Here is a 104,612-nt window from a genome sequence, read left to right as displayed (position 1 = left end):
TTCAATGTACATTTGCTGGAGGACGATTGAGTGAGAGTAGCTATGGAAATGGCAGCGGCTATAGGAGGGAAAGAACAACACTTGTCTGCTAATGGTTGACATGATGCAGGCCTGCTTCATTTTACTGGGTGTGCTGGGAGATCTCAGTCTTTGACCACTGGTTGAACTTGCGGCCATCACGCTATCACACTAACAGGCACTAGAGGAAGCATAGGGCACACAAAAGGCCCATACTGTGCACCCAGGTCATAGGTTATAAACTTAATATTGGGAAGTATGTGGTTTCCAAAGAGTCAGCTACCACATACAGATTAGAAAAGAATTCCCTCAGGTCTCGGTTGATGAACGTGATTGACTGTCAGTGCTGTGGTATGTGGCAGAGATCTGTTTTCAGAAGGCGTTGGTTTAACCAAAGCAATGTTCCTGTATTTGTGAAGAGAGTTGAAGAGGCGATCCGCCGAGGCTGTTAGTACGTTTTGTCGTGCTGCATCTCAAAGCACTCAATGAAAGGAAGGAAACAACACTCGGCTTTCATTAGAGGGATGTCTGCATGTTTCTGTAGCACTCAGTGGGCAGGAGCTCTCTTGTAACACAATACTAGTGCAGCATTGGACCGTCTAGGATAACGGTCCGAGAGGGCAACGTTTAGGTCACTCAGGAATGCATGAAATGAGTGAGGGGGGAGGCGGGGGAGAGGGGTGGGGGGAAAGGGGGGGGGGGTACACACAAACTTATCTGATACTAGATGATCTTGTTAGAGACTTAAATACAAAAATATCAGCTTCAGGTTGGCGTAAAGTAGATGTTACACTTCCATTAGAGTCAACATAAAGCCTGTGAAAGTTAAAGAGAGCTGACCGTGAGGAAGAGCTGGAATATAATGTTTTAATCCAAACCCATCACCAGACAAGTACATTAACATTGGGCAATTCTGAAAATCCTTGGATTACATCCAATACCAATTTATTTTGAACGTACATTTGAAATGCTTAAGACATTAAACTGGTAATAACATCAGGCCAAGGAAAGGAAAACTCAAATTCAAGTGTTTTACACCAACATGACCCCAAACTTTAGACTAAGCCAAAGGGTTCTATCAGTAAAGAAATGCTTATATTTTATATCACATTACAGATTTAATACATGGATGCATAAGTAATACAGAAGCACTTTCTGATTCAGCCAGGTATTAGTCAAAATACTGGTATTTCATTTTGGTTTTGAAGTCAGTTTCAGTCATTTAAATACAATTTTCTGCACTGATCCCTGAGGTCTTTGGTTAGATTCAAATGGAGTGAGCTCTTTTTCCGCATCCTGTTTGTGATGTCGTGCGATAACAGCCCAGACTAAATGACCCGTCTTCCGTCTGGACGGACTGATGTAACTGATCCCTTGTTGTCTTCCTCCCTGTCGTTTTGTTTTCCGACAACTTGTTCCTATTTGTCTCTCTTTCCCCCTTATCCCCTTTTCACACTTGTATCTCCTTCTTTTCTAACACTATTAAAATAAATAGCAAGGGAAATGTATCCACATGATTACATTTTCTGCTGCTTGACATGCAGAGAGCTGTCTGGCGGAGCTAAAGTAAACTGTGTAAACATATCTGATTTGGACTCATCTGAATGAGTTTGGATGAGTTAACGACACAGCACAGGCCAACTGTTGCCGCAGAAACTCAAAGTATTGACTTGGTCACCTTGTTGATTTGAGTAACTATTTTCCTCGTATTACACAACTACTGTTCAGGAAGTCAAACTGACGCCAGAGTCATAAACATTTTCTGGCCCTGGGACCAACTGTTGAGGCTTGCTGCTGGAGATGATAAGCCCCACAGGATGGCAGAGCCGGGCTTATCGAGCTCGGCCGAGCCAGAAGACCTCAGCTATCGCTGGACCCGCTATCGCAGAGAAAAAACTCATCCCTTTATCTCCCCTCTGCCGGGGGAATAACAGTCCCTCCAGCTCCCCTTCCACCACTTCAGGTGGTGCTCTCATCGGCGTTGTGAGTTGACCTCATGGGGGATCGCGTTGACGGAGCAGAAACAACAGGCTCAGACTTCTGAGTGACGCCTACATGCTGTGGTATGAAGAGCCAGGTTTTTTTGGCATGCAGACAAGATTACAAACATTTAGCACAAGTGTTTTTTTTTTCAGTGGAAGGAGTTTGATATCACATGAAAGGGAGTTCATTTCAACACAATAGCTGTGCGTGTGACAACGCGGCAATAGGAACTCTGCTGTTGAAGTTAGAGCGTATTATTTAATGAGCGAAAGGGAAAATAAACTCTCATGTTAGTGCAGGGTGGAAACCCAGAACAGAAGGACAAACACATCCACTTGGACTCAAGAATGAACATATTGTGGAGGTCAAAGGTCAACATATTTTTGACCATAACTCAAGAGTTGATATGCTAACTATTTATCTTTTAGTCAAATGTCTAACGAGATAAAATATTAAAGTGATGACATATTGGACAGAAATGAAAGTAAACTGCAACTTGACTGATTAGCAGAGGGATACAACTGCAAGGCAGTAATTCTACAACATATTTGCAGAAAAATAATCACAGAGACCTGCTCTTTGAAGAGTTTATTTATCTGTAACAATACTGATCAAAACATCTCTATTTTTTATACATACAAGCAAAGTGAACCTAAAAGCAACCAACAAGCACGTGGTGTGTGTGTGTGTGTGTGTGTGTGTGTGTGTGTGTGTGTGTGTGTGTGTGTCTTTCTGTCTGTCTGTGTGTAGGAGGGGGAGGAAAGAAACAAAGAGAGAGTGAGCAGTGTGGGGCGACACCGTTACATACAGCAGCAACAACTATGCGTACGGTGCGTTCGTCCATCCTTCGTTCACTGTGCTGGCGGGTTAAGCGGCCGGCTGGTCCTCGCTGGTGTCACCGAGAAGAATCCAGGAATTTGTAATCTTCCTTTTGCAGGTGACCTAAGAAAGCTGAGGGAAGCAGAAGTTATCCAATCCGTCTCTCTTTCAGGATCCAAGTGTGTGAACACAAAAAACAGTCTGTTGCTCTTCCAGCGAGATTAAGACTTTTATCTAGCGTGTCCCAAATATGTGTTTCCTCCTGCAGCCATGGACATTTCAATGGAAAGTCGCAGTGTGAAGGTGTGCACCGGTCTTTATAGTCTTGGGGATGTCACAAGGACTTCCTGGGGGTTCCTTGGTTTTGTCCAATGAGACGTATGGCGTATGAAACCTTTTTTTTTTTGGACTACTTTTTAGGACAATCTTTTTATTATTGCCGGGCAGATTATGCATGTTTTTAGTGCATGTTAGCGCATGTTAGTGTATGATTAGTGCATGTTAGTGCATGCAAGCGTGCACCTTTGGTTAGTTTATGGCTGCACAGAAGTATTAACAGCAAAATAGACTTAAAGTAACAAAACGATCACAAAAATAAAATCTTATCAACACATTTCAGTCAGCAGTTGAGTCCTGAAAAATATATTTTGCAGTGCAATCTAAATATGTCAACCGGTTTGAAACAAAGACCTTTTGTTTCAAACCTTTGCTGCAATAAAATTATTATCAATACTAAAATGTTAGAGCCCCATTTCAGATTAAACTGAATTATCTGCAAAATATGCACACACAAAAAAATGAGTAATGGCTGAAAAGTAGAATGTAGTTTAAATTGGAAATAATGTGAGTGAATGAACTTTGTTAGATTCCACCATGTGGAAAGTGTTCACATTCATCAACACTTCCTTTGAAATGGGGAGCAATGTGTTTTAAGGTCATGTTTCCATCTTATCTAACAGGAAGCTACTTTTCAGTGTCCTGCGGCATTCAGACAGGATTCCACAGGAAACCCTCCCCAAATGTATCTGACATTGTTATCAGCGTGTCACGATGAAATGAAAAGGTGTTCTCATTGGTCTGAGAACATTAATCAGTTCCCTCGTTTCGAGAATTAGTCAAGACGAACAATCAAGACGAGTCATAAAGTTTGGTTACACACAAACAATTATTCAGTCTTTGTTGTCAGCCATAGCCAGCAGGGTAGCAAACTGTGGTTGTTTCTTGGCTCTTGAGTCAGAGGAAATCCATGACAGATTACTTTTGCTCTGCACCTCCGCCAAATCCACTCTGCCAAATGTGTTCTCCTTCCTCTGTGTGAGTTTACATCTTACATAAAGTCAAAGGGCACCTGCTTGCAGGCGGTGTTTATCCAGAACAGAGCCGTGCCCAAGTAAATTTCCTTTCTCATCTCTGGTTTAATACTTCACCCGATGTATCCTGTTCCATAATCAGCAGAGGGACACAATTCAAAGATTAGCATCTTTTATTGGCACTGACTGATGAATCAGAGCCTATGTGGAGATGTATTATAGAGATGTGTATATTTATAGGTGCTTTTATAATCTGAGACGGGCAATCGCAGGTGGTAGCACACGTAGCAGACGCTTGATTGTTTTTGCAGCCCCACGTCACTGTCACTGAAGTACAGTTATTATAGTTGGCTGCAGAAAACAGAGAGAAAGGAGAATGAATATATATATATATATATATATACATATATATATATATATATATATATATATATATATATATATATATATATATATATATATATATATATATATATATATATATAAAGGAAACTGGATGAATTACAACAACAAAAAAACTTTCCTACATTACATTTCATTTAGCTGACTCTTTTATGAAAAGCTACTTACAATAAGTGCATTCAACCAGAACAACAAAGATTTAAGAAAGTATGATTTTCTTTTGTACATTTGTGGACTGCACTTACTGAGGTTTAACTCATCTAGTTATACCTTGAATGTTGTAATAGGAATTTCTTATTCTCATGAGTTTCTTGTATTCTTTTATATAGGTTAATTGATACATAACTCAGGCCTGCATTGTGAGGCTTGTGCTTTATGCAGCTGTCTAAATAGCATACATCCTGTTCTCCTGTCGTGTGTGAATAAGTACTTAATATGTTTACATGTTCCACATGTATGGATGTATCTGTATCTCTTGTGACCACCCCTGTAGACCGTCTTCATAACGCTGTGCTATATTCAATCTGTAGTGCTCACTTACACACTCTGAGTAACTCAGCCTCTTCTTGTAAGAATAAATACTTTAAAGATATGTTTTGGCTTTCTTGATATTCCTCATTTCATCTTAAAAAGACTTAACACGGGAAAGGTACATTTTGCCATCACAATGTAGTTATTGTCATTTTATATTAACATTTGTGCTCTTTGACCTCGTAATGTGATGTCAATTAGTCCTGCAGCGCTACTCTGACTACAATGGATAATAAGTCTTTGATTTTATTGCATCATCTTTGGCATTTTGTAGTGATTTACTGACAAAAAGCAAAACTAAAATGTTTAAAGGGTAACCCATTCAGGTAACACTTTGCTTTATCCCTGCTAAAAAGCATGAATAAGCAGTATGTACATGTTTAAAAAGGGTTTATAAAACATTTCACCTTCGTAAAGTGTTTTCCAAAACCAAACGTTCCCCTTACTGTACAGATCGTTGAGGCAGTTGTTGGGGCAGTCACCAGGAGGGTGCTGCTTTGCAGTGAGTGTTCCTGATGTTTCCGCTGTAATGTAGGCCAAAGCATCAAATATTTACCGTAACAGAAATAGACACTCGCACTGGATATCAGCCCCAACATGTCACAGATATGATCTGGGAACGCATTATTTATAAGTTAACAAATTAGTTGTGTTTATTGCACAAGATCTGTTTTTTTTCTTCTTCTTACATTCACTTTTGTAATTCAAAATGTTTTCAACATAATGTTTATTACATAAGTAGCAAGAGCGTAGTCTGAAATGTACTGAAAGCTCATTTTCAAACACAATAAAGTTAAACTTAATCATTATTTAAATGAAGTCTGTTCACTTAAGATGTAAAATAAATGTACTACACGTTCCTGTATATTATACAATTTTGTTCTTGTATTTTTAATAGCATTGTCTCATATGGCATTTAAAATAAAAAAGCAGTTTTTTAATGATCTATGTTTCTAATGTTTGGTCGCTTCCCTTCCAATCCTCCAGTCTGATCATCGGCGCAAGACCCGTACACAATATATTTACCTCTATTTGATTTGACCCCACTACCGCAGAAAATCACATAATAAACTGCCACATAAAACCTGCCATGATATCTTAGTTACAATCCAAGGACTTGTTGCTGTTTCTTCCATTAGACATCGTAGATGTCGAGGTCAGTGAACTATAAGTAATGTAATTTGTCTGGGTGTCAGTGTAATGTCACATGATCGTCTAAAATTATGTTTCCGATTACTTCAAGCTCTGATAAGAATAAAACCCTTGACAGACATCATTTAAATGATGTGCTTCATGTGTGAAGTATAGTTTTTAATAAACACACATCAGTTCTCTGTGAATTAGAGGGCTGCAGTTCATGCAGGTGTAGGCCCACTTCTGAGTCTTGCATGTAACCTCGCTGGTCCAGCTGTGTTGGGAGCAGAGGACAGATCTGCCGTTACCACATGGAGATCACCACAGTGGATACAGAAAACCTCCCAAGCGCTGTGTGCTTGTCTGTAAATTATTTGATCTTTTACTAACACGCTGCACAAGGGAGCATGTGTGATTTCAAATCAAGCACTAATAGGCTGGATCAAGTGATGATGCATGCTCAGAATAGTGATCAGTGAAGCACATTATGCTTTTCATCCGTCCATTTATTCATTATCAGCCGCTTATCCGGTGGTCTCGGTGGCAGCCGGCCCAGCAGGCCGTCCCAGGCTTCCCTCTCACCCGCAACACTTTCCAGCTCATTCTGGGGGATCCCGAGGTTTTCTCAGGCAAACTGGGAGATATTATCCCTCCAGCGTGTCCTGGGTCTCCCCCGGGGTTTTCAACCAGTTGGACGTGCCTGAAAACCTATTATGTAAATTAGATGCCCAAACCACCTCAGCTGACTCCTTTCGACTTACAGGAGTAGCGGCTCAACTCCAAGCTCCCTCTTGATGTCCGATCTCCTTACTCTATCTCTAAGGCTGAGCCCGGCCCACCCTACGGAGGAAACTCTTTTCGGCCGCTTGTATCCGCGACCTCGTTCTTTCGATCACTACCCAGAGTTCATACAAAGCTCCTACTGCAGGCGTACAGAGACCGGATGACCCATTGCAAAGAGTCTGGCCCCCATTACTCCCGCAGCAGCCCCCACAAAAACCCCTGAGGTACCCGGTCAACAGCCTTCTTCAAGTTAACAAAGCACATGTAGACTGATTAGGCAAACTCCCAGGACCCTAGTGTTGCGAGAGTAAAGAGCTGCACCACTGTTCCACTGTTCCACGACCAGGACAAAATCCCCACTGCTCGTCTTGAATCTGACATAATTTTCCCCGGGAAGCTGAGAAGTGGGATACCTCGATAGTTTGAGCAGACTCTCCAGTCCCCCTTCTTGAAGATGGGAACCACCACCCCGGTCTGCCAGACCATGGGCACTGTTCCCGACCTCCATGTGACATTGAAAAGGCGTGTCAGCCAAGACAGACCAACGATGTCCAGCGCCTCCAGGATCTCAGGGCAGATGTCATTCACACCCGGCACCTCGCCACCAAGGCGCTTCTTGGCTACTTTAGTGGTCATAGTGGCTGAGTCAGCAGTTTCAGTGAAGCACATTATACTTTTGAGATTATAGAATCGTGCATTATCAGGATTTTACTTTGTTCACCATGTTGCCAGCAGTAGGCTGTACACTTCCTCTCAGTTTGTTTGTTTGTTCACAATCTCACTCCAGACTGTGAATGTTCCTCAATAATCACATTTTAAACAAAAAAACACAAGATTTTATGAAGTGTGAATGTGTATGATTATGACTCTATATTATACTACTACTACTACTACTACTACTACTGCTACTAACATAAAGGAATACACACTCAATATAACCTTCTAGCAGAGTGAACATTTTCATAAACAATGCCGAGGTGCTAGAAACCTGAAGAGGCTTGAAGGCGCACAGATGAAAAGAGAGAAAGCGTATACGCATCCAGATGTCAAGGATTGCTCACCTCTGACAGACACAGGTGTCAGTTATATTTCCACACAGACATGTGACAAATAAACACACTCAAGGGCCTTGTTTTGTTTTTTCTTTGGTTTCTTGCAGCCTGAATCTTGCATTGTTCCTTCTTTTTACTTTTCCGCTTTGGATCAGGAGAAACACAATGTTGTCCCTCTACGTACTGAACGACACTGTATACAGATTGGTGTCAACAACCCAGAATATGTTGTGTGCGGATGGCTTAATTTCAAGTCCAAAAGAGAGAAAAAAGGTTTGTGATGTGATTGGCAGACTATCTGGGGATAGCAATGTGCTTTCCTATGCTGTGACAAGTTACAGTTACAACCTAATGATTTAAATAAGGCCATTGAAGTGTTTTGTACTGGGAAGTTGTTTCGCCTAAAAAGCTTATCCGCTGACAATGGCATCATGTGATGTAACCTGAAGTTGTAATTGGTTAGGCCTCTAAAATTGGCGCTCCTCCTGTAAGCCTGTGAAACACTCTGGGGAGAAAAAATTACAGCGTGTAGGAATTTACTACTCTTTGTGGGCAGGAAGGCCGGCCAGAGTTGATTGGTTCTTCAAGGATTGGGAAAAAAATATATAAGTATAAGTATACAAATGTATGAATTACATTAAATACAGCAGGTAAAAATATGTATTGAACACGTTGGCATTTTTCTCAGTAAACATATTTCCAAAGGTATTGACATTTACACCAGATGTCGGTAACAACCCGAGTAATCCATCTATACAAAACAAAATGAAGTTATGTGCAATAAAGTTGAATGACACAGGAACAAAGTATTGAACCCACTCACTGAAATGTATTGAATACTTGGTACAAAAGCCGTTGTTGGTAATGTTAGCTTCTAGACGCCTCTTGTATGAAGAAACTAGTTACTAGCGTTACTCAGGTGTGAGTTTGGCCCATTCTTCCAAATTAGAAGACTGTTTGTTTGGAAGAATGAGTCAAAATTATTACACACAAAGCTGTCATTTATATGGATGGATTACTTGGGTCGTTACCGACATCTGGTGTCAATCTGGTGCAAGAAGAGGCTCAGTTGCAGAGCCACAACGATTCTGTAAAAGTGAGCGCTGAAGATTGAATATCACACAACGCTATGAAGACACTTTACAGGAGCAATATTCTGCTTTGACATTTACAAACAACGGAGTACTCATCAGCGTTGCCACAAGACATATAGATACATACGTGTATCCTGCAAAGAGGGCTTTGTCAGCTTCCATACAGCCTCACATGTTTTTTTTAGCACAAGTCTTTTATTCATCAACAGGAGAAGTTGTGCTACTTGGACAGTTGCTGCATAAACCACGGGTCTCACAATGCAGTCCTTGATAGTTTCACTCAATAACAAACTTATTTACCAGTTGACCTATATAAGAATAGAAGATACTCATAAGAATTAAAAAACCCTATTACAATATAGAGAACTATTTATTTATTTAATTTTTCATTCACTTTTTATATTTGCACAGTCATTTTCTCATTCTTTTAGAGATTTATTATTTTATGTGTATGACTCCGTGCCCGCACACCTCAACCAGTGACAACACACTTTTTGTCATCATGGACTTTTGCTTTTTATTATATGTGTACAAAGTGTTATTTGTACTTTTTTAAAAAGGTCTGAATACCTTTTTCCCAAATAATGAGAAGCAATGGCAAAACATTATCATAATCCTTACTGGGGATGATTCATTCATTTCATACATTTTCATCATTGCTCTCAATGTTACAAACAGTTCCCAGAACAATTAGAAGAAAGATGAATAAAAAATACAATCCGTACAGCGAAAAAACAACAAAGATGAACAAACATGTAAACAATTAACTATGGTAAAAAAAATTAAAAAAATTCAATAATGCCTATATAAGTATATACATAAAAAGCATCAATAATCAACCACAAACAATGTTGATATTAAAGTCAATCTGTTTTTGTAAATTGTAAACAGCAATTAATGGTGCAAACAGAGCTGAAATAGATATTCAATTTATATTCAGCTGCTATCCCTGCAGTGTCTTCAATTCCCCCCTCAATAAAGGTTTTATTATTTTGGGAGTTTTCCTTATCTGTATCAAGAGTCTACAGATATTGATATGCTGTACAGATTGTAAGGCTCCTTGAGGCAAATTTGTGATATTGAAATCGACTTGCCCTGATACATTGTCTGTGATTCTAAATGTGGGGTCCAGGAACGACCCTAATCTAAAGCTGAAATAGTTCAAAGAACATGCATATTATTTAAAATACCGTGGTCAGAATTAGTGTTTTATTAAGAGTGAAACATGTGCATGTATATATATATATATATATATATATATATATATATATATATATATATATATATATATATATATATATATATATATATAGTACACATAGCTACTTGGATTTATATTTGACAATGAAGATGAAGATATGTTTTTTATTTTTTTTTTATTTAAACCTTTATTTAACCAGGAAAGTCCCATTGAGATTAAACAATCTCTTTTTTGAGGGAGACCCGGCCAAGACAGGCAGCAGCATAAACACACATAGTTACAGACAGAAAACATAGAACAAGACAAGTTAAAACAGTCAATTTAAGAACATTTATTTTAGGGAACCTGCCTCTATGTACTTGTTAAATATTTATTCCAACTAAATAATATTTAATTTGTTGTACAGTGTTCGTTTTATTGTTACATTTACTGTAAGAAGATGTGTTGTGATTTTTACATTGTGTATTTGTAAAGCTCTTTGCAACATTACTGTTACTATTATTACAATCACCATCACTGCAATAGTACAATATACAATTTAAAAACAGTGTGTTGTTCTGCTCCCCTCCTGCGATGAACACTTGTAGGTACAACACCCACTGCGCATGCGCAGAGCCGTCGGGAGACTGGACATGTTGCCAGACATCATCACAGGTTGAGCTGAACATCTTCCTCCACAACGAGGGATCTTCTTCATTTCACGGTGCCCGTTTTTTCCCATCTCCGCTGCCGCGGCCGCGGTGTAGCAGCAGACAGCGCGGAGGGAGACGAAGCCATACGATGAAGAAACGTTACGTGGACGCGAGCAGGCTACGGAAGATGAAGAAGATGAAAATAACGGAGAGGCTGTCTGAAAGGTAGCTACTATTAGCGCCGCGAGCCGCGTCGCCTGGCGGAGGCTACTGCTTTTGTTGTGGCGCCTCGTCTTTGTGTAGATTTCAGCCGTCGTCGTCATGCTCACCTGTCCGCCTCGCGCGCCCACGGTCCCCTCTCTTCGTCTCGTGTCTCGCGCGCGACGTGAGCCCGGTCCGCGGCGGTGTGGTCCGCTGTTCCCGCGGCTGGAGCTGCGCAGACAGACAGGCGTGTGGAAATGTTGTGCGACTTACTTCCCCCTCCGATATTTTGTTTTCTGAAAGGCAGAAAGCAGCAGCCGTGCAAGTTGACGTCGGCCTGCTTTCTGCGCCGTCTCGTGCGTCCCAAGCCCAGACGAGAGGACGTGTTCAATGGACGCGTTGGGTTTTCATCTGCTTTATTTCCCTTTTTAGGCGACAGGAAAGCAGCAACTTTTGCGCACAAAAAAATAAATAAATGAATTTTAAAACGTCCAGATAAGAGAAAGACTGCCTCGAGAGAAAGAAACCACTTTTTTTTATTTATTTGAATTTTATATATGAGCAATTCAGCAACTAAAAACAGATAAGCCTCAGCTTAACACTGCCTTCTTTTGTTGTCATGAATTTGTATTCGAGTATCCTGCTCCGTTTATTCTGGTATTCTTGCTGTATTTGGTACATACATACATTAAAAACTAATGAAATATTTTATAAAGTGATCGCGAACTTGATTTATAATTTATGACGCTTTAGTGCTCCATATCTCACCCTCCTTACTCTCAAAGAAGAACCTGCACATTGTTTGATACATTACCATAATATTGGTCGTTATAGTGAAAATAGCAGTGAGATTAATTAAAATCAACCAATTTTTAACTTGAATGAAGAACTGAAGATGTGTCGTCCTCCTTTTGTCCCTCTCTCTTTTCGATAGGTCATAGCTTGTTATTGTTGCATATTTAGTATTTTGCTGATAGTAAATTATCAGTCAGTTACATTCAAATACATTTCACATCAGTAACATTAAAAGGGGAACATTTAAAACTACTTCCATGTGCCATCGGATGCTGTGTTGCTCCCTCTCTCCTCCCAGATGAAATATTGCCATGGTTACCAAACAAAGAAGGGGTGATGAGATCCTCCGGGCGAGCAGAACAAAGGAGGAAACCACGGCTCCTGCTCGGCCTGATGAAATGAATGAGGGAGCAGTCATTGTTCTGTACTGCCTCTACTTAAAAGCACGGACTGCAATTTTAAGATGCAGCTGCTCAATTATAGGTTTAACAACATGTATTCGATTTGTCTCGTTTTGGCTTTCGTGTGTTTAATGTTTTGACTGAAGAGACTTTGTTTGCTAGAATCAGAGCCGAGAACACTCGTTTATTTCACATGTATCCTGTGGCACACATCCGCCTGCGGATGCTTTATATATAATAATGACAACAGTAATGGACTTCATCTGTCTATTTGCAGTGCATACACCTTCCTGAAGTTCATGATGATGTGGACGCTGGTGCTGCTCGCAGATTTCATGCTCGAATTCAGACTGGAGTACTTGTGGCCGTGCTGGCTCTTCTTCGGGAGTGTGTACACCACTTTCCACTGCCACGGGCTGGTGAGAACCCCGACTGTGAAATTTAATATTGTGTGTGAAGACAATCATGTTCCACAGAGTGAATCCAGTGCATTTTACTGAAATTCATGGTTTTGTTTTGCAGGTTATTTGTGTTGTTTTTGTCTGTGCTGCCTTCACTCTGGACATCTTTTGTTTAATCTTTGTGCCTTTGCACTGGCTGTTCTTTGTGGCAAGCACCTATGTGTTATTCAATTACATATGGCATACAGGTGAGTAGTTAGGTTTGTTATGTTTTTTTTAACACAGACTACAAAATATACTCAACTTTATTACTAGCATAAATAATCAAGCTTTGTATATTGTAAATATAGAACTTTTATAATAAATTATTCACAATATGATTTCATTATTATTAGGGATTTTGATTGTGCAATACCTTATATGTTATATATTTTTCTTATACTATTAGTATCTATAGCACTTGTATTCTTAATTCTTAATTTTAATCCAAATGTTTACCTTTAGTTTTAGGTTGTTATAATTCTGTGTGGAAGGAGAACCTAGCAAAATAAACCTTTCATTTTACCCTTTCATCGTTAATTTTGCATATGACAATACAAATATCTATCTTGATTTGATAAGGTACTCTTTCCATCTCTTCACATCTGATTATTTCATATTTGTTTGCAGAGAAAGGCATCTGTATATCGACGGTGTCCCTGTGGATTCTGCTTGTGTACACGGAGGCTTCACTTCGACTCAAAGACCTTAAAACCTCTCATGCCAACCTGTCTCATTTCTTTGCTGCACACTGGTATGTTCATTTAACGTACGTTTTGAGCAATTCATAATTAAAATGTCTTACATAACATTAATTGCAAGTTGTGATAAAAAAAAAGCATCAGTACTAAACTTGATGTTTAATAAAGGAGTAAATTAACTTTTAACAAAATAAATATCATTATCTTTAAATAAATAAAACTAAAATTAGATTCATCATTAATAATAGAAATCTGTTCACCAAGATGTGTTTTTATCATTTGAATGTCTTCACATATTTTAACTTTGTCTTCCCCTTTGTGTTGACATTCAGCATTGGATATCCTGTCGTGTATTTGGGGTTTGATGCCACCTGCTACTTCACCAACATCTTCAAGCTGCGCATACAGAAAGCTGTTCAGAGTGAGAACGACTTCCACATGCACCTCCTGCAGCATTCGCTCCCTCCAGGCCTGCAGGTTTACCCCAAGACGGCCACAGATGGCAGCAGCAGTAAGTTAGCTGCAACATCTATTAATACACACTTACGTATCTAATTTATGAGATCAGAGGTTTGGCACTCTTTTGTTTGTGTGTTTACTAAAAGTAACCACTCAGTCCTAAACTGTTCATTCCAAATGATTAGTGGGAATGACCTGCCAGAAACCGGGTCACAAGAACAACAATTATACATGGGAAAATGTCAATTTTGTATTATTCCTTTAGTAAAATCCATGAGAATTTCTACAACTATATTCATACAACCACATTTCCTTCACAAACTCCTCAGGCAATAAGAGCTGTCAAGATCCCTGCAGAGAGTGAGGCAACTTCTAAAGAGGAAGTCCTCATTTTCAGCAAATGAGGGAATTCTTACATAATACAGTAACTCCGTTTTCCCCCTTTTTTTTCTAAAAGTGAAAATACTGCAAATTGCACACAAAAAAATACTGAAGCAAATACTGCAAATGGACATTCACAGTTTATTTTCCAAAATTCAAGTGTCTGCAAGGGTGTCGTGGATCTGTGAGCCACCATAACACGTGGACTGCTGCCTATTTTCATACTTTCTATGTCTTCACGCCAGCAACAGCAAGGCTTTGTGTTTTTGGGTTGTCCGGGTGCTTCTCTTGCATGTGAGAAATGCCTTCAGAGAATACCTTCAAATCTGGCACAAAGGTCCACTTCCAGGTTGAACTGATTAAGATTTGGTGTTCAAAAGTCACTGTGTCATTGGCCAAACCTCAAGAATTGATCATTGGTATTAATTTCAAACAAATGTCTAATTGGACCAAATGATGAGGTGATGACATTAGGAAAGTCATGGATGTGAAATGCAACTTGACTGGTTCGTGGAGGCAGTAATTGTAGTTTATATACTATTAAAAGTCAGTTCAAGAAGGAGCACAAACAATGCACCAAACGTTCTAATATCCCAACAGCAAAACTGAGCTCATATCTGATGGATGCTATTGTTTCTCTTTGTCCCTGCAGGCTCCAAATGGAAGATGAAGCCCGAGTCGACTCAGTATCAATGTCAGAACGGCACTGTAGTGGCCCATGATGAGGTGCACACTGTGGACTGCCTCCAGATTCGCAGTGAGGAGAGAATGACAGAGAAGGGATCACAGGAGATGAGGCCAGCTGAATCAAACCGGCGGCCGTTATCATCCAAACCTGGCGAGTCCAGAGATCTGCTCCACTCTGGGCCAGGAGGACAAGACTCCTGTGCTAGCCCCGAAAATCTACCTCAAGATGAACAAGGAAGCAAAGCCACGCGGGCGGCTAAAGGCTCCTCGCCAAAAGCCCGCAGAAGCAGCACAAACACCCCTTCACCACCTGCAGGAAGGACTGAGAAGAAGCAGAGATCCAGCTCAAAAACATACTGCCTCAACCAAGACACGACAGAGAAGAATGCCACAGCAGCTCAGAGTCACCACGCTGAGCAGATGACCAAGTATGCCACCGTTAGCTTCCATTCAGTTTCGAAGTTATGCAGAAGAAGAGGAAATTGGAGCGAGACAATCTCTTTCTTTCCCTGTACTTGTCTTTCAGGCTGGAGCAGGAGCTGAGGAGGCTGAAGGGCGAGCTGCAGGTGAGCAGGCAGAGCGAGCAGGAGCTGCAAAGTCACATCTGCAACTTGACTAACAGCGAGAGGAGCCTGAGACCCGAGGTTTCCCTGCTCAGACAGTCAAATATGCTGCTCCAGAGCAAGTGAGTCATCCACCAGATCCACTGCTGAAAGTGTCTTTGGCTCCCCCTGTGGGCTGTTTTACACACTACATCGGTCTATAAATACAAAGTAAAGCGGGGATGAATGTATGCAGAACGGCATGGTTGTCCGTGTGAAAGCAAACCTTTTGTGAGCTGATGTTTTAATCCTAAAACATATTAGTGGATCTCTTTTTGAGTCATATTTCATGTTGAGAGATTGTGGCTAATAATTCTCATCTATGTTTTGTTTTGGAGCTACCAATACACAATCAATCAGACCCCATGACTCAATGTGATGAGCATGATTTGATCATGCTATTTAATTTCCGGTGTATTTGGTGTATTTCTTTTGTAAAGCAAATTGAGAACTGAAAAACAATGCTCTAAAAATCAACTTTGTTCTGCAGTCCATCCGCTCACAGGTGAATTCATATCAACACATTAACCGCATCAAACCCACGTCCCGCATCCAGAGGCTTAAATGTTGCATTAGATGAGGATGCGATGCACAGCTGTGGTCAGCGACATCACTCATAAGACATGCTCCAGTTTTTAAAGCATGGCGCTCTCCAGCAACTACAAGGATTCTGTCTGTTTCAGAGATGCTGTGAAGTTAATCTCAAACAAGTCTATCTGGATGTGGTCCTATTTCTGGTATTATGTAAAGAGAAGATTATTGCTTTTCCTTCAGGATTCTGTGTCTGACTAAAACCAAGCAAAGGGACAAACAGAGCAGCGCGATGCTGGAGAAGAAGACCAGAGCAGAGACGGAGGCCAGACTCTCAGTAGAGAGACAGTTAGCTGAGCTGCAGGCTCAGAAACTGGAGGAAGCAGCCATCACAGCACGGAGTCTCACAAACAGGTAAATAACAGCAATTAAACATTTCAAATTCATTGTTATTGAAGTGGCTTTTCGCCCAGGAAGTAAAGCCGGATCTGCATTTGTATGCTACTAAGTACAGTACAGCCATGGCCAAAAATTTGAGGAAAAAACTTTGAATTATTCTTATTTGCTTTTTTGCCAAGAGGAAGATGAGTGTTTTCAGCATGAAGGTGGAGCCAGCAGCTGATTAGCTTAATTTATGCTCCTAGTCTTTGTGCTAAGCTAATTGTAACTATAGCCTTTTATTGAAAATATAGATATGACAGTGGCATCGGCGGGGTTGGGAGGTTACTCTGAAAATATATTTTGATACAATTACTAGTAACGAGTACTAATAGGATTTCTCCCTTTCATCTGTAACTGTAACAGAATACAGGAACCATTTCATTTTAACAGCTACTCCCCAAGCCTGGGTATCAACTGTCTCATCTAAATCTTGGCAAAAAAAGTGTATTTTCTAAAATGTTGCACTATTCCTTTAATGCACACATTACATTTACTTTGAATTGTGGTGTAATATAATACTCTTTTCTAACCATGCAAATGAAATGTTATGTTTCTTTCTGTGTAAACTGGTCTTCATTTCCAGTAGTTTCCCTCTACTACTGCTCAAAACTGTTATTTCTTCTCCAACACCAGGCAGGAACACTGTGAAACCCAAATGTTAAGGAAAAGAGTTAAAGATCTAGAGACAGAGTACAAACAACTACAGCTGGAGTGTCAAGTGAAAGAGAGTCGTGTGCTAGATCTAGAGAATGATTTTGAGGTATCTTTTTACACTATTTGGGAATGAGCTTGTGAGTTTAAATGTCTGTGGTCCAGTACTTGGTTGTCCTCAGTTTGGTCATGTAGTTGTTTTGCTGTTTGAGTTCTGATTTGTTTGTCTGTAATTCTTTGTGTTTGTAAAATCTATTAGAAAACTGAACTGTTCATGGAGACCATTTAGTGTTTTATTCATTTGTTTTATTTTGGCCTGCAGTCAACATATTGCACTTTGTCATCATAACAGTTTGCAGTAATATCGTATGGTTGTGTTGTTGTCTCTACATCAGGTGTGTACATTGTTGTACTGTTTGGTAATTGATTTAATTTGCACACTCTCCATGAAGCATGCTGAAACAAAAGCCTGGTCGTTCATAAAAACATTGCACTGCTTTAATAAAGTTTAAAAGTACAGGTCACCTCCTTCAAAATGTTAAAAGTCAATGTTAACACCCCTCAGCGTATGTAAGATCGAGTACAATACAATGTGCAGCTTTCATGTTTTTTGAATGGCTGGCCAATTCATCATGGAAGTTATTTTCTCTCTGTGCTGCATTGGTTTCCTAAGTCAGTGAGCCCGAACTCGTCTTTAAGAAGACGAGCAAAACACAGCAACACCCTCGCTATGAAAACAATAAGAACTTAGGAAACCAAAGCATGTAATCCCTCAGGTGGTCATGGCACACGGTCGATTGATCTTTGGACATTTTCCTCGTGTTCTTACTGTCAATGTGTTTCTTGAATTCAGGCTCTGGGAAAGTACCGCTGCGTGGAGAACGAGACAGACATGCTGCTGTCCACTCTGTCGGCCATGCAGGAGAAGGCTCAACATCTGGAGTACAACCTGAGCGCGGAGACTCGCATCAAACTGGACCTGTTCTCAGCTCTGGGAGACGCCCGCCGACAGCTGGAGATCGCTCAAGGTGCCCAACTCTCTTTGTGTCCTTGTGCAACTGCATTTATGCGTCGTTAGTGCCTGTGGATCTCTACGTCCCGCAGTAGCCACACACTCATGGTTTACCTTTGCTTGTCCGGTAGATAAAGTGGTGAGGCAGGACCGGGAGATCAAGGAGATGAAGCAGAAGATTGCAGAGGTGATGGCCGTCAGTCCTGCAGTATCCTACATGGCTCCTCGGCCTCCGGTGCCGCAGTATCTCACCAAGTTACTCAACTCTGAGCGCTACATGCTGAATCCACGAGCGCTGATGTACCAGTGTCTGAAGAAGTGAAGGACGCCATCGCCTTTTTCTGATCCTCAGACCCCCTCGATGATAAAACATTGGGGAAAGGGGCTCATGGATTTTTATTACAGAGCTAAGTGACACCATGAAGTCATCTCCTTTGAGCCATGAGTGGAACCAGAATGAACCACCACAAGTCGAATGCCTTTTGCTGCACTGCTCGTGCTAGCTTTACATTGGGTGTTTCACTCCAAAATAGGAAATCTGATATGCAGAGCTGCTGTAGGCACAGGTTTTATGTCAAGAAACTGCATAAACCATCAAGTTGGGATGCAACAGAGAAAAGCACAACCTTTCTTCAAATTCAGACCCTGAAGATTTCGTCTAAATGGATGATTTCTGGAAATGGAAGTTCAAAATGTACAAGTGGATGAATCCCACTAATTACTGCCTGCAAAAGACCGACTAACTCTGTACAATATATTTTCTTGGCATGACAGTAGAACTTCACACATTATTTATGTTGTTATCAAAAGTATTATTCTTACAACGTTTAAAGATTTTAGGGACTTTAATGGCCTTTGTTTAAATTATACAGAAGGGTTTTGTTCTGTAGGAATATTGACAAATATTTAAAAGAACATGGTATCATTTTTTAAATCTTGTTCATTCTTTTGAGTCAAATGATTTTTAGTATTAATCAGAACAAAAATATCTCATAAGTATGGAAGCCTACTTCTGGCATGATGAAAAAAGAAAGATCCTCCAAGTCATCATAATGAGAAACTCTCACAATAGTGACATAGCAGTGACACTGACAATGGACAAGTTAAATATGACTATTAAAAGAAGATGTTCATACTCATGCTTTTATGAACTGGTGTAAATTACACCAACACATTTAAAAGTATTGATTTAAAAAAAGAAACACTAACATGGAGTTTATCAATAATCCAGAATAATTTAGCATTGGTTACCCATCTCTACACAATAATTGTGTCGTCAACATCTAAAATTGTGACAGCCAGGATCTTTTTTTTTCAGGCCAGTTGTTGGACTTGTGTTCTCCATTACTGGCAGCAACGGGCTTCCATAAATAAGCCTTTTTTTCCAGCAGACAGTTTGACTTAAACTCACAATAATGTCGATACCTGTGCTTTTCGAGTCAAAATGTCTTTCATGAGAAAAAAAACGTCCTTAAATTTATTCGGCTAGTTTCTGGTCATGCTGCGACAGTTAGTTGTGTTAACGACCTCCTTTTTAATTTGGGGGCCAAAATAGACCATTATTTGATCAAATACAAATATAAGGTTCAAACAATATTCTATTTACAAACATAAAACATTGAAACATGAATATAAATATGAACTGACACTACTAAACAGGGGGAAAGTATGTCGGTGCCTGTAAATAATGGATTACGATTATTTGAATTGTGCGGAAATTAAGATCAAATTTACAGTATAAAATCTAAAATGCGTTTTGGAAGGAGACCCTTCAGAGTTGCAGACACGTAGGTCTAACGAGGTCATTATCGTGTGAGGTTTCCTGGCAGCAAACAACGTGCAGTGATGTCTAATTGTTGGAGTGGGAAGAAGATGCAGTACAAGAAGCTCACACTCAGCCGCAATTATGTCTCTTTGTTTGAACCAACAGCTCACGGTTACATGTGGCAGCTCTCGGCTCCACAACGCAAACCTCTGCAGGAGAAAAAGTGGGACAAAAATGAACTGAAAGGTTTGTTTGCCAGAACTGGACTTCATATACGAGTTAAAGCGGATTTGTGAATAACAAAGAACGGTGTTGACCAAACGTGGTTCATGAATTTAATTATTGTGCCTAAATACATTACTTTCAAACTGGGAAGTAAAACACAAATTTAATGTGAAAGAGTAATGTGTTTGAATTGAAGTGCTATGTACTGTTTTTGTAGATTGTTTTTTTGTTTTTACTCACGTTGTACAAAATTGAAAAGACCCATGATGCAGCTGAAAAACACTCATGAACTGGATGTCGCCATTTTGGTAGCTTTTTATTTAGAGTGTGTTTCTAGGGTGTTTTATATCAAAAATATTTTTTAGTCTTGCTGTACCTTTTATTATACTGCTGTAATTTTGTACAGCAATGTGTTTGTCAGCATGAAATGTGTTTTATTCAACTGTTATTCGAGCACACATTGTGACTTTAAGTATGTACATGAATTTACTTGTACAAGGGCTACAGTTTCTTAACATTTTAAACAAATGAAATGAAATCAAGCAGTGATGCTCGGAAGGGAGAGGTCATGCTCCTGATACACCAGGATGGGTTTTTTTGTATAAATAATTTAATCAATTGAATGTTGTCTCAATTGGTTTCTGCGTGGACATTATTTTACTTTTAGAACATAAGTTACTACAAATATTAGTAACTTCAGACACCGATTTTAACTTTTTCTGCAAGGAGTCAAACATTCTAAAGCTTGTGGTCGAAAGAGTTGATCTATAAACTTTATATCTGAAGTAAACCGATAAACACACGTGACTGTGTGGTATGAAAAGATACCAACAGTCTGAACCGCATTACAATCTGAAACTAAAATGAAGAGTGAAAGGCAGCAAATTGTACTTTAATTTATGTAACGACTGTTCAAGGCAGAGCCTTCAAATCACATGACGCTGGATAGTTTAATAAATAATAATGCAAGATATTTTAATTTTTATATTTTTAGAACCAAATCTGAAGTTGAAATTTAACTACCAGTATCATTTCTCTGTCAGGTAAATGTAGTACTCCATCATTTTTATCTAAAGTAGGAGTGGGAAGAAGATGCAGTACAAGAAGCTCACACTCAGCCGCAATTATGTCTCTTTGTTTGAACCAACAGCTCACGGTTACATGTGGCAGCTCTCGGCTCCACAACGCAAACCTCTGCAGGAGAAAAAGTGGGACAAAAATGAACTGAAAGGTTTGTTTGCCAGAACTGGACTTCATATATGAGTTAAAGCGGATTTGTGAATAACAAAGAACGGTGTTGACCAAACGTGGTTCATGAATTTAATTGTGTAAATACTTCAACCAACATTGTACATAATTGAAAAGACCCACGCAGCTGAAAAACACTTTTTATTTAGCGTGTTCATATCAACAATATTGTTCAGTCTCGCTGTACCTGTACTATACAGCTGTCATCTTGTACAGCAATGTGTTTGTTGTCAGCATGACGTGTTTTATTCAAATTATTTGAGCACATTGTGACTTTAAGTATGTACATGGATTTACTTGTACAAAGGCTACAGTTTGAACAAAAAAAAAATGGTAGGGAACCACTACATTTATGAACATAAAGCATAACTTTGCTCTTCAGTCTTTCATCTTAATCATGAAAATTGACACTAAACCAAAACCTGAAGTGTAAATATTTATTTCAGGAAGTGAAAAAGGGGATAAATGCAATGCAGAAACAGCACTGTGTCCAGTCTACAGTGCACAAGATGGTTACAAGCATGCCAGGCAGTTTCACACTTGTATCTTGAAGTATCTACACACCGGTCAAAGTTTAGTGTCACAGCATAGAGGAGACTCCATCACTGACTTTTTTTTATGATGCCATTTCCATTTTACCTACGTAAAGAAGCCAGAGGCCACAGGACATTTCCAACAGGATATAAACGTGTACAGCAGTGCAAACTAACAGAGTTCCCCAAACAGTTAACAGAGAAGAGGTGCCTGAGCCAAGAACTATATGGCAGGGGCAACGTTTTAGCTCTGGTGTCACACAGAATACCTCAGGCATCAAGAAAACAAATGAGTCAGTGACACGATCTAAATGTTGACAGGCCTGAGCCGACAAAACTTCCTCTGCATGATTAATTACGCAACTCTTTCAGCATTGCTGTTTAAATGAGAAAGGAACTAACTTCAGACGCAAGCGTGCTGCATGCATCGGTTTCCATTTAGACATAGAAAAGCATACATGCATTCAAACCAGATTGTGTGCTTAAAGATGAAACCATCGTCACATAAATTTAACCAACCTCTCCTGTGTAAAGTGTCCCGGAAAGACAAGTTTGTCTTATTCTCGTACGAATCAATTAGAGCTGCAAGGGGCTTAAGCTGCAGCCGTTGAACCACAGTCATGTAATACGGCCTCAATTTGTAGCAAAAATAATGATTCAAAGAAAATGTAGCAAAATAAAAGCATACATTCAAACAACCACCGGCCTCGGTGCTGGAAGTGAATTACAGAAGAAAAAAAACACAAATAGTTTGTTTTATATTTTAGCTACAGTTCTTCAAATTGTGTTGCAGCTGCATATTCCATGACTACTTTGAATAATTACAGAATTTTTAAGTAAAAGTGACGTATTACGAGCTTGATGCATTCCAGAGTCTTCGAAAACCGATACAAGAGAGGAAGATGCCCCATTCGCTGCTGAAGAGAAAGTCTAGGACCAGACAAGACCATACAACACTATATTACATACACTTCAGTATGCCAGGACAACAACTTTTTTTTTATACAGACAACTATTGAACAGCTTGAAGTAAAAATGTTTAAAATACAGTTTTAATACTGACTTAAGGAAAATACTGCTGACATCCAGTCTAATGTAGCTTACCTCTTTCTTCACTACTAAAGAAATAAGTGCCAAAAAAGTGAAAACATGTGTATTTGCCTTTAAGTTTCAACTAGGATTTCTTCTTTAAAAAGGAGAAGCAAATGGCTGTATTGAGTGGAAGAAAAAAAGAAAAGAAAAAAAAAGGATTGAAAGCGGCAGCCACTTAGTGGCAGCTTTTCCCACCAGAAGATACGACCAGCTGCAGAGGATCTGCAACCACACCAAGGCTTCCTCCTCCGTCCTCACAAAGCTTTCCTGCAACCCAGAGGTGGAGCAATAAGCTAGTCCGGTTGTAGAGGACGAGGAGGGCTGACTGAAGGCCGAGCGAGTCCTCCGCTACGAGGAAACAGTCACCGGATTGAGAGAACCGTTCCGGCTGTAGAACTTTGAAAAGGCCTCTTCAAGAACGGACGCAAGCCGTGGTTGGTCGCCCTGCAATGTAGAGACAATAAGGTTAGACATATCTGAGACATGGTTATGTTACTACTCGCTTTCAGCGTTCAGGTCAGCAGGGTGATGATGATGATGATGATGAAGAACTCCACTTGCCTCACTGATGAATCCTAGCTGAACAAGCTCCACTGCCAGCTCGTGCACGTTCTCATCTGAACAGAAATACAAGCAGTCAGAACCAACGGAGGCAAATTTAAAGATACATAGACCTTTTTTTAACATCATGAGTATCATCAACTATCAAATAGTGTGCCTTTAAAGTATTTAAGTATCTCACTGAGGTGATTAAGCAGCAATGTAGAAGTTTGACCATGAGAGTTGCCGTCAAGCAAAGCTTAAAAAAAACATTTCCCATGTTGTATGTTTTACCAGCTTTAAGTGTTCAATCAACCGTTTTTTTGATGACTCCAAAAGATGCAACAACGGAAATGCAGAGATATCACTAAATTGTCTGTCTATTTGTTAACAGCATTACTAGGAGCGCTCATGGAAAACAAATTAAGACAGACAATTTCCCTCTGCACTGCCTTCTACATGTGTCATGATAAAATACACACTTTTACAGTCTGTGGCTATAAAAAAAGGTGAAGATGAAGCTTCATTTGTTTTTACAAGAATGTGGATCTTTCAGATCAAATTGAGTAGTTTGCATATTGCACATTATATTGTGCGTCTGGTCTTGACTCTTGTTTTAACTTGGTCTAAACCTTTTAAAGTCTTGGTCTCACTGTCTCCATAGACTCTGGTTCTGGTCATGACTTGGTGTCGTTTTTGTGGTCTTGACCACACAGCACATATCAGCATGAACACAAGTGCAATCCACGAGCGAATGACGTCATATTCAAGAAAGCCACCAGACGGGTTCTTCTACCTTTGTTTCAAAAAGTTAAAGTGCATGTGATTACTAAAACTGAGGGGGACAGAACGCTGTGGTGATCTCGAGGTGAATGTTCTAACGAGGATCCACAACGTCGAGAGTTTGGTGGTTTGACACCTTTGTTGTACGTTATCCTTCCATCTCTCTCTCTCTCTCTCCACTCAGCACCATCACTCCAGTTTGAACCATGGTGATGATGTGGTGATTATGACAGAGTGAGAGTATCGGGGAAGAAAAGGTAAATGAATGTGTGTACACAACAAAGATACTCACTTGGTAACAAATCACAGCTTAAGTGCCTGTTCAATTTATCCTCAAGCTTCAACAACAAGGTCAGCTGAAAGCAGAATTAATTAATTAATTTCAAAAAGGTCTTGAAAAACATAAATCACTTTCATATATAAAATATAGTTATTAAAGGGTATAAACAGTTCATCACTCATCAGACAGGCAGAATTGAAGCTTACATGATGCTTGCTTCCCTCATCAACAGGCTCAATATTGCACTGCATCTGAAGGACCTGTGACAGAAGATATGTAGAATGCTTAATATGGGACGCACAGAAAATGCAAAAACTAAATGCAAATAATTTAACACTTAGAAAAAAGTTGCATACAACATAATGTTGTTTTGGTCAAGTTGTCATCCTGCACATAATGCAGACCTTCACCTCTACCATCACCCCAGAACAGAATTTGGGTATGATTCAAGTACAGAAGTATTGGCAGAAAACCAGCTTTTTATTAATTAATAATATATATTATTTTCAAAATATTCGATCGTTGCAACCCTCGCAAACAGTTTTTGTAATAGTATTTTAGTGAATTGATAGTTTAAGTTACTTGTTCATAATTTGCCAGACGTCTTATTTCTCTGCATGTCAGCTCTTACCTTCCTGGTCTCGAGCTCTGCAGGTTCAGGGGTCGGGGTTTTTACTGACGGGGGCACTATGGGCGACTTCACTGCCTCCTGCTGAGGCTGTTGTGGACACGGTACGCCAAACGCAGTTAGAGGATAGATCCCATTCCTATTGCGGCAACGGAAAAGAAAATGCCTATTGTCAAGATGATTGCAAGTGATTTTATGATGTGCAGTCCATGAAGGTTTTGCTGACAATGCATGTCTATTATCATGTGCATATGATGCCCCACTTTAAGCTTTGCATTTATTCAACTGCAATATTACGATAACAATTTATCAATTCAGGCATCAATCCGTTGTTTCAGTCGATGGTGAGCAACTCTCATTTCATTGTCCTCACATAATCTTACATCTGAGCCAAAACTTCTTACCTGACATCTTCCAGGAACTTGTCCAGCTCAAGGGCAGGGAACTGAGAGAGCCTGAAGCAGAAGAAAAACGCATTACTGATGCTGAATAGTCAACCAAACAGGACTCAAGTGACTAAATCTTCATTCAATTAAAAAGAAAAACAAAATTTTCATTTCTCCAACCTGGAACGAGTCAGTTCAGGTGTTGCAGTATATAATTGTCATGCAAACTTTATGACCAGAAAAGCACAATATCTAATTTTAGATCAGAAAATAATCACAAACGCAGACAATACACGTCTGCAATATGAAATACTTACATTTGTAATATTATATTAGTTTAAGTGTGATGATGTGAAGACAGAAAAACACAGGAACCCTTCCATCCTCAGGTTCTTCATCAAATGATCTCAACACGAGTTAGTCAGCGTTATGTGGATTTACTCCGACTTACTTCATCTGAACTCCGTCCTTGACCTCAACAATCACCAAGTTAGGGTCCATGTTCTTTGTCATCTCTTCTAAAGCATTTTCTGGAATCATATCTACAGACAAACGGAGAGGACAGCAATCAGATACGAGCATTCACCCTTGATGAACATTTTTTAATTTCAAGGCTTCCCTGTGAACTCGTGGCCCTCCGTGACACCTTGCACACACCTAAATGATACCCATAGCTGCCAGTGGCTCCTTACATGACTCCGGTTGGTCCATGAACTGGCTTTACGAACACAAACACATTACCGTACCTGAAGCCCAAGATTGATTTTCATGTGATCCCGCAATTCTTGCATAATCTTGTGACATTGCGAGAATCCAGCTGCCCTGCACCCCTTGCTGAAACTACATGAAGTATGTCCAGCAGGTGAGAACAGGTCGGACAGAATATCTCTCTTTTAGGACAAGACTATAGTAAGATTAACAATTTGATTTGTTTTAAATGAAGGAATGACTATTCGAAATGATAAAAATCATAACCCATCCCTCATTTAAACTGATTTTGGGGGCGGGGTTAAAATTATTTATTACGGTCAATTCTGGTAATTTAAGCAATAAAAATGTTTAAAAAAAAAAAAAAAAAGAAAATTATACTTATAAAATCTGTTGCATGTTTGTGTACTTTAACTCACGTTGGTGGCTGACGATGCAGTGTGCAGCCAGCAGCTTGAGTAAGGGCACCTCAAACAAGGCCTGGTGAAACAACAGCTCCTTAGCTGTGGGTCGTTTACTGGGGTCGACCTCCAGACACTTCTGGATGAATTCCTGCGAAAGCATGGGGTAAAAAACAAAACATCCGGTTATGGATTTCTCATTCAAATAGCCATAGTCAGCCATACAGGCATCAAATGCTTGCCTATCCCTCGCTCACTAACCCGTTGCAATGGGTCCTCTAGGAACTGAATGGCACTGTTTATGGCTTCTTGGGACACATAAGACGAATCTCCATTACTCTGGATTTCCAACACGGCCATCTGATGAAGTCATCAGACAAAGTAGGGGGTTGATTGGAAACGATTCATATTTATATTCACGCTTTTGTGAACAATGCATTGATATCAACGCCATCAGCACAATATCAATCAAGCACAGTACCCATAAACGAAAAAAAATGTGATTATGTTGTCACCAACTGCTCGGAGCAGAACAAGGTAACCTCTCACCTCTAAGGCGCACATTCCAAAGGAATAGATATCCACTGCTGTGGTAACATTGGCAACAGCTGGAAGCAGAAATAAGATTATCAATATCCAGAAACTCTGCCGCACATCGCAATGATACATCTCGGACAAATTACAGGATCTTTTCATTTTTTCCAATTATGTGAGTGAGACCAAAGAACAAGATCTTACCTCCATATTCTGGAGCAAAGAAGTGAAGACTCTTTTGTTCTTCCCGGCAGGTTTTCACATGGTTATTGATGGTGTCTGGAGCAACTGAAATAGAGTGGAAAAGCCTTAATAATAACACTAATACACCAAGTACAAAAATAACAGAAATGGTAACTGTAGTATGGAAAAATTAGGCAAAAGAGGGACGTAACACTGTCTTCGTCTGATCTTCTGACATAACTGTTGTTTTAAATTATGTCTACCTGAGCCAATCTTGATGAGGCCGTTGTGCTGGATGAAGATGGTGTCACAGGTTAAGTTGCCATGAATGATGGGAGGTCCACATGAGTGCAGGTAGCTGGAGACAAGAGAACGACGGTAAAGTCAATGAAACAATGACTGCCACACCAGGGAACAAACAACCTTTTGTTTGCAATTGGTGAATTCTAAAATGTAGTAATCAATTTCAGGGCAAATACGATTTTCTTATCAAATTGAATGGACCTATGTAACGTAGCAGATTACCAACATTTGTAGCAAAAACATTTTTTATTCGGACTAAATTGGGCCAAAGCTCAATATGATAATGTATTCTTTAAAACAAAGTAGCTGACAGCATGTTTTTTGTTCTACTTACCTGAGAGCAGAGAGTATTTGTGTGCACCAGCGCTTCCAGGCCTGTCAGAAAAAAAAGCCAATACAAAAAATAAGTTAAAAACTAAAAAGACTAAACAGGTTTCTTTTAGCTACTGTTCTAGACTTGTCAGCCTCATTACTAAATTTAAAAATCTGCTTATAAGTTACAGCAGAGCTTTCACACCTTTTCATTCATGGTCTTGTGGTTTTTCTTGGTCTTTTTCAAAAACTGTTTTAGACTTCCTGAGGACATATACTCTGTGATGAATATGACCTGCAGACAAAAGAAATGCAACCAGATCAATATATAAAAGCCATTACTCTCAAGACTTTTTATATGATTTGATATAACAGCTATTAATGAGCTCCCACCCTCGCTCTGTTCTCTTTGACATCAGCCCAGTACTTGTGGAACTTCACAATGTTCAAATGCTCCAGCTGGATCAGATTGTCAAAAACTGCTTTGACTTTTTCCTGCGGGAAAAAAAAACGAGACAAGTTTTAATTCAAATGTAAATGCATACGAGAAGTGAATATTTGAACAGTAGCATATAACTGTATGTCTATCTTTCATCTATGTTGTCACATTTAAGTTGTATTTACTTTTTTAATGCAATAAAGTTTTCGGTCAAATGAGCTCATTTTGTTTGAATAACATTCATTATTATTATTATTATTATTATTATTATTAATGGTCTGGACTTCTATTGGCCAGCAGCTCAGACAGACTCGTACGTTCAAGGTCAAATGAAAAATCCCAGTCGTAAATGAGTGCCTATAAATAGCAGCTCTGGGTCTTGTTCTTTACTCCATACTGACCATGAGCCTTCTAATTTATAACTAAATGCATTTTAAAAGGCTTGAATAAACTGAGAACATATGCATATTAATCTGAAACAATGCCTGTTGCACTAAATGGTCGCTAACAAACCTTTGAAAAGAAATTTGAAAAGAAATCAACATAACTGGATCTGATGCCATTTCTGCAACAAACATTATAAATGGGGAAAAAAGCAACAACTTAAAATACCAAGCAGCTTATGAAAACTGGAGCCTTAAATCTGACCTCTTCTAGCCTGCTTTCTCCTTCAACTTTCTAAAACTTGTTTCTGCAACTATTCCGGAACAGCGTGTACTTTGCTACGGTGCTGGCAGCAACACGTCTGACCACTTTAATTCCTTGCAGGTATAAACCCTTGTCCTCTTGCCTACATGATCATTATGATACACGTTTCGTTAACACTTTAGTGCACTTAACTGCTTCAGACACAACTCACGACATCAACCTAGCATTGCACTACCTACCTCCTGAAGTTTGAAATTCTTCCTTTCTGAGAACATGACCTCGTTCCACACCACTTCAACTCCTTCCTCTGTGTCCATGGCCAAGTAAGCATTATCGATCCCAGGGACGTTGCGCTGATTCACCTTCAGGAAGAAAACAAAATAATGCATCAGGCTTCATTTATACATTCGTAAAGGTAAACGTGACCTCTGTTCAGACATATATTCTATACCTCTTCTCTGCGTTTCTGCCAGCGTCCACACGGGCTTTCCTCCAAAATCTCTGACTCATCCTCACTCTCCTCCTCCTCATCCTCCGTGGCAGCAGTAGCTGCAGGCTGGGTCACCATCGACACAGGGGGAGACACCGATGACACTGCTTGACCCGTGGGTGCAGCTGCAATGGACTCAGCCTTCACTTCCTGGGCAGTGTCTGAGGCCTGCTTGTTCTCGCCCTCAGACATCTTCTTGGTGGTCAGGCCCAACAGCCAGCTGCGAGACACACAAGAGATGCCAAACACAACATCAGCGCCATAGTATCAAATTAGCGAACTTCTAAGAGGGGATAATATATAACGTGCATTAATTAATTAATGAATACATTTCAAAACTAGCTTGACAGCGATGGTGTAAACTTGGGGAAGCAGCTAGCTGAAACAGTTGAGGAAGTTCAATAAGCCGTTGACACATTGCAAAAGTTAAAGCTAGCTAAATTTGCTCTGTATAGGAAAGTCCACAACAAGCCCTAAAGGAGCACATACGTTTCAAACACGCGAGGTGTGACGATGCCAGCTCCAGTTTAGCAGAAGATCAGTCCTAGCGTCGTGTTTTGTTAGCTTTGTGAGCTAAAAATCATCCGCTCCTCCGCAGAGTCGCAGCCAGCGTCGCGCCGCCGCTAGCTCCTTGGATAAGGTGCGTTATACCTCCACTGGGCGCGTGACACCGTCCACGGCCGTTGCTTCCGACCAGTTAACCTTACAAGTGTCGCTCGCTGTTTGTTTTGAGGCAGCAAGCTAGCCAGCTAGCTGTTTTCGTCAGCCTTCCGCTACTTCTCAAGACTCCGGCTAGTGTAGCCAATTAGCCACCGCTAACGTGAGAGTAACGTCAAACTACACGATATCGCAACGGTGCCGGTCCTAGACGCTTTCTCCAAATAATGACGTCACCGCAGCTCACTGATACTCGACAGAAGAAACAAAAGAGAGGTTAATGATGGCATCAACTTTATAAATCCTCGAACCACAGCGGTTGCGTGTCTTGAAGGCTAGCTTGATATTTAGCCAAATATGATGGCGACAACTGCCAGATGCACATCGAGCTCTGTGCGCCGATGTGGTTGCCAAATAGAGTTTGCTACATCCCCCTTCTGCAGCGCTCTAATCGCTGCAGCAAATAGTTACGATATTGCGACATAAAGTATCTGCAAGCTTCGCTAGATGCCACGGACCTCCAGGGGCAGGTTAACTTGAAATAAAAAAACACTATAAGGCTCACTAAACCGACCCTTCATACTCAGTGGTGGAGGAAGTGCTGAAGTTTAGTACTTAAGTGGTGGAGGAAGTGCTGAAGTTTAGTACTTAAATAAAAGTACGAGTACCCAGAAAAATAAAAGTAAAAGTACTACATCAACAATCCTGCTTAAGTAAAAGTAAAAATACGTACCTTTACATTCACTTTACGTATTAAAAGTATAAGTACTCACGCAATGTTGTCGAGAGGTCCTTACATCCTGGTTTATACTAAATCAACATTGCATGTTTCCGTCAAACCTGGCAACCCTGGGCTCAGCAGCCCTCCTCTCTGACCTGGGCCTGGACTGACAGAGGACTCTGACCAACAGAAGACTGACCGATGATGAAGGGTCGGTTTAGTGAGCCACAACAGACCATTGAAGGAAGTTAGTTGCTGGGCGTTTGTTTTACTGCTAGGTGTCAATAAATCTGATATTATAAGCGTTGAACAGAGGTATGGATTAACTGTAATTCAGTTAATCACGTGGCTCTTGTGTTGTGCATTAAAACATAACATAACCTAAGATGATAGTAAATATCAGATCTGTTAATTGTAAGTATTAATTATAGGTGTTATTCCCTTTTAGTACAGGCATTCACATCCAATAGTTATCAGTACAGTCCCCTCTCAGTAAAATGTGACCTTAACATGTTAAATGAGGGTCCAACCCTTTCTCAGGATCATGGTCTCTCTTTGAGGAGCCCCTCCCCTCCTCTGAAGAGGCCTATATTTAGGTGCACCCAAGCAGCAGCAGGGACACAACAGTGAGTGTGAGAGAGGATTTTGACTGGTGAGCAGGGACAGGATTTCAAGCAAAAAAGGAACTAAAAGTGAATCAGTATCAGGAAGCGTTTTGCAAGTTCATGCTGTTTTGCAAATAACCAACAACTTTCTTTTTTTTAAGTCATAAACTAACTTTGAATTAGAAACAGCAAAGGCATTCACTGATAAGATGGGGGACAAGAAACGTAGAGTGCCTCTTGTTGAAGACACAAAGGTGAGAGTACTTTATGAAACTGGCGCTTCATCCGGGCCCGATGAGAAGGCTGATTACCCTTCTGCTGGTACGAACTCCATCTACTCGGCCATTCTCAGCAGAAACGAGGCTGTCAAGGATGCCAAACGTCTCAAGACTTTTTTGGAACTGCGAGACAAATACGTAAAGAAGAAGGTGTTGTTTGAAGACCCCCTGTTCCCTGCAAACGACTCCTCGCTCTTCTACAGTCACAAACCTTCCATGAAGTTCGAGTGGAAACGTCCCTCGGTGAGTGCCAGCCTTCAGTACTCATCATGTCCTTCAGGCCGAGTAACTCTCAATGCAAAAGGGACTCTAATGTGGTCAAATGAACTCCTCTCTGAAATCCTGTGTAGCTCATCACTTCCTCACAACACATGGCTGGGGTGTCAAGTGGCTCCCTGCTGTTTATGCATAGCTTTGGGTTATCACTTTCTCCAATCACAGACAGCTGAATCTCTCCCAGGAGGTCGCTCTCTGCTCATGCTGGGAAACACAGTGAAATACATATCTTTCTGCGGCACACTTGCAAATTGCTTTGACAACAAAAGGTCCTGATAAAGCTCAATATCTAGTCCTATTCTCAGAGTTATTGTACATGTAAACTCTGACTCACAGTACCGACAGATCTAAACACTTACATAAAGGCAGACATATAATGATAGAAACCTTTATCTAAGACCCAACACTTAGCAAAGCTAACATTTAAAAATACTTTGCAAATCTGAAGTCCTGCAAGTGCAGAAGTGTATCAGTAAATGTACTAATACCAAAGTATTAAAAGTTCTTTCCAAATGACCTCTTTCAGCATGTTATTTTTTATTATTATTATTATTATTATTATTATATATTTGGCTATATTCTATTCTGTTATTTTAGCATTGCTGTAACTACTGTTTTAGTCAAGTAGGAGGTTGAATTGCACTTTATATACTCTCTAGAGTTAAATGTGTGTATCATATTTCTAATTGGTAAGTAACAAAATCCAGTGTAAGATGAACCTGCTGCTTGATTCCCGAAAGAGTAATGATGAATGTTGCTTTTGCCATTTAGCTGAAATTAGTGATACATGGATATCACCCATGGGGTCAGCAGGGGAGTCCGCTCTAAATCTGGAACATGAGGCTGCATTTTTAAACTTAGTTATGGTAAATAATGTGATGAGGGGGACAGGTTAATTGCTGTGAATCCCCTGAATTAAAAACATCTTATCTTTATCCTGTCGTTATCCTCTTTTATAACCCTTGCAAACTGTAACTTAAGATATTTAAGTCGATGTGTGCTTGATTGTTTGATTATCATGTTTTTTGTTTTGTTTATCCAAAGCAGTTTCAAAAGGTTTAAAAGAACAAAGATTCCCAAACAATTTGTTATACATTTATATGTTATGTAAATTAGTGTTTTCTTCTTCTCTGATTGCTTCATTTGATTAATTTATTGTTAGAGGCCTAAAGAGGTGCAAGTGTTTTCTTTTTGTTTTAATTTTATCATCTTATGACCCCCTTAGATTTATCTTCAATATCTCTGTCACTTGATATTTCAATCCCTTCAAGGGTTCCAAATCCACAAATTGGAAATCCCTTTTATAGAAGACAATGTATATATGACAACATAAAATCAAGCAATATGTGCTCCTAAACAATGTTCCACAGTATTAGTGTAAACATATGCATGGATACCTCCCGTTTGGAGAAGAATACACCATTACATTCCTCTAACAAGTGTCTGTATATATTATTTAGATGGTTAATAAATTGGTAATTTCCCACACAGTCAGTCACTGCCATGACAGAGACGTGTAGTTATGAGCTCAGGGCTTCTCTACACACAGAACGGCATTATCACCTGTTGAGAGCATCAAAGGTCGTGACTGGCGGACCTCCAACAGCTGCTGTGTCGCCAGGGAACTTTCTGCCACTCGCCTTCAGTTTCAGGATTAAATCCTCATATTGTCAATCATGCCAGGTGTAGATCTATAAATACAGATTTTGAATTGTTGTGGACTTGAAATGTTTACCAATACCAACATTTATCATGTATATTACTTTGCTTTAAAAATATAAATATGTTGTTTTGCCTAAAAAACATTAGACATTAGACAAAAGCACAAGAACATGGGCTCTAAAAATCTAAATCAATATCTAAAATTGGTAAACATGTTATTCAAATCGAGTCCTCATAAATATGTTCGTTTATTACCAAACCCCATGTAAAGACATAATTAATACGTTTTATAGTCATGATTATTTTCTCATCTTTTACTTTCCTAGTTTTATAGACACTTAAGAGTACATGTTATCTTGCAGGACATTTTAGTGTGGACTTTTTAACATTAGAGCAATACATTTAGGCTTTTAAAGGGAATGCATGCATAATTTCCTCTTATCTGGTATTTCATAATAATAAAAAAAAAGATTTTAACTCTGGCATTGATATTTCGCAATTTTTTTTTTTCCTATGACAGGAAATTTGTGAAAACCCCCAGTTCATCATAGATGGAGCCAGCAGGACAGACATCTGTCAAGGAGAATTGGGTAACATTTAAACTGTCTCTAATTTTAAACAAACGGTTCAAAAGCACTAAAGTACTCCTTGCAGCCTGGCAACTCACCGATAGAGAACAAGTCGGTGTTTGAATAAATGAATAAACTTTCACTCATTCGCCAGGCCGCTCTATATCAGCACATACAACACATATGTCCTTGCCTGCGTGTTCATAGTATTTGAAAAAAAGAGCATGGAAAAGTGTAGAGAGAAGCTGTTTTTGCTGCCAGTTGGATATTAAACAGTTTAAGTTTAAGTTTTTATTGATGCAACAAGTCAAACGTGTCTCAGCTTAAGACTTTTGCACCTTTCGTGCAAGCAGAAACAGACGTGTTAGGGGCCATAGCCATAAAATAACATACACAGCCAAGACTTGAGGGAAACTAGAGGCAGGAATACGCCTGACATGAAATGAGAATCAGCCATATTTTAGCCACTAGCTTATGTTAACTAACACCTGTCGTGATATAGCTTTAGTCTGACAGCCACTTTATGAGGTGGAGTGTTTGGATCAAGTGTTTTCATAGCTCATGAATCCGCCGTTGACAGGTGACTGCTGGCTGCTCGCCGCCATCGCCTGTTTAACGGTGAACGAGAAGCTGCTGTACAGAGTGATTCCCCCGGACCAGAGCTTCACCGACAACTACGCCGGCATCTTCCATTTCCAGGTTTTACAGGATAACTGGCACATTGTGCAAGAAGCATGAACTTTCATGATGTAGTGACAATGATGATAATTAGTCATTCCATTTCGAAAACAATGCATTTGATTAGTTTAGATTAAAACAAACAGTAATAAAATGACCCCAAAAAAGCACAGAGGGTTTTAAACATGCTTCTGGCTGTAGCTTCATACTGAGTGTGGTAGCAATTTTCTTTTCTATTCCTCGCCAAGAAAGAGCATAAATGTGCCTTTCCCAAAATGTCAAATTATTACTTTATTAGCAGCCCATGCATTGTTATCAGAATTGTATAGCTTTAACAAGTATTGGTCAGGAACTATTAATTTTCTAAGAAAGAAAGAACAATTATTAAAACCTGTTCAACTGGTTTTGTAAATCAACGAACAATATGAAAAAATATGAATGTTTTCTTCTGTCTCGTTAACAACTTCCTGTTTTAAATCTGTTCCGTCTTCTTCCACTCAGTTCTGGCGTTATGGCGAATGGACCGATGTGGTCGTGGACGACCGCATCCCCACCTGCAACAACCGTCTCGTGTTCACCAAATCTTTCAGAAAGAATGAGTACTGGAGCGCTCTTTTGGAGAAAGCGTATGCTAAGTGAGTGCAGTCTTTAAATGCCAAAGATCCAATTTTAAACAATATGTCTTTTCAAGGTGTCTGTACAATCAGAATCAGAACCATTTATTGTCAAGTGAGTTCGCACAAACGAGGAGTTTCTCCTGGCAGAAGGTGCACAACATTTAACAATAACAACAATAACAATGAACAATGATTTAACTATATTTAAAAAAATAATACTAATTTAAAAAAAGAAATCTACAGATAATACATAATTAAAGTATAAAAATGTAGACAAAACAAGCAAGTAAGTAAGTAAAGATACAACAAGTGAGTAAAAAACGAACAAAAATAATAATAATGAGCAAAGTAAAGTAAAGTGCACAGAGTGAAGTTATTGATTGTGTGAAAGTGATAGGTGAAGGGTAAAGTGACGAGTGTATTTAAATATGAGGTGTGGAGGGATGTGCAGGGAAGAGAAAGGAGGGGAAGCTCCTGGGGAGACGGAGTCGGTCAGTGAGGGTCTGGGCTCTGTTGATGAGCCCGACTGCTGACGGGGAAAAACTAGAGCAACACAAATTGGCACACTCCTCTGTCCTCATGTTTTAAAATTAGCAGCAGACACTGTGAAACATCCAAAACCATGGATGGAGAGAACAGACATGTCAGCGCATTGACCAGAAGGATTGGCCTCTCTCTTAGGTTGCACGGCTCTTATGAGGCACTTAAAGGGGGCAACACTTTGGAGGCCATGGAGGATTTCACAGGAGGAGTTACTGAGTTCTTTGAGTTGTCTGAGGCGCCCAACGAGCTCTACAACATCATGAGGAAGGCCCTGGAGAGAGGCTCGCTGATGGGCTGCTCCATAGATGTGAGTGGGGATCAAAGCTGTGAAATGAAGTGAAAACTGAAATAAAACATCAGAGAAACAAAACAAGAAAACATTAAAAGAGACGTCCAGCAATGGGACTGAATGCAGCAGATACATTTATTTTAGTCGGCATGTCAGATTGTTTCAAGAACTTTGTCACAATATGAACTGAATTGAATAGTAAAGTTTACTGTTATTCGATTATGTTTAACTTGATTGTAGAAAAACAAGATTTTAACCGTAAAATAAAGCATAAATGTCCAAATCAAGCAATCGTACAGCCGAAAAGACGAGTGTGTGTTATTCGCTGACTTGTGTTGTATCCGTCAGATTTTTTCAGCCACTGACCTGGAGTCTCGGACTGATCAGGGGCTGGTCCGGGGTCATGCTTACTCCATCATAGGCCTGGCGGAGGTATAAACATCCAGATGTGTATTCTTTGTGAGAGAAGACTTGCTGAAGTGATGCTGACAGGTTGGTTGTTGTTTCTAGTGTGACGAGGTTGCAAAGGACACCAGAATTCGCTTGATTCGCTTGCGCAACCCCTGGGGTCGGGTGCTGTGGAAGGGACCATGGAACGCAAAGTAACTTTTATTTGACCGTTGATATTATTATAAAATGTATAATATTACAAAATAGCTGTGCTATCATGTTGTGTATTCATATTATTTTGTTTTTCTAAAGCTCGGAGGAATGGTCGACCATTTCCACAGCAGACAAGGACAACTTAAAAAAACAGACCGTAGAGGCGAGTGAGTTCTGGTGAGTGAAACACTGGCTTCTTCTTTAAAAAAAAATAAATACAGATTTTATACTTTCAGCAGTTTTGGAGCTGCTTTTGCTTAAAGCTTAGTAGTCTATTCTGATGGTGTCCTTCATAGTAAACTGGCACACGCTTGTAGTGCTTAAGAAGAAGGGATTTGTTATAATACTTGTTTATTGATACAATGTGATCTCCACGCAAAAGGAAAAACTGTACACATGTGCAAACAGATGTATATATTTATAGAGCTCAACAGCTGAGCCAAAGTGCATCTGAGACTGACACAAAACAACTCACTTTCAGCCGCTTCATATGTTTTGCTCAGTAAAGACTGAAAAGCTGCAAAGTCGTCCCCATTTTTCACCAAATACACAGAACTTATTCTTCCATGTTTCCCTTCAGGATGTCTTTTGAGGATTTCAAGAGGAACTTCACCAAGCTGGAGATGTGTAATTTGACCCCTGACACCCTGCAGGGGGACGAAAGACACAGCTGGACCGTGTCAGTCAATGAGGGCCGGTGGGTGAGAGGCAGCTCTGCTGGCGGCTGCAGGAACCACCCGCGTAGGCCTCGACTCTTTTTAACATCAGCTTTTATGAGACTGACGTTGATCAAATGCTTCACGTCCCCTGTGTGTCTTCACCCTTATTGCAGATTTACTTTTTGTATTTTTACAGAAACATTCTGGACCAACCCGCAGTACCGGCTGCAACTGTTCGAGGAAGATGACGACCCTGAAGACGGGCAGGCGGCCTGCACTGTCGTGGTGGCTCTGATGCAGAAAGGCCGAAGGATGCAGCGCCACCAAGGGGCCAAATTCCTCACCATCGGATTTTCGATCTACGAGGTACTGATCACATGAATCCTAAATCACAAGCTGGATAAGATAATGTTCATTTAAGTTTAACTTCTTCTTTTACTTCTTCTTTGTGTCTACAGGTGCCGAAGGAGGTAAGCCCGTGTTGGAGGAGGACGTTGGTTTAGTGAAGTCAGCGTTTTCACAGTATTGACCTGTATCTCCAGATAGTTGTGTTTCTGTGTGTTTTATTTAGCTGTACGTGTGGTAGCAGTGGAAGTAATAGTTCAGGTTTTTTGTGAAACGTCTATGTACATCTGATAGAAAAATTCACTCGACACAATTCAGTAAAATCATTAAACCAAGCACATTTATTCTTCCAAGAAGGAGCAGAGTCAGAAGTACAACGTAAAAATTGCACAGACTGCTCTACAAATGAGCATCCCCATCATCCGATAATCTGGCCTGCCACGGCCAAAATCACAGTGCGATAAATACGATGAAACCTTATAGGTTATATGTTTGATTGATTGGGGGAAACGCAGTATCCTCGCTCCAGCATGGAAACAGCTAGCTTGGCTCTGTGTCTTCATATTTACCGTACAGACATGAAAGTAGTCTCTCTCGTGTGCTTTGATTCCATCCATAGATGTGTGGACAGAATCAACACCTGCAGAAAGACTTCTTCCTGTACACAGCCTCAAAAGCTAAATGCAAGACCTACATTAACCTGCGGGAAGTGACAGAGCGTATGCATCTGCCTCCAGGAGAGTATGTCATAATCCCCACAACCTTTGAACCCCACCAAGACGGAGAGTTCATCCTGAGGGTCTTCTCTGAGAAGAAGAGCACATCTGAGTAAGGATCACTGGCGGCTGTGTCATAGTTGATGTTATTTTGGGGATTGTTAACAGCAAAATTGCAATTCTAATGTTTCTGTTTCTCCTCACAGGGAAGCAGAGAACACCATCGGGTCTGACAAAACGCAGGTCTGCAACGAAAACAGTCGGCTCGAAACATATTTTGATAATTCTGACTGATACTTCAGTGGTGGAATGACTAAAACAGAGACGTTGGTTCAACTGTAATGTCTTCCAAGTTATTTTTGACATCATTTGAATCACTTTCGGTGGCTAGTTGATGGTGAGATTTTTCACTCTCTCCTCATATTAGTATTTCTGGTCTTTAAAGAGACTCAACTATCAGACACTGTCTGTTGACTGAAATGCATTTAAAAGAACGGATAGCTGAAAGTGTCTGAAAAGGGATATTTCTTTGAGGCCAGGACCGTGTTTTTACTCGTGGCCATAAAGCTAATTTTAAAACAAAGTATCCTTGGACTTAAGCTTCCCTCTTCCTCTCAAAGAGGCTGAACATATGGCAAAGACAAAAGGGTGCAGTGCAAAGGCGAACCGCAACACACGTTCACACTGCAATATCAGGTTGAATTTCAAAATTTGTAATAGTGTCACATCCAGCTTTCATCAACATTGTTCTCTTTGTCTTTGTCCCAATTCATACTGCACTCATTATCTTTCCAACAAGAGTACCTTACAGACTTGAAAAGTGTTTTTCTCCCTTTCATCTCATTTCACCCGTCTGTCCCTCCTCGTCTTATTGGCTATCAATCAGCAAGATGAGAAAAAGAAAGTGAAGGTAATGCATGTGTGTAGCAATAGTGTTGTTTGGCTTTAAACTCTGCTTTCCCCACTGCTACTCTCTATTACATTAGCTATAGTTTGTATCATCCTTGCATATGTAGATTATAACCGGTACAATAACTTTAATTGAACTCTCTTTTCTGTTTGTCTTTTATAACCCTCCCCCCTCTGACTAACCACTGCCGTTATCCACATGCCAGCCGATTGTATTTGTGTCAGACAGAGCACGAGCCAACAAAGAAATCGAGCACGATGGCATTGAGGGGGAAAAGAAGAAGAAGCCAAAGGTAATTTCATGTTGTGGGAGCCAAAACCTTGACACTGCAGCCATACGGCAAAAAGCTCTCAGTGACCTGTCAGGACTTCTGGAGACTGACGGCTGTGAAACGCAATCTCGGCCAGGTCAAATAACCTGCTGGCAATAAAACAATTGAATTTGAGGCCAACTGATCCCAAGTGGCTCAACTGCACCTGTTTTCCTGTGAGGCCTCAGTGTTTACAGGCGTAGTTGTGTACGGCTTGGTGTAATTAAACCAAGCCGCAGGGACTCAACAGCGAGCCTTAGAAAAAGCTAATCTACCAACTTTTTACAACTTGTTTCCTGTCATTAAAAAAAGCTACATAAATTGTGATCCTTCAACATGTTAGTAATTGAGTGTGTTAGGCCACATTAAGCTAAATGTCATCACAATTGAGAAAAACTAACCAAGCTTAGGCTCAACCTCGTCCATACCGATGGTCCAAACACGTGACAATCCTCCTAAAAGACCAACACTTTCATATCATAGGTTTCATATCAAAACGTTATTTTTTGGTACCGATAACTACCTTTATAATGGACTTCTCTCTCACGTGTTCCTCAGCGAAAACTACTGCAACAAGAGGAGGAGACTGAAGAGGAAAAACAATTCAGAGCCATCTACCAGCAGATTGCTGGTGAGGTGAGTACACAGAGAGGAGAGACCATGAGGATGATGATACAGGACAGGTGGGACGTCTGAGTGTCGTAAGGCCATGCAACAAAGTGTTCCTCCATCCATCAGGACATGCAAATCTGTGCCAACGAACTTAAGATGATCATGAGGAACGTACTCGCCAAACGTGAGTACTCCGGAAAGGTTAAGTCATTATTCCCTAGTTGATTTCATGCGATTAATCACATGGAGTTGTCCTGTTCTCCAGACAATGACGTGAAGACCGAGGGTTTCAGCCTCGAGACGTGTCGGAGTATGATCGCGTTGATGGATGTATCCTTTCAGTTGGCTGAAACTTTAAGAGTGTGTATGGAGACGACAACAGAGAAGCCTCATGTTGCCTTGGCCCGGCATCAGCAGGTTGTTGGTTTGAATCCCTCCAGAGGCAATGAAATGCCAAGTGTTCATCCCTAGTTGCGTAGCGGAGCTGCCCAGTGTGAGAGCAGACAAACAAAATGAGTCAGTATTTTAATGGACTGTACAACAATGGTGCATTGAGGTGAGGCTTATGAATGCATATAGTACATTTTAAATTCAGTAAAATATCCTCTTAACTCAGCTTTTTCTATATAGCAAGTTTCTTCCAATTATAGAGCCCAAATTGATATTCGGAGATATACGCATACACTTAAAAATATGTGTTGCTTTTTCCATAAGCGACCCTCTTTCAGACTGACGGGACGGGAAAGCTAAACCTGCAGGAGTTCAAACACTTGTGGAAAAAAATCAAGGAGTGGCAGGTAGGACGGTGGTAAGAACCCTCGAGCCTCAGCTCCGTCCAACAACCCTCTGACTGTCCATCTCCTGTGTGTTTCCAGCTGATCTTCAAACGATACGATAAAGACAAATCCGGCTCCATCAGTAGTTTTGAGATGAGGAACACTGTTAATGATGCAGGTGGGCAGCATGAAAGAAATACCCACTCACAGGATGTTTCTCAATGTGTACTGTACATTTACAGTCTTAGATTCAATGCTTTTCCAGAGCCGATCATTAAAATCGTTGAATAGATTACGGTTTAACAATAAAGAATGTGTAACACAACCGTATTGTTCGAGCTTTTGTCAGAAATGAAAGTCCATACTTTTCAGCTCCTCGTTAGAAACCTGTAAATTGATAAAAGCTGTCGACCACAAACCTCGTCTGTCTTCTCCACATGAAGGGTTTCACCTCAACAAGCAGCTGTATGACATCATCGCCATGCGCTACGCAGACGAACACCTCGACATCGACTTTGACAGTTACATCTGCTGTTTTGTGAGACTGGAGGGCATGTTCAGTAAGTACAGACCCCAGTTATGGGTTTACCTCATTCTTTCACTTATTAATCACAGAATATGTTTTTGCACTTTTTCTGAATCTTTACAGGGTCAAACTTAACTTGTACGATTCATTAATTGCAGGCAAGATGTACGAAGAGATGGATGAAGACTGATTTGTTTTGTCTGTTGCAGGAGCTTTTAATGCCTTTGACAAAGATGGAGATGGAATAATAAAGCTCAATGTCTTGGAGGTAAATCGTTGTGATATTCTGTACATTTTGCTATGTAAATGTTTCATTTTTGTTTGTATTTGTGACTATGAAGACTATGAAGACATTCCTGCCATCTTAAAAAAAAAAAGTAATAATAAAAGTCACAAAATAGTGCCGTCCAATTCCACAAACTCCGGCCTCAGAAGTGACCGTGTGTTATCAATGTAAAGTGTAGTTTTCACTTGGTGTACCGGAAGTGTAACGAAACCTGTTACACTCATGTGCGTTTCTTTGTCCCTCTCTAGTGGCTCCAGCTGACGATGTATTCTTAAGTCACCTTCCTGACGGCTGACGTAGCGTCAGACAGTTGGAGCTTCACATTCATGACTCAACTCTCCTCGACAGCCTCGTTATGTATTTTTGCACCGATTTTTAGATTACATCAAAATCAGGGGTTTGATCATTTCTCCAGTTTTTATGTCAATGAGGTTCATCTCAACACTCAAACTATGAGGTTTAGACTTAATTTAAGCTTTCTTTTTTTATTGTAAACTTTGGCACCCTTTATGGCTTTTTACATGGATGTAAACTGTAACACAAGGAGGCATACGGCACCATGTGGCTGGAATTTCTTTTTTTTTCTTGACACAACTGAACTTACATGTTTAGCAGGCTGTTTTCAGCAGTGCCTCGGGCATATGAGGCCTGACGCTGGCTAGAAATCCAAGCAGAAATAGACTGTACTTCTCACTTGAATCCATCTCCACGTCCAATGACAGTGCTGGATGCAGGAAGAACAACAGATTTTGCAGCTACAAACCTTCTCAGCGAATAAAGCATGCACCGATGGGGTTTAATGCTTTAAATGATCACATGTACCATCAACACTGACTGGACATCCACATAAAAAGGTGGTGAATTCTCCCTTTAAGTGAATGACATCCATTCAGTATTGAGCGGATTCCTGAAACATAATTAGTTCTCTGCAGAGCGGATAAGAGCAACAGAAGTCGGTGCAGCTTGATAATCTCGTTACATCAGTGTTTGGCATGAAGCAGCGATGTGCGGTGAAGCAAGCAGGCGAGTAGCATTGACCTGTTTCTTACCTTCCCATGTTGTGAGGAACATTTGATTAGTGATACAAAGCAAGACGTATCAGTGTTAAGAAATGTTTGAATATGAGAAGTGAGGGAATAAGCATTTTGTTTGACTAATCAATAGAGTGAATACATACAATTATTAGTTTTATTGCTGTACACATACAGTAGGTATTAAACACAAATCAAATACACACTGTACTATCCCATACAAATATTAAGGCATGACTTTAAAACAGTTCTTAGACATGTCTAGACAGTTTAGTCTGACAACGTTCTCACTACTACTTTTCAAAGGAGTAGCATTTTGAAGGTGAAATGGGAACAAGTACATGACTGATAATAACTCTCTGGGAAATGTGGAAATTTATAAGTAATTAAAGATACATTGTCTTAACACTGTGATATCAGGGAAGAATACAAATGTTCTGATAAAAGAAGAAAAACAAATCAGACTTAAAAGTCGACCAATAGAGATGCATTTCATATTTTTTATCCAGAAAGCATCAGTTGCTAAATATTAGCCAATGGATGTTAAACCCTGACGTTACAACACAAACTGCACCCTAAGCCACACAATACACAGCAAGTTACTTCTGTTTATTTCACAACAGAGCCGTCGTCCACATATTTTTGTCAGGTCCACACTGGAGTGATCTCAGGACTAAAATTTAAAACAAAAAACTTTCGACAAGATTGTAAAATCCTCAGAGTTCTGACCCGTCTAAAAATGACCTCAAAATGATCCTGACTGTGGAAATATAACACTTCAGACACTTGCACATCAGCTTTACAGTACAGTCTCTTTGCAGGTCTTTGGGGGTTTTACCGAATGTGAAAAAATAAGTAAATAAGTATAAAGCCGAACGTTTTGTGACTCCAAAGTGCTGCACGAAATTTGATAAATTGTGTATTTTGGGCTGTAAAATCTGGTGCTGTGGTAAAGTAAGCTTAACAGCGGACTGTAACTTGTTGCATTGTGGGCGTTGTGGGTGCTCGGTTTAAACGCTGAAGATTAAGTCATGGAATAAAGAAAATGTATTGTGTTCTGCTGCATCAATTCACTTTTTGGAAAAACTGTTCATTGTAAGACCGACTGCGACAGGAACGTAAATTGGTGGAATAATCCTTTATAATAACTCAGGTTCTCAGACAGACGATGTCACACAGGCTGTTGATGGATACCTAAATTAATTTGGTACAAATTCAGAACCTCTCTGCTTTGCTGTTCCTCAACGTATTCAGACAATATCAAAATCTGTTACCTCCACTTGAGTCAAATCACCAAAACTAATTCTGAAGGTAGTTCACACTATCAGCTGCTTTGCAAAAGCTACTCTGAAGTGTTTCAGTACTGCATAGTTGCATCTTCCCAGTAATTAACCCCACATATACTAATGACATCTCTGAAGAGGCTTCCTGTACAATATACATTAATACATAGATGGTGAACAAAACCACGCCAAAGTGAAAACCCAAAACTTGTAAACCAACAAAATAAGAGTAAAGATTTCCTCATCTTATTCAATTAACATTAATTACTTAGAACTGCAAATAATTGCTGAAGAAATTAGCTGAAAAATCATTATTTTAACAACGGGACTGATCGAGATTGAACGTCTCAATTTGGTCATGCAATGGCTTCAAGGATCAAGAACAAGAAGTCTGTCTGTCTCACTGTCAAAGAGATCACACAGTATACACAAGATCGATGGATGCTCTCTACACCTCAAAAGCTTGAACTTAACAGGAAAACATCTACTCCGATTGGAAGTGAATGTTTAACAAAAACAGAATTTCAAAAATATCAGCAGATGAGTATTTATGGATGCGACGCCAATCGTATCTGCTGCATAACTTCACCGCAGCTGTTGTCAAGGCTCCACTTTACTGTCGTTCTCCACGTGGCTCTGCATGTGTTCGGACAGCTTCTGCAAGGAAAATACAAACACTGAGGACCCGTTTCACCCTGTTTTCTGCTGAGAGCTACATGTATATATTAGATTATTAATATTCAATAAAACATCTGGGAGGAAAAGTGGAAGTTGTTCTTATGGTAATGTTCAACCTGCCCTAATGTACTCTTGTCTATGTTGTGCAATCTTCACTTTCTTGAAAACCGGATGGCGTCGGTTCATTACCTGCTGAATACACTGCTTTGTGCCAAAAAAGCTGGTGCAGCCTCTCCACCGACATTTGACCGCTTGCAAGGCCAGGTTGCTGTGATCTCCGACAAGGTGCTGCAAAAGATGCTCCGGCGTGCCGAAGATCAGAGAGCAGTTCTGCCACTGAACGGAGGGTGAAGTACACACGTTACAATACAAGTCAATCAGACAACATTACAAATCATACAATCATTTCATATCTTAAACAATAAGGTTGGAAATGTAATGAATGGATTTCCTTCGAGATTCACTGTCTGTAAAATGATGTTGTGTCGTTACCCAGCAGCGGTAGTTCTTCATCAAGTTGAGCTTCACCGCTTGAACACTGCCATCGTAACAGCCTGTATAGACCTGTTAGGGACAAATAATGATAAGATACATAGTTCAACAACATCCATCGGTCCTCTGTCGTGCAAGTAGAGATTGAAAATCATGGCTAGCCCAGACTTAGTCCACGTACCACACTCTTATGTACTGCCATGCACATCACCATGTCACTGTGACCCCCGTACACCTGCAGACGGTCATGAGACTGAAAAGACACAAATACAAAGTTTAAATGAATAGTATAGATGAATCTCTTGATGCACAAGAAGACAGACAGCTGGATGTAATACATGACACATGTCTCCAAGTGAAATGTCTCTTATGTATAACAACTTTTTGGTAGGTTAACATTGTTAGCTCTGTGACGACTGTTGCCATTCTTCTGTTCTGTTAGCATCGTGAGCTGCTAGCCGCCAGCTCAGCCGCCTCCTTGTTATGTTGAGAGCCTTGTGGAGGCACTAGATATGCTCATACTTATGGATAAAATGGATTATGAAGAAATATGAACTGAACAACAGATATTTGCATGCAGATATTGGCTTATGGTGATTTAAAAGGTCTTTAGTTGAAAAGTTTGCTTCATATTTTAGTTTCTTTTTTTATTACACTAGCAACTTATTCAGAAATCAGCGCCAAATGGCCGTAGTCTACTCCTGGAAACACACATCTCTGTTAACCTGTGTCATACATTTTGTACCTGTAGCTCATAAACTCTGACCAGTTTATCCAGACAGGCTGTCACCATCACTTTCCCCAAGATGACTATTGCCGTGACCGCATGACCGTGACCCTTGTAGATACGAACCAACTCACCAGTCTGCAAATAAATTAAAAGAATTATGTTGACATTGATGTATAAAGTTGAAAAAAACAAAACAAACGAACACTATTTCAAGATGAATTCCATTAATCTTAACCTTTTAAATGTCATGTTATTCATCTCAGCACTAAATTTGTGCTTGACTTTCAAGATATAAGACATGTTCAGATTAATAGATTTGTGATGTTAAAAAGGCATCAAAACAAACTGGAAGTAACTGACATTCAATATAATTAAAACTCCCATTAATCTTTAACACCTACGTGGATGTTGTGGGCATGAACAGATGTGTCACTGGAGCCGCTAAAGACCAGGTCATTCACCACCTGAGAACAAAAAAGGAAATATCATTAAGTATTCCTGATTATTATATCTTAGTAATAATATATTTGATGGTAACAGAAGCACTGGCCTTTTTAAAGCAAACGTCTGTTAAAATACAACAATTTATTGCAGCAATTTAAGGAATGAAGTATTCACAGCTTTAAGCAGATGTCAATGTAATGTTTAGTCACTTTAGATGTTTAAGAAGCATCTGCAAATTTCAGCATCTGAATTTCCAATTACTTGCACTCCTTATCTGGGCAAAACCTATTTTTAAGTTCAACAGTTTAAGTTTCAAGCACTGGGTTTATCTCCTTACCTTCATACAGAGTACCGTTTTGGTGTGACCCTGCAGCGAGCGCAGCAGCAGGCTACTCTTGGCATCCCGTACGCTGATGGTGCTGTCGTAGGAGCCGACCAGCAGCACTCGGCGGGCGCCCTCCTGTGATGTACCCAGACAGCTCACACCTCGCGGGCTGTGGCACTCAAACTCATCCAACAGCTTCAGATTCTAATAAGAGATTTCAGGATAAGGTTAAATAAAAAGGAGCGCAAACACTTCAACTGGGGATTTTGAGCAGCTGTCAGAACATCAAATATAATCTACAACGCTGCTAAATCAGTGGATACATTTATGGATATGGAAATGTGTTTAGCCTGGTCGAGCAAATACTCTTGTTGCAGGTCAACACGTGTAAAACCCATTGTCTGAGTAAACCCAGTGTTGATCATCGTCTTACCCAAATCACAGCATGTAGTGTTTTTAAGGTCAAAGCATAATAAATACCAACCACTCCTGGGATTGCAAATCATGAGCCACTTCCCCAGTCCAACAATGTCACTCACCTTTAAGTCATAGCTAGCCACTGAGCCATTGGCCAGTCCAGCATACAGGATCTTCCAGGCAATGTGCAAACACAACACTCTGTCCGCCAGAGTGATCTGGTCCAGACACTTTGTGGTCTAGAGATGAGGAGGAAAATAAATCACTCAATCAAATTAAAAAACACCCAACTAGAATTACAGCTTTGCAGTTGTATGACTCGGCCAACGACTTGAATCCATGTCTGTATATAGTCTCTATATCCTATTAGACAATTGTGTAAAATTGTCAGAATTAGCGTCAGAATTTTTTAGTTATAGCCCAATATGTGTATTAGAAGGTCACAGTGACTTTTGACCACTAATCAAACTTTGAGTTCAGGAGGACATTTGTGCTAAATTTGAAGAAATTCCCTCTAGGTGTGTTGCATTCTTGGATGTCTAACATCAAGAACTGAAAGGCTTCCCTGTCTGATAAGAGATGACCGAGTGGCGCGTTTAGTCGTTTCTGTACCTTTATGTTGTAACAGCGGATGGTCTGGTCACTGGATCCGGTGTAGAGGCGATTTATCATGTTTGGGAAAGACGACACCACCAGACAGTTGATTTTGTTTGTGTGACCCTCAAACACTGCTTGGCACTCCCTGTTCTGGATACACATAGACACTTTGTCTTGTTATTTCACAGACAATGATTTAGTGGATCTATTGTCCTTGCTGCTTGGTATGTCAATTTTTTAAAATAAATTCAAGATAAATGTGAACAGCAGTCAATGAAAAAGAATTACATGATTTTTAGGTGAAATAACAAGTACCGGTAGTCATTTTCCAGTGTAAAAAGCAGAGAATTAACACTCTGCGTGACACAGAAGGATTCTCTTTAGCTTTGATCATATTTTCTTATTGTCTGAGGAAGAATGTAGTTGTCAGCAGGGACAAAGTTCCATTTTGGACCGTGATCAATATACCTTCAGACCGTAGGCCCGTGCTGTGTTGTCCCCTGAACATGTGTACAACCGGCCTTCGTGAATTTGGAGGCCGTGGACAGGGCCCGTGTGATTCAGAAAAGATCCCTCAGACATCTCCTCATCCTCGGCCCTACATTCTAACAAAACAACAAACAAAAAGTGATTACAGTGAAAACAACCCATCTTTGTGTCCTGTGACATCACTGCAAGTAGAACAAATATTACTCACCACCAGTATCTTTCCCTGGCACAGGCTTAACTTTTCTGAGTGGTCAAGAGAAAAAAGTCAGTCAGATTTCACACATACAAGTAAAGCGATGCCTGTAAGGTTCAGGATCTACACTAAACGTATACTTACTTCTGATCACTTGGCTGAGTTGTCTGTGTGCTTAAAGAAATGAACTCCACGCTGACAGACTTTTGAGGAAGCTCTTGATGGACTGGAACATTTGGCACATCCTCATTGTCCGATTCATCGATATCAATGACCACCCGATCGCAAGACTCCATCATTTCGACAGAAGCAACGCTGTCGTTCTCTCCTTCGTCGTCTGGGGTTGCAGCACTTTTTTGGGGCACAGAAGTGGAGATTGGTTTCTCTGCTGCTGGCTCTTTTTCTTTAACTTCCATGCAGATATTTACTCCCATATCTTTCTCAGAATCACTGTCGGCTGACTGCGTTTCTCCTATCACTGACGTCACTGTCTGCTGCCTGGCCGGTGATTCGGAAAAACTATTTGTACTCGCTGATGCAGAATGTTTCAGGGAGGTAACAGCAGTTGTAGGAGCAGCTAAGCTTGGTGAGGGAGGCAGCAGTAAAGGTTGCAAATCAGAGGGAAACAGGGGCACAGGTTGGTTCGCAGCCACCTGGAGTGTATAAGAGTTACTGGAAAACTGACTAGCCTGTCCAGCTGTGGATGGTTGGAGGATGTCTTGCTTCACTGGCATGATTGGCAGGGCAAGGGGGCTAATGGAAGATGCTGGGTGTGGTTGCTGGCTGAAGGAGGTGGGAAAGGCCGAGGAAGGAAGGGGAGAGAGTCTTGGATGTACAACAGCAGGAGCCGCTGCTGATGAGGTGGTGGCTTTCTCTGCTCCTGCGTATCCTCCTTAAAGAGATTAAGAAAGAACATGGTAAACTACTTGTTTGATATGAAGCCATTCCATGCGAGGAGTAAATCTACTGCACCTTGCATCCCTTGCAGGATTTCAATGCGCTGGGCTCTCAGATGGTTGACCTCTGCAGTAAACTACAACACCGAAAGGAACTATTTAATGTAAACCCTTGATATGAAACCTGAGGGGGAAAAAAAGTACAAAATATATATTTGATTTTCTTATGTCTTCATCAGTAGTGGTACCTGCTGTCTCAATAGCATGAGTCTTTGCACTTCTGTGTAGGCAGCTTGCAGTGCATTGCGGGCCGGGACCAAAGACCTGTCCAACTCCTGCAACGAGTGACTCAGCTCATCTTCCCTCAGAGACACAGCCAACAGCTGGTCCATTTGGCCATTGTCTGTTAGGAAGGAACACAATGAAAAGTTTTTTTAATCAGACAACCTCAATGGAATCAAAACTTTGTTGATCTAAATAAAATGTGGTTCAGGTTCAGTACACAAGTGTTACCCTTTTTATTTACCAGCATGTCGTTTTTCAATGGCCTTGGGATGTGCGTATATTTATACTTTTACTCAAATTATAATGTCTGAAATTGATGGAAATCACTTTCACTGCACGTAAGAATGATACATTATAGAACTTAAAAATAAAGCGTTACCACGGTTTGACTTTGTTTTCTTCTTTTTTCCACTTGGCTGCATACCAGAAATGCCATCATACTGTAAGACACAATAATTATATTCCAACCATAGAAAATTATCAGTGTGATGTTTCAGCTGTGCCCCACACTTATCAACACTGTATACTACTCACTGTGTTGTGTTTCCTCTTGCTGGCACTATTCTTGGCTCTCAAATCTCCATTCTCATCCTCCGAGATGGGCTCCACCTTGAAGATTGGCTCCTCCTTCACAGAGACGCCTTCCAGTGCTGTAACAGGCGGCTCCGGAGGCTCCTGAATCGCAGAGTCTGACTGTGTTTCTGTGTGAAAGTCATTACATGCTGTGTTCTGGTGCGGAGGAGGTAATAAGGTCCAATGTGCACCTGAAGGAACGTCCGTGAACGACTCCCAGTGAAAGCCTTCTGACAGAGTTGTGTCATGGTCCTTTGCTTGTGTTGAGCTTTTTGGGGCGGACCGAGGGTTCGGCAACTGAATTCCAAACCTGTTTCCACACAGAATTAAAACAACAGTTAGAAAACTATGAATTCAAACAAACGGTAAAACGTATAGTTTGAAAGAAAACGAGAGGTTTACCTGGGCATGCTTTTGCCTCTTTCCTGCTTCTTTTTTTTCTTCCCCTCATACATCTCCCTCAAGCTCAACTTATTCTTGGTCCTTGATAAGCTGAGCATTGTATTCACGGTTGGTTTGAGCCCAGGCTCTTTTCCTTCCTGAACTTTGTCTGATTTGTGGGCAATTCGAACCTTGCGGGTGATGTTAAGATTGGACTCAAAGGATGTGGTCGGGTTTTGGTCGAGAGAGGTCTGGCTGTTGGGAGGCTCCTGAGATTCTTCCTCCCTGCTGTGTGATTGTCTATTTGAGTCACTTGCCAACATTGAGCTCTTGGGATGCAGGGCTGGGGCAGGGCTGTTAACCTCGGAGGATTCCACGGATGTAGCTGCAGCGGAGATGATGTGGCTTGTCGCCTCCTTCTTGTACTTTCTAAAGGAGCCACCTGTCGACTGCGCTTTCTCAGCATTGTTCTGCTTCCGGGCTTCACGGTCAGCTCTACACGGCTCCCTCACACCCAGCGCTCTTCTGATTTGCCGGAGCATTGCACTGACGTCGACGTCCCGTACTGGAGCAGCAGTGGTGGCTTCGTTTGCTGAAGCAGTTTGAGCCGAACCCTGTGCTGGCTGAGAAGGTCCCAGACTCTCCTGGTCATGACCAAAGATGATGGCTCCATTATGAGGAAGGTGATCACTGGTGAATTCTCCATCGTCTTGCTTGTTGTAATTAGTTGATTCTTGTTGGTAAAGATACTTTTCCACACTGGACATTTTGTTCTCTTTGTTTTGAACAACGGCATTGTTCCTTCCTTGTTGGCAAGTCATGTTCCTGGGTCCATGTACATTTTCCACACGGCCAGATTGTTGCTTCTGTTTCTTCTTTTTCTTTTTCACTGCTTTCTTCCTGTAATGGAGAATACATTTTTGTTATTAAAAGTATTACATTAGGGAGAGAATAAAATGTAAAAATAAGAAGATTAAATTATTACTCCTCTTTTTTTAGTGTCTTGTTTCTCTTGAGGAGTTGGCTCATGGTCTCTTTGCTCAAAGACTTATCAAGAGGGACAGGCTTGACACATTTCAGGATCAATCTCTTCAAATTCACTTTGTGTTGAGCAGTGGAGATGTGCTCAGCATACTGATTTAAACTCATGAAGGATGCCCGACATGCCTGACAATCATGAAATGAACCCCTGTCAATGAAAGAACATAATTAATTAATATCTAACATTAATATCTAAGTATATTAATATTTTGATACTTGTGCCTACACAACACCTGAGTTTTGTACAACAGGTACCCTTTATCGAGACCTCACTTTGAGTAATATAAACATGTTTTTCTACACATTTTATGAGTAGTACACAAAATCTGTGCTATAAATAAAATTTAAATTAATACTACAGAAAAATGCAACCTCAACATTTGTGTCATCCTACTGACGTCTCCGACCACAATGTCTCATCAAGTGCATGGACATATTGATTAAAATTGGACAGGTTCACATTTAGATAACAAACGTCACTCACTGGGCCAGTACTGTGTCCAGCTTTACATGATGCTGGATACCGTGCTCATGGTCGAGTATTTCCTGTAGTTAAGAGACATCTTGTCAAGCAATTTGGAAGCAATCTTGAATTACTGTAGGTTGGTATAGATAAATAAAATAACTTACATGTTTCAAAGAAAACGAGCGACACAAAATACAGTAGACTCGTTTGATTTTCTGGAGATTATTTCCTTTTTTGATGTTCCTCTTCTTCTTCTTCGCGGGGGCTTTACCCACCTTACCTTGCGGGGTTTGAACCGTCGACATTTCTGCGCAGAAATAACACGCGATAAAAGCACATATGAAACAACGCTTTGCACGAGCATTAAGCTAGCTACATGATGGGATTAATTAACTAGTTGCGTCTCAATAGCATGATATCACCTCGGTATAACGACCGTTGGTGGTATTTACATTATATCGGCATTAAGGAGCCGTTTAAAGACGTTAACGGATATAACACAGCAGGCATCGAGTCCAAACTTATAACAGCAGCACAACGTGGTTGTTAAGTCAAAGTAGCCGTTCACCTTTGTGGTGGACTGACGTGAAGCCGTTACCGCTCATGTCGAAGTCACACCAGCCGTTCGAGTTAACGGAAATTTAGGGAAATGCTTTACCGACGAGGCATAAAAAATATGAAGCTTAAATTGTATCTATTTCAGTATCACCAGACATATTTATTATGGCAAGACAGCCCCACTGCAGCTAAACCGCCATGTTTGTTCACGCAAACTGACGCACAGTTGACGCCAACCAATCGTTTGCTGGAGAAGACACCGGAAGTTTGTCTCCAGGCTCCGGAGAGCTACAAAAGATGAGATGGAGCGGACTTCGGGCTTTCGCGACGACGTCCGGTCGTGAAGGTGTATTATAGCTCCGATGAGCCGCAGGGGCTGCTGTTCAATGCGGAAGAGTGTTTGTTGGTGATTTGCAGTGTGTTTTTATTTCATCGCCAAGTGACCTGAAAGATTTTCAACTTAAAAATGTGTAACGGCTGTGTGCAAAAAGAATATCCGGACAGGGTAGGTTGATTTAACCTGTTATTGTTAACTAGTACTGTCGTTTACTACATTTGTTAACCGTTATAGCTCAGTATGAGCAACGTTAATTAACGCAAAGTTTTAACAACCTCAAACGACGACGCCCTGCAAAGTGTGACATTTAGGGCGCCGTCGAAAAAGCAACATGTTAGTGACATGCGATGCTCTTCCTGTGATTTCCGGCTCAGGGCAACACTTGTCTGGAGAACGGCTCCTACCTGATGAACTACCTGGGCTGCGCCAAGTGCCACCAGAGGGACTTCGTGCTTATCAGCAATAAAGCCACGGAGGACGAGGATGGAGAGGAGATCGTCACATATGACCGTTCGTCTTCCTTTATTACGCTCCTGAAACATGTTCACCGACCAGTTTTCATGTTATCGCACGTGTGTGAGATCGTTTATGTAACGTTACTCATCTAGGGCTGTTTTGCAGGTGTTGTCTAGACTCTAGAGCCCTGAATGCAATCTATGAACGTTATTTACTTAATGCTGCAGCATGCAGTGAGGTTTAAAGACAATATTTGTGTGCTGCCGTCGTTGTGGGGAAGATACGTTTCCTGTTTCAACATGCAGAAGTTCCTACATGTTTTCCTGGTTGAGTGTGAAGGAATTTAGCACCTATAGGCACCTTAAGGCGTCTGCATGGGTTTAGCTGTACACAGTGTATTTCTTGTGAACTACTGTGACTACTGTCCTTTTTTTACTTCCAGATGTTTGCAAAAATTGTGACCATGTTGTTGCCAGGCATGAATATACTTTCTCCGTTGTTGATGAATACCAGGTAATGGATCTCTCGCTCTAATTCAACAGTAGTCTTGGTTAGTTGTTGCCCCAGCATGTTTAATAAAGTCTGTTTTTTGTGTTTTTCCAGGAGTACACAATGCTCTGCATGCTGTGTGGAAAGGCAGAGGACTCCATCAGTGTGTTACCAGATGACCCCAGACAGTCTGCACCTCTCTTCTAGATCTTTAACTTGACGGTCATGATTCGCTTTTTTAATCGAGTGTCACCACCTCACATGTGTTGCTGGCTCCTGGCATTGGGGTTCCAACCCTTTTTTTAATTATGCATTCAAGGTTTTGTGCACAGCTTAAATTAGGCTGACCATATTTTAAGACCATGGCTGTTTGTAAACTACTGTGCTGATATCAGTTGAGCAGGACATATCATTTGTTATCGTACTCCATTACACAACACATGTGAATTGAAAATGTACTGTAAATAAACATTTCTTTATTACAGATTTATTGCCATCTGCCTTTTACAGGTTCATTATTAGTATCCAAAAATGCTATACTTTGTAATTATTATGTTTAAGTATTTATGACTGCTCATGTGGTTCAAAGTTATTTATTTTGCCAAATAGGTCACCCCCCAAACAATATGGCTCATTGGCACAGTGATGAGCCATAGCAGTCGTATAGTCTTTGTTCCTAACGTTGGAAATGGTAATTGACAAAAGAAAAAGTCAAGAATTAACTGTTGAACATTTGTAAGCTAGACTGGAAGCCCCATTAAGTGCTCAGAATTTTAAAACATCAAAAATTTCCATGAGAGCTGCTCAAACTCCCAAGTTCCAGAAAAGCTACTTATTGAAAGAGATATTTTTGTTAATTAAGTTGCTTGTTATATTGTCAACATCTAGCCTTTTGTTGTAATTTCAATTTCTTGTGTAGCAGTTGAGATTCATTCCTAACCTGCATCTGCCATACTGCACATCTTGTATGTAATACATCAACTTTATTACATACAGGAGTTTATTTAATCAGCTTTGAGATTCAATCTGTCTTTGTCTACGCATTATGTAACTCCCTGTCAATTACTGCTGTCAAATTTAAACCGCAACCAAAACGGATGGAAACTTTATTTCACTGTTGTCATCTGGGACTCGCACCATTCAGTCACCACTTTGTCAGCAGTCTCTCTTGTGCTCACAGGGACGTCTGTCTAAAACAGCTGCTTCAACAGAATCTGACAAGTGATTGTTCTCGGCGGTACATGCTGCAGTCTGCGTTGATGGGACTTGAGTTTAACTTCAGCAAAAACACTGTACATTACCATTTCAGCATGTTTAGCCAAGACCTAAATGTCTGTCTGGCTTTCCCCATTTATCTCATCACTGATGATCAGTGCTGCAAAGCTTGGGACCGTTTATCTGTGAAAACTAGTTCTAATGAACGTAATCTGTAGATTATCCAGGCTAACTGGGGCACTGGTTCTATTGGTGCCACAAAACAAAATCTATTCAATTGTACTAAGGTTAAATCTCAGAGACAAACATCATTACACTCCAGGTTCGAAGTACTGAGAAACTTTAGTTACACTGACCCTTTATTCACAACGTAAACAGTCTATGGTGTAACCAGGAATAAATATATTTTTGAGATCGGGCTTTTATTGAATCTACTTATTTTAATATATATATATTCTGAACCGTGATAAAATCGAACGCAACAATCAGACATGAACAGGTTCCACTCGTCAGTTTTCTTCCCTTACCATTTACTTGATGTAAGAAATAAAATTGCACATTGATGCTGGTCTACATTGTGATGTATTTTGATCAGAAGCAGTTCAATAAAAATACAATGTCTTAGCGGATTGTACAAATAAAAACAAATAAAAAATAATTAGCAATGATACCCATGCACTTTTACAATACTTAAGTATGAGTGCACTTACATGTACATTCTAATATGCAGATGCCTTTTGCATGACATATTTTCTAGCAAAATAAAAACACATTACTACACTGTGATATGCCAAATGAGCAATTCATTGTCACATATAATAATTAATCTTGCTGTTTTACAGGAGTGAGGTCAACTTGGGGCAACATGCCCTGGTTCTGTACAAGAATGCCGATGTTTGTACACTGCTTGTGTTATTTACTGTTAAGTGTTCTTAATGTGAGTACATGGTTTATATTAGTGTTCAATATTCTCCTCATGGTACATATCTACAATAAGCATCATTTTTACATCCCTCGAGTGTTAAGCATTATCTTTTTGGTCTCATATTAGGCCTTTATGGAGATTTAAGAGAGGAGTGAAATGAGAGGTAAAAGTTGGCAATCTTCAGGTTTTTTCAACCCCTTTTTGTTTCAACTGCAGGTATCAAGCCACATTGTCAAGTATTTTGAGAGACACATCCAACAAATAAATAAATAAATACAATTTATACATTACATACAGTACATTCCCTTGAGTAAATACTGTATTTACACATGCTATCAGCGACTGAATGTGAAACATTCTCTCGCTACATCCGGATCAGTCACTTGTGTGCCAAATACAGTCATCGACTCACTTTACCGGAACCTTTCCCATCATGGATCAGACCCCGTCCCCTGGAGCTGTGGCCCCACTGACCCGGCCCTCCAGACCTGTCCTGTGGGTGAGCTTGCCGAGGAGGAGGGGAGCCGGAGAAGCTGGATGGAGAGCGGCTGCGTCCCTGCAGAGGCCCGACCTCCCGGAGCTCATGGCGGGAAGGGGAGGAGCTAAGTGAGCGCTGCAAGGAGGAGGAGGAGCTTCGAGGGCGAGGAGGAGGGCTGAAGAGCATCCCGCTTCGGTCCTGCATCAGCTGAGTCAGGCTGGCCAGAAAGTCTGCGTCACTCGTGCTGCTGGCACGCACTCTTAACCGCCGTCTTCTGGAGAAAAGATTGCAGGACAATATGATTACAATGCCCCCCGTATGATTCCTCTTCCTCAAATCTCTCTATTAAGAGAAATCCAAGTTATAATGCTCAAAAGTTAAATTAAATCCCACTTCTTTTTTTAAAACCAGTTTTTCAGCAATTGCCATTTGATATGTTTGCATTCTTGTAGCTTTAATTGTTAGTGGTTGAGTCTGTCAGTCCTGCAGTAGATTCTAATTGCATAATGGATCACAGCAACCAATGCAGCATTTGCAATTATATCTAAGTGAGAACAGCCTGACTGTTTACAGTTCACTCTAACACTGTATAAGAGCGTGCTAAGCTGCTGCTAAGGCAAACTGAACATTTCCTTCTGCTGCTTATTCACATTAAAAGCATTGAACTCAACACAAAACAGCAATTTTGTCATACACTTCTATACAATTTGACTTTTTTTTGCAACCAAGTGTAGCTCCTTGCTGACCATTAGAGAGAATTCAAACTTAATTCACTTCTTCATTGGCTTCACTTTTCAGACCCCAAGGATGCTGCCTGATCAGAGCTGTAATTTAAAGGACTATAGCTCTAAATATTAACCACCAAACAAAAATGACAAATTAACTGGTCATGTGGATCATTTGATAACACCTTTACAGCATCATACCTGTTGTCTACACACGGGCGGATGGGTGGTTTCCCAGGTGGTGGTCGAGGCAGAAACCTGCTAGTGAGTAGCTCGGGTACAAAGGTGGCGCTGACAGGACGTGGGATCTTACTTTTACTACCTGATGAGGAGGACAGAGAGAGGGGGTCTTCTCCTACACAGTCAGACCTGGAGCCTCGCTCTGAGAGGAGTCGGTCTCTCAGTAAAGCGCAAGGCAGGTTGTCACAGGACAGAGAGGGAGAGGGTGAGTGGGTGGGGGAGCCAGGGACCGGACTGCTCCAGCGGTGACGCCTCTCCAGGTTGAGGTCCCTGCTTGGAGAGTCCAGGGGGTTGTTTGGGTCTCGTACTGGGATTCGACTCAATCTTGGGGATGAGGGAGAGTCTCTTCTCCTGAGCAGAGCTGGGGGTGGAGAGGAGGAGACGGTGACGGTGCTCTCCAGAGCACCTCCTGCTGTGTCAGCTTGAGGCTGCTGATTCGGCTCCGAGGAGCGATCAGGCAGACCAGAATCACTCTCCGGGTCTCTGTCGTTTGTCAGATGAGCAGTGCAGCCTTTGGCTGAGCTTGGCACTGGAGCTAAGTCCAACCTCCCTCCATCTTTTAAGAGGTCCTCTGGGAGTTTTTCTGATTTATCAAATGGTGCCTCGAGTGGTATTGCATCGCTCCTCTCATGTACAGGGGACTGCAGGGCACAGCTGGAAGACTGAGAAGATTTTAAGGATCGTTAGAGGATGTGACCGGGTAAAAGTTTTACACAAATATTTGAAAAGTTCTTCTTTATCAAAAACTTTGTAAAAAAAACAAAACAACCTCAAAATAAATTTACAAGGTCACATCTAAATAATCAAATAACAGACAAGTTCTCAGTATAATCAAAGTTATAGAGTTGCTCAAAATCATGAAAAGTGTGGACACCTACATTTCCATAAGCAAGCCTGCACTATGTCAGCAGAATGGGATGAACTGGGAAAACCCCAAGTTATTCAGACTTGGTAGTGTCCCAGCACTATTCCAATAAGTTAGCCGTTACACTAACATGGTAGTCACACCAGATATCAGCCTCGATTAGCTACTTTCATTGTATTACACATTTGTAGCAGTTCAGTGTATAGCTCATACACAAATAGTGTCACTATTTAAATTAATGGTTATTAATATTTGTCATGTTGAAAGCTTTGGCGGTGATGAGATGCTCCCACAACAAACGGAAAAGAAGGACCGATACATCCAAGTAGTCATACCATACTCAAACTGCAATAATCATTGTATACTGTTGTACTCACAGCCTCTCCATACATCAGTGACATCTTTTCATATAAGTGTGTATTGTAAACATTTCTTAGTTATGGTCCAAAAACATTGTGAACCACATATTGTCTATTTATCATATACTGTATTGTTTGCATTCATTTGAGACTAATGTGCTTTTAAATCGATTGTCTCTGTATATATTTCTGTGTTTTCTATACAGCTAAAGGAAAGCTCTATTAAGACCCTGTAAAATGGTCAAAAGCTCCAGAACAGTAGAGCTTGATTTGTATTTGTTAACTGGAAACAACCAATCACATTAGTCTTATTTCACAATGGTTCTTTTAATTCGTGCAAAAACAAATGCTTGGTCCCCCCTACCTGGTCCATCTGGGATCTTCCCATAATCACAGAGGGCATTTGTCCCAGCATCCCCGGCAGTCTCCTATGGCCCAGTAGCCACGTGCCAGGCATGGACATCTGCGACAGAACAGGACTGCTCGGCACCACTGTGGACTGGCCTTCCTGTGGCTCGTTTTCAGTCTCAGCAGGCGTGCATGTCCCAGGCTTGTCCTCATGGCGGGCCTCGCCTGATGGCTTGGGGGCTCCAGAACCGCTGCCTTGCTCTAGCTCCAGCATCACCCACTCCTGAGAGTCTCCCTCTTGGGGCACAGGACTGAGGTTCACGGCCACAAAGCCACTACTTGCTGCGCAATCTTCTTGGTCAGGGGTTCCTGTGCCGGAGTGTTCCTCCTTGCAGGAAGACTGCTGTCCGTGGACATTCTCAGGAATGGATTTCTCTCCGACTTGTGAAAGGACAGGACGCTGTTTGCCTAAGCTGAAACAAGATATTTGAAGTGTCATGGTTTCCCAAAAATAAACACATTTGAACTCTTACAACTGTATATTTTTTCATTTGATGTGTATTCAGTACTGACTAGGCCTCAAGGAAGCGTTCAATGGTGGGCTTGGGTTCCGGTGCAAGCCTCTTTTCAAACGCTAAGCTCTGACTGTGTCTCATCCTCCGGAGTAGTGGCGCAGCACGCTCCAGGAACATCGTCTCGGATCGCACCCGTCTAGGAGAACTCTGCATGGAGCCGGTGTTGGGGCTCTGGTTCCCCTGGTTCTGACTGTGTTCATCTTCACTCACCACCTGAGAAGAAAGAATGACAAGGTGGCTCAAAGACATAAATATTGCATTTGTATCCCCAGAAAGAACAGGACAGCCATTCCTTTATATGGGGAGGGAGGCAGTCAGAAGCAAGTTTTTATACAAGCTCAGGGGAAGTAGATGTAGTAATAGAGGTTGGCAGGGTCGTTATTATTACTATCATATCTCAAGGCAAAGTCAATGTAGTCTTGGGGAGTTTTGTGCATGACATGCACTGCAGTGCAGATAAACTACACATCTCGATGCCCAGGACGAAAATCAGTTACATAAGAGTACTATTTCAGCAGTAGGTAAGAACACTCTACTTAGTATTACAGTAAACCACATTGCCCTGACCTTCCTGATCATCGGCTGGACATGTTTATGGTTGCGGTTGCGGTCCATCTCTTCCCATACATCTCCGCCAGGTGTGGTGGTGGGTGTGGGGATGGGGGGGCAGTTGTCAGCGTCGCTGAGGCGCTCCCCTTGCAGAACATCCTCAGTGTTCTCCCTCTGCAGCTCGCCTGGCAGCACTGAAGCATTGGCCATGCTGTGGAGGAGAGGGAAGGTCACCCTGCAGCTCATTCCACAGCACAATTTAAAGCAACGATTTTTTTGAAGGGATCTCCGACTGTGCAGAATTCAAGTCTAAAAAAAGCTGCAGCTATATAATTGACCACATATCCAACAGTGTGTGAAGGAAGTTTCAGTAGCACAAGTAAACCAATTAATATAATAAGTGGCTATATTTCAATAGTCATAGAGCTTTCTTGAGCTTCAAATACCCCAAGTACGCTGGTGTGAGGCGAGTGAGCTGCTGAGTGTTTGTTGCGGCAGTGATCGTCAGCATATCCTCCGAATCACATTTCTCCCAGTCATAAGGGTCATTCTCCAGCACGTTGTGGCTCTTCATAGCATTTTCAAACACTGACATCAGGAGCTGTCAGAGAAACCACAGGCGTCAGCATTTGACAGACAAACAGTGCGTGCAAAATATGCCAACCAAAAGATGGTCAACCTGATAGTCTGGCTTCGTGAAGTAGTCCAGGATCAAGATGTGATCCAGGAAAGCAGTAAACTCTGAGGGAAGGTGCTTAAGCATGAGTCGATGGTCATACGTCTCTTTCAGATTTCCTACTTGTTCCTGAGAGCAGAGAGGGAGACAATAAGATATTGAAAGAATACACATTGTGTGAATTACAGATTAGACACTGTCTAATACATAGAGGCACATACTTTGTCTTTGATTTTCCTCCAGGGCAGCTGGCCAACCATGAATTCAACCAGCATGTAGAAGAGGGACCACAAGTCGTCATGACGACCCATTTCCTACAAATTAGAAAACACAAATATGAGCAATTTCAAGGGCAAAATACATTTGAATAGCGTATATGTGTTTGGTCCATGCTCACCTTATTCTTATGAGCATTGATTGAAGCATATCGCACAGTTCCTCTGAAGCCAGCCACAGGACGAGGCTGAAAGAGAATCAAGATTAATAATATAATAATAAATGTTATGGAAAACAACAAATAACACAATGTTTGTCCATCAGGTTTATTGATAATATGTAACATGCTGAGGTATTTATAAACACTGTGTTGAAGGCAACTGGATGCACTGTTTAGTCTCAAAAGACATCTACCAGTCCTGTTCTTTAAGAACACTTTTCTGGGTGAACATGCGAGACCAAACCTCTCTGGGGTTGCCAGAGTAAGCTAATAAGTAACTCGTGGGACCGTTGATTTAAAAAGCCAAAACATTTCTTCAAGGAAGTTTAGACAGAGTACTTACTGGACGGACTTCCTGGCTGGAGTTGGTAAACTGCCGGGCCAAGCCGAAATCAAGCATATAGCAGCATCTGCAGGTACTGGCTAGTCTTCCCATCGCAAAGTTAGACTAGAATTTTAACCACACGGAAAAAACCAAGCATGTTTCAGTTAAACTGACTGCCATACAACGATGTATTCACTAACCATGAAGAGCTTTAGTTTAACTTACAGGTTTAATGTCTCGGTGCAGGAAGCCTACAGAGTGGATGCTTTCAATGGCCTCTAAAATCTGCTTTCCGAGTCTCAAAGTTGTGGAAACGGAAAAGATGCCACGGACCATGGTTCTACGCAAATCTGCCAGATTCCTCCCCTAAAAGACAGTATCGGTGTTCAGCTTCTTGTGATTAGGTTACAACAACAAACTAAACACTTGACCAACATTAACTGGTAAAAATCCTACCTGGAGTTCCATCACCACGTAGTTGAAGCGATCGTTTCGGCCACAGCCCACAAAGCGACAGACGTGGTCTTTGCCTGGTAAAGAAATATGAACCAGTTCAACTGAGCTGCATAGCCAGATGTCAACTTGTGTCCACATTTGCTTCCTGTCAGCTGATATCATTATGTTCTTGCAGTGCCACAGGAAGTAAACTGGGACACACCTCATCTACTAACACAATCGACACAATGCGTAATGATCTTTAATGTTACCACCTTGGGGGGAAACTGTGCTACTAAGCAATTCTCCAGGAAAAGTCCGTAACTCTGTCGCTGACAAAGGGATAGCGTCACTCACCCTGAAGCTTCTTTAGCACTGCCACCTCCATCTTCAGCACCTGTTTGGGTTGTTGAGCGGACTCCACCTTTAAGGCGACAGTGGCCTGGCTCACCTGATCCAAAACCTCGTAGATCTCCCCAAACCCGCCTCCCCCTATCTTCCTCGTCTGAAAAGAAGGGAATAGTCATCAACAGTCCAAAGTGTGGCGGCGAAGAAATCAATGCTCTTCATTTGGGCCATCTGTTTGTTATTTTAAAACGTGATTTTGTGATTTATCTTACCACTTTCCATCTGTCTCTGACCACGTCTGCCACTGACAGGATGTCTGTGTGCTCTCCAGCCGCACTCATCCTGAGTGCTCTCAGCTCCAGCCTGCACCTGGCATCAGTGACGCAAGCCCCTCACTGGAAACAAGGGAACAGATTTTTAAGATTCAGGTCCATTTTTTTTTCCTCTGTGGTAAAAATCGCTGCTCTCTGCATTGCTTCTGTGCGTTCAAAAGACAGAGAGATTATGCGTCCCTTGTAACGTGTTACTGTGACACAAACACGAGCAGAATGAATGCCTTTTAAATGGCCACATAGGTGAGCGACCGCACATCTCATGCCTGAAACAATCACACGAGAAGCTCACAAAATGCCAGATGGTCACGAAGAGACAGCCAGTTAGCGTCGCTGTACTCTGACATAACACAACCAGCAGAAATCCCAGGTCACAAACAAACACAAGCCGACCTTTAGGAGGCTAATCTCTATGCGGCGGCGGTGGTCCAGTAAACAGGCTAGTTAGCATCCTGGAGATAACCGAGCCTCTCTCGACCTCGTACCTCTCTGCGTGGCGCCATTGCGATCCGAGTTAAAAAGCAAACAGTCCCCATGCTCCCAGACTGTTGTCGATATGCGAGGTCATTCCAAGTAGTTGTTTATTTTCAGAAGCGACACAATAATGGTGATGGACCATAGCTGACGTTAGCTCGAGTTAGCCAGCTAGCCTGCTAACGGGTGAGGAGTGATGCCCGATGCTCTGCCTCGCGGCGGCGCTGCTGACGTCACAGCTCTAGTCTCCTGATTGAGCCGCAAACTCCATGAAAAAAAACAACCTCCTGCATCTCTGAGACACTGAGAGCGTGCTGGAGAACCACTGCATGCAACACGAAGCACAGCCAACGTGAATGTGGTCCAACCCGCTCACGGGACAGAGGAAGAAGAGCCGCATCGGCACCGCCCAAACTGATCAGGTGTTATTTTATATATATAATATAATGTATACCACATATCAAAGTAAAGGGCGTTGCGGGGATTTCTGCTGATGCTGATCAAATATTGATAAGCCTTCAGCCCCGTGCCTCACCACTGGACAACAGTGGTGAAAGGAGTACTCAAAAAGTGACAATACGATGTCCAAAATCATGCATTCAACGATTTGACTTGAGTTGAAAAGTATTGGCCACAATATATACCTAAAGTAAGCTATTCAAAATAGGCCTACTCAGAATGGCCAACTTCAAGAAAATGTATGTTATTGAGTTGTAATTATTGATGCATCAATATGTACATTACTTTAATGTTGCAGATGCAATGGGAATTCATGTCACTATACTCAGCTTGCGAAATCAATAATAAAGTATTGTCTCCATAAGAATACATCAAAATGTATTTAATCTGAATTTGCAAAGAAACTAAAAGTATTAAAAAAATGTATAGTTGTAAAATATGGAGTAAAATATGTCCCTCATGTATAAGGGCTTAAGTTAATTCAAGTTCTTTACAGAAGTTTTACAACAACTTGCAATTTGTATTGAGGCCTTTTTCACATAATAACACTGTATGGAAATAATTACTGCCCCATAATTGAATGAAAGATGGGAGCAGGAAAAGGGTTGAATTTGGCTCAACTTGCAACAAACTGCAAAGTCATCTGGCAAAGTCATAATGTGCTGCACTGGCCAATCAAATAGTCGCAAACATACATTCCTGCTTAATGATCTTGTAATAGCTCTAGACCTGATATGCTGCTTCACATGGAGATACAAGCCACCGCAGGGCCCGTTGGAGGTCGCAGTCTGATGAGGCAGCGATGTGATCCTGACATGACACTTTCCTCCTGCAGCAATGCCTTGAAATTGTATCCAGAAAGAAAGCAGGCACAAATCTGTCTGGCCTCATGGACACAGCTGTGGCAAAGACTTAAAATAGAATATAGATGTTTTGATAGATGTTTTCCATTCCAGCCTTGTCAAAGCTTTACATATATATATATATATATATATATATATATATATATATATATATATATATATATATATATATATATATATATATATATATATATATACACACATACAAGATTTTTATCAAAAGTATTTTTACTGGGAAATATATATATATATATATATATATATATATATATATATATATATATATATATATATATATATATATATATATATATATATATATATATATATAAAACATAAATCAAAAGACAAAAGAGTATTTACATTGAAAATATAGTTACAATTCTTTTTTAAATAATATTCATGGCCATAATACCATAATACCATTATAGACACACGTACCCGATCGTGTTTAAAAACCACAACAAACTGTTTCCGTGGGACGAGTCGAGACTCCGCTTTTCCGGGCAGCCCTGACAACGAAACAAACGCACACGGATACAGCGATGGGCGTGGTCAGACGATCGGATTGGATAACAGGATGTGAGTCGCGCTGTTTCGGGGTGAGGCGGTGAGTTCTTGGGGGGGCGGGGGTGCATAACTTTCTGCATGTTTGCGCAGTTTCGCAGCGCTTCACGTATCCTGGACAAACCGAAACACACCGTTTGAACTCGCAGGTTCTCGTCAGCAACGTGTTCAAAGCAGAAATACCAGCGCAGGCCGCGGCAGGGCACCGTTTCCACGCTTTCGCCGTCTCGTGCGTGGTTGACTCGCTGATGCGGGGGGGTGGTGTGACGGGGGGGGGAGAAAGTTGTGGACATTTTTTTTTCCTTTCCGAGGTGCAAGGTTTTACGGATACAGTGTGCAACATTGCAACTACAGCGCCAACGAGCCTCCCCAGCACCGCCGTGACTCTGGATTATGTGTTTGTGGGATTGTAAGCACGCCTGCTCGCCATATTGTGCGCTGTGAAACTCGAGGGAAAGTTGTCCGAGTTATGACATTTGCTGCGCACAACCCCTTCATGGAGCTGCATGCAGTCGACTTTGATCGGAACCAAAGTGACTCCATGGATATGGCCATGGAGAGTTCCGTGCACCATTGAAAAGGTAGCCGATATAACCTACACTGTGTTTTAACTAATGCTCACTATTCCGCTGTATTGCCTAACCGTACTTGGCTCTTCAGACGCTTGCTTATTGCTGAGTTTTAACATAACATCACTGGCTATCGCTCGGGTGATTGCACGAGCCCCTTCGTTTCCTGTATTTCTTGTTATGCCAAATGGCAGCTACACAGTAAGCGCCTTCTTGTTGGCTTGCTTGTTGGCCGCCGTTTCAAAACTTCTCCAGCTTCTAACGTCCTGTCCGCATGCACCTGGACGTAAACGTCGACGTATAGGTTTTGCTCCTCCAGCGCTTTGCATCAGCAGACGCACTCTGAGTGATTTTCACTTTTACTGACTGAGCGACTTGCTCGTGTAGGCCTCAATTTCCTCTTTGCTGCATACGAGTGAAAGGCGACTGAACAAATGTGAGTGCTTGTCGTCAGCGCGAAAAAAGAAAGTGTCTAACCACTCCTTTCTCTCACAAGGTCCGGCACCATAAAGAGGATGAGAAGAAAGGACAGCAAACCTCAGATTTGATTCTGGAAGGAGGTTGCATGCTCCCCACCCTGCACTTTCCTTTGGGATTTGTGTTTCCTCCCAAATACCTCTAAACACAATTGAACAAATAATTCCTCAACAACAGGCATTGAAAGCACACTACAGAGGCGGTAACATTTCTGCACGCTCAGAGATCCAGATTGAGAGTTCTGACTCTAACATTACCTTTTAATGTTACTATGAGTCTTCCATCTCAACTTAATACTGACAAGGTCGGCAAGCATCGGGCTGCAGCCATGAAAGAGCCTGTGCAGCATTCAGGGGAGGTTTATTATGGTATGGGACCCCCGGCTTTAGAGTCAAGCCACAGTGACTCTGCTAGCGGTTCTGGTGTTTACAACCCAGAGAAAGGGCCTCAAAGTCTACCACACTATCAACAGGGTTCTCCAGTCAAGTGGATGCACCAGGACTCTGTGCAGGCCCCCGGCTGGTCTCAGGACGCTCCCGCTCAAGCCTGGGGGCAGAACTTTGGCCCCTATATGAGTGGGGTGAATGTCAGGGGCCAAATGGCGTTCCACAAAGGAGTCCATGAGGGCATAGCTCCGCCAATGGGGGGAGAAAATCAACTGCCAGTACCGGTTGAAGTTTACAGAGATGCCACCCAGGCTCAAACTCAGGGGAGGGGGCTCGAGTGGGAGCAGCACGCTGCGGCTGCAATGCACCAGGCTCAGCTGCAGGCGTATCAAAATGCTCACAAAGGCGTGGAGCTTCAGGGTCAGCCCCCTGCACCTTCTCACACTTTGCAGGGGTCCATGCTGCAACCCTTCCAGGCAACATTTAGGGCAAGCAACAGCAAGCAACAATTTTCATCAGGTTATTACTCTGTTTTTCCAGGCAACAAGGGAATGCCTGGTCTGGCCTACGGCGAGCAGCCTAAAACTCAACAGCAGCTGCTACACCAGATGCAGCAGCAACAAATGCATCACCACCACCAGCAGCAGCAACAGCAGCAGCAACAGCAGTTGCAGCAGCAGCATCAACTTCAATTGCAACAGCGGCAACATTTGCAGCAACAGCAGCACCAAATGCAACAGCATCAAATGCAACAGCAACAAATGCAGCAAATGCAGCAACAGTATCACAAACAACAGATACAGGAGCGACAGCAACAAATGCAGCAAATGCAACAGCAGCAGCAGCAGCAGCAAGTGCAACAACAAAATATGCCACAGCAAGAAGCAACACAGCCACAGATGCAACCAAAACAGCAGCAGACCCAAAACATTGTGACTTCTCAGCCTCCTGATCTCGGTCCACCTCTCATCACTCCTAAGAAGGAGGATGCTCAGTCAGTGGCGCTGCAGCAGGAACCAGGGGTTCAAACCTGTGACGCTTCTCTCTTTCCCGATCAATGCCCCGAGAAGCTCACCTCAAATCCTGAAGAGCCTTCAGATGCACAGGCTGCCCGTCGGCGTTCACGTCGCCTCTCCAGAGATGGAAAGTCCCCACTCGGACCCCCTTCGACAAACATCTGGTCTCAAGCGTCCAAAGAGCCTCCATCTCAGAATGGAGTGACAGGCACTCAGGCTGGGAAAGGAGGGGAAGTGACAACAGGAGGCGTTATTCGCCGGAGAAGGAGGGCGTCTAAGGAGATCAACTTGGAGACTTTGGCCCAGAAGGCATCAGAAATGGAGTCCCTTCCTGCGAAAATGGTCAAGGTTAAAATCACTCAATAATTTTTCCACTTTCGTTATTATTTATTCATGGGGAAATACTTTTAGCCCCAGTGTAGATCTATGCATGTAAGGGCAAATATCTGGCAAAGTTGTCGAGCAGCTGCACAAAGAGGAAGAAGCTTGTTTCTATGCAGAACTTCCCTATAGCTTCCAAAATAATTTTCTTTGGCCTGTTGATTTGATTCCCACAGCTGCTGATCCCCAGCTATAGCAGGCTGTTTAACAAGTGTGTCCAGTCATACCATACAAGACAGTGTCATGCGCTAGACACTGGTGCAACCTGAAAAACAGCAATTATTGAAGATACCGTACTTTTAGATTTACTTATTGGTGCAAGAAAGATGATGCATTAATGCGGTTATTCAGGATTCATAATGTCACAAGCCCAGTGGCACACCCACTGAAACCGGCTTCTTTATTTTCTGTCGAGCAGTTTCGCTAAACAAACTAACTAAACTCAGTTTTCGTCAATGTTTTTCGCACAGTAGTACTCTACCCTCAGGGGTTAGAAGGCTTGTTCATGGAGAGTGTGCATGCTGAACGTACAGTCGCTGCAGCGGCATGTCTGCACACCTCCACATTCCTCAGCCTCCTTCCCAATCCTTCAGCAAAGCTAGGGAGGGGCTGTGCTGTCAACCATACACTCCTTTAATTCCCAACATGCAAACAAACTGGTTTAATATTGTGGCGCACAACCCAGTGCGGGTGTATTGTGGTTAACAATCGGCACATTTCTGGGTTTAGAGCATAAGATTTGAAGTGTGTTGTCCCAGTACTTTTCTTACATATCTTAAATGTTAAATTTGGCGGCTTTCATTAAATTTTAAACTGAAAATATTGTAATAACTATGCATTCATAATTGTCTTGTGATTCGTGTGATGGCCATTTTTCATTATTTTTTTTACTTTTCACGGATTTAGTATTAATTTTTAATATCTATTTTGATATATACATTTTGGAATACAAATAGTTTAAAAGTTCTAATTTTAATATATTAGAAATACTGTTTGTGTGTGATTTAGGAAGACAATTAATTCATTTCGTAGATTTAAAAATCAGACCATATCCCGCTATTAATAATTTTAATAATCTCTTTTCCATTTTCCCTGCTTCTTTTCTGAACCTCTTCTTACTCTCTCCTCATCTCCCCGCCCTTTTGCGTCGGTGCCTCAGCAGGAGGACGGCTCTTCAGGCAGACCGGCCTCGATGGTTCCTCTGGTTATCCCGGTGTCGGTGCCCGTGCACAGGAGCCAAACAGATCCTCAGGGGGGCTGGACTCAGGGACGCCTCAGCCAGGCCGAGCGGCCCGCAGGACAACCCGTTTGCAAACCGTCTGTCATTGTGGCTCGTCGGCGATCACTCAGAAACGACCGGAGTTTTGGTCAGGTCAGTCCTGGAAGGAGATGACATTGCTTTGTTGACTAATTAATTTGTTGATACAATAGCACTCATTATAACTCTTGTGCTTTATCAGAGATGTGTTCACAAAATCGCCAAAAGAAACCTTCGTCTGAGAGCGGTTAGCCCTATTGACTGATCATAGTGTATGCACGTTAAAGCTTGAAGAAAGTGTTCTTATCCAGAGTCAGCTGAGGAGTTTGATACCAATCTCATGCCTGACGGTTCAATATGAAAACAGACAGCAGCCGGTTTGCTAAGCATGAAGAGCGAGCAGTACAGTAGAGTATATACAAAAGGCTTTGTTCTCGATGTTTATTTGGTCTCAGGACCCTTTACATTACGACCTCGAGACCCCTTGAAATTCAAGTCTGTGTTGAATTTCTGTTGAGGACAAGTAGCCTGCCAGAAGTCTGTCTTCTTTGAGCCCTGAAAACCTTCACAGGCAATTTGACAAGTTTGTGGTTCAGAGGATTGTGTGACTCATTAACCCTCCAAAACAGTTTTTTTTTTTTTTTAAACCGGGTGTGTAGTTTCACAGCAAAGCCTCATTCAGCCAGTACACAGTGTCCGACCTATGTCATAGTTATTAAGATGGGACAATGTTTTGGAGACAGTCTCCATTTTTATCTTTTCCTTTTTAAATCTGTAAATCAGACCAATGACAGCCCAGCAGGTGATGCTTTGGTCCAATCAGATATAGTGAAAAGTCCATTGTGTCTTCAAATCCTGGTTTATTTGGCGACAGCAAACACTTCATGAGCGACTTCTTTGCCAGAAATTCATGAAAAGAACGGCAGATTTATCAGTTCACAAAGCAAACAAACTTAAGTTATTTTACAAAAAAAAGCCAATGGACCATATTTGCAGCCCACAATGGGGCTCGGTAAAATATGTAACCTGAAAAATGTCATCTGCAATTCTTCAGCCAGCAGGTGTGTGTCATTTATTCGTGCAATATTTCATAACTTCATAAGTGACATGAATTTATAATTGGGGAAGTAAATTTCCGCAAATGCACCTTCAAGTACGTCGTGCTCCGTTGCAGCAGAGAAACAACAACTTTTTAAAGGTCTGATCAAACCCTCGTTCTTCTGTTCTAGGAAGATGAAAATGATCCAGGGATGGACGAGGATGGAAAATCCAAATTTAAGCGCCGGCCTCGCCCAGAGCCTCTCATCATCCCTCCGCACAAACCATCCACCTTCATCCCTCCATCCCTCTACTCCAGCATCACTTCCTACCAGAGCAACCTGCGCTCCCCTGTCCGCATGCCGGACAACCCCCTCACCCTGCCCCCCTACACGCCTCCACCCATCCTGTCTCCTGTGCGCGAGGGCTCGGGGCTCTACTTCTCCGCCTTCCTGACCAACATTGCCGTAAGCAACCAAATCCTGCCGCCCCCGCCTACGCCCAAATCTACGACGCGCAGTCTGTTGCGCTCTAGTAAGTCTCAGTTGTTGCTTCTATAGGTGTGACCCCGAGACAAAGTCTACTCGCGTGGCCTTCTCCGATAATGTGTGAAAAGGAGATTTCTTTTTGTATTTTCAGCAAGTTCAGATATCACACCTCCTGTTCTGCCCTTGATGACTGATGCCACACCGGCTAGCCTTGAGCCGTGAGTACAGTCACCGAAACAGGTTTTCAAAATCTGGCGCAAAAAAAAGCCAACTTCTTCTTTTATCATGAATGTACTCGCATCACCAAAACTCTCTTTTATTTCTTTATTTTTTTTCACATGTTCAGACGTATCAACATCGGTCAGAAGTACCAGGCAGAAATCCCAGAGTTACAGGATCGTCCTTCCTCCCAGTTAGACCAGTACAAGGCAGACTTGGTTTGGCTCCCTATGGAGGACTCCCACCTCAAACACGGTGAACAAGAGAGCAGTCAGACTCTGGCACCAGTCAACTACTCACAGTTATTATTCTTTTCTTTGTGTGAGGTTTTTATCACCTTCACATCGACGCTAAATCTTATCATATTATATCATCATTTTCCCGTATTTTCTTTTCTTGTAGTGGAGGACATGATGAACATGGCTTGCTGCAGTGTGCTGAGGGGCGGAGGAACCAACCAGGAGCTGGTGTTGCACTGTTTACATGAATGTGGAGGTGACTTCCTTGTGAGTATAGTGATTCATAAGTAATAGACGCGATTATCTGGAATTCATTTGGCAGCAGGGCAACTTCACGATGGCTTTGTTTTCACTGAAAAGTCATACGTGGTACCGTCAGAATTGTTTTTTAGTGTCGGGAAACGCCAAGCTTGTTAAAGAACGGCTCGTTCACTGATTATTCATGTTGACTTTAAGGAAACGCTGGGACGTTTGATGCTTCAGGACTCACTCTTCCCTAAAGGTCACCACCTAGCAGGTTATCACTACTCAGGTGAGCATCGACGCCACCGTAAAATAAAAGCTGTTTTATGAAAATCTCTCCTATAAATTCTCTGACTGCCTTGGTCTCTTCATCTTCCTCCTTCTGTGTCTTGTTTCCTAACCGCTCTTTTAAATGTTTCCTCATTTTCTCTTGTAAGATTACATTACATGTGCACCGTGTCTGATTCACTCACAGGCTCCGATTGCTGGACTGCAGAAGAGAAGTGCTACTTCAATAAGGGGATCTCTGCCTACAGGAAGGACTTCTTTATGGTGCAGAAATTGGTACGCTGGTTCATTTCACAGTTATGAATTAATGTAAATAAATCTAAAATACATTTAAATGGGATTAAATGTGCTCTGTGTAGCATTTCAACACAAATAAATCATTTGCACATTATCTATGAGGCATTGACATAAGTATAGATTTTCAGACATTTAGGCACCTGTGTCTAAATTTGAAGCCCGAAGCTGATGTCATGGAAAATTTCCTTTTTACTTCTTTCACCGCATTAAAAACTTAAGGAGTTAAAATTGTGCGAAAAAAGGCAACAATTTGACGTAACGCACAACATCCTCGATGTGGAAGGAAGTAACTAAAGTTATGTGAAATGTAGTCTTCCTTTTCATAGAAACATTAATAGCAACAGGCCGAGCCTGCCACTCAGCTGAAGCTTGTTATTGATCAAATTGCGTAATAATATGGACTTAATTAATTAAAATTGAATTGTAAGATGCATGAAAAAGGTCAATTCATTATATTAAATTCTGCATGTGTTTGTACTTTTTATGTTTCAAGGTGCAGACCAAGACTGTGGCTCAGTGTGTGGAGTTTTACTACACGTACAAGAAACAGGTGAAGATCGGTCGCAATGGGATTTTAACCTTCGGCCCTCCAGATTCACCTCTGGAGAAGCACACAGAGGCTGTGGTGGACGTTAAGGTACAGTGGAGTTACAGCGTCTCTAAATGTACCACATCCACGTGTGGTAAAGTTAATACTCCGGATATTGTTTGCCTGACTTGGGTTCCAGGAAATATGTGATCATTTTGTGAATTTTCCTTTTTTTGAGAATAATCGGAATAATCTTTTTGTCTTTTTCTGTCGTGAATCGTTACAGAGTTCACAGCGGTCAAAATATATTCAAGGAGAGACGGATGACGATAAGAGGAATGTTTCTTACGAGAGCAGCCATCAGGCCAGGGTTGCTCAGTCACTACAGGCTCATGACTACGTCAGTGTTCCCCTCCATATTCTAGTATCTGTTTATTAGCTCACCTCAGACCACGTTTTCTATTGTAACAATTGGATTTAATAAAAAAAAAATGCAAAAAGCAAAACTAACATGACTTACTCTTGGTGCTCCAGGCAGGAACGATGCTGGTGATGAAAGAGCCGGACCCTGTGAGCACGGAGGCCCTCCACCCGTCAGCACCTCACAGACCTCTCGCCGAGCCGGCAGCAAAGAAGGGCAAAGCGCCACCGAAGCCTCCGCCGGATCCTGACGCAGTATTTCCGTGCAAGAAATGTGGCAGGTACATCAGAACCAACAGATTTCTCTTTGTTCATAACTTCGACTGCGATAGGATTTTAGATTGTTCACTTTTCTCAGTCACACAGTTTGTGAGATTTGCACCTGCGGTGACCCGTCAGTTACAGCAGCTCGTGTGGCTCACCTCATCGTGTTTATCTTCATGCAGGTCAAATATATACGGAAACCCACTTCTTCTTTTTTTAATCAATAGATAAAATAGAACATTATGACGTAATCAATCATCTGAAGAAATGCAGACGAAATCTAATATGGACTTGAGAAATATTCTGCCCTCTTCGTTTCGACACGTAAAAACATTGTGATAATGTGTTATTGTGAAATAAAATGGGGAAATTGCGTTGTGAAATTTAAACTTTGCTTTAGGCTTTTTCTCAGTGAGCCTCGCTGCAGTACAGTTTAGTAGACGCTGTAATCTTCTATCGGATTATAGTGCATCATGACAAACTGTTGCCATTGTGTGTAATGTTCTTCCATTCCCTACAGGGTGTTTTATAAAGTGAAGAGTCGGAGTGCCCACATGAAGAGTCATGCGGAGCAGGAGAAGAAAGCGGCAGCGCTGCGTCAGAAAGAAGAGGAGGAGCAGGCAGCAGCTGAGGCTCGGGCCAAGAAGGTGGCGGCAGCAGCGGCGGCGGCGGATAATCAGGGCGGAGATGGTAACGGAGTGATGGAGGAGGCGGAGGTCAGCAGCCAGGAAGACTCATCTGAGGGAGAGGACGACAAGGATGAAGACTGGCACTGAGAGACACATCAGGAGAGAAGAGGAGGGACACCAATGAGAAGATGGATTGATGGGTAGAGTGGAGGTCGAATCAGAGAGGGAGGGATGGAAAAAAAGATGTCCTGCCTCACCGAGAGCAGAATGAAGACGAGCAGTGTTTTTGAAGTCTTCCTGGTAATCTGACACTGACTCTGAGTGACCGTTATCCACCAACCAGCCAGTCACACTCCACATCTTCACACATTTTGTATCTTTTAAATATTCAGAGGAAGTTTATTTTTTTGTAAATGCACTTATCCCGTATGCTTCTGCTTTTGCCAATATTGCCTTTTTATATCCATTATTTAATTGAATTTAATGTCAAAAGATTAGACATTTTCATGGCGTGGACATGGTTATATGATATTTCATAAGATAATCAAAATGCCTGTTGAGCAACAAATCATCAAGATCAAAGCTATCTTTCACTTCTCAGTATCAGCCCTTTTAAATGAGAGTAAGAGCTAGTATTTATCTTTTTCTTGATAAAATACTGTGGTGAGTTTTGCAGAATTTCCCTCAGATTTTTAGGTTGGTTGCACACATGTTTTGTACAACTAAGGGACCTTTTGAAATGAATATGTACAAAAATATATATGAGATGGCCATATATTTATGATACTGCATTTTTTGCAATGATTTTGGTAATATAAAAACTAATCATGTCAGCTGCAATAAGACTTGTGAATTGAAAAGTTTATTAAAATCTCTACTGTTCAGAGAAATGTCTTTATTTGTTCAGTCAGAACATTGTTATGGATGCAGTACTTTGTTGATCCAGCAGGTGGAGGCAGTGGTTCAGTATTTTGCAGAATATTTCCTTTGCACACATGGTTGTGTGTAGATAAATAAATAGCATTTTAACTTGGCTGATACGTTTTCAGTCATTCATTTGTCATTTTTACTTTAAATGTTAAATCTTGCTTCAAATGCTGTCTTTACGCCAACATCTGTCGTGCTGAGAAATATTCATGACCAAAAGAATAACTCCAAATACTAAATATTCATAGGTTTGATTAAGTATGCTAGAACGGTTCCATAAGCATTTCCAGATTAAGGGCCGTGAAGCCGAACTCGTCTTGTCACATGGGCGTGGAGACACAACTCAGCCATTTAAAGTGTGTGTTTAGTCCAGAGAGGTGTTGCCTGTCGCCCTCAGGAGATGAGATGCAAGGCATATGGCTCTAAAACCATGAAGGACAAAATGTCCCCGTCTCCCTCTTCATTACTGCCCTATCAAAACTTGTCGGCTCTCATTTACTTTTACGGCAGAAGCTGGCTGGAGAAGCTCGCTCACGCAGACAGTAACATGCTCCTTGACCCAGGAGGAACATCCACTGACTTTGCTGCTTTAAGAGCCCTTAAGATTGAATCAGTATCTCTCTGTCTAGTTACGCATTACCCTCTGTGGGCTGTATTTAATCACAGCAGGGCTTTGACGTAAATGCTAAGATGCTAATATTTTATATTTCATCATCTAGCTTGTTAGCATACTAATTGATGCTAATTAGCACAAAACACAAAGTGCAACTGAGGTGTTTTGTCATAAAACAAAGTGTTGGAAATAGTTCATTACTATAACTAATTGAAATTCTGACCTGATTTCTGAATGCTACATGAACACATTTAGGGACATACTTTTTTTTTATAGGTCCTCCACAGCATTATCTATATTTTCTTGTGACCCTCCTCTTGAAAAAAGACGACCACACACTGAGCACAATATTGGAAAACATATTGAGAATGTAAGCTAGGTGAACTTGATTAAATTTAGCTTTTTGTTGCACTTCTTGTTTTCTTTATTTTATGTGTGTATTATAAGTTGGAATAACCGTTGGATAACGTTTAAATAACTTAAAGTCCACATAGATACAGTGTGTACTGTAAACTGACATTGGGACTATTAGTTACCGATGGGTCCGAGATGTGTTATCCCTATTATTATTATTATTATTATTATTATTATTATTATTATTATTATTATTATATTATACCCCTATTATCATCAATAATATCATATTTAGTTTCATAATGTACAACCATACCTATTTTCTGATCATCCAATTATTTTTGGACAGTTGCTTACATGTGATTGAAGAGGATTAAGATCAATTTTTAAGGACATGTATCTTTATAGTAGTGGAGACTTTTAAAAGAAAGTCTAGCTTTGGAGAAATCAAGTCATTTAATTCTATGGTGGTCTATTCAACTGTCAAGAGATAATGATCCTTTGGCTTATAAAATAGTTGTTAAATTTTGGTAATATATACAGTATATATGTATATGTATATATATATATATATATATATATATATATATATATATATATATATATATATATATATAAATATATATATATATATAAATATATATATATATATGTATATATATATGTATATATATATATGTATATATATAAACATATATATATATATTTATATATATATATATATATATATATATATATATATATATATATATATATATATATTTATATATTTATATAAATACAAAAAGTATGGCTGCTTATTGCTTGCCTGCTGGCCACATTAGAGGTGTTTGCAATGAAATGTAACCAACAGGGTGGTGTATTCAATGTCGTCAGAGGGTCCTCTTTAGCTCGGGGCTTGTGACAGAGCGTTGGAGGTTTACGGTGAGGATCAAATTTCTTTCCTGACCAGAGGCCCGGCTAAAAATGCCCCATTAGAAACCAAGCTCCACGAGCACAGTAAACTAGGTTTGGGACAGAGGAGAAGATTAAGACAATGGCAGGCTGGTGTTGAGAGATGGAGAACACTCTGGATCAATGTCCCTAAGTGTTTTGAAGACAAACGATAAGATCAATGTTCCCCTCCGGCACAGCCGAAGTTAAACGTGATGCAGAATCGCAGAAGCAAAAGTGGAAATGTACATTGAGATTTATGTTCAGCCACTAAACGATCCCACTTTGATCATTTCTCTTGCCGTGACCCGAGAGGTCAATGTCATCCCTGCAGTTAAAAGAAGAAACAGGAGCCCCAGTATACAGCATGTTCATAAAGTAACTGCACACAGATACAACACATCTCAATCCGCCATTGAAGCTCTTTCTTAATATGTGGAGTTATATTGAAGAAAATCAATCACCAATAACCTGAACAATTTATTATTATTATTTTAAAAACAGTAATTCAATGCGTCTCCTTTGTTGCTTTTTAATTTGTTCACACTAGAAAAGCGACAAAAGTCAATATATGACAATCCTGTCTCCTAAAAATGACATTAATACACCCCAAATTTGCAACATCACATATGTTTCACGATTAGCGTCAAGCATGTAAAAGTTATGTTTACTCTTTGAAATGTTAAGTGTCTACTGAGTCGCACAATGTTGATACTAAAACGTAAACCACTCAAATGTGGTGGGCTATACTATTTGTACAGTGTGTAGTGTGGATTAGGGACATAGCACTTGTCTTGTTTGGCTTCTAATAACAAAATCTTTCTGTAAATATTCCATTTACTGCATTTAAAATAGAAAAGCTTCAGTCAGCTTGATAACCACATTACAGAAGAGAAGCTGCTTCTCTCCAACATGGCATACATTGAGCTGTCCCTGACCCCCAAACCACTTCATGTGATGACGATAGCGGCCATATAACTGACAAACCACTCAACTCAATTCCAATGTGCGGCCAATGGCCTTGAGGGATGTAATCTTCCAGGCTGACATCTTGACCTGTGTCACCTCTCTGTCATCTTCAACCTCCAGCTCTCCAGCATTTTACAGGTTCTGTGCAATGAACGGCAAAGAGCCAAACGCTGTGTTGTAGGTCAGCTGCGACTCCATCCTCACACTGTAGCTCACATAATGGAATTAAACCCATCTGTCAGTATTTCAGCGCGAGTCAGCAGCATTACTCGCTCACGGTTATGCAAATAGCCCTCGACCGTGGTCCATTCATCTCTAGTGAAGGGAGGCTGTGATGTCTGACACTGACATGTTTAGTGAGATCTGTATCTCTGTATATCTCTGCCATAATCTACACCTCGAAGGGTTGCCTCAGTTTACCGTGCAGCAAGAGTCCCACCTGAGGAACAACAGAATTATAGGAATTAGTCTTATTCTCTTTCTTGCGGAGAGTTAGATGAAAGGTTTGATATCTCTCTCAAAATAAGAGCGGTATCAATCTTCTCATCTAACATATTCCCTAAAATGTCAAACTATCCTTTTAAATATGTCCGTGTGGGGTGCTGGAATGTGATGTGAAGCAACGGCTACTTGACCTTTCAATCTCTAGTGCCCGATCAAAACATGCCCGTTAAAAACCAGTTGAACGCTGGGCTTGTGTTGTTGCAGCTTTCTGAAGAGCCGCTCAAACAACTTTACCTATGACGATGCACCTTCTTGGGTCCTGGCAACATACCTGCCATGATACACACGTGTACATATCCAGGACGCGGCTACTCAGAAACACACGTGAAATACAATCTGCTTCGATTGAAAAAAAAAAGACATTGGGCCCCAAAAGGCTGCAGATTTATTTTGATGTTAAGAAATTAAAAATATTGAATTACGTTACTACTTTATTGCAGCCCACAAAAAATATGCAATACAACTACATACTACTTATTTTGTATTTCTACTTAAGAAGAAAACATCGTAGTATTACATTTACAGACAGAAATCTCACTGTTTACGTTGGAGATTTAAATTTGGCTCAATGTGTCATTATTATTCATTAAACCATCCAGCATCATGTCCGAATTGAAAGCTTCACCTTGAAAAGACATTAACGACATTTTATTTATTTATTGGTAAAGTTAAGTAATTTCACTTGAAGTAAACTATTAATAATTCAATGTTTTCATTCAGAAAAAAAGGGAAAATACCATCATTCCGAGTTTGAGAAAGGGGTGAAAAGTAAAGCAGGAAATGGATTTGAAAATCACTAAATCCGGCCCTGACAAACACACTCAGTTTGGAGTTACTAAGGCTACACTTAGCAGAGGTGTCGACAGACTTAGAGAGATTCCACACTTTATGGTTGGATTAAATATCGTGGTGTGGAGGATGATGTAATGAGAACTTAATCTAGCTGAAACACATTTTAACAGAAGGATTCAAATCACTGCAGCAACAACGCCAGAGACGCTGTGATTATTCGCCCGTCCTCTTCCCTGTAATAAAGTTAATTGTGTTCATAACAGGAGACTCCTCCTTAGTTATGACTCTGCAAAATAAGCAACTTGGGTGGCCACCTTGCTGAAATCAGAAATGATCCGGCTGTGAGGGAGGTGCTGGCTGTGAGCCAAGTGCACTCACTCACCATAAGTGCTCTCAATTCAGTCCTCATTTCCTGACATTTCCTGCCAATCTTCCCATGAGAGAACAAGAACGTTTGGCCCACACTCAGTAAGGCAACGCTTTAACAAAGACATCTTATAGGCAAGGTCATTATTTACCGCTTGCACTGCAATAAACCGCTTCGCTTCGCTAGAAACGAGGAGGACACCACAGAAACACATTTGCAAGGAATCGTGAACTTGTTATACATTTTTAAAAGGTACTTCTTAAATATTAATCACATCGGGACGCCTCGGAAGGTGTCACATCATTACATGGAGGTATACTGTATGTTGTGTAGGAAATGTGCTGTAAAAATAAACTCCATTTGAGGATCATCATCGAGCAATGAACATGCCAGGGAAGCATATTGTTTAAGCACATTAGGTTCTGTCCTGATTATCTTACATCTCAATTTCATATTGAAAAGATTCCTTTCATCTTGTTGTTCATCTTAGCAAATTGAACTGCACGAAGGCTGTAATGCGTTATGAATCAATGTTAGTTAAAACGACTCTGCACCTCCTTTTAGAGATACTTGTTGAGAACTACGATGAATCACTCAAAACAAACACATCGCATTTCAGCTGATATACATAAACCACATCAGCATGTTTCTTTCTGCTCGAGGATGTTCCCTCAAAGCCCTGAGCCGACAGTTTTCAGCTTGGCCAACGTCGTGTTTCACCTCACTGTGATCAATCACTTCATCTGATGGATACTGAATCAGTCATCCATCAAAAAGTCATTAGGATGTGGCCTTCTCCTCTCAGAGAGGAGTTGACTTAGAGGCCGGGAGGCTCTGATCTATCTCTGTGATTCACTGTATTCTCTGCCCGCACTATAGCTGCCTGTCCTGTCAGACTCACCTCTCCCTCCTGCCCCCGCCACGCCCCTCCTCCGGCCACCACCATCCCTGTGATTGAGCTGCCCTTGTGCATCAACCTACGTCAGCAACGGGATGTAAGATGGGTCCTGATTTGTTGAGATTAGGAATTCTTCAGCATTATGGTGTTGTGATCGATATCCGGGCATCCAGCCAGAGCTCCATTAGTGATCAAGCTGTACAGAGAGCTGCATTAAGGACCAGCTCCTCTGAGGGGCTTTCCTCGGTTCACCATTATTCATTAAAGGATGAGAAAGGGTTATAGCATTAGATTGTACATTATTGATTCATAATGTATGCTACAATATAACAGCTTATTTGTAGTTTTACATTTTAGGAGGGTGATTTTCATATTTAACTGGTCTGATTAAAAATAAAGAAAGTTTGCTTTTATAATATTTGGCATACCAATTCAGAGCTGATGGGCTAAAACATGCAAACTCACCAGCATAGCCCTTTACATGGATCTCTATGTTGTTGTTTCGCTCCAGTGCGAAGCAGATTGGCTGTTCGCTCTCATCTAAACCTCTACAGCTCAAAGTGTTGCCTAATTGGGTAATTCAACAGAGTTTTTAAGGACGTCCTTCCTGTTTATCTGAAGGTATATCTTGTGACTGGACGTGCGTCAATACATAAAACATGAGAACAATTCTTTCAGGGAACGACATGCTCTTGGATCAGACCTGAAGACTGTAGTGTTCTCGCCTTAATTTGGGAAGATAATCATCACAATTTCCCTTTATCACCACTTCAGTAATTCAGAATTTATGTCGTTCATAACTTTCCAGCACAACTTTTGATCTCTGTACTCATTTCGACTGCATTGGACTAAAATCAATAACACACATAAAATCATAAATTGCAGTCATCACCTCTCATAGCAGAGAGTAATTTGACAGCAGTGATTTACTGACGGACCCACATTCTCCTCATTGACACATTTGTATGCAGAAATGAAGACAACAATGCATAAATCTTCTCTTAGTTATACTTTATTGTACATTTCAACCAATAGGAACCATTTCTCTGGTGCCTGCGAACGATCTAAATCTGACTTATTGTCTCCTAATGACCACACAGAAAGCAGTTATTTCAGTCTCTGCTCAGTGGCTACATTTTTGCACCCAGCGTGTCATTAGGCAAAGTAAATGCTCTGTCCAAGAATACTCTCTGTTTACACATCCAGGTAAATACACTGTCACTTTTAATTACTCTTGTTCTTCTCTCTGGGCTCTTACTTAAATTGTACTAACAACTCCAATAACGTCCATCTATGAACTCCAACATAAACACTCATGTCCATTCCTCGCAGCCACAAGGATTTTGTGTTTGTAATGGTGCATTGATTTTAGAAACAAGTTATGTAATACGCTCTTAATGTCATGAGGATGAAGTGAAGACGGTTCTGCACAATCATTACACCATCTTCAACTGAGCTACTTTGCTGATTGAATTATGATAAAGTTCACTGAATAATAATAAACAACAGTAGGTTGGTTGGTAGAAGAAAGAAAGTTCATTACAATACTGCAATACCTGTAAGAGATTACTTTTCTTCCAGCAAATGTATATAATTAATTATCGGGAAAAAAGGATTTTCTCTGCGTGGGTTTGTCCTTTTCTGTAAAATGTTTTCTGCATTTGATAGACTTTAGTTCAAAATTATATTAGGAACTAAAATATTGATGAAATGAATCAAGCATGTAAATCAATAGTCTGCTGACAACAGTGAAGAAGTTAGTTAAGGAGAAATAACCTATCCATCTTCCCCAAAAGTAATTCTATGGATCATCAGACCAGAAGAGGATGGTTGTGCTTTATTTTAAATTACATTGTTATTACCAGTTGTCTTGTCAGAAACAAGTACTTTTGAAGATGCACAAATATGAGCAGAATTAAAAGGAAGACATACATGCTCACTGTAACTGATGTACTTTCAGCCTGCAAATAAGATTTTCCGTGGCATCAGTCATCCTGGTAGAAATATGAATCACAAATGAATTATCCACAAGGTCATCTCAGGCTGATCAAAGCAATCATTGGAGCATAATAAGGCCAATTACTCTCAGAGCTTTGTTAAGTGCTTTTGGTATTAAAGTCCATTTTAATGTTTATGTTAAATCGACAACGCATTGCAGAGGCTGCTTGTAACTGATACTGACACACTAAAACCTGAAGAAGAAGAAGAAGACCCTGTGAGCCCACCCTGCTCCTAAACTTTAGCATAAAATAAACATTACTGGTAGTTTTAGGGGTGATGGAGACAGATTAGCTCTCCATTTCTCCAGGTCCTTTCACTTTTGCATTGTAACTGTTCGATTAGTAGATTATTTTTTATAGCGTCAGATTCAATCACAAAGACACTGGCTTTTTTCCCACAGCATTAACAATTTTCTATTGTCAATTTATCACAAACAGTGAAATGTAACAAAGTAGTTAAAGAGTTGCTGTATTGATGCTCTGAATAGCCAATAGAGAACCGTTAAGTGAAATATCTGACTACTTCTTTCACCACTGATCATAGATCTTGACACTACTATTATTCAAAAGTTATCTATAATCTGTCTGTCCTTTTCATTTTTAAAGCATTTTAAAGAAAGAATTGAGGGCAGTGGTCATATCAGCATTATTCATATAAACCTTACAAGTTAGATGTCACTATCCGTCTTCCTAATCACTCACTTTCTTGTTGCAATTGTCAAAACCTCTCCAGTCATTCATCTAGTGACGCTGCAGTGAAGACAAATGCACACAATCTCCATAAATCAATTTGGAGATAAATTAAACCATGTTGCCTTTTTAAAGAAAGTAAACTATAGCAAAAAATATAATTCAATAAAGTTTCAGATCCTCATTGATTTTGAATTTTAGACATTTATTGAGCTACTGAAAGGTTACCTGGACACAATTAGCACATGACACGCGCAGTTAACGTCAGATGACTGCAACATCGGCAGGAGAGTTTAAAAAAAAGAAGCAACATTCAAGCGTAGCCCCGATAGGATTTGTGGATGCATGAATATATTTTACATATTTTTTACACTATCGGCTAAAAATAAAAACACCCATCTGCTGACTGTGTAGGTAGAATCCATATAGTGCTTTTGAATGAGCTGCTTCATTCATGGCATAAGTAGCGGCTGAAGGTTTTCAGGGTTTAATCTTTTTTTTTTTAATGCAAAACAGATTTGAGCCGTCTGCCCTGCAGCTACTTGAGGTGAGAATATTGTTAGTGTATCCATGTGACGCTTTACCGAAGATGTTTGTAATGTTTTTCACTGGCCAGCTCTCTGATCTTTAGTCGCCCCTCTCTCCTCATCCTCCGTCCGATTCATTAGCAGGACTCGAAGCCCTCCTGCTCTCTTTTACGGCCTCCATTAAATCTTTGCTCTCCCCATTGCAACTCTCCATGGAGAGCAAGGGCGTCCGCTCGTCCCAGCAAAGAGCCGCAGCCATGTTCTACATTTTTCATCCTATAGCCACTTTAACGTTACTTAGGCCCACGCACTCTGAAACACATTAATGAAATGTAAATTAAATTATGTAATGCTTGTGAGCCTGCGATTAACACTAGCAGAAGTACAGTTTGTCTGAAAGTATATAGTTTTCCTTGTAACTGCTATAAAAGATTTTTTTTTTTAAAAAACACTGTAAAGAAATAGCAAAGTGTGGCTACAGCTGGTAAAATACCACAGAAAGTACCATTGTATTACCCAGTTAATTTAAAAACTGACGCGTGGTGGGAGATAATTAAGCCTAAATTAAATGCTGCCTGTGGGTCAATAGAAACTCGTGCTGTGCAGCTAAACATTACAACTTTATTTCTTTACTTTATTAAGTCTCGTGACAAACTCATAATTGCCACAGATACCAAACCAACATTTATAAAACTGTCAGGCAGTATTGTACAAATATTCTGCAACAATTTAAAAACTACTTTTGGAAATAAAGGCAGAAACTGTATGTGGACTATCACTAATAACTATCCCAGTTTGAAAAAGGTGCTCAAACACAAATATTGTATTGATCCCCATTGGGAATTTGATAAGTTACAGTTATATATGAGCACAATAGATGCAGAGAATAAGTAAATATAAGTAATAAAGAAGGAATGATGTTGAATATAAAAGCAAGAATACACATTTGTCTTGAAATGTACATTATAAATACATGTATTGCACGTTGTAGCAATATGAAATTATCAGGTTAAAAAAAAAATAGTGAATTTGCACTCTACAGTGTCTCCTTGTTGGTTGTATACCGAGAGGTTTTAAGAGCCGCTGCAACAACCTTGAAGTATTCACGCTGTAACCTCACGCAACCTGTCCAAACAAACTGGAATCAAATCCCTCTGCAAAGGTAGATACCACAGGTCCCAGAGGAGAAGCTGCTGCGAGTGCATGTTGAGGTCAGGATCCCCTTCTGAGAGGCCTACCAGGCAACACATGGGACACATGGATTAACTGCTTATCTGCATTCATAATTGCAGAGGGCATGACTGCAATGGTGGTCAATAAGCATGACCAAAGAGGGTAATTGAAACGCTTCAGTCTTCTCTTGTTTTCAATGGGATAAGTCACACTGCAGTGTCCAAGGTGAGGTGAAGGGTGGGCCAATAGCTGATGATTTTACTTTCTTTGTTACACAACGAAAGAGGGACAGGACACTGGTTTAGATGCAACATCATACAGCACTTGTTTAGAACAAGACAAAGGGACAATGCAGAAGGTGTAAAATGGGTGGAATAATGAGCCACCTACAGTAGACTCACAGCTCCAAACATGTGCTAAATCAGCAGTGAGGACGCTGCACCTGAAACACAGAGCAGGAACACACAGAGTGACACTTAAAGCCTAAAATGTGTCAATATGCTTTTCATCAAGGGGCCAGCCATCGTCAGAGGCTAATAACCAGAATTTAAAGGTTGATGGAGAATGATTTAAAGTGGCTTCACGAGGGTCTTTTCTGATGATGCAGTCAAGGCACATACCATGCAAGGACAGCGTCCCAAGTTTTATTCAAGCTGGGTGCCATGTTGAAATGTACACCAATAAAAAAAGCAAAAAAAACCCCACAATCTTAAGAAAATGAAATAATTCCATAAGTATACATCTTATGCAAGTTTGCACACATTGACTCACCAAAGACAAATTATTGTGTAAACTTGGAGAGAACGTTTTTTTCTTCTTATGGGTTTTTACTGTGGTGCCAAACACAAATATTTGATACTAACAGTTAAAGTTGTTTATCAGATACAACAACAAGGCTTTAAAATGTGGTGCCAAACAGTAAAATCCCAAGTGTAAGGGAACACAATCACAAACAAAAGATATTTAATAATTTACCAATATGTCAACATGCCATCTTCTTGAGGGGGAGAAGGCTGAAGATGACTGTTATGTTGAAATGTTTATACATTCACTTTGTGGCTTTGTTTGTGTGACTATTTTCCTTTACACTGCATTTTCTTTAGCCAGATCTTTTAGGCTTACACAAACCCCATGTATTCATAACTACCACTTTGCTTGTAAGGCAACAGGTTCATCCTTAAGACAACTGAACAGTTAAAGGACAACTACAGTAATATATGGCTTTTTCCAAATACAAAGGTTTACAAGTTTGACTGAATTAAAGCAGATTGATGTTGCCCAACTCGACCTCTGTCAGAGTAATACACGTTTATGGACATGTACAATCACAAATGTCAGTGCAGCCTGAATGCAATAAGCCTGCATGAGGGAGAAACGCAGGGCGCAAGTATAAACAAAGTGGTTTTTGTTTTATCTTACCAGAGCTGAAACCACACAGCTGCTGTAATGTCCAAGAGAAAGTGATCTGCAGTACTCTGTAGCGAGAAAGAACCGTGTAATGCGGTCAAAACATTACAGATTGGCTCAAGCTAATGGAAATGTTAGTACAACAGTTTACGGGTGGGTCCATATCTTTTTTAAATGTCAAAGTACAAGCTTCTATGTTAAACTATACTAGTTACACAGCTGTTCGTAAGTCAATGAATAGGTTTAAAAGTAAAAAAAAAACAGAAATGCTAATTTATTAAATGGAGTTGCGCCATTAAAACTTGTTAGCTTGTGAACATTTGAAATTTGTTGAGGGAATCATATAGAAAAGCAACTATGTAAAAAAGCAGTCACTGTAGCATCAAAACAGTTTAAAGGCCAGTACATATTGTCAAATTAGGGTAGTAGGCCTACTTTGTGTTGTTTAAATGTGCAATGTGAAATGCTAACCCAACATTAAGAGAGTAATTTCACTTAAAACTTCCATGTACAAAAAATGTAAACTCTGTTCGAGGTCAGGTTAGTTGTAACTACTCACCACCTCATATGGGAAACCAACACAGTAGTCAGACGGCAGGATAATAATGAAATGTCTGAAAAACTATTTACTCAGACTAAAGAAATGTAGCTACATGCTAAGTGATCACAACACAGCCCTGGACCATGAAAACCACTGTGGGCCAGGACAGGGACCAGCTAACAGGTGCCTTTTATATGCTGCACTGATTGGGAGAGGCGCTAGACTGAGGGCTGCGTTCACAACAATACATTAGCAAGCTAACAAGTTCAGATTTATAAAGATAACTGAACATTATGTGGTGCAATCTGTTTTTATGAACACAGCAAAGTAAGAAAAATGTCGTCAACAGGTCCCGGCAGATTCAGACAGCACACACACTTCTAGTGGGTCATAAGTGATGACAGAGAGTGCATACTTTTGGAAGGAGTCAGTCCATACATTGTTTTTTGAGAAAAATCCTACTCAATCTGCATTTACCATTTAACACTCAGGCTAAGTTTGCATTTTAGAGCTGTTGGACTGCCTCCAGCAGAATTTCACACTACATAAACCCCCTTTGCCTTTTGCACATTCATCACTGCAGTGACCTTTTCCTCTGTGTAAGGTAGAGGGACAAATGCCTTCATAGACCCTGAGGCTTTATGTCGTATACAAGGTCATACTCTTACCCGATTACAAATGTCAGCTTTTTCATGAAAAGATTCATGCTCGCTCTTCAAAAACTTGAAGTAGCTAAACAAACACGGATCAGTGTAAAGGCTGCCGTGCTTCAACTCTCTCCATCCTTCTCTGCAGTGATCTTTATTTCACATTGATGTCCATGAGACTCTGCAGAGGTAACACTGCAAGCTGAGAGACACAGTGTCTGTATTCTGCACACAGACAACTCACTTCAAATAAGTATCAAACTGACCAGCAGTTACAAATATACTGTATATATATATATATATATATATATATATATATATATATATATATATATATATATATATATATATATATATACATACATATATATATATATATATATATATATATATATATATATATATATAAATATAAATGTTTTTATTGATTTGTTTTTTCTTTTTGGACAGGAATTCGATTGTTCAGTGACACGTTTTATCTTGGTGGTTTATTGCTCCACTGCATCCAATCAACTGGGATTACGATTTTCCTTGACACATCAGAAGTATTATGGCACTTCACCTCAGCCTAAATGTGTCAAAGACTGTTGTTTAATTTAAAGTTTAAAAAAAAAGCTGAAAGGGGGAGTTTGAAATACAACTCACCTTGTCAGTTCTGCAACACTGACATTTGTGCTGACACACTCACTGTGACCTTCTCAGGTAATTGGCTTTTTTTTTTATTGCTTTAAATTCACTACTGCCGGACTCCCTCGGCTCCTCTTTTCTTAATGGAACATATATCTTGATTAACCTGAATCTACTTTTTTGAGTTAGTAAACTACATGTAGAGTGACTTTATTATACTATTGAACCCAGTCCCTTTTTGTTTATTGCAACAAAAGTTATTAAGTGCAGTCCATACTGCAGACTACACATTACAACATACTTTGTTGATATCGTGCCGAAAGAAACCAACTGCATTAAAAATAGTACCATTTCACTTCAAAATCAATACATTTTCAACGGAATCAACACAATCTGTGCATTTGTTTATGCAGGAGAAGTCAGTTTTGACAAAGTTGTCAAGTTCAACTTTGTTTAACTTTGACCTGATGAATTTGACACATAGCAGGTCAACTTTGACAGTGTCAACCTTTGAGGGATTGCTGGAGAGTTCATTGCATTTTAGCTGTGTCACATCCACCTTAATGTAACCAGCTCTGCCATAAAGGAGAATAAACTTCTCTATAAAAGAGAAATATTTTGCAAACAACTGAGACAGGAGTTGATGGTAAAAGACATTTTGAATAAACTGTGTGAATTATTGTCTAATGATCAACTAAACTAATTAGTTTCCTAATTGATTGAAGCCAGGTGCCTATAAAAGCTTGTTTTTTTCACTGTACCACATTGGTGTGGCTTCATCTTGATCAATGTTTTTATATAATCTTATGTTCCTTAATCCATAATCTTAATTTGAAAATGAATGATTAACTTTAGCTTTCTGATAAATGTAGCGGAGTAAAAAGTTCAGTACGTGCACTTTAATAGAGTAGAAGTATAAAATAGCAAAAAATGGAGATGCTCAAATAAAGCAACTCACAATTGTATTCAAGCACAGATTTAAACGTAATTTCATTACAGTTATAAAATACCGAACCTCATAGAAGTCAGTTGAGAGACACAAGCTGCTATGTGAAATCATGAGAGATATAAGAACCACTTCTCGTCATAACTTCAATAAGCAAATGCATTTCTGCTGACGGCAAAGTGACAGGATATTGAAATCCACTTCCCTCAACAGAACCCACATCCAGAGCTATGAGGGGGGAGTACATAACGCAACACTATCATTACCTTCCCAAACATTGAATACAATTTACAGAAATAACTGAAGAGTCTTTGAAATCAATTTTAGCTGAGTATGAATCAATTGTTGCTTTCCTTGTATTGACCACACAAACTGCACCCAAGATGTGGAAGCAATTGGAGACATATCCAACAATTAAACATATTTTATAACAATACAACACTCATTATTTTAAATCAGTGCTTGTCTGAACCGATACTGTACATTTACTATTACAATAAATGGCAGCTGCCAAAAGTAAAAAAGAAAGTGTGGATTAAGCAACATGCTAATGTGACGCACACCTAATGAAGGAAGCCCATCAAAAGTCCTTATTAACAAGTTAGCAGAGAGTAATGGATTTATCGATTCTGGTTTGGCTGCAGTACGTCTTTAGAGCAACCTCCTCAACTCCCTCACTAAGGCCCATTTACTTTAATTCGAACAGGTTTCATTTGCTGATTTATCACGCAAAATTAGGCAATGGATTTGATGTTTGGCTATGGGAGTAGATGCTTCTGGTCAACTTTATGAACACTGTTGAGACCCCCTGTAGAGAAAAGACCTTTTACGTCTCTCGCTCGAGGACAGCTGCTCATCCAACCGGATATTATAACAGGGGACAGGAAATCAATGCTTTCAGGAACAGAAGAGGGAAGAGGTACACAAACTTTCCGCTACAGTTCCAGTGCATTTCACCACATGAAGAAAATACATTGTTGATGATCTATATTAATATTTTAGAGTCATTTTAGTGACAAACATGTGATAATAAATATTGCAATGAACCTGAGCTGAAAACCTTGTCTTAACGAGTGATCAGTTCAATTCATGCCACATCACAAATGAAAGGCTTGTTGTAGGAGTTTTATTCAATGTTCACACAAATGACTCTCAAGCTGTCACCAAGCATGCCAAAACTGTACAAAAAAATAATTAAATAACATGAACCTGGTATATTGTTGCTCTGAGAGAGTTCTTCTCGTTTGCATCAATAATATTGCATAATTCTACACATTACTCTCCTTCAAAATGTATTAATTTTTGTTCATGCAGAGATCTATAATACCATTTTTAAACATCAAACAGTGTTGTTGTCATTTTCGGCAAAATTCTCTGTCTGAACTTTCAGCGAGCAGACAAATCAATACAGGACATTACTTTGAGAAAACATTAACATTATGGCGTCCTACATGCATCATTGCAGTTTTCTCAAGCAGAAAATGGGCTTTCAAACCTCCAAGCAAGACTCAGATAATTCTCTTTGGATTTCCTGGTTTTAGCTATGCTGTACATTTCACAAGCTATTCCCTCGTAGTGATATTGAAAAAGAAATCATGGCCACAATATTTCTCTGTCAAATTGCAAAACAATGCAGAGAGGCGGGGTCAGTGATGGAGCAGCCTCAGAGGCACGAGAGTGACTTGCAGTCATAAATGGAGAAAACTGTGAAATGGCAGAACTTCATTTCGCTGACCCATTTTCATAAGTGTCATTATCATACTCCTCTAGATCCTGGAGACTAGAGGCATCTGTAGTGTCACCTGTGCTGCTCACACTGTTCCTGAAGTCCCCCATGAAGGGATACACACTTCCAGTGAACAGGTCTTTGATGTTCAAATGAGGGAGAGTTGGGTCTTGTCTCTCCGGCTTAGTGATACACTGTCCTTCAATGGCTTTGTTTCTTTGATAGTACTTTGAAAACTTATTGAAGATGATAGTGATGGGCAGAGCCACCACTAACAGGCCGCAGACAATACACAAGGTGGCCACGATCTTCCCCGCCAGCGTCACCGGACAGGTGTCACCATAACCGACTGTGGTCATGGTGATCGTGGCCCACCACCAGCCTGAAGGGATGGTCCCCAGTTCTGTATCCAGCTCTTCCTTCTCTGCAAAGTAGATGAGGGCAGAGAAGATGGAGATCCCCACCGAAAGGAAAAGAAGGAGCAGACCCACCTCTTGGTAGCTGTGGCGGACGGTGGCGCCCAGCGCTCGCAGCCCGATGGAGTGGCGAGCCAGTTTGAGGATCCGGAGAATCCTCATAAGGCGCAGGACCTGCACCACCTTCCCCACATTTTCCAAGTCCTCATTCTCCTCTGCAGCCTCCTCGTCAGCCGTTTCCAGAGCTAAAGTGGCGTAAAATGGTAAAATGGAGGCAACATCGATGATGTTTAAGGGGTTTCCAAGGAACTTCCTGCAGGAGGGTGCAACAATCAGCCTGATGATGAACTCGGCGGAGAAGCCGGCAATGCAGATCACTTCCAGGATGGCGAGGACAGGGTCCTCGATGGGTTTGTCGTTGTCGTCCACCTTCTGAAACTCAGGCATGCTGTGGACACACATGGCAATGATAGAGGTCAGCACCAAGCTGAGAGAGGCTACGGCAATGATCTTTGAACCTCTTGAGTGACCTGGATCCTCCAGCCGGAGCCAAATGTAGCTCCTCACTTCTGCACACCAGACATCTTTGAACGTGGCCAGGTCTTTATCGATAGCAGAGAGCTCCTCAAAGGAGGATTCAAAACTTGGCTGCTGCTGGTCTTCGCTCATCACGTCCCAGTCTCTGTCATCAATGTAATCCTTCCTCTCGTGGTACCAATAGCTACAGCAGGGGCTTAGGTGAACCTCCTGGATTCCCCAGTAGTCGATCTCCTGGCTGAAGGAGAAGACGCACACCTCCTCCATCATGTGGATGCGTCCTGTGTGGTAAAAGTTGAGCACACAGAGGAAAACATGTGGATTCCTGTCGAAGTAGTACTCCTTCTCGGACGGGCTGTAGTCGTCACACAGTTCCAAGATCGTCGCCTCGCTTTGGCAGCACAGCAGACGAGCCAGGCGCGTGTGAGGGAAGCGGAGCAGCATGCTCGGATCCACTTCGCGTCGAACCCCTCCCACGTTGAGGTGCACCTGGTTCTCCTCATTCCCCTGCCGGTGGAGGATCTGCCCATACCCCATGGTCCTGACAATACTTACAGAGAGAAATGAAGCGTGTCAATTCTATAAATTTTTTAGCCGAGACAAGCATATACACATCTATAGATTGTAAGTGGTAGATTGTTGTGGAGGGACTTCTATCAAGATATATTTGTTGACTGCACTGTTTGTAGAGCACATTAGTCCTCTAGAGGAAAAAAAAATCAATACAACACACACAGGAAACGGCTGGAGCTGGAGTGAGTGAAAAGGCGTGAGGAGGCTGTCACTTCTTCCTGGGCTCAAGTATAGGGACTAGACTAATTCAGAGGAAATGAGTTGAAACTTAAACTACACATCATTTGAAGCATAAAGCCAAGGACTGTTTTCTTGCATGTGTGAATTTCTAATTCCACCAATCAGAGCAACGTGCTGCCAACTCATACATTAAATATTGTGTTTACCAAACCCTATTTACAAATGAATTACTTCTATATTTATTTAAAATTGACTGCAAAACATGAAACTGAAACGTACCTGCACTTGGAGCTTTTCTTTCCATCAAAATAACTTTTATCCGGGTGGTTTAGTTTTCACATTCTTGCAAAGTGCAGCAGATGGTGGGTCGTTGGACGGAGCGCAGTGCTGCAGCTTCACGAGCGGGACAAGAAGAGCTGGAGGCGGGACAACTGCACGGTGGCAGTTTGTTCCCTTTTACAGGGAACTGGGAGGGGCGAGAGAGGAGAGGAGGTGGGAGGGAGAGGGACTGCACAGATGTAGGAACACCCTGCTGTAAAACGACACGGTCATTTTTTTTGGCATTTTACTCATCATATCTTATAGCGTATGCTTATAGCCTGATATCCCTAAAGGAAGCCATAGCTCTGTTGTGATTGGCATATGTAATCTAAATTTATTATGAGATCATATGACTTTCTTTTAGTAAAGCAGCGATTTAATGCATGTTTATTGTTGAATGAAACTATTGCAACTAAAGACAGCTGACAGCTTGTCAGCAGCTGAAGGGAGTAAAGTAGTAAAATCCCACTGACATTTCAATGCTCTGTGAGAAAGCACTGCTGGTCGGCTTACTGCCAAAGCAGGCAGTAACACTGTATTTGGCAGCAGAAGAGAAACACAACATAGCTTTATAGTGGCGGCAGATTTGTAAAAGCTGCTATTGGTTGTCATTGCTCTTACAACTGTCACCCCCCATCTGTGTCATATAGCCCCGCTGAGGTTTTCTTTTCTATCCATCATTTTATTAAGTCAATAAAAAAACATTCAGTACCTCCCTGATGTGCTGCTGCCTGTAACATACAACTAGTTCCTTTAGGCACCAAACCCTTGCAGTGTATTGTAGACCATATCTGTTCTGCTCCTGCAATTAAGTTTGTGACTGAACATCTCTCTACATCTGAGTAAACACACATGCGTGCACCTTTTCAGCATCCTGTGTCTTGTGTCTCTGGCCACTTATGCTGTGTGCCTACAGTATTTTTTAAATGACTTACATTCTTCTTAAAGCATTGCAAAATGGTTTATTTTACTTACTTACTTCTGCTCGTTGTTTGTTACATTGACCCATGTATGTTAATCTGTTGCCTCTGTCACATCCAGACGTGTTGACAGTACAAAGATCTTTCAAGTGGTGAAGGTGGAGGTATGGCGGTTGTGCTTGAGACTCTTTTTTATTGATTGGCATGTATGAAGTCGACTCTTCTGTTTGTGTTTCCAGCGTTACAGCTCATTATTTGATATATGATGTAGCCTACTGTGAATCTTACTTTTTATTTTTGAAAGGCTTGTGATCTGGTGTGAATCAAGAAGCTTCAAGATAGTAGTGCCCCCATGGCTTCAGGCTTAAAATGATATGAATCACAAAAGCCCTAATTTAAATTTTTTATGGGGACTTCTTTACAATTAATTTCCTGCCAAAAAGGAGGCAGGAGGAGCTAAAGGAGTAAAAGTTTTCTTCTTCTTCTCTCGCTTATGGCAGTTGGCAAACAACTTTCGGGTGCATTACCGCCACCCACTAATCTGAAGTGTAGACTAAGAAAATACCTCTCTAATAAAACCCAGAACAAAAACCAGACAAACAAACACTCAAACATGAACAAATATAAGTTAACTTATCATTCACCATTTAACTAAGTCAATCAACCTATTAGCATTGCATGTTGGGACTTCAGGCCAGACTACAAGACACAGACCTGTGTCAATCAGACCTCAATCAGGCAGTAATAGGATTCACCTGTGTGGCGATCGTTAAACAGGAACCGCCCACCACCAACTTTAGTATAAAGTGCAAAAGCCTTGACATCAGTCAGCAGTTCCCCATCTCTTGAGCAATGGGTGGTCTAGTAGGAGTTGGTTTTGGGTTTGTAGTTTTTACCTCTAACTGTTACTCGCACTCATTGTTTTTCTTTTTTATGCTCCTTTTACAACTCATTCAATCTCTTTCAGATGGTTAATTCTCCTGATATCAGTTGTAAACATAGATGCTCAAAAGAAGCCCTCTACAAGTAAGACTTATTTTTCCTTTTTACATTCTGTTAGTACTATATGCTGCTTACTAATATAAATGTTAATTCAAAGGTATTGACTCAAAATGCCTGGGGAACATTATGCGTGTGGATGTCGGTCCACTCGGAGGAAAACTTCTAGAAGTGTCTGTCGTCTACAGTAAGATGATGTCTCTAACTTTATTTTAGAATTATTTTTTGAAATTTGGCCCACTTCTAACTTTTTCTTCCCCCTCAGATAACTCTGCAATCATCCTTACCTCAAGTTTAGCTTCTCAGTGTGGCTTCAGTCTGAAGATGGACCAGCTTGGGAACCCTGTGATTTTTGCCTCTCTTCAAAACTGCTTTACTCAAAATATGGTAAAAATACTAGCTGTTTTTATTTATATTTTTTTTCTTTTTCGATGTGATTTTTGAGTCCGTTTTCTGTGTTGGTAGGCCGACGAAGCATTCACAACTAAATTAAATATTCGACTGCATGGAAACCGGGTGGATGATGACGAGCTGTACCAGGTGGATAAAACCTGCCACTATACTGCCTGGGCCTCCAGGGAAATTGTCTGTGCCCGCAACTACATGGAGGCAAGTAAATGCAGCAGAACAGTCTGTGGTCATGTTCCAGTCTGAGTAGTGGCTTTATGTCTTGCATTTGAGAGGGATTGACTATCTCTTATGGTGTGGCCTCATTTCTAGGTGTCTGTGAAAAAGGTGGCTCTAGCTGATTACACCCTGCCTGAACATCCCATCTCAGGTGGTAAACCGTTGGGTGATCTGCGACGACCTGCTGCGGTAAGACTAGCTTGTGCCCTATTTTTATTTTTTTTAATTGTACAGTCTCGAATCTTCTCTTATGTCTTATGATGTTCACAGAAATGGCCCATAGATGCAGGATTCAGACTTAAAACGCTGGTGTTCTTCACACCTGAGGAGAGGACCATGACTGTGTACGAGGCCCAGAGAAGTGGTTATGGGATCTCAAACGCCCCGACAAGGCTGGTTCTACGAAGCCCAAAAACCTCCCCTGAAACTTACACCCGGCATGTAAGTGGACTTAAATTGGCAGTTTTATACATTTTGAGGCTACTTGTGTACACTTCATCTATTGAAGTAACCATATCTTGTGTATTGCTCTACTGTATCCATAAAATGGATTTAACAAGGCATTTGCACGATGTTCCGTAATGTCATTTTGCAGGTAGCAGGTGTGCCTATGACGGTGCTCAAAACCAAAACAATATTTGAAAAAAAGTGGCTGACGGCTCAAATCCACGCAGGTGTTGCCTGCCCGATACTGGAAGGTAATGTTTGTTTAACTGTAAATGGGACTACAGCAAATACTGATGTCATGTCTCTAGTGACTATGGGGTTGGAGCAGTTTAACCTTGGACATGATTTGTATTCTATTCCAGCAATCTTGGCCTTAACTAATCACAGAACTGCCTTGATGTGAACACATTTCTTAACTAGAATTTGTATACTGTGCCAAATGGCTTTCATGCCGGGTAAAACACAAATTGTGTCTTGTAATAAACTAAGACTGTTATGGTGCTGAAGGGTAGACTTCGTGCTGTAGCTTCATAGTCAACTGAAAGCTATGAGTGGTATCTTATCTGGCGCTTTAGAAAAGATGGCTGAAGATTGCTTAAATGTGCCCATATTGGGTCTCTACTTTTTCTAAGTGCTGTATGTTTTCACCTTTATGTACAGGGAGTGTTTCCTTCACTCAACACTCTCTCAGCTGGTTCCTGCCGAGGCACATCGACCCCCTGATTCGCTCTGACCAGTTTAAATTGTTGGAGGTGCACATGGGTGTTGATGGCCAGAGGCTTGACGTTGCAGAAATGGCCGCCAGACGTTACGCCCTGTCTGTCAATGACATTTACATCATCGTTGAAATCCCTATTGGCGCTGTCGGTGGTCACTTTAAGGTCAGAGTTACTTGGACTCATTTTATACATTAGCTTTTTAATCATTCTAATGCATATAACTACATCCATGGGCTTAAACAACATGGTTCATGCATAAATGTTCTTTAATTTGGGTTTGGCATGGTGCTTTTCAAGCAAGGCAATACTGAGGATGTTTTGATTTGTGCAGAGTCTCATTCAGAATGGTCAGTATCTCACTACTTACACAATTGAGCCGATGGTTGAGTTGCTCTGGACGGAAGATGCCACTCAAGAGGACACAAGATACAAAGTCCTTCTTCCCATCACGACGCCGCTACGGTCTCAAACTACACAAGTTGTCGACAGTGAGTCATATTTAAAAAAAATTGCAAGATTAACACTTATGTATTGTAATTGCCGTTATTTTTGCTCCACAGACACAGTTCCTGAGGAGCAGATATTTAAGATGATGCTTGGACCTTTTTGCGCTGATGTTGCATTAATGAACATCTCCTTCAACTCTGAGGTTTTATCCATAGCAGAGTGCAGTGCAAGAGGCCTTAAAGTCTTGGAGCACATGTCTCCTAAAAGCTGCTCAAAAGTATTTACGCTTGAAGTGCCCTTCACGGACCGTGGTGTTGTGCAAATGGTGAGCTTTACTCAACTTGGGAAATTAAATGTTTTTATTTTGCCAGCTAATTTTTCTTTATATATATTTATCCCAACAGAGAGAAATGGGGCTTACAGTCTACTCGCTTCAGCTGACATTTGGCTTGCTGGTTCTGCCTGAGTTTACACAATTTGCTCGCGCTGCTTATCTGGAAGCCAAATTGGTTACCAAAGGTCTGTACTTGGAAGAAGTTGAAAGGAGATTGCCAAATGAAGCCATCATATTCATGTCTCCTTCCTCCCCCCTCTGCAGTTCCTCCCTCTGTCTCTGGTGGCTGTGATTATCAGAACTTCTATGTCCTTGTGAAGTACGGGACCAATGGCTTCAATTTTCAGACTGTAGTGGGAAAGAGACTGTTAACATCGCGCCTGGCTCAGCAGTACAGCTTCATGGACAATGGAACACACTTCAGTTTTACAGTACCATTTACTGGCCACGACGCTGCAATTGAGGTACAATCAGGATTGTCAACTGATGTGCAGGCTTTATCTTGGGGACACTTGTTGGACCGGTTATTGTCTTATTGGTAATTTTTGTTTCTGATTTGTTAGGCTATTGAGGCGTCATCCATCAGGAGCAGACTTGATGTGTCTCTGAGGAATCCAGTCACCAACAAAAATATGAAAGAATTCTCTGTGACTTGCAGTTTCTTCTCAACACTGACTGGTTGGTCTAGTTGGCAGAATCATGTTTATTATGCCAACACCCAAGCGTACTAATGCCTGATCCTTTTTTCAGAGTGTTTCCCTAATGGCACGATGACAGCTCTGGCTCTGAAACTGGAATCTGTTCCCAGTCTGCAACCTGGTCACCTCACCCTCAGAGACCCCACCTGTGGGCCCTCATACAGCAATGACCACTCTGCTTATTTTATCTTTACTGGGAACTCCTGTGGCACAACCAGAAAGGTAGATGCTACTAAATGTTACCCTGGTTGCAGATATTGACATATTTGGTTAACACTTTACTTTTCCCCTCCCTTAGTTTTTGCCCAATATGATGATGTATGAAAATGAAATCACGCTGCCAAATCTTGAAAAGGGGGATTCTAAGACTGACGAGCCGCCGTATGAGTAAGTGTCTTGAAACCTAAAAGTTTATCATGATGAAATAAGGTGACTAGCATCACTCGTCAATTCTAAATTGTCACTGGACATTTTTCAGACTTGTAGACTAGAATTGTATTAAAATGATCATCAATTTCTACCACACTAAATCTCCTGGGTTTGTCTTACTTCAGGCTGAAGGTTGCTTGCCATTTTGACATCAACACCAACCATGCTGTGGCCTTCAACAACAGACCTCGCAGGAGTGAACCATATGCTGAGAATGCAATGGGCGAGCTGGAATTTGAAATGAGACTTGCTGTGGGTAAGAGAAGTGCTGACTGTCTTCTAATGCATCCCAAATGAAGGCATTAACTTGTTGTATAAAACTACAGGTAATGCAAAGGGACTGGGATCAGCATTTTCTTAGAGACTAAAAGTTTTCAAGAAAGCCAGGGCCTGCTCCTAAATTGGTAAACTCGGGTTTAATCCAGGAACCATTACATAACTTGATTTAATGTCTCAAAGTGATTTACTTCTGACATTTTTAAACTTGATCAGCTTAATGACAAAGTGTATTTAATTTTAGTGTGACTGCCATTATTCCTGTCTGAATCCCTAAACCAGTATTTTGTCTTTACTTAGACAACTCCTACAGCAAATTTTACAGCGTTGATGCAGAGCCCATCACAAAGTACCTACAAGAGCCTCTGTATTTTGAAGTGGAACTGATGAAGTCTAGAAACCCTAAGGTATCACTGGCACTAGTGTACTGCTGGGCGACTGAGGACAACAGGACATCGCTTCCCAAATGGGACCTCATTATTAATGGGTAATTTATTAATCTCTTTGCTGGGGCGTTTGCCCTCATAAACAAGATGAAAGTGAAACGGGGGACTTTTCCTTCATGGACAGTAGTGGGCATTTACAGAAACTTTTTTTTTTTTTTTTTTTTTTTTCTTCAGCTGTCCTAACCCAAGGGACCCATACCAGGTGATCTTCCATCCCGTTTTGCCTGATGCCAGAGTTCAGTTCCCTTCCAACTTCAAGCGCTTTGAGATCCCAATGTTTGCCTTTGCCAAAGACAAGGACAACTTAAGTAGTCAGGTAATGTCAATGTTGTCCTTTTTAAAAAAGGACTTAAGATTTGGGAGTGTAGACACAAATGTCAATTGAATTAAGATGTTTTATGCATTATAGGTCTCTGTCCACTGTGATGTGACGGTATGCGACGCCAGAAGTCTAGTGGGTAGCGCTTGTAATGTGCAGTGTTCGAACCAGGATGACGTGATTAAAGGCAAGACGGCTCTCACTCTGATGCACGGTTGCTCAAACCAGGGATGGGGAGACACTTTAGTCGGGTTTCACCAATTAAGGAAGCGGGTTCATCATGTGTAATGTAATTTCTTTTTTTCACAGGTCAAAAGCGTGCCGCGTCAGATGGCCTCGGTATCAAACGTGTATCAGCCGGACCAATTCTCTTGAACTAAAAAGCATCCTAATAAATGACTTTAACAGGATTTCACACTTTTGTATTTTCTTGGCAAAATTACCACTAAGGGTTGGAAGACATGTCTGAGCATTGCTCTAAACTAAGGATGAACTAGTCCAAGTAACTTCAAACGTCTCCAGCCAAAGTTTCTTGGCTGACAAATTTGGATGTTGTAGTTAAAAGTTTTAGAAATGCCTCCAATACACAAACCAGCTGACCACCTTGAACTAAAGCTGTTTTTAATAGTTTAAACTTACCAGTCACCAAGTCTCTGACCATGTATCAAATGCACTTTGGTCAGGAAAGGGAAGAGTGCAAAATCTTAAACATTAGGCTGCAATTGCTCATTTGAATATGAACACTGGAAGTTATTCAACATGGACTTTTTACAGTTTCCTTCAGTTAGTGGAATCTGTATTTCTTACACTAATCTTGTTCACTGATCTAGACTTTCAGTCTTTAACCAGTGCATGTACATAAATTTTGCAGAGCCCAATTATGATTTACTAGTGTGCTCTCAATGTATTTGGTTGGCATGCTTCAGTCAATCTTCAACTTTCACTTTATGTATTGGACTTCAGCCATTAGATGACATGAGCACTGACACCTTGGCTCAAGTAGTTTCATATCCGATTTCAAGCAAACTATAGCATCCAACTTGACGATCAGATGTTTCCAATCTAAACCAATTTCTATTAAATTCTGAGTTCTCATTTTGGCATACATAGCCAATATATTGACAGATGCAGGGTGGTGGATTCAAAATCATTGAAGTAGAGGAAAACCTAATTGCATCTAAAAAAAGCTACCTCTATGGAAATGACCGGCGTGATGCCTTTGCAAACTTTACCCTGCTATACGACTAAGCTTGAAGACCTGTTTGGAATTGGAGCCATTTCTGTACCTGGACTTAAATTAATACCTTGAAATCATTGAACTTCAGCAGAGCCAGGTTCGACAGCAACTCTTGTGAACAGTTTGGTCCACCAAATTGTGCCATACCCTCTTATTGCTAAAAGCCCTAAAGATACTCAGTTGCAATGTGGTTGGTTGCTTACTGAGGCTTTGTCTAACTGGTTTTGGCACAATTGGAAGATCCTGTAGGTCATAAGCTTTCCAGAAAGGGGTGGCATCAAGCTAGGGATATAAAAATGTATAGCTTCATAACTTGAGCTCTAAAGTCACTTTCAAGTCTTTGGTAGAAATCTGTAAAATGGCAAATGTAAATTTGCTCTTGCAGTTCAACTGTCACATCAGTAGCTTTGGTATTGATTCATAAGAGTACAGACCAAGTGAGGAAGAGCTGATGAAGAATTCTGCACTTGGGTTAATATTGATTGTTGGCAACCATCAGCCATTGTATGACTTATAAATCGGTCTCATGCTTTTTTCAGACCATTTGACTTTATAATGGGTGTGCATTGCACAGCTTAGCATGGAGCAGCTTCAGGATCTTGCAATAGAAATTTGCATTTTGCCACAAATTTCCCACTTTTACTCTTCAGGCATCATTTATAGCTCAAAAAGGTAGGACGCTGGTAGTTTTAGACATGCCAATGGAATCCACATATTAGGCCTAAGCAGCCTGATGAGAGGAAGTCCATCCCTCTGATCCATAGATCCCATCTTAATTCTGACTACAAAAAGAGCAAAAGGGAGAAAAACAGTACCAGTTCCTCAAGAGGGTGAGAGAGGCTGAGGATTTGCTTTAAACTTTCAAAGTACTCTGCTTTATATTGCTTTGACTACAAAATTGGATAATTGCATTTCTAAGCACACAACTGGGACCAAGTCAACATCCAACAAGTTTGTTCCTTATACATCCATAGTTCCATTGCAGAATCTTGTGATTTCCGTGGGGTGAGTGCTCCATTTCTTAAACACTGCCGGGCAGGTCTCAAGGCAGAGGACTTTAGTCAGAATGTACTATACACAAAGCATGGAACAATACAGGATGACACCTGTCTAACACTCACTTGGGAAAGGACTAAATGATTAGACTGGTAACAGGGCAGTGCAGACCACAGCAAGTAAAACATGGACTTTCAAACGAAAACTAGGACATTTACTTTGAAGTCTGGACAGTAATCTACAATGCTACTTTCAGAAGGTTGAGTCAGATTTAAAGTTCTCAGATACTTTGAAGAAAGTCTTAGTCTACAACTTTCCTGCCTTAGTTTAGCAGTTCAGATGAAAACCAATACACAGCCAGCTCCAGTCCCTCCTTTACATCTTAGCCAGATACATTTTTCTGATTTGCTCTGGGTAGCTCATTTTTTGGAGCGGCGCCTCATATCAGACGTCCAGGAGAGTCGGGGAGACATGCGTTATTTCTCCGTGGTGAGGGAAGCTCAACCAGGTCACGTTTGCACACTGCGGCATATTAAATAGCCTAAAGTTGTTTTTTTAAGCACAAGTGCAGTGTGGCAGGAACGAGTGACTTAAGGCCAAAATGCATGACAGTCACATACAATGCCTGACACTTGAGCCTGGATTTTAAACGAGTTTAAAAGTGCACATAGGCCATTACCCAAAGCTAGTAAAGGGAGTGAACATTGATCCTCCATTAAAAAAAATAAAATGGCACAAAGCATGCATCTGGCAGCTTAACAATGAGTGACTCATTGTATAGAGCAATTTAGTCTACTGTGCAACAGCTCCCTAAAAATGAACACAACTAGTGTAGTAATGCAGGGAGAACCAAAACAGACTTTTCAAAGAGTCGAGAAATTGAGCAAAGAAAAAAAAAAATTACAAGTTTAAAGAAGTTTATTCAGACTTCAACCAGAAGTTAACACAATGGGTCCAGAGGAGATCTGCCTTTGGTTGGTAGAGTCCGTTCCTCTTTGCACTAGAAACACAAGACAAATAGCGATCACCAACTGCACGTAGATTTAGTTGACGATGTTATTCCAGAAGTCACTTACCCCGTTTTACTCCCTTCATCTCTTGTCTGTAGTTCATCTGGTGTGTAGGTTGCACACACTGGCCTCTGCATGAACCATCTGCTTGGCTGTGCATGTCACAAATCACCGCATCACAGTGGACATAGATCTGTAGACGGACAGAAGGGTTTGTTACAGAGCTACCATGCGATGTGGTCAATATGCTTCATTAGGAGAAAGACTCATATTTTACCTCGTCTTTCAGAACTTCCTCATCTTTAGTGAAGGTGAACATCTTCATAGAAAAGCGCTTGATGTGGGACGGGACTAAGACCCTGGCGTCGCTCACAACAGGATGGAAAATAGTCACATAGCTGTCATCTGGATTCCCACAGCTGGAGGGGAACCAAACAATACATTTGAATACTTCTTTAAACCCATGAAGGTATGCTTTGTGGATTGTCACAATTACCCGTCCACAATGATATCCCAGCTAGGCAGAGATGTCCGGTCTTCATCAAGCGTAGCCCAACAGCTCTCCAAGATGAGCTCCAAATTTGGGTCAGTAGACTCAACCAGCTCCACCTCAAAATACAGAGGCTGCCTCAGATATTTCACAACTGGATAATCTTCTGCTTGGTAGAAGAACTCGTACGATGAATCTGGGAGGAGAAGAGTTTCATTATCAAGCGGCACGGCCCAGACAACGTACAGTCTGGCAAAGCTCAAGACAAGGTTTTTAATAACGCCAACTTTACCCTGGGCCAGCCTCATTTGCACCATCAGCTGTCCTGAGCCGATCTCTGCGGTGGGTTCATAGCGTCTTGGCTTTGAGAGGAAGCCAACAGTCTGAGTCTCATTGACCACATAGTAGCAGGAAATAGTTTGTCTTGGGGAAAAGAAGAATACACTGAAGGGGTTGACCTCTCACTAGGCAGCATTTTAGGATCAAAGATTAGACCAGTCCCTCTACCTGTACCGAGGATCAACTGGTGATGTGAGGGACGCTCCTTTGTTGTAAGGTGAGGCAATCTCATTTTCATACAGCATGTAGTGGTCAAAGAACTTAATACAAGTAAAGATAGGAGGCATTAGAACATTTAACAAAAAATAATGTGGGGATTTAAGGTGAACACCTACTGTTCTTGTGGTTCCACATGAAGCACCACTGAAAGAGAAATATGCAAAGCGATCGTCACTGAAAGCCGGTTTGCACGACTGGTCCTTCAGGGTCAGCTGACTTGGGAGGATATTGGTCACAGAATCCACCTTCACAGCAATAGCGGTCATCGTTCCATTGGGGTAGCACGCTGAGGGTGGAGGTGGTAAGGGTGAAGACCGTGTCCTACAATCCCCATCAGCAGAAACCCTACATGTTCAAGTCTTACCGGTTGTGGTTAAGGGGAAGTTGCAGGCCAAGAAGAGATCAGCAAGCACCCAGTCGTTAGTGGTATGCAACAGAGAGAAGTCAACGCGGGCCCTTACTGAATCTGAGGTCATCAGCTGTAAGACAAAGAGGGATG

At 40.9% G+C, this 104,612-nt stretch overlaps 10 protein-coding genes across 18 annotated transcripts in view; 5 read left to right on the top strand and 5 right to left on the bottom strand.

The window, feature by feature from the left end:
- Positions 1-10,955: 10,955 nt before the first annotated feature.
- Positions 10,956-20,874, top strand: si:dkey-12h9.6 (macoilin). Its single transcript, XM_068577392.1, has 11 exons — positions 10,956-11,184; positions 12,634-12,775; positions 12,879-13,005; positions 13,427-13,550; positions 13,830-14,008; positions 14,990-15,452; positions 15,551-15,709; positions 16,401-16,571; positions 17,232-17,358; positions 18,103-18,277; positions 18,393-20,874. Exons 1-11 carry the CDS (start codon positions 11,108-11,110, stop codon positions 18,581-18,583), a joined length of 1,935 nt encoding a protein of 644 aa, XP_068433493.1. The 5' UTR covers positions 10,956-11,107; the 3' UTR covers positions 18,584-20,874.
- A 748-nt stretch (positions 20,875-21,622) lies between these two features.
- On the bottom strand, positions 21,623-30,787 carry nrbp1 (nuclear receptor binding protein 1). The gene is made up of 18 exons (XM_068576525.1): positions 30,249-30,787; positions 29,721-29,979; positions 29,509-29,631; positions 28,576-28,677; positions 28,388-28,477; positions 28,205-28,245; positions 27,831-27,925; positions 27,589-27,672; positions 27,400-27,458; positions 27,112-27,210; positions 26,869-27,001; positions 26,193-26,283; positions 25,760-25,810; positions 25,359-25,494; positions 24,934-24,987; positions 24,740-24,803; positions 23,686-23,741; positions 21,623-23,568 (listed from the first exon to the last, which is right to left on the bottom strand). Exons 2-18 carry the CDS (start codon positions 29,949-29,951, stop codon positions 23,473-23,475), a joined length of 1,605 nt encoding a protein of 534 aa, XP_068432626.1. The 5' UTR covers positions 29,952-29,979; positions 30,249-30,787; the 3' UTR covers positions 21,623-23,472.
- Positions 30,788-31,773: 986 nt separating this feature from the next.
- capn3b (calpain 3b) lies at positions 31,774-43,582 on the top strand. Of its 3 annotated transcripts, XM_068576521.1 has the most exons (23): positions 31,774-32,263; positions 34,479-34,548; positions 35,108-35,226; positions 35,707-35,840; positions 36,504-36,672; positions 37,003-37,086; positions 37,165-37,256; positions 37,357-37,434; positions 37,838-37,998; positions 38,113-38,282; positions 38,375-38,386; positions 38,881-39,089; positions 39,184-39,220; positions 39,864-39,887; positions 40,093-40,179; positions 40,756-40,833; positions 40,936-40,993; positions 41,075-41,139; positions 41,538-41,606; positions 41,685-41,763; positions 42,029-42,145; positions 42,321-42,379; positions 42,646-43,582. In XM_068576521.1, the coding sequence occupies exons 1-23, from the start codon at positions 31,952-31,954 to the stop codon at positions 42,670-42,672; spliced, it is 2,310 nt and encodes a 769-aa protein (XP_068432622.1). In that variant the 5' UTR covers positions 31,774-31,951; the 3' UTR covers positions 42,673-43,582. The 3 variants fall into 3 exon arrangements, with proteins under 3 accessions (XP_068432622.1, XP_068432624.1, XP_068432625.1); XM_068576523.1 differs by lacking the exon at positions 39,864-39,887; XM_068576524.1 differs by lacking the exons at positions 31,774-32,263; positions 34,479-34,548; positions 35,108-35,226; ... (3 more) ...; positions 37,165-37,256; positions 37,357-37,434 and having other exon boundaries at positions 37,867-37,954.
- On the bottom strand, positions 43,573-53,629 carry znf106b (zinc finger protein 106b). Of its 2 annotated transcripts, none has more exons than XM_068576512.1 (21): positions 53,287-53,629; positions 52,883-53,025; positions 52,737-52,798; positions 52,197-52,400; positions 51,233-52,111; positions 50,792-51,140; positions 50,637-50,697; positions 50,221-50,375; positions 50,049-50,109; positions 49,221-49,968; positions 49,092-49,126; positions 48,863-48,999; positions 48,410-48,544; positions 47,920-48,036; positions 47,393-47,584; positions 47,013-47,075; positions 46,627-46,746; positions 46,063-46,134; positions 45,882-45,953; positions 45,579-45,725; positions 43,573-45,368 (listed from the first exon to the last, which is right to left on the bottom strand). In XM_068576512.1, the coding sequence occupies exons 1-21, from the start codon at positions 53,321-53,323 to the stop codon at positions 45,312-45,314; spliced, it is 3,846 nt and encodes a 1,281-aa protein (XP_068432613.1). In that variant the 5' UTR covers positions 53,324-53,629; the 3' UTR covers positions 43,573-45,311. The 2 variants fall into 2 exon arrangements, with proteins under 2 accessions (XP_068432613.1, XP_068432614.1); XM_068576513.1 differs by lacking the exon at positions 53,287-53,629 and adding an exon at positions 53,141-53,281.
- Positions 53,173-55,048, top strand: churc1 (churchill domain containing 1). The gene is made up of 4 exons (XM_068576526.1): positions 53,173-53,781; positions 53,988-54,123; positions 54,512-54,582; positions 54,673-55,048. The coding sequence occupies exons 1-4, from the start codon at positions 53,743-53,745 to the stop codon at positions 54,763-54,765; spliced, it is 339 nt and encodes a 112-aa protein (XP_068432627.1). The 5' UTR covers positions 53,173-53,742; the 3' UTR covers positions 54,766-55,048.
- A 1,951-nt stretch (positions 55,049-56,999) lies between these two features.
- On the bottom strand, positions 57,000-65,702 carry ttbk2b (tau tubulin kinase 2b). 4 transcript variants are annotated; one of them, XM_068576519.1, is made up of 16 exons: positions 65,627-65,702; positions 65,052-65,233; positions 63,330-63,452; positions 63,067-63,214; positions 62,731-62,804; positions 62,500-62,640; positions 62,293-62,397; positions 61,911-61,976; positions 61,735-61,827; positions 61,517-61,642; positions 61,284-61,438; positions 60,856-61,048; positions 60,287-60,501; positions 59,730-60,186; positions 58,103-58,803; positions 57,000-57,450 (listed from the first exon to the last, which is right to left on the bottom strand). In XM_068576519.1, exons 3-16 carry the CDS (start codon positions 63,396-63,398, stop codon positions 57,099-57,101), a joined length of 2,895 nt encoding a protein of 964 aa, XP_068432620.1. In that variant the 5' UTR covers positions 63,399-63,452; positions 65,052-65,233; positions 65,627-65,702; the 3' UTR covers positions 57,000-57,098. The 4 variants fall into 4 exon arrangements, with proteins under 4 accessions (XP_068432620.1, XP_068432618.1, XP_068432621.1 ...); XM_068576517.1 differs by lacking the exons at positions 65,052-65,233; positions 65,627-65,702 and adding an exon at positions 63,783-64,225; XM_068576520.1 differs by lacking the exons at positions 65,052-65,233; positions 65,627-65,702 and adding an exon at positions 63,783-64,225 and having other exon boundaries at positions 57,000-57,447.
- A 43-nt stretch (positions 65,703-65,745) lies between these two features.
- On the top strand, positions 65,746-75,446 carry mideasa (mitotic deacetylase associated SANT domain protein a). 3 transcript variants are annotated; one of them, XM_068576516.1, is made up of 13 exons: positions 65,746-65,795; positions 67,725-68,548; positions 69,741-69,953; positions 71,069-71,411; positions 71,517-71,583; positions 71,712-71,839; positions 71,987-72,090; positions 72,280-72,355; positions 72,542-72,630; positions 73,145-73,288; positions 73,467-73,580; positions 73,715-73,881; positions 74,385-75,363. In XM_068576516.1, exons 2-13 carry the CDS (start codon positions 67,736-67,738, stop codon positions 74,638-74,640), a joined length of 2,514 nt encoding a protein of 837 aa, XP_068432617.1. In that variant the 5' UTR covers positions 65,746-65,795; positions 67,725-67,735; the 3' UTR covers positions 74,641-75,363. The 3 variants fall into 3 exon arrangements, with proteins under 3 accessions (XP_068432617.1, XP_068432615.1, XP_068432616.1); XM_068576514.1 differs by lacking the exon at positions 65,746-65,795 and adding an exon at positions 66,060-66,333 and having other exon boundaries at positions 66,818-68,548; positions 74,385-75,446; XM_068576515.1 differs by lacking the exon at positions 65,746-65,795 and adding an exon at positions 66,060-66,333.
- A 15,177-nt stretch (positions 75,447-90,623) lies between these two features.
- kcns3b (potassium voltage-gated channel, delayed-rectifier, subfamily S, member 3b) lies at positions 90,624-93,205 on the bottom strand. Its single transcript, XM_068576969.1, has 2 exons — positions 93,120-93,205; positions 90,624-92,637 (listed from the first exon to the last, which is right to left on the bottom strand). The coding sequence occupies exon 2, from the start codon at positions 92,622-92,624 to the stop codon at positions 91,131-91,133; it is 1,494 nt and encodes a 497-aa protein (XP_068433070.1). The 5' UTR covers positions 92,625-92,637; positions 93,120-93,205; the 3' UTR covers positions 90,624-91,130.
- A 1,728-nt stretch (positions 93,206-94,933) lies between these two features.
- LOC137785960 (uncharacterized) lies at positions 94,934-100,202 on the top strand. The gene is made up of 21 exons (XM_068577538.1): positions 94,934-94,962; positions 95,049-95,107; positions 95,181-95,267; positions 95,346-95,467; positions 95,546-95,689; positions 95,801-95,896; positions 95,978-96,148; positions 96,303-96,405; positions 96,815-97,035; positions 97,205-97,361; positions 97,434-97,645; positions 97,725-97,839; positions 97,919-98,118; positions 98,218-98,332; positions 98,405-98,574; positions 98,651-98,739; positions 98,907-99,037; positions 99,358-99,544; positions 99,678-99,819; positions 99,913-100,009; positions 100,132-100,202. The coding sequence occupies exons 1-21, from the start codon at positions 94,934-94,936 to the stop codon at positions 100,200-100,202; spliced, it is 2,718 nt and encodes a 905-aa protein (XP_068433639.1).
- A 2,782-nt stretch (positions 100,203-102,984) lies between these two features.
- LOC137785959 (uncharacterized) overlaps positions 102,985-104,612 on the bottom strand; it is a 4,878-nt gene continuing 3,250 nt past the window's right edge. The window contains exons 14-21 of the mRNA XM_068577537.1: positions 104,478-104,592; positions 104,230-104,399; positions 104,063-104,154; positions 103,848-103,978; positions 103,562-103,751; positions 103,343-103,484; positions 103,132-103,258; positions 102,985-103,055 (exon numbers count right to left, since the gene is read on the bottom strand). Coding sequence (XP_068433638.1) covers positions 102,985-103,055; positions 103,132-103,258; positions 103,343-103,484; positions 103,562-103,751; positions 103,848-103,978; positions 104,063-104,154; positions 104,230-104,399; positions 104,478-104,592 — 1,038 coding nt within the window. The remainder of the gene's footprint in view (positions 103,056-103,131; positions 103,259-103,342; positions 103,485-103,561; positions 103,752-103,847; positions 103,979-104,062; positions 104,155-104,229; positions 104,400-104,477; positions 104,593-104,612) is intronic.

Source organism: Clinocottus analis, unplaced genomic scaffold, assembly GCF_023055335.1.
Source record: "Clinocottus analis isolate CAN_PGR_092001 unplaced genomic scaffold, fCliAna1.0.p SCAF_15, whole genome shotgun sequence".
Classification (NCBI taxonomy): domain Eukaryota; kingdom Metazoa; phylum Chordata; class Actinopteri; order Perciformes; family Cottidae; genus Clinocottus; species Clinocottus analis.
Note: the sequence above shows the minus strand (reverse complement) of the source record. Positions and strands in the feature narration are given on the sequence as shown.

What these genes read in the sequence shown, in the direction of transcription:
- kcns3b (XM_068576969.1), bottom strand. Translation starts at nt 92,624, where the DNA reads ATGGGGTATGGGCAGATCCTCCACCGGCAGGGGAATGAGGAGAACCAG.
- nrbp1 (XM_068576525.1), bottom strand. Translation starts at nt 29,951, where the DNA reads ATGTCTGAGGGCGAGAACAAGCAGGCCTCAGACACTGCCCAGGAAGTG. An exon ending in CAAATACTCTCTGCTCTCAG is followed by an intron (nt 27,926 to 28,204) that starts GTAAGTAGAACA and finishes TCTTGTCTCCAG; the next exon opens with CTACCTGCACTCATGTGGAC. An exon ending in AGCTAGGATTCATCAGTGAG is followed by an intron (nt 23,569 to 23,685) that starts GCAAGTGGAGTT and finishes TCTACATTGCAG; the next exon opens with GGCGACCAACCACGGCTTGC.
- ttbk2b (XM_068576519.1), bottom strand. Translation starts at nt 63,398, where the DNA reads ATGAGTGCGGCTGGAGAGCACACAGACATCCTGTCAGTGGCAGACGTG. An exon ending in CCAGCCAGGAAGTCCGTCCA is followed by an intron (nt 61,977 to 62,292) that starts GTAAGTACTCTG and finishes ATTCTCTTTCAG; the next exon opens with CCTCGTCCTGTGGCTGGCTT. An exon ending in CTCACACCAGCGTACTTGGG is followed by an intron (nt 61,049 to 61,283) that starts GTATTTGAAGCT and finishes TCTCCTCCACAG; the next exon opens with CATGGCCAATGCTTCAGTGC.
- znf106b (XM_068576512.1), bottom strand. Translation starts at nt 53,323, where the DNA reads ATGAGCGGTAACGGCTTCACGTCAGTCCACCACAAAG. An exon ending in GCAAGAGGAAACACAACACA is followed by an intron (nt 50,698 to 50,791) that starts GTGAGTAGTATA and finishes TGTGTCTTACAG; the next exon opens with TATGATGGCATTTCTGGTAT. An exon ending in AATCCTGCAAGGGATGCAAG is followed by an intron (nt 49,969 to 50,048) that starts GTGCAGTAGATT and finishes AATCTCTTTAAG; the next exon opens with GAGGATACGCAGGAGCAGAG.
- si:dkey-12h9.6 (XM_068577392.1), top strand. Translation starts at nt 11,108, where the DNA reads ATGAAGAAACGTTACGTGGACGCGAGCAGGCTACGGAAGATGAAGAAG. An exon ending in CATTTCTTTGCTGCACACTG is followed by an intron (nt 13,551 to 13,829) that starts GTATGTTCATTT and finishes GTTGACATTCAG; the next exon opens with CATTGGATATCCTGTCGTGT. An exon ending in AATATGCTGCTCCAGAGCAA is followed by an intron (nt 15,710 to 16,400) that starts GTGAGTCATCCA and finishes CTTTTCCTTCAG; the next exon opens with GATTCTGTGTCTGACTAAAA.
- capn3b (XM_068576521.1), top strand. Translation starts at nt 31,952, where the DNA reads ATGGGGGACAAGAAACGTAGAGTGCCTCTTGTTGAAGACACAAAGGTG. An exon ending in TCGAGTGGAAACGTCCCTCG is followed by an intron (nt 32,264 to 34,478) that starts GTGAGTGCCAGC and finishes TTCCTATGACAG; the next exon opens with GAAATTTGTGAAAACCCCCA. An exon ending in CCGGCATCTTCCATTTCCAG is followed by an intron (nt 35,227 to 35,706) that starts GTTTTACAGGAT and finishes TCTTCCACTCAG; the next exon opens with TTCTGGCGTTATGGCGAATG.
- mideasa (XM_068576514.1), top strand. Translation starts at nt 67,070, where the DNA reads ATGAGTCTTCCATCTCAACTTAATACTGACAAGGTCGGCAAGCATCGG. An exon ending in TCTTTATGGTGCAGAAATTG is followed by an intron (nt 72,631 to 73,144) that starts GTACGCTGGTTC and finishes TTATGTTTCAAG; the next exon opens with GTGCAGACCAAGACTGTGGC. An exon ending in AGGCTGTGGTGGACGTTAAG is followed by an intron (nt 73,289 to 73,466) that starts GTACAGTGGAGT and finishes GAATCGTTACAG; the next exon opens with AGTTCACAGCGGTCAAAATA.
- LOC137785960 (XM_068577538.1), top strand. Translation starts at nt 94,934, where the DNA reads ATGGGTGGTCTAGTAGGAGTTGGTTTTGG. An exon ending in ATCTGCGACGACCTGCTGCG is followed by an intron (nt 95,897 to 95,977) that starts GTAAGACTAGCT and finishes TGATGTTCACAG; the next exon opens with AAATGGCCCATAGATGCAGG. An exon ending in AGCCAAATTGGTTACCAAAG is followed by an intron (nt 97,840 to 97,918) that starts GTCTGTACTTGG and finishes CCCCCTCTGCAG; the next exon opens with TTCCTCCCTCTGTCTCTGGT.
- churc1 (XM_068576526.1), top strand. Translation starts at nt 53,743, where the DNA reads ATGTGTAACGGCTGTGTGCAAAAAGAATATCCGGACAGG. An exon ending in GGAGATCGTCACATATGACC is followed by an intron (nt 54,124 to 54,511) that starts GTTCGTCTTCCT and finishes TTTTACTTCCAG; the next exon opens with ATGTTTGCAAAAATTGTGAC. An exon ending in CCGTTGTTGATGAATACCAG is followed by an intron (nt 54,583 to 54,672) that starts GTAATGGATCTC and finishes GTGTTTTTCCAG; the next exon opens with GAGTACACAATGCTCTGCAT.